Source organism: Barbatula barbatula, assembly GCF_947034865.1.
Source record: "Barbatula barbatula genome assembly, chromosome: 14".
Taxonomy (NCBI): Eukaryota; Metazoa; Chordata; class Actinopteri; order Cypriniformes; family Nemacheilidae; genus Barbatula; species Barbatula barbatula.
Window position 1 is genome coordinate 23,379,410 of NC_136777.1, and position 133,781 is coordinate 23,513,190.

Sequence of the window (133,781 nt, forward strand, 5' to 3'; positions counted from 1 at the left end):
AAACCATGCAAGGCTTTATAGGTAATAAGCAAGATTTTAAAATTTATGCGATGCTTTATAGGTAACCAGTGCAAGGTTGACAGAACCGGGCTAATATGCTCATAGTTTTTTGTACGTGTAAGAACTCGAGCTGCCGCATTTTGGACCAGTTGGAGTTTTTGTAATAGGCCTGCAGGGCAACCACCTAATAGTGCATTACAGTAATCTAGTCTTGATGTCATAAAGGCATGTATAAGCTTCTCCGCATCTGATGATGACAGCATATGACGTAATTTAGATATATTTTTAAGATGGAAAAACGCAATCTTACAGGTGTTGGCGACCTGGTTCTCAAATGACAGAGTACTATCGAATATAAAGCCAAGATTCTTAGCTGAAGATGAGGGTTTTATGGAACATCCATCAATAGTTAAGCAGTATTCTTGGTTGTTACGTAGGGCGGTTTTCGGTCCGATAAGTAACACTTCAGTTTTGTCCGAGTTCAGTAATAAAAAATTGCTACTCATCCACTTTTTTATATCCACTATGCATTCCACTATTCGATGGAATTGCTGTGTTTCGTGAGGCTTCGAGGAAATATAAAGTTGCGTATCATCAGCATAGCAGTGAAAGCTTATTCCGTGTCACTTTATTATATCTCCTAGGGGTAACATGTATAATGCGAAGAGCATAGGCCCTAGTACTGAGCCCTGTGGTACACCGTACTGGACTTGCGATTTGCGTGATACCTCATTGTTTATTTTTACATATTGGAAACGGTCGCATAAATAAGATCTAAGCCATTTCAAAGCTATTTCCTTAATACCGACATCATTTTCAAGTCTATGTAGGAGCATGCTGTGGTCAATGGTGTCGAATGCAGCACTAAGATCTAGCAGCACCAATAAGGAGATACAACCTCGGTCAGACGACATAAGAAGATCATTTGTAACTCTAATCAGAGCAGTCTCTGTACTGTGATGTGCTCTAAATCCAGACTGGAAATCTTCATTAATCTCATTCCTTTGGAGGAAGGAACATATTTGAGTTGAGACTACTTTTTCCAGAACCTTAGATAAGAAAGGTAGATTCGAAATAGGTCTATAGTTAACTAGTTCTCCAGGGTCCAGATGGGGTTTTTTGACAAGGGGCCTTATAACAGCCACTTTATATGCTTTAGGCACATGTCCTAATGTCAGAGATGAGTTAATAATGCTAAGTAGAGGATCTATAATTTCTGGGAGCATCTCTTTCAGAAGATTTGTAGGTATAGGGTCTAGCATGCATGTAGTCGATTTAGATGATCTAATGATTTTAGAGAGTTCATCGTGATCTATAGTAGAAAATAAACATAATTTCTCCTTAGGGGTGCTGTAGTAAGTCGTTTGTTCAGCGGGTTTCGCATCTGGTTGCATAGTTATAATTTTCTCTCTAATATCTTGGATTTTATTTGTGAAATAGTTCATAAAATCATCACTGCTATGCTGGTATACAGCATCAGAAGTCGCTGACGATTTATTTTTGGTTAATTTAGCCACTGTATCAAATAAAAACCTAGGGTTATTTTGGTTTTCTTCTATTAGGCAAGGCAAGGCAAATTTATTTGTATAGCACATTTCATACACAATGGCAATTCAAAGTGCTTTACATAGAAGAAATTAAAAATATCCATTTGATAAAACAGTTGAGAAATAAGAAAAATAAAAGTAACCAGTTAAGAATAAAAAAATAAAATAACATAGTTTAGAAGAAATAAGAAAAATAAAAATTAACCAGTTAATAAAATAAAATAAAATATAGTTTAGATTAGATAATCAATAAAATAAAGTACAGCGCAAACAGTCGGACGGTCAGAGGCACAGTGGCACATTAATCAAATGCAAAGTTAAACAGATGTGTTTTGAGTCTGGATTTGAATGTGACTACTGTAGGAGCACATCTGATCTCTTCTGGAAGCTGGTTCCAGCTGCGGCTCGCATAATAGCTTAATGCAGACTCTCCTTGCTTGGAGAGAACCCTTGGTATTTCTAGCTGATGCGATCCTAATGACCTGAGTGTTCTTTTGGGTCTGTATTCAATGAGCATATCTGCAATGTATTGAGGTCCTAGGCCATTGAACGATTTATATACCAGTAATAAAACTTTAAAATCTATCCTATATGTAACTGGTAGCCAGTGTAAAGACCTGAGGACTGGTGTGATATGATCATATTTTCTGGTTCTGCTCAGAATCCTTGCCGCAGCGTTCTGTATGAGCTGCATCTGTCTTATGGTCTTTTTGGGAAGGCCAGTAAGGAGCCCATTACAATAATCCACCCTGCTGGTGATGAAAGCATGCACTAGTTTCTCTAAGTCTTGACTGGAAACAAAGCATCTAATTCTTGCAATATTTTTCAGATGATAGTATGCTGATTTAGTTATTGCTTTGACATGACTACTGAAGCTAAGGTCTGACTCTAGAGACACACTGAGATTCCTGACTTGATTTTTTGTTGTTTGACCTTTAGAGTGAAGGTACGCGTTCACCTTGAGAACTTCATCTTTATTTCCAAACGCAATGACTTCAGTCTTGTCTTTGTTTAACTGAAGAAAGTTTTGGCACATCCAACTATTTATTAATGATGAAATGTAGGCGGATCGAGACGTTTTTAGGGCTTTCCTGTATTTTTTTGTACTATCCTTCCAGGCAGTACGAAATACCTCTAATTTAGTCTTTTTAAAGTTGCGCTCCATTTTTCGTGCCGCTTTCTTTAGAGCCTGAGTGAGTTCATTTTTCCACGGTGTCGGTCTGTCATTTTTAATCTTCTTTAAGCGCAGAGGAGCAACTATGTCTAGCCTTTCCGAGAAGGTGGCATTAATATTTTCAATGGTAAAGTCAAGATCGTCAACGTTATTACTCATGCTAGAGATTTGAGACAATTCAGGCAAATTATCAAGAAACGCACCTTTTGTAGTCGAAGTTATTGTTCTACAATATTTGTAACTTGGAGTTTGATTTGCCACCATTGGGTATTGAAGCAAGCATGATACCAGATAATGATCTGAGATGTCTTCGCTCTGCTGAAGGATTTTAACATCCACCACGTTTATACCGTAAGACAAAATTAAATCTAAAGTATGATTACGAAGGTGAGTAGGTCCTGACACATGTTGACTAACGCCCATGGAGTTAAGAGTGTCTTTAAAAGCCATTCCTAAAGCATCTGTATCATTATCTACATGAATGTTAAAGTCCCCAACAACAAGGACTCTGTCTGCAGACAGTACTAGTTCTGATAAGAACCCACCAAATTCTTTAATAAAATCTGTGTGGTGCACTGGAGGCCTATATACAATAGCCAGAGTAAATTTTAAAGATGTTTTGTCCTTAGTATTAGGTATTGATGCATCAAGTACCATGACTTCAAAAGAATTGTATTTAGGATTAGACTTCTGGGAAATGCTAAAAGAGTTACGGTAAAGTGCAGCAACACCTCCCCCTCTGCCTTTTAGGCGAGGCTCGTGTTTATAATAATAATCTTGGGGGACAGACTCATTTAACGCAATATAATCATCTGGCTTTAGACATGTTTCTGTGAGACAGAGCATGTCTATTTTATGATCTGTTATCATATCATTAAGAAAAAGTGCTTTATTAGAGAGAGATCTAATATTTAGCAATCCGAGTCGTAACAGTTGATTATCTGTATTATGTTCATGTTTAGTTAGTTTAACGTTAACTAAATTACCTTTGAGAGGTTTACGCTTTATTTTATGTTTGCTATCCGGGGGACAGACACAGTCTCTATTTAATGATGTTTGGGAGAAAGTATTATCGCATGTTGTGTATTATGTGTGTTCTGCAACGTGAGACGGCAAGCAGACCGTTGGTTAAGCCATTCAGTCTGCTCCCTGACCTGGGCCCCAGTGAGTCAAGTTTTAGCATTAAGACTATGTGCCATATTTCTAGAGAGTAGAGAAGCTCCAGCCCAGGAGGGGTGGAGACCATCACTTTTCAACAGGTCAGGTCTGCCCTCAAAACTCTTCCAGTTATTTATAAAAACAATATCATTCTGCAGGCACCACTCAGACAACCAGCCATTTAGTGATGATACTCTGCTATGTATCTCATCACCACGATAAGTGGGGAGGGGGCCAGAGAATATTACAGTTTCTGACATCGTGCTTGCGAGCTCACACACCTCTTTAATATTATCTTTTGTGATCTCCGATTTGACGGAGTCGAACATCATTTGTGCCGACGTGAATAACTATCTTACTGAATTTACGATTAGCCTTAGCCAGCACATTTAAATTTGACTTGATGTCAGGCGCTCTGGCTCCCGGTAAACATTTGACTATGGTGGGTGGTGCCTCTATGTTAACGTTCCGAACAATAGAATCACCGATAACTAGGGCACTTTCAGCAGGTTTCTCAGTCGACCAAACACACCAAACACAATTTTGTCTGTCCGAAATTAGGAAAGCTGTCAATAAACCTTAAAGAAAATAATAATGTTTACTAGGTCTATCTTATTATATATTCTATTCTTAAAATATTTTATGTATTAAAGTGGTTATTATATATTCAATGAAATGACAACTATATTTCCTTACACATTAAACAGCAGTGATTGATCTGGTATTATTTATATTATTAAAGCTGTTTGCAGGTAAACTCAACTAAGCCTTATGCTGATGTGTTATTATTATTAAAACGTTCTTTTAAATAGATGAATGCATTCATTTGTTTATAATGTTAAGATGAAGCCATCTATAAAGAGAAAAATTGCCAAAGATATTCAACACAATATTCAACATTAAGCAATAATAATAAAAATGATAATAATAAATAATTATGGTTAAACTTTGGAATTTTTCCTGGTTATGTTTTGTTACTAGCACAACGTTTTAACGTCTTATTTTGTCATGATTCTCGAGTGGTGAGACACAGAGAGAGGACCCAGGTGCAGACAGCGGGTAAGGGGTTAACAAATAATTTAATAAATAATAAAACAAAGACCCACGAGGGGGTAACAGAACAAAACATGGATACATAACATGACAGGACTAAGACTAACTACACTGAAACAAAACTTAAATTAACTCTTTGACATAAACTACACATGACTAAACTAACATAACACAGGAACTCACCACACAAACCACAATGAACCAGCACAAGACAGAAGACACAAGGGCATTAAATAAGGGAGCAAATCAAGAGGGAAACAGGTGTAGGCAATAATCAATAACGAGGTAACAAGAGGATGGGAACAATGACGAGACCGGAGAGAGTATGGAAGGCCATAAGAACAATAATTGTCTCTCTCCACATTTAACATGAGGTTCTGTCATGATCCTGCCACTAAACCAAGAGAAACAAGACATGATGCAGCAGAATCATGACATATTTCAACGTGTGGATTACGTTATTTTAACACCTAAATAAAACGTGTCACAAAAGTTACAGGTAGTTCTGGATTTATTTATGATATTTGCGTTTTTAAACTACTTTAAGAAAACCACTTTGGGATTATTTTATTTTATTTTGGTTGCACCTTTTTTTCGGATATAGTGTGTGGTTTTTAAAACGCTGTGATGCAACATTATCTAATTGTAAAAATATTACTGCAGACTGAGACAAACCAAGAAAATGTTTATAACCGTCACTCATCAGAATCACGCGGACTTGACAGAGAGCAGAGGAAAGCGTCTCCTCAGGGGTGAGCTGTTTCACAGGAGACAGACAGACAGACAGACAGCAGCGGTGGGCTGGATGCTCAGACTCGACACACCGCCGATCAGACAGACAGACAGACAGACAGACAGACAGCATCTGCAGACGATCCGGAGCAGAAGCCCTCGCGCATTCTTCATCCTCTCTCATCATCACGTGAGCATCTCATCTTGTTTTGTGTCGTTTGATTGTGTTTGGGGGTCACGTGCGTGTAACGCGTTATCCTCTGACAGGCGTGTAAATGCAGATATCGTGTGAATGGTTTGTTAATAAGACCCGCGGGTGTGTGTGTTTTATCGAACAAAGAGCCGCATCGCGTCACATGCGAGGGCGTGAATCTCTGCGGTTTATTCACACATTCTCAGTATTGATGATCAGCTCGAGACATAAAACTGCAGGTAAACACAGCATTCATTAGTCGCGATGTGTCGTCACATGACACGAACATTGGGCTAATGTGGACATTGTTTGTGTGTATATTGATCGTGTTGTGTTGGTTTATGGCGTTGTCAGTGTGATGGCGTGTAGCTCTTTTGTCTTTAATGCCACACCTCACTTCTCATCCGTTTAGATACGCAAAAGCACACACACACATTTAGCTCATGAATGTGTTGCATCTATCGATCGGATGTCATCTTACTCTGTCTTGCGTCATTGCGTGAATATAAAGACTCCAGACAGACAGACAGACAGAAGCTTTGCTGTATTGTGTCTGTATGAAAACCAGTGGCCTCATGTATAAAACTCGCCATAGATTTCATCCTAAAAGTGTACGTACGCACAAACGCTGTAAAACAGTCAGTCACATTCTATGTTATATGTGTGTGTGTGTGTGTGTGTGTGTGTGTGTGTGCTCTCCATCACCGGCAGTCACTTGCACAAACATTTATGGGGCAAAAAAGGGCACTCCTCATATTTATTTATTTTTCTAAACAACATGTTATTATATATATAAAGGCATAGCTTCAGTTATGGCAGCCGAAACGCATGAATCCGCTCGTGTCATTATTTAATCTGACTTTAATAATCTGAATTATTAATGTATGCACTTTTAAAAGTGTAATAAAGCGAAACATCTCAGTGACACAATCGGTCTTGTAACATATACATGAGTTTCATGCATTTAGATGTAACCAAATTTATGTTCTAGTCCGTACAGTACAAATCGTTAGCACTGTACTGACAGTATTATATTTTGTCTGTATGAGCCTATCGGTCTGCGCAACAGAATCAAACAACCTTTCAACCTTTGAACTGGCCCTCCTACCAAGCGCAGGCAGGAGAGTACTGCGTCAGGCGGGAGAGTACTGCGTCCGGCGGGAGAGTACTGCGTCCGGCGGGAGAGTACTGCGTCCGGCGGGAGAGTACTGCGTCAGGCGGGAGAGTACTGCGTCAGGCGGGAGAGTACTGCGTCAGGCGGGAGAGTACTGCGTCAGGCGGGAGAGTACTGCGTCAGGCGGGAGAGTACTGCGTCCGGCGGGCGAGTACTGCGTCCGGCGGGCGAGTACTGCGTCAGGCGGGAGAGTACTGCGTCCGGCGGGCGAGTACTGCGTCAGGCGGGAGAGTACTGCGTCAGGCGGGAGAGTACTGCGTCAGGCGGGAGAGTACTGCGTCAGGCGGGAGAGTACTGCGTCAGGCGGGAGAGTACTGCGTCAGGCGGGAGAGTACTGCGTCAGGCGGGAGAGTACTGCGTCAGGCGGGAGAGTACTGCGTCAGGCGGGAGAGTACTGCGTCAGGCGGGAGAGTACTGCGTCAGGCGGGAGAGTACTGCGTCAGGCGGGAGAGTACTGCGTCAGGCGGGAGAGTACTGCGTCAGGCGGGAGAGTACTGCGTCCGACGGGCGAGTACTGCGTCAGGCGGGCGAGTACTGCGTCAGGCGGGAGAGTACTGCGTCAGGCGGGAGAGTACTGCGTCAGGCGGGAGAGTACTGCGTCAGGCGGGAGAGTACTGCGTCAGGCGGGAGAGTACTGCGTCAGGCGGGAGAGTACTGCGTCAGGCGGGAGAGTACTGCGTCAGGCGGGAGAGTACTGCGTCAGGCGGGAGAGTACTGCGTCAGGCGGGAGAGTACTGCGTCAGGCGGGAGAGTACTGCGTCAGGCGGGAGAGTACTGCGTCAGGCGGGAGAGTACTGCGTCAGGCGGGAGAGTACTGCGTCAGGCGGGAGAGTACTGCGTCCGGCGGGAGAGTACTGCGTCCGGCGGGAGAGTACTGCGTCCGGCGGGAGAGTACTGCGTCCGGCGGGAGAGTACTGCGTCAGGCGTGAGAGGGAGATGCTGCTGCTGCTGTAGGAGCAGCGGTATAGTTTGTGTGGGGAAAAGACTTTGGCAACAATCTTTTATAAATCCTCTTTTTTCGTCTCGGCTGGTGTAGCTGCATTTCATTGTTATTTTATTTCCCTGCGACTTTAACTTCGTTTTGCAGCTAATGTACCACACAGTGACACTCGCTGTTGGCAGTTCTACCAACGCCACCGCTGCGTTAACTTTCTCCAGCTAGGGCCGTACTCGTCTCTCGCATATACATTGCTAATGGAATTGTCCACTCTAATCTCTAATAGGGTGGAGTGCATTCGTACAGATGTAATAACGTGAAACGCAGGGATGTCCTGACATTTTTTTGCCTACTTTTGCCTAGTGGTAAGTCTGCCCGCCCCTATGCTGCAGACGCGACGAAAGGGTTTATGATGAAAGAGACACTCATATTCAAAAGATAATGTTGTTAATGTGAGGTAATAACCTCAGGGATCAACTTAAACCAGTCACTCTTCACAATCCTCCTTTATTGCCCTCTTTGCAAAAGGCTGTAATATTGCCACTGGCCGTCTTTATTTTTAGCACATACAATTAAATCAAATTAGCTAGCTCTTGTGCAAGTTGGTGATGGATGGCCAACCAGTTGCGGGTGTGTTTAGCACCACCTACAGATCGGGAGTGTTGATGGACATTCCATCGCACAAATGACGTATGCGCGGTCTCTTAGGTGAACGGATACTCTGTTAGTTTTCAACAGCGTGTTGTTTTGTGAAACAAATCATCAGGTGGCGGTAAACGAGTCGGCCATCAACCACCAACTTGCACAAGAAGAAGATCGCAATTATGACGATGAAGGAGTAGATTAATGCTAATATTTTATTAGTCATATTGTCTCTGACTGGCCGCCAGGACGGATAACTTCAAAGACGAGGACCATTCATGAATCCTATTGTCATGAATGAAGAGTGATGTGTGTGAACGTGAATCTGTTAATATCAGCACATTTAATAAATAAAATTGTGGCCTTCAGATGCAAAACTAAATATGTCAGCGGTTGCTTTTAGAGAGTTTTGCATCTGAACTCTTCAGGTATTGAGCCAGTTTACTTAATGAAAGCATGTTATAAATTGACGGCAGTTTTCTGAAGCCTGCTCTTCACAAAGCACTCTGTTACTGCAAACAGAACCCCCATCAACCCCCAACTCTGGCTGCAGGAAGAAATCACCCAAACAAACACTTCAGACTGCAAATAATGATTATTTATTTTCATTAGTTCTGCTTAAGTTGATGTTTGAAATGATGCCGGTGCAGGTAAAGTCTCCTCAACAGTTTTTGCGTGTGCTGACCGCTTGCACTTCTGTATTTACCATAGCGCTAGTATGTGCCCTGATCCACACGTTTCATTTACTCCGGTTAAACGTTGTTATTGTGTGTTGTTGCGATTCTGTCTCTATGTGCGCTAATCCATGATTATATGTGAATAAAACCTAAATTAAAATCTGTTCATCATATAAATATATTAACATTGTACGAACAATAAATGAGCAATACATTTACACAAATGTATTTTTTAATATTTTTTTAATGTTAGTTAAATTACCACTAAGCGCTGGTCCATAAAAATTCCAGTATCTTGACAATACTGCATTGGAGGTAGTAAGAGTGTCACTCTCAATGCATTAGAATGTGCCCGCGGGGACGCGCATCGTAAGCTGAGTCTGGATGTTGGGGTAGTCTCAGCCTGTATTTGGCACACTTTTTTTGAAACACTTCAACACGTTTCGAAGTCCTCATTTGATTGGTTAAGTTTCACAGATTTCCGGTTGATTTGCGTGTCGAGTTCATTAACGGACCGCCTGGAAAAAACAGGGATTAGTGGATTTACACCGGTCTGTTACTGCTGGGACATTTACACGCTTCTAAACATTAACGCAGGCTCAAGACGAAACGTGATTGGTAGCTTTACCTGTCAGTCAAATGGCCTATTGGGTGGGTTTTGGCCAAAGAAAGCAGCGATACGTTCCAACGCGAGACTAGGGTTGGGGAAACACCCAATTTATTTATGTTTTCCTTTCCTTTTGCTCATCCTTTAAGGGCTGAGAATGTTTATTGTGTGAATGTCTTCTCGTGCTGGGGAATATAAATCCTCTGCCCAGATTCATTTATGCTACTTGAACATTACTCACATATTCATGTAGTCCCAATTTGAATAGATCTGATAGAAAAGAAGAATCACTGTGATTTGAAGCAGTAATTTAACTAGCATGTAAATGTTGACATTAAAGCGAAACACTTTAGAAACACTTTTAGTGCTTGTGTTTTACAAGCATTATTTTAAGGATGAACCACAACAAAATGTTGCTTTAAAACAACAGTTTTTTTCTACAGATATAGAGTTTTAGTCTTTAGCCTGGTGTTTTTGCAGTGGAGGAGAAACATCTAAACATTATCATTCTTTGTTTTTAGATGAGCCTATTCCTGCACCCGCACCTCAGCTTTCAACAGGTACGTATTGGTAAGCTGTTTAACTTGTCTTATGCGTTGGAATTTTTTTATTTGGTTCCATTTTAGCGGGACAATTGACAAACACTGAGCGATGTTTAATGATTTTATATCTTTTGCAATTTCAAGAAATGCAAGCGACAATTTAGTCCTATTTGCTCACCCTTGTGTCTTTTAAAAGTGTTGTAAAAGAGCGTGTCGATTTTAATTTGTGAACTTGTAAAGTATTTGTACCTGTACACTACACTCACAGCCCCAATGTGAAAACTTTTGATTTGCACTCGTGGACAAAACTCACAAATCTGTCTTCTGAATTTGAAGTTGCAGAAAAATACTCACAAATGTGTAAACTGGCATTCAGATTTGAATTTCAACCACAAATAGGCATCTGTAACCTAAAAAAAATCTGTCACTGCAGTTTCAAATCTTCCTGCCTTGACTTTTGCTGCTACTGTCACGATAAACCCGCAAAACTAACTTGTGCACTTGAAAGCTCAGAGGCGAGAGAATGAGCGGCGTTTGATGACGACATGCGGCTGAGCCACACCGCCCCCTCATGGCAGGAAAATCACAATGAAAGGATCTAGTAAATAATAGTTTAAAAAATGTTTAAATAATACTGTTCCCCTTCAGTCGGTCTCTCGACGTTGTGAGAGACTGACTGGGGTTTGATCTTGAGAACCTACCTTCTCCGAGATAATTAATTATAAAACGCCAATGGGCTTGGTGAATGGCACGCGCACGCCAGTCTCCACCCCGTACATACGGGTATTAAGGAAGATGGCGGCGGTCATTCACTCATCCTTTGTTCTTCGGAACCTGTGTGTTTGCTGATGCTACACGCGATACTCGACTTCGACTTTTAACCTGCTGGATTTACGACGCGGAGCAGGGGACTTCTCCTTTCGGTGGACTTCCCCTGGGCGTTTCGGCAGAAGGCTACAGACCTTAAGAGGTAAGTCCCTCCGGCTACGAGCATGTCTCTTTGGGTGCGACAGACTCGTCCCGGATTCTGACGGCCATGATACCTGTGTCATTTGCTTGGGGCTCAAGGATGCTGACGCAGGTTTCACTGATGGGGTATGTCCCATGTGTGCGGACATGGCAATCAGGGTGTTGCGGTCAGGGTTGGCTACGTTCTTTCGAGCGCTGCCACCACCCCGTCTGTTTCCCAGGCGTGTTCAGCTGCCGTTTCGGCGAGGTTGATCGATTTGAAGAGCGGCGGGGGTGATTTGGGGACTCCGATAGATATTGCTCAGTCAGCTTCACGCTCGCGGACCATCCATACCCCTTCACGCTCACCTGGTTCGTCCCCTACGAGCTGCAGACGGCCGTCTCATAGTGGTAAGACTTCGCACACGGATGATAACGCTATCTCTGTCGATAACGCTGTGTCGGACAGCTGCCTGCTGGCATCGGATGCGGAAGACTCCTATGATCTCCAGTCGTCAGGCAGTCGAGCTCCGGACATGTAGCACCACCCTCCCGGAACGCTCGCGGCTAGATGCGTGGTTTCGGGGCCTGTCTCCGGTACCATTCTTCCCGGAGGTGCATGACGAGCTCGCCAAGTCCTGGAATGCGCCCCTTTTGCCGCGTTTCAGGCCGGAGAGCTCGGTGGCTGTGACTTCACAGCACTCTCGTCCAGACGGTGTCTTGGATGGACCAGGCAGCCGACTGAAATCTCCCCCGGACGTTGCATCAGGCAGCCGGAAGCAGGTAAACATACAGAGCCGTCAACCTCCCTGGCGGTCCCCCCTGTGCGAGGTGACCGCACTGTGAGCCACCGAACCAGCCTCCACCGGCATGGTGAAGCAGATTGTTCCTCTGGTCCCACTGTCGCGGTTCTTGGGCGCTTGGCAGCGCACCAGCCCGTCACACTGGATAGAGAGGACAATCCGTCTCGGTTACTCGATCCAGTTCGCCAGGCACCCCCCCAGGTCTCGGGGCATTCTGTACACCTCGGTGCGAGGAGAGAATACCCCCGTGCTTCGGGAGGAGGTCGCCGCCCTTCTGGCGAAGATGTCGGCCGGGTTTTACAGCCCGTACTTCATCGTGCCCAAAAAGGGCGAGGGGCTGCGTCCCATTTTGGATCTGCGCCTCCTGAACAAGCACCTACACAAGCTGCCGTTCAAAGATGCTGATGCAGAGGCGCATCCTGGGCTTGGTACGTCACCATGATTGGTTCGTGGCAATCGACCTGAAGGACGCGAAGGACTAGTCCGGTCGGACAGCACGAATGCCGTGGCGTACATCAATCGCAAGGCGGCATACGCTCACCGCAGTTATCACAACTCGCCCGACGCCTCCTCCTTTGGAGTCCCTGCGGGCCACGTTTCTTTCTCTATCACGTTTCTTCTCCTCTATCGACAGGGTACTCCCCGCGGAGAGTGGCGACTCCATCCCCGTGCAGCCCGGCTCATATGGAAAGCGGTTCGGCAGGCACAGGTGGACCTGTTTGCCTCCCCGGACTCCACCCATTGCCCGCTCTGGTATTCCCTGACCAGGGGTCCCCTCGGCATGGATGCCCTAGCACACAGCTGGCTGTGGGACAAGCTGAAGTACGCCTTCCCCCCCCAGTGAGCCTCCTTGCACAGAACCTCCATGCCTGGACGGGACGGGGGCTTGCCGTTAGCGGTCCGGGGGACAGTTTTACAGGCTAGAGCCCCGCCTCTAGGCGTTTATACGCTTATAAGTGGTGCCATTTTTGTCCTGGTGTTCTCCCCGGGAGGAGAACCCGCGGAGTTGCCTGATCGGATCAGTGCTGACCCGCAGGTAAGTATCTCCGTCAGCACGACCTGGTCACCAGGTTCCTCAGGAGCGCGAGAAGGGTGTATCCACCTTGACCGTGCTCCGTACCCTCTTGGGACCTTAACGCGCTCCTGCAGGGCCTTGGTACGGCCCCGTTTGAGTCCCTCTGAGTTGCTAGTCTTCCTCATCTGTTGATGAAAGCTGCACTCCTGACGGCGCTCGCCTCCATCAAGAGGGTGGGGGACCTACAGGCTCCGTGTCCTAAGGGTGCCTAGAGTTCGGGCCCGGCGATTCTCACGTTTTCTTGAGACCCCGTCCCGGTTACGTGCCCAAGGTTCCCACCACTCCCTTCCGGGACCAGGTGGTGAACCTGCAGGCGCTCCCCTCAGCGGAGGAATACCCAGCCAGGGGTTGTGTCCAGTACGCGTGCTGCATCTCTATCTGGACCGCACACGGAGCCTAAGAAGCTCCGAGCAGCTCTTTGTCTGTTCTGGGGGCTGTCTCCAAACAGAGGTGGCGCACTGGGTACCAATCCCAGGAGCGCCGTGCCCGCTCGCAGTGAGAGCCCACTCCACTCGTGGGCACTGGCACAGGGCGCCTCTCTGGCAGACATTTGTAGAACTGCAGGTTGGGCTATGCCCAGTACCTTCACAAGGTTTTACAATCTCCACATGGAACCAGTTGTAGCACATGTCCCTAACGCCGCCAACGTTTAGGTTGGGCTCCTGGTTTGGGCGTACGCCTGCGAAAGCACCTTCTCCCCTCCTCAGGTGAGACTAGTGCGCTATTTTTAGCCTCCCTACTTTCCCCTCTCTCTGCGAAGTATAGGCATTCCATCCATCACTAAGCATTGGCACTTGGTAACAGACTGAGCGGAGCCTTTTTTCGCATGTTGTTCTCCCCACCGGTGAGACCATGTTAGTGTCTCCACATGTAACCTCCCCTCCGTAACACACTCTTCAAAGAGGAGAGCAGTGTTTCCCCAGTATTCGGCTCCGGACAGCTCCTCGCTACTAGAGGCGTACGCCACTGTCTGTGATGCCGTCAGTACAGGCTTCTCAGTATGACCAATGTATGACCAATACTATGTGACTAGAAGATTACATCTCGCGGTAGCACTCTTGTGACTCGCTAGCCCAGTCAGGGTCGCTCCGCTGGAGGTCGTGATATCGGTGCAAGCGCTGTGGCGTTTAGATAGATCCCCAGTCAGTCTCTCACAACGTCCAGAGACCGACTGAAGGGGAACGTCTCGGTTAGGTCTGTAACCTCCGTTCCCTGATGAAGGGAACGAGACGTTGTGTCTTCATGCCACAACGCTGCGCCAAACCACTGCAGTGACCGGGAGTGCCCTCTCAGGTTCCTCAGTACAAAGGATGAGTGAATGACCGCCGCCATCTTCCTTTATACCCGTTTGTACAGGGCGGAGACTGGCGTGCGCGTGCCATTCGCCAAGCCCATTGGCGTTTTATAATTAATTATCTCGGAGAAGGTAGGTTCTCAAAATCAAACCCCAGTCAGTCTCTCACAACGTCGATCAGGGAACGTCCGTGGATTCCCTCCATCAGGGAACGGAGGTTACAGACGTAACCGAGACGTTTTCAACTATAGTGAAACCATCACACTTATGGATAGTATCATGCACTATATAAATCTGAACATTCAACTATAGTTTTTTATTTGACAAGTTTTCACATTGGGGCTGTGAGTGTTTAGTGTACAGATACAAATAAATTAGAAGTTTAATTTCAAATTAAAATCGACACGCTCTCAAGTTTTGCTACTGATTTATCTTCATAGTTTTCCATCAGGCTCGTCCCATGTATTCCAAGTCTTCTGAAGGCTTATAAACAAGTTTCACTGTGTGCTATCTCAAAACTGCATTTCAGCAATGGATCGGTGCACGTTCTATATGAACAGCGAGAGGTTCACATCAACATCTTGTGAGGAAGGGTGTTTGTTAGATGGTGAAATGTACTGCACGTGTCGCCTGAAGAACAGATCATTATTTATTTTAGAAAAGATGAGCGCGAAAAACTCATTCAACTTTCTGTATTGAAATAAGATCACTTCGGTGTTTTTAAGGAGAGAGAACAAAATTCTTGTTCATGTTTATGTGAAACGAGTAGATTTATAAACGACACAGACGGTTTTGCAGCAAACCTCTTGACTGTAGCTTCAAAATAAATCCTTTTCATTTTAGGTTGATATTAACTAATGCTCCTGAGGTCATTTTCATTTAATTTCAATTTTTTTAATGAGTTATCTTTATGCATTTTGCAAGAGACTGATCAGGTAATTATCATGACATTAGTCATAACAGCTTCATTTAGAAAAAAACTAAATGGCACAACATTAATGTTTTGAGGTTTTAAATACAGTATACGGTGATATTAGTAACTGCATCATTGTCAGCAGTTTGTAACTGTGTTTTTGTTGATGTCTTTGTTATTAGCATTATTAAGTTGGTTAAATGTTTCAGTAAAAAGTTGAAAATGTTCATGTTTCCTACCAAGATACCTGGCTTGGATCAGGAAAATCACAAATCCGAGAGCCAAGCCTGCTTCAGAGCAGAATAGCACAACGTTAATGGAAATAAGTCAGCGTAACAATAACCCAATAGCCATGTTACTTGTTTTGTCATCAACAAAAGGGGTACATGTAAAAAATCGAATAGTTTGTTTGCAAACACGTGGTTTAGTTGACACGCTAAATGCAGCTGGAGCAGGATTATTATCCTAACAAAAACGAAGACTGAAACAATTACAGATTTTTTTTTGTTAACTGGAATAAAATCAAAACAAAACAAACTGCAACTGTAATGTGTAGTTGCACAACTAGCAAAAACCTAATCAAATTGAAGGCATTAGGCATTTTTCGTATTTTAAATTGTGTTTGATCGGCAGGTTACACAACCGTAAATAAGCAGAAGTTGCTGGATCATTAGTGACAAGCAGGTGGCATGTTTACGCACACAGAGTGACATGGCTATTTTTGCGTTGGCTTTAAAGGTGTTAAATCTAATAGTTGAAAGGTTGATGATTTTATTCTTGATTTTTTGCCACTTTCCCCGTCGATCTGAGCACTTCTTCATTTTCGATGTATCTTAAGCAAGCCTACTGTCTAATAAATATCTTTTGGTCTTTGCAGTCAGCGGCTAAGTTGACATCCTCATAGGGGTGGGTGATAAACAATGGTTTACTGGCAGAATCAGTCAGAACAGGTCATAAGTTAAGTTTAATTTTAAGTTATCAGTTACTTCAGTGATTCACCAATAAAGCAAGCAAGGTTTACTTGACATTCACACATCGGTGTCAGTAAATCATTATATTACAATGAAAAGCGATCGCTCTATTTTAATTTGCAAAAGGTCTTCCATTACTTTTGATGTGAACGCCCACCCCTACTTTTGGATATAACATTGCTGCAAAGCAGTTTAAATTGTGTGACTGTGTTCTCATGTGAACAAAACTGGGGGTTGATGCATTATTATCTTCATGTTAGATGTAGCACCATGCATGAGAGCATCAGAACTCATTTAGATTGAAGACATGGGCACATCCCAGCCAATGTCCAAACTCAATATTACTGGAGTTATTTTCTGGTTCTAACGCTGCACACGCTTCTTACCCACAGACCTCCGGCATTCTTCCGCTGTAGTTTCACAGGACAGTGGCACTAATCTTACTATGGATTCATTCAAACAAAACTCGGCAGAATTTGATCCAGACGTCCTAAACCAGACATCAGAAGATGACTATCAGTTTGAGATGAAAAACTGTTCTTTTCGTCCATTTTCACCCGTTCGTGATGCCGGAAGATCTGTGGAGGTGTCAGATAGTCCTTCTCCAGACTTGGTTCAGGACGCCTATGATGGAAACGATGATGTCACACGGCCACAAGAAATCAAATCGCTTTTTGATTCTGATGCAGTAACTTCCCGTTCAGATCTGCAGCAACTCCATTCATCTGACCTTTTTTCGAACCTTAACAAAGAGGTGGATGACCGGCCGACATCTCTTCCAGATATTCTGAAATCTTCTCCGCTTAACCCTGATAAAGTGGACTCGGGCTCATCTGAAGACAGCCCTGATTTGAGCCCGAAGCATAGAAGTGGGAGCGATTCCCCAAATTCACAGTTTTCGGTGTCTGCTAACATTCCATTGGGATTTGACTCCCAAATCTTACTGCTGAAGGAGATGGCTGAGGAGACAGAAGCCAGAGTGGTAGAAAAGGCAAATCCGGATGCTGAGAAGATTTCTGAGCAAAGTTTTGTTGCTTTCGATCTTGTCAAGGAGACAGACGTGCCCCCACAGAGCGAGCGACTATTTAAGGACAAAGATGTAGAAACATCTGCTCAGATGAAAGACAAATTTGAATGTCTTCACTTTCCAACCGTAAAGGCTCAAGAACATTCAGATTCTGAGAGTCCTTCTGCAGATTCGTTCTCTCCAGTGCTGGACGCAGTGGCCAAAAGACCTGTGGAGCATGAAAGCGCTGCTGTCAGGGAGGAGATTGAAGCAATCGATGAGGTGTCAGAGCAAGAGGTCTCTTCTGAAGAGTTTGAGTTTGTTGAGCGACCACCGCAAGGTGCAGCAGATGAGTTTCTTGAAACACAGGATAGTGTGACATTTTATGAAGATCAATCCTCAGGTCTGGAACCAGCATCAGCTCGACACGCAGAAGATCAAGGCACTTACCCTCTTCTGTCCCAACTTTCTGATGAATCCTCTCCTGTGGAAACTGCTTTCCAAGATTCTCTAATCCATACTCCTGCGGACCAGAGTGGGCTTGAGAAGACTGAAGTCAGCAGCCTGACTTCACCGAGAGCAGCCTCAGGTAAATTCAAAACGGACCCGCGGCTTCAGTATGACCCCTTTTCTTTCTCTGGACCCTTTCATTTAGCCGTGGTCTTGCTATTCGGTTTTTACATGTCTGTCATCTTCATATGATGCCTGACGTCTATTTGCATGATCACGTTCTGTTTGTTTGTTCCCTTCATTGTCACCACTTTTGTTCTTATATTTTTTAGGTTCTTGTCAAATTTTAGTGTGACAAAATTCTCCCTTATTCACACCTTGGATTTTCATTTGTTTGTGTGCAGGGTGAAAGCATGTTTCCTACAAGTAATTGAGTCTCTTATGAACACTCATTCATCCCAGCAGACCATTGGGATGTTTCTACAATGTTCTTGTGTTGAAATATGTGCTCTGTGCTGTTATAGAGAATCTGCAAGTTTTGAGCCGTAAGTCCTAAAAACGTTTTTAAATTTTGTTCCTGTGAATCCTTGGCTCATGAGGATTCAATGACGTCACCCTATGAACATTTTGTATTTTTCGTATAAACATACTTTTTAGAACTCCTAGAGCCAGGGATGTAAACTTGTCACCTTTTGGTGAAATTTGCCATTTTAGATCCAAAATGGGTCATTCTTGTGATTAAATGAGTTTTTGAAAGTGGGAGCTGAGGGTGATCTGTAAGTCATTGGACAGGGTCGCCGTGAATGTGTTGTGGTAACAAAGTCAAATCACTAACCAGTTTGCGGGTTAGCGCACATACACAAATTCGTTAATCAATATTAGATGTAGTCGAATTGTGCAGCACCTGCACATTTCTGACTGACTTCAACACAGCCGTCACTAAGCAACAGGTAAAGGCGCGCTGGTTTGTTTGTCTTGAAAGCAACGGAGCAGACCCAAGAAACATAATATGGGGTACATGCATTAACACACTGTGACAACCGCTATCATTGCATTTACGGAGAAGCCATGATTTGTTAAAGGAATCGTACACGTAGGGCCATGTACAGAACTTTTGAGGGGCATGTGCTGAAACTGAAAAAGGGCAACCCCCCCTAACCCTAACCCCCCCATTGGACACATCTTAATGACAAATCAAACCAAACAAAATGATAAACTAAAGCTTTAGATTTATTCCCTATTAATAACAGGTAGGAAATTTACAGTCTTTACTGCTTTTTTTTATTAGGGTTTTCACAGGGTCTCAAATGTTTACATGCTGATTGTAACACGGTTCAATAAATGGAAGGAAGGAGGCGGGAACCGACGAACATAAAACAACTTTTAATATAATAAACAAACAATAAAACAAACTTACAATGCCGGCAGCTTCCTCATGGTTGACTGCCGGCCACACAAACATCATAACACATCACATATAATCCAGGCTGACATGTTTTGTTGCTATGGGCGTGGCTTCGAAGCTTAATGAAGTTCCTGTGATACTGATTGGTTGCCTGAGTGAAATGAGCCCACTACCTTGTCTCTACAACACTGGGCTGCAAAGATATCCACCTGGACTTTTTATAATGGTTGCTGGTGGCTAGGTTGGTGTAAATGGTTGCTATGGGCGTGGCTTAATAGCTTCATAATGATCATGTGACACTGATTGGTTGCCTGAGTTAAATAAGCTCACCCTCTTTTCTCTAAGTGGTTGTGCTGTGAAGATATCCACCTTTTTCTTTTATAATTGGAGTCTATTGGATCGGTTGCTGTAAATGGTTGCTATGTGTGTGGCTCAATAGCTTCATTGTGATCATGTGACACTGATTGGTTGCCTGAGTAAAATGAGCCCACGCCCTTGTCTCTAAGTGGTTGTACTGCGAATATTTACAACATGGGACAATTATAACAGTTAAAACGCCTTATATGGGCATGTTTCCTGTCCCGTTATAAGGCTCTTACACCCCTTTGTGATGTAAGTTCTTACAGAGCCTGATTGCCTCAAAAGTGGTAACCCACATGATTCTACGAAATCCTCGCTCTGAGCTATGTTAAATCAATGGGATTTTTCGAGTGGTCCCCGCCCGATCGCTTATTAAAGTCATAGCACAACATTCCTCAATGGGCCGCTCGATCTGAGCCCTCATTCATGGGTCTACGACAAAACTTCGGGACAAGTTACGCGCCAAACCTTTGGCGGAACAAGAATAATATTAAGTGTACTAATTACAGTAACTTGTCTTTATTCTGCATATTATTTCTAAATCATTTAAAGACAAATGCTGTCTACAATATCAAAGTTTAAATAGTTTAATCCACAATTATATTTAATACTAGTCACAAATACATCATTTAATTTAAAAAGGCTTTACATTTTACATTTGTTCCATGCATTCTATCAATTTTTGATATAGTGGTTATGTGGTTTGAATTATTTTCAATATATAAAGTGAGGCTGGTGAGGATTCGTGGCGGCTTTGAATTCCTGTAAACCGGTCGTCAGTCACTGGCATCTTAAATGAGAGGCAAGAGAACAGACAAAGCACAGAGACAGTATGCACATCTCAAACTGAGTCGTATCTCACTCATCTTTCTCTGCCGTGTGCTTTTGTCCCGTTTGGTAACGCGGTGCAGGTGCTGACAACCGACAGGTGTGTGCGCTGATAGTGCCCGGTTCCATGACGACACTGACTGGGAGCTAGGCGCCTCACCACAAGTGTGTGGTGCTTAGAGAGTGTATATATATATATATATATATATGCAGTGTTGGGAGTAACGCATTACAAATTTACTGTCATATATCATTTTATGAATACAAATTATTAACGCATTATCAAATTTGGGTAATATTTTCCCCCGGTACAATCTCAGTAACATGAGTTACAACAACGTCTTTTCGTATTTGTATTCATAGGCGGGGATTATGCTAATTGAGAATGAGCATGCACGCTCATTCACAATTAGCATAATCCCCGCATATGAATACAAATTACGTATTGAACGTGTGTTCATGAATATGTCCATCAAAGCGTTTTTAGCCAGCTAAAAATATAATGAGTGGTGCTCTTCTGAAAACGACCAGCTGATGGCGCCTTACAATGCTTTGGAGGCACTGCGCAATCCTCAGGTCACCTTTTGGTGAAATTTGCCATTTTAGATCCAAAATGGGTCATTCTTGTGATTAAATGAGTTTTTGAAAGTGGGAGCTGAGGGTGATCTGTAAGTCATTGGACAGGGTCGCCGTGAATGTGTTGTGGTAACAAAGTCAAATCACTAACCAGTTTGCGGGTTAGCGCACATACACAAATTCGTTAATCAATATTAGATGTAGTCGAATTGTGCAGCACCTGCACATTTCTGACTGACTTCAACACAGCCGTCACTAAGCAACAGGTAAAGGCGCGCTGGTTTGTTTGTCTTGAAAGCAACGGAGCAGACCCAAGAAACATAATATGGGGTACATGCATTAACACACTGTGACAACCGCTATCATTGCATTTACGGAGAAGCCATGATTTGTTAAAGGAATCGTACACGTAGGGCCATGTACAGAACTTTTGAGGGGCATGTGCTGAAACTGAAAAAGGGCAACCCCCCCTAACCCTAACCCCCCCATTGGACACATCTTAATGACAAATCAAACCAAACAAAATGATAAACTAAAGCTTTAGATTTATTCCCTATTAATAACAGGTAGGAAATTTACAGTCTTTACTGCTTTTTTTTATTAGGGTTTTCACAGGGTCTCAAATGTTTACATGCTGATTGTAACACGGTTCAATAAATGGAAGGAAGGAGGCGGGAACCGACGAACATAAAACAACTTTTAATATAATAAACTCGATTTTTCGAGTGGTCCCCGCCCGATCGCTTATTAAAGTCATAGCACAACATTCCTCAATGGGCCGCTCGATCTGAGCCCTCATTCATGGGTCTACGACAAAACTTCGGGACAAGTTACGCGCCAAACCTTTGGCGGAACAAGAATAATATTAAGTGTACTAATTACAGTAACTTGTCTTTATTCTGCATATTATTTCTAAATCATTTAAAGACAAATGCTGTCTACAATATCAAAGTTTAAATAGTTTAATCCACAATTATATTTAATACTAGTCACAAATACATCATTTAATTTAAAAAGGCTTTACATTTTACATTTGTTCCATGCATTCTATCAATTTTTGATATAGTGGTTATGTGGTTTGAATTATTTTCAATATATAAAGTGAGGCTGGTGAGGATTCGTGGCGGCTTTGAATTCCTGTAAACCGGTCGTCAGTCACTGGCATCTTAAATGAGAGGCAAGAGAACAGACAAAGCACAGAGACAGTATGCACATCTCAAACTGAGTCGTATCTCACTCATCTTTCTCTGCCGTGTGCTTTTGTCCCGTTTGGTAACGCGGTGCAGGTGCTGACAACCGACAGGTGTGTGCGCTGATAGTGCCCGGTTCCATGACGACACTGACTGGGAGCTAGGCGCCTCACCACAAGTGTGTGGTGCTTAGAGAGTGTATATATATATATATATATATATGCAGTGTTGGGAGTAACGCATTACAAATTTACTGTCATATATCATTTTATGAATACAAATTATTAACGCATTATCAAATTTGGGTAATATTTTCCCCCGGTACAATCTCAGTAACATGAGTTACAACAACGTCTTTTCGTATTTGTATTCATAGGCGGGGATTATGCTAATTGAGAATGAGCATGCACGCTCATTCACAATTAGCATAATCCCCGCATATGAATACAAATTACGTATTGAACGTGTGTTCATGAATTTGTCCATCAAAGCGTTTTTAGCCAGCTAAAAATATAATGAGTGGTGCTCTTCTGAAAACGACCAGCTGGTGGCGCCTTACAATGCTTTGGAGGCACTGCGCATTATTCCGGAGATACATTGTTTGCTGTGATTTAGGATATCCTAAATATCCAACCGTTAGCCTACTTGTTACTAGCATCTAATCTTGAAGAGTATTACTGAATATGAAAATGCAGTAATAAGTAGAGTAGAGAGCAAGAGAGTAGCAGCAAATGCCATCCCCCAAAATGTCCAGGCTAATTTGCTAAAAAGGCAACTCTTTATTCAGGAGGGGCAGAAAACTCGGGCCAAGCCTTTAACCCAGATTCAGGTCTGCTGAGTAGAGCCAGGGATTGGGAATGGCAAATTTATTTAAACCACAGACTTACTTGCCCCTTGGAAATCGCAGCTACCAACCTGCCGTCAGACATGGTTCTGTGGTTCAGCTCCAGTAGGACAGTCCTCATAGTTGACTGTTCTTTGGGAAGAGGGCATTAAGGAAGCATTTGAAAGAATCTCTGGTATGCCATCTTGACAGCGGAAGCTGAAAAGCAGGGATGGACAGCAAAAGTGTTGCCGGTGGAAGTAGGCTGCAGGGGCTTTATGTCCAATTCAACTACAAGGCTGCTTAAGGAAGTAGGGATCAGAGGACTGGCCCAAAGAACTTGCCACTGGTGCTCAAAGAAGCTGGCTGTAATTGAAACGGAAGGACACAATATGGGCTGCCAAATGAAAACGTAATAAAATGGTGTTTTAATGTTAAGCCATAAGGGACCATTGGCACTGAGCATGCATTAACGTTGCCAGTGGGGCTATAACAGCCTTAGCTAACAGGTTGGCGTGTATGGTTGCGTTGATTGTGGTACTGTGTTGTAATGTTGTGCCATACGGGACTGAGCATGCATTTCAGTGTAGGTGAAGCTGCGAGATGATCTTGTAACAATGCAACACTTTCCCAGCTCTGATCCACCTGTGGTGGGCCTCCCTTGGCTGAGGGTGTCTTGTGATAAAGGGCTGAAACACCCAATGAGGCTGAAGTTCACAACCGACGATGTGTTGCACAGATGGGAACCATACAAAGGGCATTATCAGCAGCACCTCACTAAAAAGAATCTTTCACCCTGGTAATGGATGTGTTGAAAGTGAGATCACAAATCATCTGATGTCTCTCTGATAATAGCAAGGAAAGGTAAGTATGTATTTCTATAATCATTTATCCCCCAAACACAGAGGATGCCTACCCGACGAACCCAGTGACTTCTCAGACCTCGCAAAATGAATAAATGCAAATGTAAACTGAAAGCAAGCTAGCAAGTTAGTGCTTTAATGGTAATGGCGTTTAGTTAACTTTAAGATCTTCTAATCAAAAACCAAGAGAGGGTTATTGGGATATCAGGATAAGTTATCACAGACAGTGATAAGTAACGATGATTAAATAAACTAATATTAAAACAAAGTGCAGTGATGCAAATAAACCACCGGCAACGATGAAGACAGGAACCACTAGTTCCAGTTATCCGGAACACAACACTTTAGAATCTCGCCTATTGTAGGAAGATGACATTTTCATCAGTGTGATGAAATGTCTTTATTTTCTCTCCTCCCACTTTTCACTCCACCCAGAAGCTCTAGTGTTGTGTCATTACCCTTTGCATTTCTGCATTCACATCCACACAGAAAACATGGAGGAGAAGACAGACTGCCAGACCTATCCACATTGGAAAGACAAGGGTACAGCAAACTCTTTATCAGACAGATATTCTCACTGAAACATGAGTGGGTTTGTTTCTGGGTTTCTAGTTGTTTCATGTGATCACTTCTTAGGGATAAAATGCAAGTAAAAAGATAAGTTATGCTGTTGATTTTAAGGCACAGAGGTTAGTGGCCCAGATGTCGTACTGCTTATGATCATCTTACTGGCAGGTTTTTTGAAAATTTTAGATCCCTTTGTTGAAACGAAACGCTCTGGCTTTACACGTGCAACCTTTGGCACCAGAGAATGTTAATGATGGAGTTCATCTGGTCAAAGTCATTGGGTGCGGTGGGTCAGAAGTAATCACTGTTTAATGATTTGCTTTGATTTCCAGTAAGATGCCTTCCCTCAGCTCACTCTTCTATTGAGTTTTCTGTTTTACATGGTAATTTTCTGTTATGTTGAAGAAATATGCAACGTTCGGGCAGAAAAAAGAAAAATACATAAAAACTGCTTTTAAACCTGCTCAGAGTGAAATCATACAAAACAGCACATATAAGGCAAAACGCATTGACATGACATGATAGTCTGTGATATATGGTTATCTTGTTTATTTTGTTTGACATGTTCTTGAGGGAACAAAGATTTAGGAACACATCCAAATTATTTTTTTAATTATTATAAAATCTTTACAGACGAAGTGTTAAATAAGATAAGGGAAGGGAAAAGGTCTTATAGTGGTAACTTAACCTTGTGGTGAAGCAGTTTTTAATTCTTATGAAAAATATGAATATTCAAATAGCATTTTTAATTTTTGAAAAAAATGCTTTTAGCCGCTCGTTACAGCTCGACATTAGAGTTTTTTTTTCACTTAAAAGCACGGAGCTGTTTGATTCGTGGCCCATTCAAGTCGTTCAGGCTTTGTTTTGCTAGTCGTGAAGGCGTGTTAAGCTCTTTTGGTTTGCGCTCATCTGAACACATACTTAAGCAGTGCCTCTGTGCTGGCGCGGTATGTGTCAGCGCTAACGTCAGCCCTCATATGCAGCCCTCCTCGTGTGAAGACCGACGAGAGTAAAGACCTGCGACTCTACCTGCGCGACTCCACCGAGCAAAGACACCAGCAATGCACATTAGTACATTTAACGCTCACTCTCACGCCTGTCCCATTCATGCCTCCATTTTGACACCTCTGACTCTCTCCGACTTCATCCCTGCTTTTGCTAGCCAGTCTGACATTCACATTCTAGGTCTTACTGAGACATGGATTCGTCCTGAGGACTGAGCCACACCTGCTGCTCTCTCTACCAACTACTCCTCTCTCCCTCCCCCCGTCAAACTCGAAGAGGAGGAGGCACAGGTTTGCTTATCAACAATAATTGGAAATATTCCACACTTTCTTCCCTATTCAACAACTATTAATTTGAATACCACGCTGTCAATATTACTTCTCCTACTCCGCTCAGTATTGTCGTAGTTTACCGCCCCCCAGGTCCTCTGCACAACTCTTCATCGAAGAGTTAGATGTTCTTCTCTCATCATTTCCGGAGGATGGTGGCCCTCACTTTTCCATCCACATTCAAACAGGCACAGGTCACGCCCCTACTCAAGAAACCCACATTGGACCCTACTATTACCGACAGTTACAGACCTGTCTCTCTCCTCCTTTTTATGGTGAAAACTCTTGAAAGGGCAGTTCCAACCAAGTTTCCCCATACCTATCCCAGAACAATCTACTGGATGACAAGCAGTCTGGCTTCAAAACAAACCACTCCACTGAGACCATCCACCATCGGTCACAGAAGCACTGCGGCTAGCCAAGGTGGAATCCAAATCCTCGGTCCTGATTCTGCTAGACCTAGCAACCCTGTCTTCCTTAGGAATCGCAGCCTCCGAATCAGCCAGGAACCTCAGAGTCATATTTGATGAACAGCTGTCCTTCAATGATCACATTGCAAAGACAATGCAATAATGCGATATTCCTTATTTAACATTCGCAAGGTTAGACTCTACCTCACTGAGCATGCGGCACAACTCTTTGTCCAGGCCCTGGTCATCTCAAGGTTGGACTACTGCAATGCTCTCCTTGCTGGTCTTCCTGCAAAGGCTATCAAACCACTTCAGCTGGTTCAAAACGCAGCAGCATGCCTCATCTTCCAACAGCCCAAAAGGGCTCATGGGACACCCCTCACACCTTCACTCCCTACTACACTCCTACACCCCATCAAGAACCTTCACACCCTCCTACACCCCATCAAGAACCTTCACTCCCTACTACACTCCTACACCCCATCAAGAACCTTCACACCCTCCTTCACTCCTACACCCCATCAAGAGCCTTCACACCCTACTACACTCCTACACCCCATCAAGAACCTTCACACCCTCCTACACTCCTACACCCCATCAAGAACCTTCACACCCTCCTACACCCCATCAAGAACCTTCACACCCTACTACACTCCTACACCCCATCAAGAACCTTCACACCCTCCTACACTCCTACACCCCATCAAGAACCTTCACACCCTACTACACTCCTCCACCCCATCAAGAACCTTCTCACTCCCTACTACACTCCTAAACCCCATCAAGAACCTTCACACCCTACTACACCCCATCAAGAAACTTCACACCCTACTACACTTATACTACCCATCAAGAACCTTCACACCCTCCTACACTCCTACACCCCATCAAGAACCTTTACACCCTCCTACACTCCTAAACCCCATCAAGAACCTTCACACCCTACTACACCCCATCAAGAAACTTCACACCCTACTACACTTATACTACCCATCAAGAACCTTCACACCCTCCTACACTCCTACACCCCATCAAGAACCTTTACACCCTCCTACACTCCTACATCCCATCAAGAACATTCACTCCCTCCTACACTCCTACACCCCATCAAGAACCTTCACACACTCCTACACCCCATCAAGAACCTTCACACCCTCCTACACCCCATCAAGAACCTTCACACCCTCCTACACCCCATCAAGAACCTTCACACACTACTACACTCCTACACCCCATCAAGAACCTTCACACCCTACTACACTCCTACACCCCATCAAGAACCTTCACACCCTCCTACACTCCTACACCCCATCAAGAACCTTCACACACTCCTATACCCCATCAAGAACCTTCACACCCTCCTACACCCCATCAAGAACCCTCACGCCCTACTACACTCCTACACCCCATCAAGAACCTTCACACCCTACTACACTCCTACACCCCATCATGAAACGTCTCACTCCCTACTACACTCCTACACCCCATCAAGAACCTTCACACCCTCCTACACCCCATCGAGAACCTTCACACCCTACTACATTCCTACACCCCATCAAGAACCTTCTCACTCCCTACTACACTCCTACACCCCATCAAGAACCTTCACACCCTCCTACACTCCTACACCCCATCAAGAACCTTCACACCCTACTACACTCCTACACCCCATCAAGAAACTTCTCACTCCCTACTACACTCCTACACCCCATCAAGAACCTTCACACCCTCCTACACTCCTACACCCCATCAAGAACCTTCACACCCTACTACACTCCTACACCCCATCAAGAAACGTCTCACTCCCTACTACACTCCTACACCCCATCAAGAAACTTCTCACTCCCTACTACACTCCTACACCCCATCAAGAACCTTCACACCCTCCTACACTCCTACATCCAATCAAGAACCTTTACGCCCTACTACACTCCTACACCCCATCAAGAACCTTTGCACCCTCCTACAATCCTACACCCCATCAAGAACCTTTACACACTCCTACACCCCATCAAGAACCTTCACACCCTACTACACTCCTACACCCCATCAAGAACCTTCACACCCTCCTACACTCCTACGCCCCATCAAGAACCTTTACACACTCCTACACCCCATCAAGAACCTTCACACCCTACTACACTCCTACACCCCATCAAGAACCTTCACACCCTCCTACACTCCTACACCCCATCAAGAACCCTGCGTTCAGCAAACGAGCGGCGCCTTGTAATGCCTTGTCATAAGGGCACTTAATCCCTTTCCCGCTCATTCTCCTTCCTGGTGGAACATTCTTCCTAACTCTGTCTGGTCATTCACATCTCTCACAACCTTCAAAAAACTACTTCAAACCATCTCTTTTGTGAAAACTAGACAGACAAATGAAAAAAAAGTACACTAACCCTCTCTCTTCTCTCAACAGGTAGTGCTCTAGCTTTTGTTGAAACTAGTAACTTTGTATTAGCACCTATTGTACTATTGTTCTTTTATGACATATCGCTTATTGCTCCCTGAACTCTTTGTAAGTGGCTAAATGACTAAATGTAAATGTGTCCATTGTTACTCGTGCGTGGCTCGTAAATTTTCTAAATGCCATGTAGCCCTTCGAGCAGTCAGATTTTGGTAGCCTAACTAGTCCAAATAAAAACAGTCTTTTTATGTAGAAAACTGCATAGGAGTTGAAACATGAACTCTTTCTAAGTCTCTTTGGATAAAAGCGTCTGCTAAATGACTAAATGTTAATGTAAACATCAAAAACATTTTCAAAACACAAAAATCAACAATAAAGCGTTCAAATTAGAATTAGAATCATCAGTGCAAATATGCATTTGTCAGAATCTGAATCTGAGATGTATTGTCTCTCCAAACATTTAGAGGAGAGAAGTAAACGGCAATAAAGCTCAATGAAATCTATAGAGGGTATGTACGTGTCCTCACAACACACGTAATGTCATGTGAAGTCAAGCGAGTCACGCCCAATGAGTGGCAGAAACATTGAATACAGCAGTGTTTCATGGACACAGGCCCAGATTCCTATCAGTTGATAGGACCTTGATTGACCCTAGGGCTGCACGGTTTGAGGAAAATGTCACATTGCGAAAATTTTGAGGTAATTATTGTGATTATGATAAACTGTGTATAATGAGTCAATTTGGTTGATATCAAGGAAAATGCCCACACCGATAACTGAAAATGCTGAAATTTGAATTTCTCAACTGAGATATACAGTTCAAACTTGCAACAACACCTAGAATTGCACAAAGTTTTCAAATTAAAATAAAATGTTATAAAATTAAATAGCAGTAACATCAAAAATATATATATGCTCAACAGTACAGGTAAATTAAACAAATAGAACATAAATACGGATGTACACATTTTAGGAAAATAATCCCACGGAACAGACATTTAAGCAGATTGTAACATATACTTGTATGATCTCTTTTGAAAAAGAAACTGTATATAAATGTGCGGTTCACTCTGTAAAATTTAAACCTCTATAATCTTTGTTGTTACTTTAAATGGTTGTTACTCAACCAACCGGTTGAATCCTCTTTCTTAAACATTATATTTGGTACTTTATTTACAACTTTAGCTAATTCTGCACAGTACCTCTCTCTGCTCAGTGTCTGATATGGGCACTAGTTCAGTGTCGGTCTGCTCTGCATCCATTTCTCCCATCTCCACACTGCGCCCCCCAAGAATGGATGTCACGTCCACGAATGCACTTGTTTCTTTAATATAATCGCAACATTTTGCGATATGATTTATCGTGCAGCACTTATTGACCCCCAATGTCAATGCTTGCGATTGGCTCGAGACACTGTGAAGGTGACCAAGTTGTCAATGTGTCCTCTGCATTCAGTCCATCCATAGTGAACACACATAAACCTGGAGCAACGCATGGGGAGCAATCTGAGGGTAAGGTGTCTTTCTTAAGGGGAGCCTTGGAATCCAACCTGCAACCGTCACAGGCCACGACTGGCCAGGACTGATTTCTTCCGTCTTAAACGTTAGATTGATGTGGTAGGTGAGATCTTTGTTAAGACCAATAAACCATAACTGGACTTAGCCTGCTTTCAGTCGTTAATTCTGATTGTCAATAGCTGGGTTTTATTCATGATAAAGCAGTATGACCGCTTCACCAAAAGATTAAAGATTGTGTCTATCACTGCGCAGTACCCTGAGACTCCCCAAAACCAGCCTACCTCACCAGCTAAAACCAGCAGTTGTTTGTTAGTAGGGCATTCATGGTAATGCACAGCATCTCGTTCTTTATTGCGTACATATGAAAGATTAATTTACATCCAGTTCATGTTGTTGTGTGTGTTTGTGGATATGTTCATTTGGAATAAACATTTATTCAGCTGTTTCAGGAGCGAGATGATGATGATGATGATGTGTTGTTGTGTTTCAGTGCTGGATGTGGTGTACTGGCGTGACGTGAGGTGGAGTGCTGTGGTCTTCAGCTTCAGTCTGCTGCTGCTTCTCTCTCTCTCCTGCTGCAGTGTCGTCTCTGTTATGGCGTACACAGCTTTAGCTCTGCTCTCGCTAACCATCACATTCAGGATATATAAAGCCATCCTGCAGGCTGTCCAGAAATCTGACCAAGGACATCCCTTCAAGTGCGTTACACACACCTCTGTACAAAGACAACATGTGTGTTTCTATCTGTTTTGAGCTTGTAATGGGCTTCTGCTGAATTAGCTGTGAATATTCCCAGTCAAACATATTACAAGATGTGCCACTGCCGCTACAACGAAAGTGGATCAAAAGAGCCAATGGTCAATCTATAAAGACTGATGATTCTCTGGGGCAGGACTCTTGTTTAGAGATATCTGTTTTTAGCACTATTTGAGCCCAGGAAACCAGAGTTATTTGACCCTTTTTAAGTACATTTAAATCACTTTTTTTCCGTGTGAACAGGCAGTACCTGGATATAGATGTGGCTTTGTCAAAGGATGTTGTGCAGAACTTCAGTGACGTGCCTCTAAGGGGAATCAACGCTGGATTGATTGAAGTGCGCCGTTTGTTTCTAGTTGAGGATTTGATCGACTCTCTGAAGGTCCGTCTTTCTTTATTTAAAAAAAAAGTATTTTTCTACATAAAGTAAAATATTTTTTTATTTATCTAAAACTATAACATAGAGGAGGAACCTTTAAAAAATATTGATGAAGGCGATTAATTTATATTTAGCCGTTTGTTGATGCTGTGTGTAACTGTTACCCCTTTTTGGGACTAAGCTATATTTCAGAGTAGGGATGGGAAGGCTTGATATTAACTTAGATATAGATCAAACTAGTTTGCTTTGGTTTATCCAGCTATATTTATGAAGAATCAGACCCAAGCTTTATGTTAATAATAATATTCACCAACCCACGTCCTCAAATGTTTACAATGTACAAAAGAAAGAATAAGACAACACACCCATCAATTACATATTTCCTCAAACAAACAAAACAAAGCACATGTATCATTTGTATTGATAAAAGTGAATCATTAAACTTAGCTGACGATGGAACCCGACAAGGCTTGAGTAATGGATGAAATGTCCTCTCAAAAGTCAACACTTTCACTTTGATAATCCCAATGTTGCAAATAGGAAAGGTGTCCTCCCATTTTTCCCACGTGTAATCCAAACACTCTAGCACTCACGGCAAAAGTCCATGTGTCATGGATCCAAGCACCCAACACAAAGTCGAACGTCAGCTTCAGGTGATCCTGTGTCTAGCCGTGTGTGTGTTTTCTCCTCAGTTTGCAGTGTTCTTGTGGATCTTGACGCATGTTGGTGCTGTGTTTAATGGACTGACTCTTGTCATTCTCGGTAAGATTATTGTGTTGACTCTGTTGTTGTGCTGTTTCCTGTGTTTCTTGTTTGTTGTCGTCTTTTGTGGTTTAAGAGGATTTTGTCATGTTGCAGGTTTGGTTGGAGCTTTCAGCTGTCCAGTCATCTATGAACAACATCAGGTATTTATAATCAGTCATCGTTCATATGTTTTTCCTCAAGTGTATGATATACATGCTAGAGGTCTTCACGGGTCCACTTAGATCCTAGAAGATTCAAGGGTCGGGTATAATTAGGGTCTTCGGGCTCGGGTAAATTAAAATAATGATGGTTTTGTTGAATAGACCCGAGATAACCCGAACTGTCACATAAATAAAGAGTGCATCACTAGGGTGTGTGCGTGTGGTTGCCAACCCCTCTCTTGAGACATTGTGTGGCTGGATGGTAGGCTAATTTACGTTGAGCCAGACCTGTCAATCAATGAATGTACACTGTCGCGATTAACTCCATTCTGTCGTCAGGTTAGCATGGAGGCAATATCAGACATCGATAAAAGGTGAGGGAGAAGAAATATACAGGAGTAAAACATCCAGGGTCATCATCAGTACGGACAACAATTGTGTTAATTGTTTATAAGGAGGAAAAACAGATCGGTGCAGCTAAATGCGTAGACTGTGATACATTATTAAAATTTGATTCCGCTAAAACTAGCACATCCCATTTGCTGAAGCTACAGCTGAGATCATGTCGGCACAAGAAAACAATGCAAAGTTCTATTTGTTTATTTGTAAAAAAAAGGGGTAGACCTACCTGCCCACTGTAAAACGAAAATTCTCAACAGTTGCGTTCGTGTTTGTGCCAAAGATCTTGGACCATATCGAATGTTTGAAACAAGTGCATTTCGCCAGCTAGCACAGAACTTGCTCGAAAGCACTGCCACTGTGACGTGAAAGAGCTTTCATCCCTCCGGTGTCACGGTTTCTCAGGCTACTTTGGAGAGGTGGGTTAGCTTGAAAGAAGAGCTTTTAAATACATAAGACAGTCTAATGATAGGGATTTGCTTGTGGAGCATCCACTCATTTGTGGACTGATGATTTTCCAAAGGTCAGCTACATGTGCATCACTTTGCACTTCATAGATGAAGACTGGGTGTTTCAGAGCTGGGTTATATGCACATGTGCTTTCCCGTTTTAATCAGAAATGGCCGCAAACATAAAAACAAAAAACTTGTGTTTGTGAGCGATCAATAAACAAATGTGCAGGCTGCTCTCAGCAACACAGAATCTGCAACGCCCATGTTCTCAACACTGTTCTGAAGCACACTCTTAAAAAGGGAAAAGATATGGAGGAGGAGGAAGATGGATTCATTACAGCCTGTAAGAGCGGCATTAATCCGTGTAAGTCACTCTGGTTTATAGCTCCACCTGACACGCACCCTCAAACAGGAATGTGAGACATGCTGGAACACTTAACTTGCAATGGTGGACTCCGTACTCAATGCTTTCGATGATGTTCAAAGAATTCTCCTGACAAGAGAAGAGATCCACAATATGAGCCACATCTCAAAAGAAATCCTTCAAATGCTTGTGCAGTTTTTAGCCCCATTCAAAATGGCAAGCGATGAACTGAGCGTGTCAAACTACCCTACAATCCATCTGCTGGCTCTATGGAAATTTACACTGGTGACATAGTTATAATATCAGCCCTTATATAATATAAGTGAAGCTGTTGAGTTGAATCAGATGTTTTATTATCTATCCAAAGCGACTTACATTGCTTTATCCTATACATTTATACATAGGTATCTGCAAACCCCTGGGATCCAACACACAACCTTGTGTTGTTAACGCAATGCTCTTACCACTGAGCTACAGGAAAGCTTTTTTCTAAAACATTCTGGGAAAGAAGCTGAGGTCTGGGTTCAGGAAACATTTCTCAGTTGAGACACATGAATTGTTCATGCACTCAATAATGCCATTATTTAAAATAATTCGAGTGACAACTTCCATGACATGAGAACATCTCTTGACTCAGGATGTTTGATTATTTGCTCTTATACACAGCACAGCTCTCAGATCCAGGAGTTGTGTCACGGTGTGTGGACAGAACCCAAACGCAGGCAGCAGAGTTAAATAACAAAAACTTTATTTAAACAAAAGACCCTCGATGGGGAGAACATGATTTAGAACAGGAACAAACACGATAATCCATAGACAGGAATACTCCAACAAGGTGACGTGAGGAGGTACGATATGACAAAATGACAATGAACCGACCAGGGACAGAGGGTAAACTGGGGCTTGATAAAGGGAAAACACTAACAAGGACTGATGACACAGGGAGAGTGGCCACAGGTGACAAGGATGAAACACTAAGGGAAAGCTAACAGGAGGATTGCACGAGGCAGGTGAGGGGACTGAAACACTAAGGGAAGGATGGATCAGGGCTGGAGACAAGACTAACACTAATGGACCGCTAACCGGGGAAACAAGGGGCGGGACTAAAGGACGCGACACTGGAGAGAGAGCATGGCTTCTTAAACCAAAACAATGCTCTTTCTCCACACAAAACACATGGGACTGACATGATCCTGCCACAAGACTCGAAAACCACGACAAGGAGAGGCAGGATCATGACAAGTTGTGTGTTACTGGCTATCATCCTGAAATTAGTTCATGCCCTACACCTGTTCCCTTCTTGATTTGGTCCCTTATTTAATGCCCTTGTGTCTTTTGTCTTGTGCTGGTTCATTGTGGGTGTTTTGGTGAGTTCATGTGTCTTGTTAGATTAGTTTAGTGTAGTTTTGAAGTTCATATTAATAGTTCATTTTAGTTAAGTTTAACCCCATACCCGCTGTCTGCGCCTCGGTCCTCTGTCAGTGTCTCACCACCACGATCGTGACATCGGCTCTATCTCTGTAGGATGGTCAGGAGCAGAGACTACTGACAGCCAGTTGTGTTGATGGTAAAACTTCAGACTGTCACGTTTACCACAAATGAGTTGTATCTCAGCCAGATATTGTCCTATCCTAACAAACCATGCAATGATTCATGGAAAGCCTATTATTAAGCTTTCAGATGACGTATAAATATCAATGACAAAAAATCAAGACAAACCCTTTTCTAATTGATCATTTTAAACCATTGCTGAGTGGTTTCTCCATAAAGTTGGCCAAAGACAGTTTAAAAAATGCCTTAAAAATTTATTATTCTGGTTGACTAGCATCTTTAAAAGGCACAGAAGCCTATTAGTACCTGCAGTATGTGGGTTAATTCATTGAGACAATAAACTTCATGTTTACAATATATCTTCTTAATGAAGCACATACAGGCAAGCAGATGAGTCCATGAACACAATGTGTAACCTGTTCAGCTGTGGAGAGCAGGGTGGGACGAGAGCCGTGAGGGAAAGACACGAGGCCGGTCACGTGAGTGATAATGAGCGTCAGCTGTGCGTGCACCGGTCTCACGCCTTTCCCTCACGGTCTCGTCCCGCCCTGCTCGCCACATCAACATTATGTTTGACACATAAAGTCAGCTACATGAAAACCAATCGTATGTCTTGACAATCGGTTTGGAGTGAAGTTGTAAACGTAGGTGTGTGAGGAGCCTGTACATTCAGTGTTGCTCTTCACTCTTTCAGGCCCAGATTGATGAATTCATTTCCATGGTGAAGAATCAGATGAAAGATTTCTGGGGGAAGTAAGTGAAACACACTTTCAGTTGTGCTGGAGATTAGTTTGTTGTGGTTTGTAATGTACAGTTGTGTTTTTCTTTTTAGGATTCAAGCAAAAGTTCCTGGAATGAAGAAGTTCGAGTGAAGTGATGTCATCTCTGTTTGTTTGTTTGTTTACACGAGCAGATTGTTTTGAAGTGAAGTGTTGATTAATGCAGAATGAATCATAATGATAATTCCAGACGGACATCTCTGGTTTCATAAAGACGTGTCTGAATGCTCATCTCTTCACTTCTGAATAATGTGTTTTTTCTTTTTAAGAAGGGAAAGTGAAATGAAAAGATTCTTGACTCTTAGATTGATTGACACAAGAGTTTTTCAATAGTAATCCTGGGGAAGAAGCTTTATTTCATGTTTTGGCTGCAGTAAAATCTCTGGATAAACATGTTTACTTGACCTAAAAGAAGTTCTTGTATTTAATTCTATTTATCTGTGAATATGAAACTGACATGAGAAGAAGGATTTGTGAGTGAGTTTTGAAGTCTGTGAAATGCACACACAAGCACTAATAAAGCTTGTAAGATAGTAAATGAACTGTGTTTGAAACTTAATGGTCAATAAACACACATGAATTCAGACACGTCCACAGATTTACACGCAGTTCATATTCACTCTTTAAACCATAGGGGTGTTAAATGCTTCATTCTGATTGGCTGACGTTCAACAGCTGTACATTATTTTTACAACATGAAGAAGTTCCAGATCTGTCGACCGACAGTTTCACTTCACAGCGCCAAGTTTAAGTCAAGTGAACTTTATTTATATAACGCTTTTACAATATTCATTGTTACAAAGCAGCAGTACAAGAAAACATTGACTATTAGCAAAACATATAAGATTATACAAGTAGAAACTAAAAAGGTGAAAACACAGAAGATTTCGGCCTTGTAGGCTCGAGCTGTTGATCATTCGCTGGGAGAACATTGTGTACAGACGTAACCCTAACATCCGTAAGACATCACTCAGCGCCTCGTCCATCAACGAAGTGGTGATGTATTCTGTTTACCTCATTCTGTGTGAAACACAACAACATTTCTCCGGTGAGTCAACTGAACTGTGAATTACCTCACTGAGTGAATTCCTACTCATGGTACAATGAACTAACTTTGGATAAAATAATTAATCAGCCGTTACTCTTGCACGGTTGCAAACGTCTTGTAGCCTGAGAACCCTTGCATGGGTTAGAGGAAGACTATTCTTTTGATTTGATCTGTGAAGTGAATCATTGAACTTTATCTAACACACAAGTCACTTGGGTTCAAAGGGTTAAGTTCACAAACAAGTGTGTTGCTCACTAGAACAGTGAGAGGAGATTTTAATTACTGTTGATACTCACAACAGAGCTGTTTATGTTTGTTGTTTGTTTAATTTACATTGTATTTCATTTTTGTGTACTACTCCTTGCACTCTTCTTATTGAAAAAGAGAAACAACTCTTTTTACAGCTAATTTAGTTTAAATAAATCCTTCATCAGAAGAGTTAAGCTGTGTGTAGTCACTTTTACTAAGGAGTGGGGGCGTCTCATCTGTCTTATTAGATTTGGGGAGGGTGGGTTGTGCACTTATACACTTGTTCTAGGCACATACACACTTCAGGTGGCTTCGTGAATGAAGAAGATCCTGAAGCCAACCTCGTCATCTCTGAAGCTTCGTGCACCGTAACAAGACCGGTACCACATTCAGTTACCAGCTGAAACAAGACCAAAAGCACTGGGTGGGAGGAACAAAAGCACTGGATGGGAGGAACAAAAGCACTGGATGGGAGGAACAAAAGCACTGGATGGGAGGAACAAAAGCACTGGGTGGGAGGAACAAAAGCACTGGGTGGGAGGAACAAAAGCACTGGATGGGAGGAACAAAAGCACTGGGTGGGAGGAACAAAAGCACTGGATGGGAGGAACAAAAGCACTGGGTGGGAGGAACAAAAGCACTGGGTGGGAGGAACAAAAGCACTGGGTGGGAGGAACAAAAGCACTGGATGGGAGGAACAAAAGCACTGGGTGGGAGGAACAAAAGCACTGGATGGGAGGAACAAAAGCACTGGGTGGGAGGAACAAAAGCACTGGGTGGGAGGAACAAAAGCACTGGGTGGGAGGAACAAAAGCACTGGGTGGGAGGAACAAAAGCACTGGGTGGGAGGAACAAAAGCACTGGGTGGGAGGAACAAAAGCACTGGGTGGGAGGAACAAAAGCACTGGGTGGGAGGAACAAAAGCACTGGGTGGGAGGAACAAAAGCACTGGGTGGGAGGAACAAAAGCACTGAATGGGAGGAACAAAAGCACTGAATGGGAGGACCAAGCTCCTGTTGCTCACTCAGTCTTCCTAAGTGAAGTGTATACTATCCTCTAAAGCCCACAAGGTGGTTGGCAGCACCCTGCCGCCACATTTACATTGCAGTCTATACCAATTCAATTCTAAAGTAAAAAAATACCATTATATTGACTAGTTTTCATGTAAAGATAATAAATGTCTTTACACTGATGGTTGTTAGCTTTTTAAAGATTTTATCTAAATAAGGTGCATCAGGTGGCAACCCAAATCATTTGGAGTATACTCAATGAGAAAGATTGTCATATAAAGTTTAGTCAAACTGCAGCGATACAGCAATGTTTTGCATTTTAGTGCATTTAATCCCTGAAAACCTGGTTACAGAAACTATAACCTGCCACAGCAGCAAATTCAGCAGCTTTTGGATCTTGTTGGTCTATCTTTGTCTAGACATTTTTCCTGCTATAGCTGTTGATTATGTTTTGCACTTTTATTGAGTTAATACTATAGTACACTATAGCAACATATATTATGATTTTATAGGAAGGGGTTCCCAAACACATATAATCAAAGATAGGCTTCTCATGGCACACCTTTTAAATAGAAAGTAGGGAAACAACACACATTCACTCCCTTTGTTAAAAACTTGTCATGAATGAATTGATTTAATTGCAATAGCAAAATTGTAGGGCTGCACTATTATGGCATACTTGTTTATATTATTCCCCTGGATATTGTAAATGTGATTAACAATGTTAATTATATTTTAACATTTTAATAAACGTGGCCACATGACAGCGTGACCCTCCCGCTCGAAGTTTGATAACCTTTGATATAAATGACCATACTGCCAGTTAATGTAGCAGGTTGATACATTTGGGCATGTGATTGCGGGTTCGCACACTAATTTTACAATTAAGTAATATCCATGGTTGGACTTAGTTTGCCATTTTATCATATGAGTCCTAATAAATGCAACTTCAACTATTTCTAAAGTGCTTATTTTTATAAAGAATGCCGCTACCTCACATAACGCAGTAAAGCAGTCCCTGTGATTAGAGTGAATCATTGATTGTCGAGCAATAGATATCCATTAATTCAGCGCCACCGCCATGGACAGCACCTGGTAACATGGGACATAAGAAAGCTTCGCGTGCACCGGTCTCGCAGCGGTGACTTAAGAGAGGAGCGACAACAGGGAAGGACGAGAGAACACCAGGAGCCTGTTTCAGAAAGGAGGTTTAGTGAAAAATCTGAATATATTAAACCTGAAATGAGGGAAACCTGGTCAGGAACAGCTTTTCTTTGGTAAACCCAGAGTTTATTTCCATCTACTCCCTTTTAAAGCACAAGTGGTGTCTCATTCATTCATTAATAAAGTCCCTCATTCCACACATTCTGATCACACTCAGACTCTCACTCTCATTGACTAATATGTCATATTTTATTTAGTTTCATTAATTAATTAATTAATTTATTGGTACATTTATCAATTTATTGATTTAAACTAAAGTCATTTTCAGCACATGAGTAAATCCACTGTATGCAGAGCGGAAAGAGTGTCTTGCTCTCAAGCGCTTTCTGCCGCCATGTTGCTTTTTTTGGTGCCGTTTCCATGGTTAATCGTAATATAGGTACTCCATTGATGATGGCTTGTTAATGCACATCGTGAGGTTGTTTAATTATTTCTCTTAAACAACAGTTTGCACACCACTATACATTGTTTAAGACATTTGTAAGCTATTTGTCCTAGAATCTTGTTGATAGGACTAATTTCTTACGCATCTCACCTCAAGCCTCCTTTGCTAAATAATTCCAAAACGTCATTTCAGAGCAAGTAACACAGGCCTATTTAGGTGGTTATGAGAGTGTGTGTGTTTGTGTGCGTGTATTGCTGCTGTGTATTTAAAGGCTGTTTACCTCTTCCACAGATGCATTTATGACTTTCATCCAGTCTTTAAACAAATGTATTGTTGTTTTTGTCTTTTTCGTGTTTCATCTTTAATCTGCTAGGCTGCGTTTCCCATTAACGTTGTTTCTTAGCGTGCTACAAAAACTTTAAAGATACACCTTAACTGCGGTTATACCTTTTCTAGGCGTGTTTCCCGAACTATACTTTAGGAGGTTACTTTCTTATGTCCCACGTTACCAGGTGTTCTTTATAAAATAAGCACTTTAGAAATAGTTCAAGTTGCATTTATTAGGACTCAAAGGATAAAATGGAAAACTAAGTAGAACCATGGAGTTAATTGTGAAATTAGTCGTAGTTCTAGTTTTCTTGTTTTCTCCCTCAGTACGGACCGTATTCCCCAGCTCCTTGTCCCACGCCCAACTATGCGCAAAGGCATCCGTGCCGAGTGGGGCCTCAAACAGGGAGTACCAAAGCAAGCAATGGAATGAGTCCAGGGAGGCAACAGGTGTGATAAGAGTATGCCTCGTGCCGATGTCTCACACTCCAGGGACCTCTACTCTGAAGCAAATGCTGAAGCGGTCTCATATGCATCAACCTGAGTGCCGTCGAGGATGCCATATGCCTCAGGAGCCTCTGAAAAGTTTCAGTGGGACCGCTGACTGCTGCCTGAGGACGAGGGTCAGGCAGCGCCGCATTGACTGGGCTCACTCTGTTAAGGCGTGCTCATGTAACAGAGTCTAGTTCCATGCAGAGATAACATTTACATTAAAGCATTTGGCAGATGCTTTTATCCAAAGCAACTTACATAGCATTATCCGTTATATTTGTACATAGGTATCTGCAATCCCCTGGGATTGAACCCACAACCTTGTGTTGTTAACGCAATGCTCTTACCACTGAGCTACAGGAAAGCTAAGAGGTAAGGTGAGAGGTGCTCTACGCGGAGGAGAGCTTTCTCTTGTCCCAGTTGACCCGAAGGCCCGGTCGGTCGAGGTGCTGAAGCACAAGGTCCCTGTGCGTACACAACAGATCTTGTGAGTGCGCTAAGATGCCAGTTGCCGAGATGGCTAGAGCAGTCTTTGCGACCTTGGTAAAGGCCCAGGGAGACAGGGCCAGAACGAAGGGCAGGACCTTGTACTGGTATGCCCGACCCTCAACAGCAAACCTTTTTGATTCGGTACTCAATTGGCCCCCCTAGTGATGCAGAGGCCCTACGCAACCTGCCATCGCTGTAAACATTTGGTAAACCAAGATTATGACGTATATTTCTGACTGCTTTCAAATTCTCCGTTGGGGACAAATCTTGTGTTCACCCCGCAGTATCATTGCATTGACAAGTCATAGAAGATGAGTTGTTTGAAGACATATTGGGCCTTGTTTTTGAAACAAGAGTACCGAAAACTGGCCGTATGATCGTTTCCATGCAAAACTTTCCATTTATCAACATGGACGATCAAATCTCACAACAGGTTTCAGTTTGTTTACGCAAGTTTTGAGATCTCTATTTTTTTTCAGTTATCAAAAGGGTAAAGAATACAATGACATATATAACAAATGTAAAAATAGATTCCGATGCGATTTCTTATTTACGACGAGAGGACCAGGCCTGGACTTTATGTTGTGTTTTAGTGTGTTTGTATGGTATTTTTAGTTTGTTTTATTGTTTGTTCATTTTATTAAAAGTTGGTTTACATTCGCCGGTTTCCATCTTCTTCCTTCCTTCCTTCCTTTATGGATCTTTGTTATATTGGTCATATTGGATATATTGGATCTTTGTTATAAGATCACTTCTTCGTCACCCTCGACCTCGACCTCACTGCTCCGGAATACGCAGATGTCTTACCGATGGTCACCTTCTGGCGCAACCTGCGGTCTCTCCCTCCCTCCTGTTTTTCCTCTGCTGTCTTCTCTGCACTCCCCCCCTCTGATGAGCTCTCTCTTTTGAATACAGACAATGCCACAGACACTCTGTGTTCCACGCTTTCATCCTGCTTGGACAACCTATGCCCTCTTGCATCTGGACCAGCCCGTCCATCCCCGTCGGCTCCCTGGTTATCGGATGTACTTACATTTACATTTAGTCATTTAGCAGACGCTTTTATCCAAAGCGACTTACAGATGAGGAAACATTGGAAGCAATTATAACAACATAGGCAACGAAAATACATAAGTGCATCAAACTAGTCCATTAAAGCCTAGCACAGTATAAAAGCTAAGAATAGTGAGGTTAGTAATGTTTTTTTTTTTTTTTTTTTTTTTTAAGAAGGAAAGGGAAGAGAATTAGGAAAAACTCAATCAGCAACGTGTTGACGGAAGAGATGCGTTTTTAGGTGTTTTTTAAAGATGGCAACCGAGTCTGCTGATCTTGTAGCAGCTGGTAGATCATTCCACCAATGTGGAACAGATCCAGTGAAGGTACGGGAGAGTGACTTTTTTCCTTTTTGGGATGGTACCACTAGTCGTTGTTCCTTCGCAGACCGCAGTGATCTGGCAGGAACATAGATCTGCATTATGTACTGCGTGAGCATCGCGTCAGCTGAGAGAAAATGGCGCAAGTCAAAAGACCCTGCAGACCTCTCTCTCTACCAATCTCTTCTCTCTTCTTTCTCTGTAGATGTCACCTCTGCAAAAACAGATTACTACCACTCGAGGATCTGCAACTCTCCGGACTCTCGAACGCTCTTCAAAACCTTCTCTGCTCTCCTCTGTCCGCCTGCTCCCGCACCTTCATCGGAGTTAACAGCTAAACAGCTTTCTTCGTAAAGAAAACTACTGCCATCAGCAGTCAGTTCTCTACGCCACCACCTGTCGAACCCTCCCACATCCCTGACACGTGTGTGCTACCCGCCTTTTCTCCTCTGTCTGAAGCTGATGTTTCCAAGGTCATTGGCTCCAACCACCCTACCACCTGCCCACTGGATCCCATCCCCACCCATCTCCTCCAGGCCATCTCTACAACGGTTGTGCCTGCTCTGACCCACATCATCAACTCTTCGCTCACCACTGGGACATTTCCCACTGCGTTCAAAGAGGCCTGCATCACACGGCTACTGAAGAAACCCACTCTCAACCTTACACTGCTAGAACACTACAGGCCTGTTTCCCTTCTTCCTTTCATTGCCAAAGCCCTGGAGCGAGTTGTGTTCAACCAGCTCTCCTCCTTTCTCATGCAAAACAACCTCCTGGACAGCAATCAGTCTGGGTTCAAGACCGGTCATTCCACAGAGACTGCACTGCTCTCAGTCATCGAAGCCCTGAGACTGGCAAAAGCATCATCCATGTCATCTGTGCTCATCCTACTGGATCTGTCTGCTGCCTTTGACACTGTCAATCATCACATCCTCCTGGCTTCTCTCAGTGCTATGGGTGTCTCTGGAATGGCGTGGCAATGGTTTGAGTCCTACCTCTCGGGTAGGTCATTCAGAGTATCCTGGAGAGATGAGGGCTCAGTGCTTGGACCGCTACTCTTCTCCATTTACATGACATCTCTCGGCTCGGTCATTCAGAAGCATGGCTTCTCCTATCACTGCTATGCCGATGACACACAACTCTACTTGTCATTCCAACCGGATGATCCGACGGTCGCTGCTCGCATCGCTGCATGCCTAAGTGACATCTCGCTTTGGATGAAGGATCATCACCTGCAGCTGAACCTTGCCAAACGGAACTGTTTGTGATCCCAGCCAACCCAAAGATTCACCACAACCTTGCCATTCAACTAGGCTCATCAACGATTACACCGTCCAGCACAGCCAGAAACCTGGGAGTGGTAATCGATGATCGGCTTACCCTCACAAGTCATGTTGCCAGCACCACCCGGTCCTGTAGATTCATCCTCTACAACATTAGGAAAATTAGACCTTTCCTATCGGAGCACTCTACGCAAGTCCTAGTCCAGGCTCTTGTCCTGTCCAAATTGGATTATTGCAATGCGCTTCTGGCTGGACTTCCTGCTTGCACAATCAAACCTCTCCAGATGATCCAGAATGCGGCGGCAAGAGTGGTCTTCAATGAACCGAAGAGAGCACATGTAACTCCGCTCTTCATCAGGTTACACTGGCTCCCTGTTGCCGTCCGCATAAAGTTCAAAGCTTTGCTCCTGGCCTACAAGACCAACACCGGATCTGCACCATCGTATCTCCACTCGCTAATGCAGATCTATGTTCCTGCCAGATCACTGCGGTCTGCAAAGGAACAACGACTAGTGGTACCATCCCAAAAAGGAAAAAAGTCACTCTCCTGTACCTTCTCTGGATCTGTTCCACATTGGTGGAATGATCTACCAGCTGCTACAAGATCAGCAGACTCGGTTGCCATCTTTAAAAAATGCCTGAAAACACATCTCTTCCGTTAACACGTCGCTGATTGATTTTTCCTAATTCTCTTCCATTTCCTTCTTTACAAAAAAAAAAAATTACTAACCTCACTATTCTTAGCTTTTTATACTGTGCTAGGCTTTAATGGACTAGTTTGATGCACTTATGTATTTTGTTGTCTATGTTGTTATAATTGCTTCCAATGTTTCCTCATCTGTAAGTCGCTTTGGATAAAAGCGTCTGCTAAATGACTAAATGTAAAATGTAAAAGTAAATTGGTGTCGAAACCCGGGAGGAAGGAGAGACATGCTGTCGGAGGACAGCATGTCAGCAGAACTCTGCAATAATGCGAAAGTTTGCTATTTACCCTGTTGACCTTGTTTTAACTGTTGCCTGTTGTTAGTTAAGATTATTTGAGCTTGTTTATTTAGTTACTCGTTGACTGAGTTTTGAGGTGTTGGCGTTTTTCTTCCATTTGGGTACTGTGTTACTGAAGTCACATTAAGTTGCCGTTAGCCGTTCGTTACAGCTAGACATTATAGTCCTGCACTTAAAAGTACAGAGTTAGTTGATCACTGTTTGATCCGTGGCCCATTCAAGTCATTCGGGCTTTGTTTTGCTAATCGAGAAGCCGTGTTCAGCTCTATTATGTTCGCTCTAATCTCAACACAAACTTGAGCGGTGCCTCTGCGCTGGCTCTGTAAGCCAGAATGAAGAGTTAGATGTGCTGCTCTCATCATTCTCGGAGGATGGCAGCCCTCTTGTAGTTTTTCTGGACTTCAACATCCACCTGGAGAAACCCTATGCTTCTGACTTCTACACCCTCACCGCCTCCTTTGACATCATGCGCCTCGCCACAACCGGTACTCACAGACCAGGAAACCAGCTTGATCTCATTTACACCCGGAACTGCACCACTGATAGCAATAAAGTCACACCTACTCACATTTCTGACCACTATTGGACACGTTTCCTTCATTTTGTTAGCACCTTTTGAATTATTGCTCCTGTATGACATATCGCTGACATATTGCTCCCTGAACTCTCTGTAAATCACTTTCCTCTTTTAGCTTCCCTTCAGTGTTTCATTCCCGACACCTGTCCCTTGTTAATTACCTTTTGTTAATCTCCCTATTTAATGCCCTTGTCTTTGCTGTCCTGCACTCGTTTGTTTTCCTTACTTGCCTTGCCGTGTACTTTAACCTGTGGATTAACTAGCCTTGTTGATAATTTTACCATGTCTTCTTACTGTGTTTCGTTAGTCTAATCCCAGTCTTGTTAAATTTATTTTAGTTTCTCATTCTCCAGTTTTTTGGCCCCACGTGGGTAGTGTTTTGTTCTGTTTTATTATTTAGTCCTGTCCTTGTTACCTCATTGCAGGTTTTTGTTTTAACAACCTTGAACGATAAGCGCTGTGAGATGCTGATCTCCTAAAGCCCCATAGGGTCCTACCAATCTGGAACACTGATGAGCAGGGGCGGAGCTAGTTGTGGGTGGGTCTGGGCCAGATTGACAGTTGACCCACCCAGTCAGAAGTCAGACAAAAAATTTTTCATTATTATAATTTTTTTAGGCCTAATTCTAAACTTGAATTGTATAAATTAAATAACATTTGAATTGTTTGTTTATAATAATAATATCCAAATTTTACTAAGAATGTGTTCACGTGATGTCAGTTACGTTATGGCCGTTACACTGCGTGGAAATATCGCTGTCTGTATGTCTTTCAATGATCATATAAACATGGATAGACAACTACTCATGCAGCAGTTAAAAATACGTCTAGACAATTACGCCAAAGAAACACACACTGAGGCACCTGGAAAATAAGGTGAAATACACACAGCAACATCCAATGAGTCGAGTGCTAATGACAGCATTTGTGCTTCAGCCTCCACTGATATTCTCACTCAGAAAGCTTCCGAATTAAAAACTAAATTGTCCGCCTCCATACCTGTCCGTGATAAAAAAATGAAAATATCCAATTACCGTAATTGATGGTAAGACCCACTCCTTCAGTTCTAATTGGTATGAACAGTTTAAATGGATTGAATATAGCAATACAAAAGATGCCATATTTTGTAAAGCATGCAGTAATTTTCCTGAGGTACACACAGAGTTTACTTTCACAAGAGACGGTTATAAAAATGAGAACTGTAGAACAGCCTGTAAAAAACATACTTTTTCATTTTGGCACATTGTGCGCGCAGTTGTGTATAATGACATTTTTAACCTAGTTTTACTTTTTACCGTTTAATTTAATTATTTAAATTTGGCAGCATTCGCCTTCCATACAGGGTACATATTATGGATTTGTGGGTACAGTTTATTAATCTGAGAGTTTGGAGGGAGCGGACTAATTTTTCTCTGACGCGTGACCAGACGGGCTCCGTAGTAAATAAATGGATTAAAAGTACACTAAAAATGTTTTTATCAAATAATTCAGTTTTTGAATAAAAAGCGTTTAGATGTATTATTCTTTAAAAATATATGTCACATATTACTATTTTATTATTGACAAAAACATTTCCCAATCATAATGTATGATCTATTTTGGAATATAATCACATACCACAGCATGTTTAAAATCTAATTTGGATTTTATTTTGTTTGGGAAGACTCTTATTTTGAAAGGTGTGTGTGCTATGGCCATGTTGATGATCTGATCAGAGATGTCTGGTCGATGATTCTCCAGCAACTCAATGCAAATACATTTTATTATATCAGTTTAATTTAAAGTCTTATTTTTTACTATGGTTTTACAGCAGTTTATTTCTCATCTGTTGGGTGTAAATCTCTGTGTTACTCGAGTTATTGAGGCGATGAGGAGGCGCGTTTATTGACAAACTCGAACAGCTTTTAATGTAAACGATCGAGTATCGGATAGAATATCCGATCGATGTTAATATGCGTTTTCTTTTTGAGACACAGTCATTATAATATCGACTACTTGTGTTAGCATTAGTGTTAGCAGCTGACAGACACACACAAATATGATGATGTATGACTGTCAGTGATGTGAAATGAAAGCTTCATGTTAGTGCAGATATAATAGAAAAACACGCGGAATACATCATCATCATCCTCATCATCATCATGTCTGATCTGCAGAGTAAATACAGTATACTGGCTCAAGAATATTCAAAGGTAAGACCACAGCATTGTTTTATTAAACAGCGGTTAGCTGACCTTTCATACTTCAGTTAGCATGTCAGTATATTGTGTTGTGAAACAGTCATTGAACAAACGGCTTTATTTGAATACTGCGTTGATATCGTTGGATTACATTGACTTGTAGCTCATTTTAACGTGATGTTCAGTCACAGAAACGAATGTTGCCGTTTGTACACGTGAGTGAAAAACACTAGCAGTGTATGACATGATTTGAGCTTAGAACAGTGAAATATAAGCTTATGTTGTGAACTGTAACTCATAGGATCTGTGAATAAAGTCAGCTGACCGATCACATGCAGTCGGCAGTGAGTGACAACTTCCTGTTTCTCATTTCACCAATCACGTGTCACTTCGCATACTATCCGCTCGAATAGTGTTCGAAAGCAGAACGAGTACGCCCCCAATCATAGTGTGTTGAAAACAGTATCCCAAAGATTCCCGGATGGTCTACTACTTTCGGCAGAAATTCAAAGTGCAGAAGGATGCACACTAACGGCTGATATTACCCACAACTCACCGCGAGTAGGCGGAGTTTAGTGACGCTCCACTGCATTAATAAATTATATAAACTTATGCTTCACAAAATTGACAAATTAAAGTATAGACTAAACATCACATAGGGAATAACCAATGAATAAATACCTTAATGTAAGGAAGAGCTGTATTTTGATGTGTGTAACAGTAATTGGCCACAATGTTGTCTAGGCAAGAATGGCCTCCTCCACTTCCTGTTAGTATGCCTCAGTTTGTGCGATCTCTTTAACATGCACTCAAAAGTAAACACTAAAACAGTACCTACTATTAGGGCTTGTATAAGTAGGTGAATTTGAACGCAGGGCATGAATGAATTCTGACCAAAGTGTTGTGTATTAAAAAACAAACGTGTGTGTTTGTGTTTGTTAGCTCCGGGCTCAGAATCAGGTGCTGAAGAAGGCTGTGGTAGACGAACAGACATCCTCCAACTTACTGAAGGTGTGTGACCCACATTTTACTCATAATAACGCAAGAAATCAGTGTTGATGACATTCTTTATCTGCAGGATGAGCTGAAGCAGAAAGAACAAAGTTTACGAAAAGTGCATCAGGAAATGGACAGCCTGAGCTTCAGAAACCAACAACTGACCAAAAGAGTGGAGCTCCTGCAGGAGGAATTAGTGACGTCAGAGAATAAATACAAGAGGAGTAAAGTAAATCTACACACACATGTATGTTTTATTATCTCCGTGGGGACAGTCCATAGGCGTAATGAGTACTACACTGTACAAACTGTATATTTTATCCCCTAAACCTGAAGATCCTAGAAAACTTTTTGCATTTTAGATTCTGTACAAATTATAAACTTTTGTGCCCGTGATTACCTCAATAATGGTCCCAACAGTGACACAGGTCCTCATGAGTTGGTGTGTATTCAGGTTTAGGTCCCCACTAACATATACAAACCAAGTACACACACACACACAGTACATTCAGAGAGTGGAGCTCCCGCAGGAGGTTAGAGAATAAAAACAGTAAAGTAAATCTACACTCACACTGCAGGAGGAGTCTTTATATCATGATCTGTTATGTCAGTAAATGTTTGTGTGTTCATGCAGAATAAAGGAGATTCCCCATCACAAATGAATCTGCAGACTCAGAGTGTGTTTGATGAAGATCTGCAGAAGAAGATTCAGGAGAATGAAAGGCTTCACATTCAGGTATTTTCTGTGATTTAAAGATCTTCTTTCCCAGAATGCTTCACCCTGGAATGTAGAAGGATCAGGGGTTGTGTTTGATTTTCTTATTGTTTGTCATTTTGTTGAACAGGGTTGTAAAAATCTTTTTTGAATGAGTTCATCATTTCAATTCGCTAGTTGCACTAGATGTCGCCGGTGAGCTTTTAGAAAAGTCATTGACAGAGGTAGGATCCGCAAGGCCAACACGTGACCATTTTGGGAAATGGGAAAAGGAGGATTTTTGGCTAGCAAATATGAGTTTTTATAAGATAAAAAAACAAGAAAGTAAAACAACTCGAAAGTGTTATACGACTGGAAATTTGTTTGCTAAACCTGGCGTCACAAAACCACACCATCTTGTGCAACTAGCCCATTGTCATACCAGGGATGTGTACGTTGACTTTTTTTGCACGTAGCACTGGCGCTACAAAACCTTACCTAAATTAAGCTTAACATTACAACACCATGTTATTACGTGTTCATTTGGCAGCCCATATTGTGTCCTTCCGTTTCAACCACAACCAGTGTCTGCTTCTCTCAGCCACAGTGGTGAGTTCTTTGACTACCGTCCGTTGTGCCGGTCCTCTGATCCCCACTTCCAAAGCCTTGGACTTAAAGCCCCTGCACCCCACTTCCACTGGGAACACTTTCCCTGTCCATCCTTGCTCTTCAGCCTGCTTTTGGCATACCAGAGATTCTTTCTTTCAAATGCTTCGTAAATGGCCTCTTTCCAAGGAACAGTCAACTCCACTATAAGGACTTTCCTACTAGAGCTGGACCACAAAACCTTGTCCAGCTGCAGGTTGGTCGGTGCGATTTCCAAGGGGAAAGTCTGTGGTTTAAATCAACTCCCATTTCCGAATCCCTGGCTCTACTCAGCAGGCCTGCATCTGGGGTTAAGGGCTTGGCCAGTGTTTTCTGCCCCTCCCGAATAAAGGGTTGCCTTTTTAGCGAGTAACCTGGGGGATGGCATGTGCTGCCACTCTCTTGGTCTCCACAGCTGCAGTACTTGCACAACTTTAGTACTTGATTGTGGCGTCATGGGTATCTCCACTGTGTCAAGCTAATCTTACAACCCACAAAAATATGTTTAAGGTTTGCTGGAGCTGCACATAGTTGGCAGGCTGGATCTGGTCCAAGCAGATTTGTTGGTGAGGGCAGCACATCATATGTAGCTCTTATGATAAAACTTAGCCTGTTTGTTTCCAAACTGGCAACAAACAAAATTGGAAGCACCAATTTGTTTATCCAAAGCGACTTACATTGCATTATCCCATTTATACCCTAACCCGTATCTGCAATCCCTGGGTTAAATGTACTCTACTGTTGAACTGCGAGTCCAAGACTGAAAATAAATCCTCAAGAAAAGCAAAAATCATTTGACTCATTATTTTTACATTGACATTTTTACATTTAGTCATTTGGCAGACGCGTTTATCCGAAGCGACTTACAGATGAGGAAACATTGGAAGCAATTATAACAACATAGGCAACAAAATACATAAGTGCATCAAAACTAGTCCATTAAAGCCTAGCACAGTATACAAAGCTAAGAATAGTGAGGTTAGTAATATCTTTTTTTTTTGGAAGAAGGAAAGGGAAAAGAATTAGGATAAATCAATCAGCGACGTGTTGACGGAAGAGATGCGTTTTCAGGCATTTTTTAAAGATGGCAACAGAGTCTGCTGATCTTGTAGCAGCAGATAGATCATTCCACCAATGTGGAACAGATCCAGAGAAGGTACGGGAGAGTGACTTTTTTCCTTTTTGGGATGGGACCACTAGTTGTTGTTCCTTTGCAGACCGCAGTGATCTGGCAGGAACATAGATCTGCATTAGCGAGTGGGGATACGATGGTGCAGATCCGGTGTTGGTCTTGTAGGCCAGGAGCATATCTTTGAACGTTATGCGGGCGGCAACAGGGAGCCAGTGTAACCTGATGAAGAGCGGAGTTACATGCGCTCTCTTCGGTTCCGCATAGCAGTGATAGGAGAAGCCATGCTTCTGAATGACCGGGCCGAGGGATGTCATGTAAGTCGCTTTGGATAAAAGCGTCTGCTAAATGACTAAATGTCATGTAAATGGAGAAGAGTAGCGGACCAAGCAATGAGCCCTGTGGCACCCCGTGTTGAGCTGTTGGGACACGGAGACCTCTCCAGGATACTCTGAATGACCTACCCGAGAGGTAGGACTCAAACCATTGCAACGCCATTCCAGAGACACCCATAGCACTGAGAGAAGCCAGGAGGATTTGATGATTCACAGGGTCCCAACCGTTGGAGAGATGGCCTGGAGGAGATGGGTGGGGATGGGATCCAGTGGGCAGGTGGTAGGGTGGTTGGAGCCAATGACCTTGGAAACATCAGCTTCAGACAGAGGAGAAAAGGCGGGTAGCACACACGTGTCAGGGATGTGGGAGGGTTCGACAGGTGGTGGCGTAGAGAACTGACTGCTGATGGCAGTAGTTTTCTTTACGAAGAAAGCTGTTTAGCTGTTAACTCCGATGAAGGTGCGGGAGCAGGCGGACAGAGGAGAGCAGAGAAGGTTTTGAAGAGCGTGCGAGAGTCCAGAGAGTTTCAGATCCTCGAGTGGTAGTAATCTGTTTTTGCAGAGGTGACATCTACAGAGAAAGAAGAGAGAAGAGATTGGTAGAGAGAGAGGTCAGCAGGGTCTTTTGACTTGCGCCATTTTCTCTCAGCTGACCAGAGGCTGGCGCGATGCTCACGCAGTACATCCGATAACCAGGGAGCCGACGGGGATGCGCGGGCTGGTCCAGATGCAAGAGGGCATAGGTTGTCCAAGCAGGATGAAAGCTTGGAACACAGAGTGTTTGTGGCGTTGTCTGTATTCAAAAGAGAGAGCTCATCAGAGGGGGGGAGTGCAGAGAAGACAGCAGAGGAAAAACAGGAGGGAGGGAGAGACCGCAGGTTGCGCCGGAAAGTGACCATCGGTAAGACATCTGTGATGTCCGGAGCAGTGAGGTCGAGGGTGACGAATAAGTGATCAGACGTGTGCTGCGGGTGACCTGAGAGTGATGAGTGGAGTAGTACCTTGTGAAGATCAGATCTAGATGGTTTCCAGACTTGTGGGTTGCTGATGTGGAAACCTGGTCGAGGAGAAATGACTGCGGTCAGGTTGATGAAGTCAGCAGCCTGTGGTTTTCCAATGTGGATGTTGAAGTCTCCTAGTACCACCAGAGGAGTACCATCCTCAGGGAAGGATGAAAGAAGCACATCCAGCTCCTCCAAGAAATGTCCAAGCTGACCTGGGGGACGATATATAACTACAAAATTACTTTTAACAGGGTGGGTGATAGTAACAGCATGAAACTCGAAGGAGCTGTTGTCACACAAGGGTGTTAGCTGATTGAATTTCCAGTCTTTGGGGATTAGTAGACCGGTGCCTCCACCCCTTCCTGTGATGCGAGGGCTGTGGGAGAAAGTGTGGTTATGGGAGAGGGCAGGGGGAGTGGCAGAGTCTTCTGGTTTGATCCATGTTTCTGTAAGTGCTACGATGGAAAGACGAGAATGTTTAACAAAAGCTGTAACAAAATCAGCTTTGTTCACAGCAGTTTGCAGTTCCACAATCCTATTGGGAAAGTAGAAGGCGCAGTTGCTAGCAGTGATACATTGTGAAGATTATTAGCATTGCGTCGCCTGCGGCATGCGGCAGATGATTTACGTGTTGTGATAACAGAAAGGATTTTAAAACATGTATTTAAGAGAAGCAGAAAGAAAATAGGGAGAAACATTAAATATAACAATAAAGGATTAAGTTAAAGTGCAAACAAGTAAGACAAAAAGTGCAAGTGTTCATTCAAAACAAAATAGGTACAAAAGAAGTGCAATACTCAAGTGCCCTGTCAGTGTGTGGAGTCGCGCGCAGGTAGAGTCGATGTCTTTACTCTCTTCGGTCTTCACGCGATGAGGGCTGCACGCGACCGCTGCCGCGGTGTCTAGGTACTTTTTAAATACCCGTCTAATTAATTTAATTCAACAGGCCCCGCCCTCAGATGACACAGGCACACAAAGCAAACCAATTAAACTAGCCCGAGAACGCGGTTTCACCACGTGACAGAGCGGAAGTAAATACAAAGCGATTTCTCAGTTTAACACAGTACTTAAACTCAACAAGACACTATTTAAATACACTTACACAATTCTGTACGCTTCTGCTGCTAAATTGCTTCTCTTTTTGTCATGAATCTGCCGCAGCATGTCATGTTACTCTTGGTCTAGTGGCAGGATCATGACAGAACCTCATGTTTAATGTGTAGAGAGGCATTTATGGCCCTTATGGCATGCCATACACTCTCTCCGTTCCCGCTCTCTCGTCTCCTCATTAGTTATTTCATGTCCTGCAGCTGTCCCTCTTGATTTGTTCCCCTTATTCATTAGTGCAGTGCAGTGTTCCTGTTTCTATGTTATGTTTATACCCTTGTCTTTCGTAATAAATGCCTGTTAACCCCTTATGCACTGTCTGGGTCCTCCGTCCTTGTCTCACCACCCCGACCCTGACATTTTTATTACGTTGTTTTTCTTCAATTTGACAACCTCATTTAAAACTTATATTTGGCTATAAAATTGTGACAGATATTACATGTCACTTTTTCTATTCTCCTTTCTTGCTCTCTTTGCAAAAATCCTCAATTTCTCCACTGACCTTCATTGATTTTCATTTGCCAGAGTTGGTCATTATTTTGATAATATTTTTATTTCAATGTCGGTATCATAGGGCATTAACTATTGTCTCCCATTCCTTATTTTAAATAAGCTAGCTACCCTATATGCGATATAACCATATTCATCATGATTTGGTGGCAAATAAATGATTTAGGTTGTTGATGCCTATTATTGACAGCTGTGTCAGAAAGATGTGCTGCTGGATTATCACAGTTTCTCTCTTACATCCCATCAAACACAGTACGTCTTGAAGACGTCTCCAGTTAGACTTCATTTGGTCAGCATGACATTACTTTGTGACCACGTTCTGAGGATGTCTTGGTAAAGTTTACCAATAGTTTGTAAACTATATGTTTAATGTGTGTGCTTTTCTCCAGCACGCGTGCTCTGCGATCCTTTAAACGTTAACAGCCATTTTGGTCAGTGCCTTAACTGACTGACAAGACAAGAATGTAAACTTAGTTGAAGTCTTCTGTGAATTTGGTTAAACGCGTAGCTTTAGGTTACACATTTTCAGGACATATCCAGCAATCTCTAACAAAGCAATAGTGACGCATAGTACAAATATGTTTTACTCACATAAGATGGCTGCGCCATTGACAGCACAGCCCTGCATTTTCATTTTTGTCTCTCTGGAAAGAGCTGGAACGTCTTTAAAAATAAACTTCAACCACGCATTACTAATGTCGAAATCCAAAGGAAGGTTATAGCGACTGTGTTCTTCCACAACCAGGCACTGCACAATATTTTGCGATCTTTAACGGCATGTTTATTGCTTCCTCGCTCTATCTGGTTCTGCGCAACTTGTGTTACTTCAGTACGGTCATGCACGAACCAGTTGGAAAGAAGGAGTTGATTTTTTTGGTGTGGAGGCGGTTCTCTACCTATTTATGACACACAGGAGCATTCCAGGACCTGACATTCGCTGGGCCTGATGTCAATAACAGTTGTTATTTCAGTAACAAGGGCGTTTTCAGTTCTGACACTGACAGGATGGTCGCTTGAATACGACTACATCTTATATAACAAAAGCTCAGGTTAAAATGAATGTCTCAATTGATTGCCCCTTTAAGGGTCTCTGAAAGTGATATTTCACAGGCAAAACAAAATATCCCATGTTTTACACACCCTCAAGTTATAATACAACATATCATTTTACTTCCAAGTGGTAGAATGGGAGTGAATGGGGGGCAATTTTTTTAAGCTCCAAAAAGTGCATCCATCGATCAAAGAACTTCTCGACACAGCTCTGTGGTCTAAACAAATGTGTTTTGAAGCCAATCCATGTGTTTGTTTAAGCACTATTAACGTTGATGTCTAGCTTCCGTTATCCCTATGCTGCTGACTAACACTCTGACAAATAATGTAATATATGAACATGTACTTGAGTAAAACTACTAGTCTGTTAGTCTGTTGGTCTTAGATTTACATCATGATTCAAAAGAAAGCACAGTCACGACTGTCTTTATTATCAGTTTCTTCAGTAATGAATGTCTGTGCTTCTTTGAGCTTAAACATGTGAGTCATGGCATATTTTTATAAAAGTCTTTCTTTTTGTGTAACTGGTATGACATTGAATCTTGAATTTACATTCAGGCATTTAGCAGATGCTTTTATTAAAAGTAATCGATTCATCTTATAGTCGCATTGGTACATCTTAGGTAATTGGAGAGATCCTATTTAAGTTACAAAGTTTCTTGAGTTTTTTGAGAGAGTGTGTAGCATTCGGTGTGTGTGTGTGTGTGTTCTGATGATGTGTTTTGTTTAGTTCTATGAAGCAGATGAGCAGTATCGTCGACAGGAGGTTCAGATGAAAGCTCAACTTCATCAGCTGGAGGAAGAATCTGAACAACATCAGGCTGTTGTGGACGCCCTAACCAACAAATACACTGAAACCATTGAGAAACTCCAGAGCGATAAGGCCCATCTAGAGGTCAGAGAGTCATTACAGTGTAAAACTGATTGTATGTTCAATGCTCGAGTACTCAGATGTGACCGTAATGACAACACAATATTAATGTGATGTGATATGCATGTGCAACATTTCGCTGATGTTCAGATGAATGTGCCAAAAGAGCCATGGTTCAATTGTTATTTTGTGATGGGTTTAAATGGCATTTTTTGACTGTATGCTTTGTTAGTCCATACAACATATGGTGACATTTAGCTTTGCGACTCCACCAGCCTGATATGATTGGAGGGTGCAGTCAAGGTGTTACAGGTAGATGAACAGAGGAAAGGCGCTACAGGAAACTGGAACAGTGGGTGGTAAAGAGCCCAATCAGAAGCCGCATTTTAGGATGCACTCGATAATATAGACTGGGATGCTTCGTCAGGAAGTTAGGATGTAACTCGCACTACTACATTATTATCTTTCCCCAACCAGAAACAGTCTCTATTCTTTGACGTTTGGCTCTTTTTACTGGTAGGCGGAACTTTCTTGGCTAAAGCGGCCATATTGAGCGTTGCATTTCTCTTCATTCATTGTAATGGCAGTGGCACATCTTGTTAATATACAATCTTTTAGTATACAATCTGTTTTTTAAATGTAGAGCAGATGACAGTTTATTGGCTCCCATGACAACATGGGCCATAATGAAAGGTTAGCCGGTGGGTCATCAGTCTTACTTTTTTGTCTTAATTTAGACCAATAATCAAAAATGTTATGCATCAAGCTTAAATAATAAACACCAGTCTTAACAGAGAAATATAGACAACTAACTTCTAAAACAGATCCGTGCAACCGGCCCCAGAAACTAGGAGCGAGCAAAAGTGCAAACATGAGTCTGACTCTGAGCACAAATGTAACAAGATGATGTCACAAACATGCTACTCAATACATCGGACATCGATTCTGGATAAAATCGTGACCCTAAGAATTGATTTGGGATCAAATCCAAAAGGACCAATCGATCGCCCCCAAGTCAGACCATGTTGATCAGCTGCTTTTTTGCAATGGAAAAGTGAGGGCATTTACAATGTTTTAATTAAGTAGATTTTTTTAAAATAATGTGCACTTTGCAGTTTTTGCCTAACTTTGTGTAAGCAATGGTAATATTTGTTATGGGTCTTTCACTTCGGACACGGCACTTCTATTTTATTTTCAATGGAAGACATGCAGTGGTTTAGTTGGCAGCACCAAGGCAGTGTGCTCTTTACGACTGGTGACGCTTAAGTTTTAGCCATTCATTCAACATTTGACTGAGCTCATATGGAAGAAACATGAAAAGTAAATATCATACAGAAATTATGATTATTGACCATAGTGCATAATAACATACAGCAAGTTCAAGCAGGTTAGTGACCTTGTTCAATGTAACTATGGCATCATCCGCACCATTGACTGCACATAACCCACTTTGAGCTGTGCAGCGATTCCACCGCTCGCCGCATCATGTTTGAAAGGGCCATTACTCATGAGTCATGTAATGAAACATCATAGTTAATGTAAATATCTATTTCAGTACTATACCCAAGGGTGTTTTCAGATTGGGCCGTCTGCGATTGTTCCCAGTGCCTCCCGCAGCGTTGGTTTGCTTTCACACTTGATTCTATCGACCCCTGGTGCATTTGGGTTCATCTTATGTCATCACAAACGTGTACGGCGCAAGATAGAAAACAGAACGCAGGTTCATATTTTGGGTTTTTGAATAATTTGGTGCTATTATGTGCAGCAGAGTAATGTGTATTGCATGTAGACAGCTTTCTGCTGCTTGCAAACAGACTATTTGCAGGAACAGTGTATTACCATCCATCTTCCGTTCTGACTGCACACGCCACACGTCAGAACAATGCAGGCTAACTCCCGCTGGAACCCAAAGTGAATCATCAATGCTATCATCTCTTAAATGTTTTATTGAAGTTTTGATCGTAATCGGCTAAAACACATGCACAGGTTGCTTAACTTCGCACCTGCATTTCTAATAAAATGTGTATAAAATAAATTATATGGAATCAATTTGGAATCTAAATGGATTTGAAATCATATAAATAAGGATCAAATGTGTTGCCCTAACCAGAAGTGTCCTTTGCCATATGGGCCTTATAACAACATATTGCAGTGTACTTGCACATGTGGGTCCTGCCAATTTAGATTGTTATATCTCATGTAAAAAGACGAGTCAGCCCACCAGTGGAGGCCTGTGTGCGTGAAGGGGAGAATCCTGCGTGACTGATGTTTATCGCTGTTATCCATTTGTTGTGACGGATATTTTTGAGTCTGAGGACGAACGATTTGATGTTTGAGACCTTTTATAACCGAACTAACCGCAGAGGAGTTCAGAACATATCATTTATCTGTGGATTACTTGAGACAGCGCTGGATCATTTCCAATCCGTTCACAACAAGACTGAACGACGGCGAATGCTCTTGTTAAGTTCATGTGAAGTTATCTTTACTTTGTGTTGTGAACATGAGGAAAAGAGTCTTTAATACATTAGATATCTTAAATCATAAGAACGTATTAAGACTTCCAGCCCATTCATTTTGTGTTACTATAAACAATCAAATATATTTCACACACAATGACGTGCACATTTTCTGTTGGTTGAAATGAATTGAGTTCTTGTTTGGTTCGGTCTTTTTACTGAGCCCTTAAAAGCTTCTCTTAAGGCTCCGCATCTTTTTAAATGATGAGCAGAACCAAACCACCGTCACCTGCAGTGATATACAATACAAACTATTCTAGCACATTTACACTTATTACCATTTCTGTACAAATGTAAACACATTTAAAATTCTGCAGATTTTTACAAAATTTAAGCACAGAATTAACAAACACGTTGGCAGATTCTGAATGACCCTGCATTGAGTTATGTCAGATCCCTCTGAAATGAATATAAAACTGCACATTGTCATTTCTGTGAGTTATGTCTATTTATCATCACAATATTTGTCAGTAATACAGCTATTTGAGGTAGAAATGTGAATAATTGCATTGCAGGCTAATCTTTCTGCTTGTGCTCCTAAAAAAGTCAGTCAGCGGCTTCAGTGCTCGTAGTCAAAATGAGTTAGTCTGGAGGCCTGAAGCGTAATGCAGGACTGCCCTCAAGCCCCCTTTTACAAAGAAGTTTTCAGCACTACTGAAGGAAGTTCTGAGTTATGTCATTCATCTAAGTAGAATTAGTACATGTTAATAGTCAAATTCCCTCAAAACCTCAACTTACAAAACTTTCATCCCATTAAAAACAAGAAACTAATGTAAATGCAGTTAGTCAGCCACACCAGCTGTACAGTGTTCAGAAGAAATCTATGATTCGTTCATCTCCTGGGTTTTCAGGTGTGTCATGATCCTGTCCTCCTCGTCTGGAGTTTTCTGGTTCTGTGGACAGGGTTGTGACAGTACCATGTCTTTTGAGCTTGTTGTGTTCTGTGCGGAAGGGCATGGTCATTGTTTGGCCATCGCTTCCTCCTTTAGATTCCTGCCCCTCACCTGTCTATTGTAATCATCTCTTAGTTAGTTTCCCCTATTTAATGCCCTCTTGTCTTCAGTCCTGTGCTGGTTCATTTGGACTTCTGCCTCGTGTCCTAGTCTGTCCTGCCCTAAAGAACTGAGATTATTTTGCCTTCGGTTTATTTTCCTATTTTTCCCCATCGTGGGTTTTGATTGAAAGAAAGCCTTTGTTTTGCAAACTGCTGTCAGTAAGCTGCCTATGTGTTCTCACTCCACATTCCTGTGTGTCATTACCCATTTCGCTTTCTGGGACAGAATGTGCAATAATTGCAAAATAAACAAATCGCTCCTTGAGACAGCGCCTTGTTCCAGAGTCATATAAAAAATTGGTTCAAAATAACCAAATCAAACATGAATGACCCGTCACTGTGCAGTGCTCAATGTTCTATCTATCTGTGTATGTAGTTTCATACTTTTAAATGCACAACATTATTTTGTCTTGTATTTGATGAGCAAGTATTTGTAATTTGTATAAAAACACTTTTTGATGTGTATGTAATATGTTGTAAATGATCCGTCTCATGACAGGTGAAAGTTCAAACCCTGGATAGGGAAGCCAAAGACTGCCGAATCAGAACGGAGGAGTGGTAAATCTTTATTTCATCAGAATTTTCTTGTAAAACCTTCAAAGTATATTCATTTCACATGTTTTATGTTTGTGTGGTCAGTCAGCAGCAGCTGAGGAAATATCACACTGAACTGAGCGGTCAGTTAAAGCACAGCAGCAGCGTCATTCAGGAGAAAGTGCCCTTCAACGACACCCGTGAGTCACACGCACACAGTCACAAACACTGAATGTTATTTGAATTTGATAGACAGCAGAATATTCAGTCACTGTATTGATGAGTTTTGTTGCATTAAAGGTGTTTGTAACAGTGAATATGTTTTTTTTTATTAAGAGCGGAGCGACTACAATAGCCTGAATGTTCCCATCCACAACAGACGCCATCAGGTGAGATCCTTCGATATAAAGCCAGCTTTAATGGACGTTTTCACTTTAATAAAAAAACGTATAACTTTAAAAATCATTGGAAATGATACAGTGCCTCCAGAAACTATTCACAGCGCTTCACTTATTCCAAAATGGATTCAATTCATTATTTTCCTCAAAATTCTACAAACAATGACAATGTGAAAGTTTGTTAGAAATCTTTGCAAAAGAGGAAATAAATAAGTATTCACACCCTTTGCTCAATACTTTGTTGAAGCACCTTTGACACCAATTACAGCCTTAAGTCTTTTTGAGTTTGATGCTACAAGCTTGTCACACCTATTTTTCGTCTTTGCAACATCTCTCAAGCTCCAGCAAAGACTCCATCGTCTGTGCACAGCCATCTCCAGAGATGTTCAATCGGGTTCAAGTCTGGGCCACTCAAGGACATTCTCAGAGCCACTCCTTTGTTATCTTGGCTGTGTGCTTAGGGTCATTGTCCTGTTGTAAGATGAACCTTCGCCGCAGTCTGAGGTCCAGAGTGCTCTGGAGCAGGTTCTCATCGAGGATGTCTCTGTACATTGCTGTATTCATCTGTCCCTCGATCCTGACTAGTCTCCCAGTTCCTGCTGCTGAAAAACACCCCCACAGCATGATGCTGCCACCAACATGCTTCACTGTAGGGATGATATTGGCCATGTGATGAGTGGTGCCTGGTTCCTTCAGACAAAGAGTTCAATCTTTGTTTCATCAGACCAGAGAATTTTGTTTCTCATGGTCTGAGAGTCCTTCAGGTGCCTTTTGGCAAACTCCAGTTGGGCTGTCATGTGCCTTTTACTGAGGAGTGGTTTCCCTCTGGCCCCTCTGCCATACAGGCCTGATTGGTGGAGTGCTGCAGAGATGGTTGTTCTTCTGGAAGGTTCTCCTCTCTACACAGAGACATGCTGGAGCTCTGTCAGAGTGACCATGGGGTTCACCTCCCTGACTAAGGCCCTTCCCCCCGATCGCTCAGTTTGGCCGGGCGGCAGCTCTAGGAAGAGTCCTGATGGTTCCAAACTTCTTCCATTTACGGATAATGGAGGCCACTGTGCTCATCGGGACCTTCAATGCTGCAGACATTTTTCTGTACCCTTCCCCAGATGGCAAAGGCTGTGAATACTTATGTACATGTGCTTTTTTCTTTAATAAATTTGCAAAGATTTCAAACAAACTTCTTTCACGTTGTCATTATGGGGTATTGTTTGTTATGGGGTGTTTGCCAAGGGTCAATTCACAGAGAAGAAGTAAATTAATCTTAATAACTGTGTAGAAGTTGATCACGTTCACTCACATGTGATGTTTTGATAGCAACATTTGAATGGGCTGGTTTGCCGAACAGGGTTAAAGATTCCTAGACTCATTTAAAATGAGGTTGAGGTTCAGTTTATTCAGTACCGTTGGTCAATGTATCATGTATGTTTCAGTGTTCAGGCAGTTTCTCTTACATATAGACGATACAAAAGAAACATTACATGACAATAGACCAATCACTCCATCTTATTATTACTGTTCATGTGGTTAATCGTGACAAAACTGTTCTTAAAGCGTTTGTTGTTGATTTGTTGGGAGATACTGTAACTCAAGATACAGGGACCTTTGCTTATGGTTTAGTATTGAAACACTCATTCACTGGACCCGTCTGATATACAGTGTAGCAGGCTCACCAATCATCTTGCCCGACCATTTCACAATTTGATTGATAGAGGTCTGATTCTTTAAGGATACATTCCCGTACCAAGATACCGAAGAAAACAATAGAATAAATTCAATAAAAGTATGATGAAACTAAATCAGCAGTGTTTGATCAATCTGAGATATTAGCGGTTTCCTTAAGAAGAACAGACGTTTTTACAGATTTAGCTTCAGAACTCAACTCAGAACTCTAAGATTGCACACACTCCACTGTTTGACCCTTAACTCCTTCCCTGCCAAAGACCAGTTCTTACGGCAATCAGTAAGTACAGCAGGTGGCGCTGTTACACTGCTTGTTACAAGGCTGTCGGGGAAAGAGTTCATGCTTTCTAAAATCAATGACCGTATCCTTAGTCTTCAGTACATTGATTAAAGGTGAGACTCCCCTCACACCACTGACTGGTCCATGACTTCTCTCACAATAGACTGACAGCGTCATCTGCATCCTTCAGAATAACACGCTGTCCTCCTTCGCTTCGGCTCAGATATAAAGAAGAAACAGTGGGGGGAAACTGAACATGAACCTCAAGGAAAAATTGGAGTTGTCTAAACTAAAACACTTTGCACTGACATATTTTAAACTACATCAGTGTCATTGTTTGGTCTAAAAAGGAACAAAAGTCATATTTTTTGTATGGCATGTTTGTAAAATCGATTTAACCAAAGCACAGTCCTGGATTCATCTAGTCCCTGTCTGGGAAACTGCCCCAAGGTGTTTCATATTTAGTTAAATTTCTTTGACTTTTTCGTGGTATTTTGTAATAATACCATAAATCCTTTATACTTCATACACCTTTATTTTTTCCAGTACTTTACTGCTCTGCATTTGCTGTAAAGCTGGTTCAGTTTTGTGTGAATGCAGCGCAGTATTGTGAATTGAACTTTATATGGAGGATAAATGTGTGATTGGTTGTTTTGTGTTCAGCTGAAAGCTCGTGATGTCAGTGCTCAGGCGCTGGGTTTTGTTCAGTGTCTGGTGTCCGCCCTGCTCAACTTTCACTCTTACACTGAACAGAGGGTCCACATTTACCCGCTGGACTCGTCCATTGAGGCCATCTCACCCGTCAACCAGAAGGTACAAACACAGCCGCCTTGTGCTCGCTGCTTCCTTGTGATGTCAAACATGTTTCTTACGTTTGCTTGTGTGTAGTTCTCTCAGTATCTGCATGAGAATGCGTCATATCTGCGGCCGCTGGAGGAGGAGTTACTGCACTTACATGACGGTATTACAGAGGACGCCATCACCGTGCTGGTAAGTCTGAGAAATAAATCAATAAAACTAATCATACTTGACATGTGTGTCAAAACACACATCATACTCTCATACACAAGTCATATCATCAAAACTTTTGTCTGAGGTCAAACTGATTTATAATGAAGTACTCAAAAACAAAAAAAAAGATCTGGAATCTCAAGATGAATTATTACCATTAAAATCTTCAACCTTCATATGTGAATGGCTTTTACGGAGTCATATCAGAATGTGAAGCTGTGTCCACCAAAGTCTACCGTCATATTTTGTGATGATTGACCAATAAGTGTGAAACTGTTGAACTCTGGAACTTCTTCCAAACGGAGGTCCGGACAATATGTTTTTTGAAAATAAATACATATTTAATCAATTTAGCCCAGTTGGATATACTGTATAAAACATATGATCTGGCCATTTATTTCATATTGTGATATACACTCACCTAAAGGATTATTAGCGACACCTGTTCAATTTCTCATTAATGCAATTATCTAATCAACCAATCACATGGCAGTTGCTTTAATGCATTTAGGGGTGTGTTCCTGGTCAAGACAATCTCCTGAACTCCAAACTGAATGTCAGAATGGGAAACAAAGGTGATTTAAGCAATTTTGAGCGTGGCATGGTTGTTGGTGCCAGACGGGCCGGTCTGAGTATTTCACAATCTGCTCAGTTACTGGTTATTTCACGCACAACCATTTCTAGAGTAGACAAAGAATGGTGTGAAAAGGGAAAAACATCCAGTATGCGGCAGTCCTATGGGTGAAAATGCCTTTTTGATGCTAGAGGTCAGAGGAGAATGGGCCGACTGATTCAAGCTGATAGAAGAGCAACTTTGACTGAAATATCCACTCGTCACAACCGAGGTATGCAGAAAAGCATTTGTGAAGCCACAACATGCACAACCTTGAGGCGGATGAGCAGAAGACCCCACCGGGTACCACTGATCTCCAATACAAATAGGAAAAAGAGACTACAATTTGCACGTGTTCACCAAAATTGGACAGTTGCCTACCTGAGCATTGTTTCTGACCATGTCCATCCCTTTATGACCACCATGTACCCATCCTCTGATGTCTACTTCCAGCAGGATAATGCACCATGTCACAAAGCTCAAATCATTTCAAATTGGTTTCTTGAACATGACAATGAGTTCACTGTACTAAAATGGCCCCCACAGTCACCAGATCTCAACCCAATAGAGCATCTTTGGGATGTGGTGGAACATGAGCTTCGAGCCCTGGATGTGCATCCCACAAATCTCCATCAACTGCAAGATGCTATCCTATCGATATGGGCCAACATTTCTAAAGAATGCTTTCAGCACCTTGTTGAATCGATGCCATGTAGAATTAAGTCAGTTCTGAAGGCGAAAGGGGGTCAAACACAGTATTAGTATGTTGTTCCTAATAATCCTTTAGGTGAGTGTATATGTATGTATAGGCTCTGTGGTTTTAGGGGAATGCCCTCTTAATAGAAGTCTGATAAGTCAAGTCAGCATTATGTATATAGCGCTTTTTACAATTTTCATTGTTACAAAGCAGCTGTACAAGAAAACATTGACTATAAGCAAAACAGAAAGAGGTCATGCAAGTCAAAACACAGGTCAAATATTAAACAGACTATAAATTCCTATATGCAGTGTTAATGAAATTAGACTATAACATTCTAGCAGCCTGGCAAACAGTGCAGAACAGTATGCAAACGGTGGCGAGGAACCCAAAACTCCATTAGAGGAGAAATAAACTTCAGAGGGAAACCAGGCCTAACCAGGGGATTCCAGTTCCCCTCTGGCAAAAACTGCTGCCTCTGCACAAGCTCGACAGTGCACGCACAACAAGACAAAATAAAAAAACTTTTTAGATTTAAGATTATCATTAATAATCTAATAGCGGCTGAAGTTTTTTTTTAGAGTCGCCACGTCCTTCGTCCAGCTCTATCATCACAGCATTTGTCAGGTCTGGGAATGGACCGCGTCCTGCCCGCTCTGGTAACCTTGGACCCTGTGGACCGCGTCCTGCCCGCTCAGGTAACCTTGGACCGCGTCCTGCCCGCTCAGGTAACCTTGGACCGCGTCCTGCCCTCTCAGGTAACCTTGGACCGCGTCCTGCCCGCTCTGGTAACCTTGGACCGCGTCCTGCCCGCTCTGGTAATCTTGGACCGCGTCCTGCCCGCTCTGGTAACCTTGGACCGCGTCCTGCCTGCTCTGGTAACCTTGGACCGCGTCCTGCCCGCTCTGGTAATCTTGGACCGCGTCCTGCCTGCTCCGGTAACCTTGGACTGCATCCTGCCCTCTCTAGTAACCTTGGAACAATGAGACAAGACTGGCTGAGAGTAGAGTACTGTTCTGCACTCTTTGATGCAACAAATGCATCAGTTGTTATTGGAAGTGTTCCTGGTTCCGGTTGATCTAACTAGTGCAGCCTAGATCTTTGAAATATATATATATTATGATAGTGTAGTGTATGCAAGATTAAAAAGATGCGTCTTTAGTCTAGATTTAAACAAAAGTCATAAAATCATCCTACAGAACATTCTGTGAAAATAAAACGATATCTTCAATATTGACTGAATAATACCAAAATACCTTAGTGAAATCAATGCTTGAATTGAATCTTTGATGCTTGTTATAATAATCAATTCCGTTATGAGATGTTAGTCTGGGTTTTCACAGGGTCACAAATGTTTACATGCTGACTAATAATACTAAATGTAAATGAAAACTATATGGTTCATAAAATAACACAAATCTGGTTGAAAGGTTGGAGACAGATTGCAAACAGTAAACAGACTGATGGACACAAATGCTTTAATATTTGCTGCATTGTGTTTACTGTTGTGTGTGTATTTACCTGCTCTGCGTGTCTGCACTATTGCTGTTAAAATAAGCAAGAGTCTGCTGCTCTTTATGCGGCACGTCTTTAGCGGGAGAGAAAGGGTTTAAATGAAGCTGGTTTGGCGCTACATAAAGATATTAGAGGATACATCGGCGGAAGATCAATAATATAAATGTTCCTGAGAGTGCGTGTGATGTGTGATTCTCCGTTGTGAAGACGCGTTGCTCAATTCAAATAACCAAAATAGTCAAAAGTTTTAAATGGTTTATTTGGCTGTGTCTCGCGGTCCGGATGGAATGAAGCAAAGGTCCGGACTGCGGTCCGCCTATTGAGGATGACCGTTAGAAACTTAAGCTCTGATCTTATGGGATAAGTGAAGCCTGTCGGTTTTCCACTTCCACTCCATCAGCTTGTGATCGGCACAATATATGTGAATGCATCTGCATACCGCTACGCCACTGCCTGGCAGCAAAACACTCCAACGCAGCTGTTATCCTCTGCAAAACATGGATACAAGGCGCACAGGAAACAAACATTTTGAAAAACTGATACAAGACCCCCCAAACCACATTGATTTCAATGTTCGGGCCAAATATGGCATGACAAACAAGTGACTCGATGTCCCCAGGTAATACTTATCCCATATGAATAGGGCTAATGCAGTCTCACTCTCACAGGTGTTATAAATGACACTTTAATGAAGGCGTCAAAGTGACAGCGATACTTATTCAACTTGAAATGACCCCTTGTGTTTTTATTGTCAAGGAGACTGTAAGAAAACTGCAGGATTTCTCCACATCATTCACAGCCTACAGCACTTTTCTCCAGAAGATTCTTCCCTACCAGCTCACAAGGTTTGTTTAGCTGAGAGTGTTTTATCTTCATGTTCTGCTTCACTTTCTAGCTTTTAAAGTCTGAGCAGACAATACGTCATCACATTATCCCTGCATAACTTTGGATTCCCTGTACGTTCATGTTTTTTACATGATATGCACTTACGTGCCAATTGCCAAACACACACTGACATTTGATGCAGTTACACTCACTGTCTGCGGTTCCGACTCATAATCCAGATCTTTTATCGGACCGCTTCATATTTCGGTTGCAAACCATCAGCATATCCCACGTCCCTTTTTGAAACATTCATCACCTAAAATAATAATAATACATTTATTTTATGTAGCGCCTTTGAAAATTGCTTTCTCAAAGCGCTTTACAGCAAACATCAGTTATCAACAAAAGTTATACAATAAACAATACAACATGACATGAATAATCAAGCAAAAGCAATCGTAAGATTTAAAACCACTTTAGCTGTAAATCCCCCCACTCCTATACAGTGCACTATATCAGGTGTCCGCCATTTTGTAGTGTTGTACAAATTCTGAGTAAACAACTCATTCCCTACATTTGTTTACTACTTTTTACCCACAATGCATTCTGATTTTGAGCGTACATCTGATGTACACTTGCTCATATTTCCCATGATACAATGCAAATCAACCGTCTGATTAGAATTAGTTGGAGGAGAGTCGCTGTTAATGCCACAATATCTTGCGAGGAGACGATGATTGTAGAGAACTTGAGGTTTGTGTGTGTTTTCTGCAGTCTGGAAGAGGAATGCAACGCTCCTCTCTGCACGTCAGCGCTGAAGGCGAAGAACCGCGAGATTCAGAACGACATGAAGAGGCTGACGGCCGTCTTTGACAAACTCAAGTCTTACGTAGGCCTGTTAGCCGTCCCCAGTAAGTAGCGTGTCCCGCGTGCAGCGCCGCCTCTGGTGCTTCTGAATGATTGGCGATTGTTTTGTGCCGCAGGCCTTCGTTTGGATGCCATGTGTCAAAGCAGCGCTAACGCCGTCTTCACGCAGTTGAGCGCAGGCTTACACGGCCTGCATGACGTCACCAGAGGTGAGGGGATGTCATGATTGAAGCGTCTGCAGAAGACAGCAGCAACAGTCTCATGTCTGTCTCGTGTCTGTTACCAGAGTTGTCTAAGCACTACAGTCAGAAGGTTTGTGTGGAGCAGGATCTGCCGAGCGTCACACAGAAGTTTCGCACCACTAATGAGTGTTTGCTGTCCTCACTGGCGTCTCTCACCAACAGCTGCAGCAAGGTATTCACACACACGCATGACCACATGTTGCCATCTATGTGATTTTTGAAGTCCTGTATTTTGTGCAGATCACCACCTTCTTCAGCAACAATCTGGATTTCTTTGCCTCATGTCCTGGTTACAGTCCACGAGGGTGCTGCGTGAACCCTCTGCAGGCCGACAGCATGATCGCTAACAAGAGACACGCGTCCAGATACATGAGCGTCATCAGAAAGGTCAGAATCTGGCTGTTGGTCTTGATTATGAACACTTGCTTTTCTTCAATATCATGTTTCTAAAATGGCTGACAACTTCTAGATTAAATCACCAGCAGCCTACAGTTCCAGTCATAAAGCGTCTTTGTTGTCTTTTGTAATAATGCTGTTCTTGTGCTTCCAGGAGAGATCCGAGTCTGTCCCGTACAGAGAAGCTTTATCAAACCGACACATTCTCACCAGCTCTACAGAGAGCAGAGAGGGGCTCATGCAGCAGGTAAAGAATCAGGCCTTCTCTGCCACCTCGTCTGTCAAGAATCAAAGAAGCTTTCTTGGGATGATAAAATACAATTCACAAACATTCTGCATGGATTCAGATAAAAATAAAAGTATCTATATAAACATCTCAATATAAAGAGAAAAAGAACAAAGTATAGATGAAAGTTGTCAGTGAGGGCGACAGGATCCTGTCATATAGTGTCAGTGATGGGTACATACGTCTGCATTAGCAAGAGAAGATAAGTGGGTGCCGAACCAGTGGTGGTCTTGTTGGCCAAGAGCAGAGTCTTAAATTTAATGCAAGTAACCGTAGGGAGCCAATGTTACTTAATGAAAAGAGAAGTGACGTGTGCTGTTCATAGAAGACCACTCTTGCCGCTGCGTTCTGGATCATCTGTGGAGGTTTGGTTGTGCAAGAAGGAAGTCCAGCCAGTAGCACATTGCAGTTGTCCAGTCTGGACAGAACAAGAGCCTGGACTAGGAGCATGTTCGGATAGGAAAGGTCTAATTTTCCTAATGTTGTAGAGGATGAATCTACAGGACCGGGTGGTGCTGACAACATGATCTGTCAAGTTAAGCTGATCATCAATCACCACGCCCAGGTTTCTGGCCGTTCTCGAAGATGTGATGGTTGATGAGCCCAGTTGAATGGAGAAGTTGTGATGAATCTTTGGATCGGACGGGATTACAAGCAATTCTGTTTTCTTTCTCTTTTCTTGCACATTTGCATTCATTCTAAAACCAAACATAAGGGGTTGGAATTGTTTGGTCCCGCAGGATCGATTCTTGACGTAGTAATTAGCATACAGAAAACATCATTATGTGGCATTTGTGCTCCGAGTCAGACTAGTGTTGAACTTTAGCTTGTAGTCTTTCAATTGTCACGTATTGTATTTTAATACAACTGAGTGCCCAATAAAGCCATTCTCATTGACCTTTTCTGTTGTCAGACATTAAAACAAGTGTATAATAGCAAATAAACGTGAATCATTAGTGCCACATGTTAAACGGCAGTCACTTTCACGAATTTACACATTCTCTGACAAAATCATCATACCTGTATCTGTCTCGTGCAGCGTTTGTGAGCTGGCTAACAAACTGCATATTTACAGAAGTATGGTCATGTTCATAAGTCTGAACAGTGACGTGTTTTGGGAAACGCTATATCGCACTTATTGACAATTCAGCTACAGTATGGTGAATTGAAGGCGCTGTTTCTGTAGATGCAGAGAAAGACCATCCTGAAATGTATTTTGTTATATTGAAGTTTAGTACAACGGGCTGAATGGTTTTCTCTTTCTCTACTGCTCGTGTATGCTCGGCTGGATCTCCTCATGAACTGCGCACTCTCTAACTGGACCGGGTGATGCACCTCTCTCGCAGTTGACTTCCGCCTTTTTTGTTCCAATGACATCACATTATTATATTTACTATTTATAAAAAAAATCTTTACATTTGTAAATCGATTTGAATGGCTAGAAGACTGAATCGCGATTCCTATTTGAATAGATTTTTTTCTCCCACTCCACCAAACATCCTCTTTAATTCTTTTGTTTATTTTTGTTAGATATATGTTTGCAATATATAATTAAGATCGTATGTAGCTGAGTTTATACCATTGGTATCTGGCGTAAATTCTCTGGACAAAGTCATCCAGCAGTTTTAATGTTTCAGGACTGCCCGTTTTCCTTGAAGTGTTCAACATTAGATCGATTCCAAATGAACTTGGGTTTTATGGGGTTTGTTCATATTTGTGTGATGTTTTGACTGTTTCAGATAAAGCACAGTTTGGCAGTGGTCAGAAACTGGAAGTTGAGGTCTGACTGTGAAGGCATTAATAAAGTTTGGCTCAATATCTGTCAATGAGTAATCAAGCACACTGGCTCCCAGTTTGGAGCAGTAAGTTAATCTCCCAAAAGAATCTCCTCTGGTTCTCTGATACACAGCACTAGACATTTACAAAGCTGCTTCCCAGGGGTCAGTGGTTAGAGCGTTGGGCTTGTGATCAGAAGGTTTGAATCTCAGTGCCAGCAGGTCATGCTGAAGTGCCCTTGAGTTACCCCTGATTGCTCTGCAGTAATGTGTCACTGTAGAAAACTACTTGTAAGTCGCTTTGGATAAAAGCGTCTGCCAAATGAATAAATGTAAATGTTCCCATTTCTGTTGATGATATTGTCACAACTGTTTCTAATAACGGGTGTTGACTAGCGCACAATGTCCCCAAATATATGATAATTACCAGTGGTATTTACATAATCCATTTCTCTTCCAGTTCTTGCATTTAAGTCACCACATATAGGAATATTTCCTTTGGACTGAAAGTATAAGATGATGAAAGGTGAAGAAAGCATTATTCTTGGTATTATTCTTGAGGTGAAAGGTAAGCTGCACAGAGGTAAAGATAACTCTGTGGTAGAATAGATTTTACTTGAAGCCAAATTAATGAATTTTCAGTTTTACAGTTTTTTTCAGATGTTTTATTAGATTAGATTAGCTTCTATTTGATTGTCATTTTATATTCTCTTGGTGCCATATAAGTATTCCTCCTGAATCCCAGCCACATTTTTTTAGTGATGGGAAAAAGATTTCCCTGTAACCTGTTGGACAGGGACATGTCTTTATATTTTATACTCTCAAGTAAATCTCAGTTGACTTGTTTCCAAAAGTTGAAGAGCAAAAACCTTGTATATTCTAGGGATGCACCGAATATTCAGCCACCGAAGATTTTCGTCCGAAAATGGCCCAAAAGGGCATTTTTGGTTTCGGCCCGAAAGACTTTTATCACCAAAACAATACGGCCGAAATGATGATGACGCAAACAGAAACCGCAACCTGCACGTGCTTGTCTGAAGCGTGCTTGTCTAAGCGGTGTGGACGTATTTCAGTAAATCTTGTATATACTCTTATAGAGTGTTCACACCAAACGCTTTAAATGGACGCTTGTACACTTTATGTTTACTCGCATCATTCGAGCGTGAAATTTTACTAAAATTAAGGCATTGCAATTGCATACATTTATATTAAAGTTTCAAAGAATAGATCAATTACAAATTAGTTCGGCAATTTCATACGCATGCTGCAAGAAGTCGAACGTATTCTTACACGGGGTTGGGGTTCCATCTAGCAGCATACTGCTGGCTGACAGTACAGTCTATCAATGGGACGGATTCATTTTGAGTGACAGAACAATTGACCAATCTTATAATCGTTCTAATTGGGTGCGCTTTGTTTTTTCAAAACAGCATATGGATGAATTTTCTTATCAAGTCTCAGAAAAAGAAGAGAAAAGCTGATAAACGTTGTTTAAAAAACAGGATTGTAGACTTTGTTATTGAGTCACTTGATCATAAAATAGTTAGTTATTTATGATTTATAAGGCCGGCGTGCCTAAATTCATTCTGATTACTGTTTTACTGTTTATGTTTCTTATCGTCAGCTTTATTTGAGATGAGTGATTTTGACTGTGGTCAGTCTTAAATTCGACATATTGTGCATAAATGCTGTTATTCTGCATCGGTGACATTTTATCCGATAAATGATACATTTACAACGGTCAGTTCCATATGTTTAGTTCTGATGAATCTCTGTTTACTGTCTGCTAGTGCAGGTTTTCCTCGCTGAGAGCGCTCTCATGAGGTGTCCTTTTTTTAACTGGTATTGTGTACATTAGTCTGTGTGATTTTTTCCATTGAATAGCACATAGAAGTGGCACGCCGATCGTAATGCATATGTCTAATAATGATTTGTATTTGTATTGCGTGTTATTTTATAACTGTCTTGTTGTGTTCGCCTTGTTGCAAGCGTTTCAAGTCTGGAGTAGCATTGTTAATGTGTAAAGGCCATTGCACATTGAGTCCGAAATTTCAAAAAATAAATTTAAAAAAAATAAAAATAAATACAACCTCACATTGTGCAGAGGGCCAAGGCTCAAACGTCACGGTTCGCTGCTGATATATACACAATGTATTATATTTATATAGTAGGGGTTAGGGTTATTGCACCTGTTAAAGAGTTTTTATTGCACAATGTAGTTTGTTTGGGAGTGTGTATGTGATTAAGCATCTAACTGCTTGGGGACAGCATCTGTTTTTCAGTCTGTTGGTTTTGTTTTTTATCAGTCTGGACCTTCTAGAACTGATGATGTCCAGGGTTAGCAGATGCAGTTGGCCTTATTCTGAAGTCGGCCATTGGAGATGTCATGGAGTATGGGCAGTGACATACCAGTCAAACTCTCAGCTGCCCTCTGCAGGTCCTTCCTGTTCTCTTCTGTACAGCTGGAGTACCATACCATGCAGCAGTAAGTTAGCAGGGTCTCTATGGCGGAGCGACTGAAGTTGGTCAGCAGGTTTTGATGTAGGCGACGTGTTTCAACTTCAAGGAAGTAAAGTTTTTGTTGGGCTTTCCTCACCTGCTGGGAGAAATGGGTGGACCAGGTGAGGTCGCCCGAGATGTTAAGGCCGGGGAATTTAAAGCTCTCTACCCTCTTTACCTCCTCTCCATGAATGCAAAATAATTTCCTTGGCTTTGCTGATGTTAAGGTCCAGATTATTGTAACTTCTGGAGAGCTCCACGTTGTTTCCATGGATCAAATGAAATGGCACATCTCTCAGTATCGTGGACAAGGTTGTTTAAGTCTGAAGCTGAAGCTTTGATGGCCACCTCTCTGAGTGCGGGAGACACATGACCGTCCATTCCTCTAAAGTCATTGGTCCCTGTGTGGATTATGATGTGCTTGTAGTTTTATGGGATCTGAATAGCCTTGTGTTTGGGCACTGGAGTTTCTGTTTTCATTTTTGAAAAAAAGAGTTTCTTGTTGATGTATTTCCTGTTGGAGTCGATTAAAATAAGAGCTTCTGTTTCAGTAGTGTTGTCTGGAGCGCTGCAGTGGACTCCGCTGTGATTGTCAGTGAGGATATCTGGACAGGTCAGGTGTTTAGCAGAAGATTCTTGTGCAAACATGAGAAAGTTCATCTTTCTTTGGAGTTCTGATTTCAAGATAAAAAGCTCTTCCTGCATTTCTGCTTTAATTTCTGTGCATTGTTTTCCCATAACTTGGGAATATAGTTCCACCACATCCATCTCCAGGAGTGGAAAATGTTCTTTCATTTCTGACATGGTAGACTGAATTAGTAGTTGTTGTCGTCTGTTAGATGTCTTTAGGAGAAGAGTCAGTGGTTAGATTCTTGAATGGAGCTTGTTTCGCGCTGTGACTACTTTCTAATTTCTCTAAAGTCCACTATAAATGAATGGAAGGTTCAGGTATAGAATTCTTGAATCTTCATTTCTTTCCTTGTCTTCAAATATCAAGATCTGTCCGGTATACAGGCAGAAACAATGAGAGTAATGCTGACAGGAAATACATATGAAGAGTTCAGATGCAAAACCCTCTGAATCTGTCTGACCTTGTTTCTTTTAAATGAGCATTTGGGGTATTTAACAGATTTTGAATGAAAATTATTTGAATAACATAAAATAAAAACCGTGTGGACTACATCCACTCAACATCCTGAAAGCACTTTTAGGGGGTTTTGCATCTGAACACTTTCTATTGTTATTCTGTAATGCAGGACCACAATGAAGATTTTCCTTTATTAAAAATAATACACCTAGCCATATTAAGTTGAATATAAATTGTCAAAATGAAATGAAACTGTTAAGCCTGCATATTTACGGAGCCTCAGTACAAATGACAGCGGAACACAGCGGAGCTTAAATGAATCAAAACTAAAGCCCAAATCTGCACTGCAGTAACTGCGCCAAATCAATGCAACACAAAAACAATATATTACTGGAAATATTACTTACTCAGCTATAGCCTCGTACTAAGTTTATTCATTGAAAATATGTAGTGTTAGGAAATGCTTGTGTTACAGAACAAAAGCATTTTACGCTCATGCAGAGACATACAGTACATACATGAACACAGAGTGAGTCGGCATGCTCTATTTCACACGCTTTGTCGAGTAAAATCAATCACATGTAAACGTTGTCTATATTAAGAGGCCATTTTCCTAAATGTTCTTCATATATCTGGAGCTCACCCAAAGCATGACTGTTCATCACAGATCTCTCTGTCACTCTGGGTTCTCCTCGGGCAGGTTCTTCAGACTCAGGAGAAGATCTCTCGTCTGGAGCAGGAGAAGGAGCACTGGTTGCTGGAGGCTCAGCTGGGGCAGGTGCGTTTGGAGAAGGAGAACCAGCGAATGGCTCAACTGGAGGCTCAAGTGGCCGGGGCCGGAGGGCAGTCTCACAGCAGCGCTGAAAGCTCTGATGAGGCACAAACAGACAGTACGGAGCTCCTCCAGGACACCAGTGTGGTGAGGACAAACGGATCAAAGATTTGAAATGCCTGCCATTAAAACCTTTCATGTTGACCATGAAATCGCATGTTTCTGTATGATCAGGTGGGCATGGTGACGATCACGTCCTGCAGTGACAGCGTATGTATTTATTCTTATGTGTTTGAATGAGGTGTTGATCATCATGTGCAGTGTATGAGGGGTTATGGTGTTTGTGTTCGTGTGCTGTAGGCTGAAGACCAGGAATCACGAGAACGGCTGATAAAAACACATTACCTGAACCGCGTGTCCGAGCTGACCGCACAACTGCAGATGTGTGACAGTAAAGCCGTGCACTTCCACGCTGAGGTCAGTCTGAACCCAAACTCACATGTCACGCTCTCTTCTCATCATCACTCTGTATTGAATAATGAGACCGTTGGCTGATGTGAGCTTAACGTATCAGAATTTCTGTGCATGATTAATGGCGATTACCACTCACTCCTGCAGAAATGGAGCCGGCTGCGATTATGCGAGGCATCGATTCTTTTTTTTCATGCAGAGCTTGTCCGTGAAACATGGCTCTGGGATCAGTAGGAAATGCTGCTCCATCTGAGTCTCTTATAACGTCAACACCCGTCAAACATGATCATAATAAATGCAGTATACTTTATTATCATGAAAGCACCCCGAGGAACCGTGATAAAAAGATGTCCGTATGCATTTTCTAGAACGATGTGGTTGTCTCCTGCAAAGTGTAATTCGAGGTTCAAGAAGTGCACAAATCACTAGCTAGTGATGCGCGGGTCGTCTCATAAACCACGGGTCGGTCTGGGGCGGGAAAATAAATTGTCACTTTATTTGCGGGGTTGGTCATTAAAAACAAAATAAAGAAAACATGTATTTTGCATGCAATTTCCTATAGGCTATATTAAATATTTGGGAATATATATTTTCATATTTTATTAGGTTCTTTGGTAGGCCTACGTAGCCACGTAACATGCGTGATGTCCCCAAACCTTTGGCATCACGTCACGAAAGCTCCAAGCAGCTCCCGCCTGACATCATGAAAAAAAGGTCACGCCGCTAAATGTAAAGTTTTGGACTAGTTCTCAGAAATAGTTGCAGCCGGAGACAACAGCAGTAAATCAGCCACGTGAAGTACACGAGAGTAACAAAAGCTCTAAAATACAGGACGACACATCTCAAAACATTACTGCGAGTATATAGTAGAGGTATTTCTAGTTCATCTATACAGAAGACTACAAACGCTGCTTTGTAAATGTTGAAATTGTTTATCATTATCTTATGTTGATATTAATATGACCAACCTGGTTTCAATAATAATAATAAAAATAGGGATGTTCATTTCGGATCATTTTCTTAACCGACGCTCGTTAACCGAACATTAACTGTTAACTGAGATTTTTATATAAATCGGACGTTGAAAAAAAATGCTGTTGCCGATTGTCTGTGACCCAGTAAAAACAAATTTTTATGGGTTTATTATGAAAGTGCAAACAGTAGCGTACAAAACGGATCAACAACGATCACAAGAAAACCTTAATAACAACGAACATAATATTATTCACAATATAAATGAAGAATATAATTAAAATTTTTTGAAAATAAATAACAAACTGTAAATAAGACTAAACTGAAAAAAAATCACATAAATTAAATAGTTAACAAATTAAGATGACAACGAAAACAACGTGAATTCTTCCTAAACTAAACTTTGTTTGTTCAAAACTGCTTGCGCAGCCGCATCATCCGACACCACTTGTTCATCTTCTGGCCATTGCCAAAGATGCACATTTTTGTCGAAATGCTCCCACACATTACTTTTTTTCGCTCGCTTCATTTTGCGTTCTCAGCGAAATGTCTGTTGGCACGTGTGGCTTCACGCGCCGACGTCTTTCACGTGTTGACGTAAGTTAACAAGTAATAGCACATCTTTCGTTGTCATGCAAAAAACATGAAAATCTATTATTTATTATCTGCATTGTCATACCAAAAAATACATTTTTTTCATTATTAAAAGAAGTTAAACCGTTTAACTGATAGTAGAAGTGGGCGGAATGGTCAAAAATCGATTTCACGGAATGAGTAAATTATTTCACATTTACATTTAGTCATTTAGCAGACGCTTTTATCCAAAGCGACTTACAGATGAGGAAACATTGGAAGCAATTATAACAACATAGGCAACAAAATACATAAGTGCATCAAACTAGTCCATTAAAGCCTAGCACAGTATACAAAGATAAGAATAGTGAGGTTAGTAAGTGTTTATTTTATAAAGAAGGAAATGGAAGAGAATTAGGAAAAATCAATCAGCGACGTGTTGACGGAAGAGATGCGTTTTTAGGCCTTTTTTAAAGATGGCAACCGAGTCTGCTGATCTTGTAGCAGCTGGTAGATCATTCCACCAATGTGGAACAGATCCAGAGAAGGTACAGGAGAGTGACTTTTTTCCTTGCAGACCGCAGTGATCTGGCAGGAACATAGGTCTGCATTAGCGAGTGGAGATACGATGGTGCGGACCCGGTGTTGGTCTTGTAGGCCAGGAGCAAAGCTTTGAACTTTATGCGGACGGCAACAGGGAGCCAGTGTAACCTGATGAAGAGCGGAGTTACATGCGCTCTCTTCGGTTCATTGAAGACCACTCTTGCCGCCGCATTCTGGATCATCTGGAGAGGTTTGATTGTGCAAGCAGGAAGTCCAGCCAGAAGCACATTGCAATAATCTAGTTTGGACAGGACAAGAGCCTGGACTAGGACTTGCGTAGAGTGCTCCGATAGGAAAGGTCTAATTTTCCTAATGTTGTAGAGGATGAATCTACAGGACCGGGTGGTGCTGGCAACATGACTTGTGAGGTTAAGCCGATCATCGATTACCACTCCCAGGTTTCTGGCTGTGCTGGACGGTGTAATCGTTGATGAGCCTAGTTGAATGGTAAGGTTGTGGTGAATCTTTGGGTTGGCTGGGATCACAAGCAGTTCCGTTTTTGCAAGGTTTAGCTGCAGGTGATGATCCTTCATCCAAAGCGAGATGTCATGCCGCGATGCGAGCAGTGACCGTCGGATCGTCCGGTTGAAATGACAAGTAGAGTTGTGTGTCATCGGCATAGCAGTGATAGGAGAAGCCATGCTTCTGAATGACCGAGCCGAGGGATGTCATGTAAATGGAGAAGAGTAGCGGTCCAAGCACTGAGCCCTCATCTCTCCAGGATACTCTGAATGACCTACCCGAGAGGTAGGACTCAAACCATTGCAACGCCATTCCAGAGACACCCATAGCACTGAGAGAAGCCAGGAGGATGTGATGATTGACAGTGTCAAAGGCAGCAGACAGATCCAGTAGGATGAGCACAGATGACATGGATGATGCTTTTGCCAGTCTCAGGGCTTCGATGACTGAGAGCAGTGCAGTCTCTGTGGAATGACCGGTCTTGAACCCAGACTGATTGCTGTCCAGGAGGTTGTTTTGCATGAGAAAGGAGGAGAGCTGATTGAACACAACTCGCTCCAGGGCTTTGGCAATGAAAGGAAGAAGGGAAACAGGCCTGTAGTGTTCTAGCAGTGTAAGGTTGAGGGTGGGTTTCTTCAGTAGCGGTGTGATGCAGGCCTCTTTGAACGCAGTGGGAAATGTCCCAGTGGTGAGCGAAGAGTTGATGATGTTGGTCAGAGCAGGCACAACCGTTGGAACCAATGACCTTGGAGACATCAGCTTCAGACAGAGGAGAAAAGGTGGGGAGCACACACGTGTCAGGGATGTGGGCGGGTTCGACAGGTGGTGGCGTAGAGAACTTGTAGAGAATTTTACTGTAACGACATATTCATGAAATCTCGCATTATAATGCTATATTTTACACCAAATGTTTCTTAGATTGATTTAACTAGTTTATTTATTACAGTTTATTTAAGTAGTTAAAATGTAGGCAAGTTATGAAAATCTACTGAAGATATCAAATTAAGTTCTGACAATCAGATGTATTATTTATTTATATTTATATCATATGTATACAGTAGGAAGATAGACAGCATGTATAATAATGAAGTTTTGATATGCACAAACAGTGAGAGTACAGTATTTGACTCCTGTTATAAACTGGTGTTCATGGGGTCTGTACTGTAGGTTTTTATCGTTTTCATTCTCTATTAGATGAGCAATATTTGTGTGTCTTTAGGTTTGTTTATTCTCTATGTTTACTCCTCACGCGTCTCACAAAACTGGATGTTAGTGCCTCACATCAAAGCGCTCACGCGGCAAGCATCATCGCGCATTTCAATGCAATGCAAATGCGTGCATTTCAAATTTTATTAAAGCTATTAACAGCTTTACAAAACAACCTGACTTCTGCAATACGTGTTGAGAATGAGCTTTTTTCTATGCTGGAGCAGATCTCTGCACGAGCACTGCGGGTGAGAGAAGAATCGCCGGACTGGAGCGGATCACTAAACTACAGACCGAAAGAAGGTCAAAAGAATGTTTGATAGGTTCATTTGTTACGGGTGGGTTAAACACGCCCACTTATTTACATTCCGCGGAATACACGGAATACAAAAATCTCGGAACGGAATACAAATTTGAAATAAAAAAGATACCCACAAAGGTACAAGCAATAAAGAACAAATCAAACAAAACAAGGCCAATATGATTAAACACAGAGTAATCACATAATCACCTAAACGCTAGCCTATAGAAAGTCAGTTTTAAGGGACGATTTCAAAACACTATGGTTCATAAGCAAATCTTGTTGTCAGTTTGCAGGACGATGTAATCTAATGGCTGTTTCCAAGTACCTATAGGCTGAAATAAAGTAGTTGAAGAATGTTGTCATGTCATCCTCTTTCAGTGTCGAGCTGTTAGCCGACGTCTCTCCATTGCAGAAAAGTGTCGCGAGGCTTTGGTGGAGGAACTGAAGCTCGCTAATACCAACATCACTCGCTTACAGGTATTGCCCTTACTTCTAGTTTTGAACTTTCCATAGTAGATCATGAGCTGCTGAAATCGAGCTAATGCTTTGTTTTTCAGGATGAACTCAGCACCACGAAGAGAAGTTATGAAGATCAGCTGAGCATGATGAGCGATCATCTGTGCAGTATGAACGACACGCTGAGCAAACAGAGAGAAGAGATCGACACGCTCAAACTCAACTCAAAGGTCAGACGGCTAACTCTCCTCCAGTCCTGCACATAGAGCTGTGGAAAATAAGGCTTTTTACCATACAGTACATACATCACCATGCTAACGTCAAAACATTCTGCATCCATGCACACAATGAAAGAATCATTGGAAGTAAATGACACTTCCGTTTGTACATAAAGGCGTAAGGGAGAGCAGGAGCCGGCGCTAATAAACACACCGAATGCCTTCAAAGCTCATATTTGGACACATTTGGGGTTTTATGAAGATAAAGGAGTGCATCATTAAAGCCGATCTCGAACCATCGAATGAAACGCAACAGACACTTCACACAAGCTATAGTGCACTAGGGATTGCACGTTTACATTACAGGCTCCTCTGTTGTTATTCATAACAATGACAATAAAGAACCTGAAAATGTTTCCCTCCCATTTAGTTGTTTTGTGTTAAAAGTATAATATTAATACAAATTGGTATATGTATTTTTCATTAAAAAAAGGCAACAAGATGCATTATATGGTGACCCTCTGAAACATAATCAAAGCGTGAGGCAGGTGAATATTCACAGCTCCAGAGATGATTTTAAAACATGAAAACGTACCATTGTTCACCAGAGGAGACACATTTCTCCCAAATCTATTCCATTTCTGTATTTTTTATGATCTTTTATTACTTGTTGTTTTGGGGCAGTCAAAGTTCATAATAGTTCATCTTTTTCTGCTGTGCTCTTGTCATTCTTTTGGTCCGGGCAGAAGAGCACATTCAGAGAACCAGTGAAAAGGGGGTTTAATGAACAGACCAAAAAAGGCAAAAGGACGATAGATGAACAAAAAGGCAAAACATAAATCCACAAAAAGAGTAATCCACACGGGAATAGGGAATCAAAAGCGGAACTATCAACATATAAAAGGAATGAGGTTTCGACTAACAACAACAACACTGGACGAAGAACTGAAGCAACAGGTTAGGGTATAAATCGAGTGTGTGGAGGGGAGCGCGAGCGGGAGCGGGATAGTACGTGAGTCAGTGATGATGGAGGGGAATCCGGTGTCGTTACAGTTCTGTGATGATGACCCACGCGGCCAATAGAAACAAGGCATCCAAGCGCAGGAAAATAAAATGGATGAACAGCTACTATCTGTCTGAACTAATTTCAATACAAACGCTGTGTCATGGAGACATATCACGGAGGCATGTCAGATGTGTTTTAAGTCAAGTAGCTTGTTGTAGGTATAAGCATGTGTGTGTTAAACGCACACGAGCAGCGGCCGCATGCTGTTTTCCCTCCTCTAGCCTCCTTCACTACTTTGAAATCAAGATCTTCTGCGATAGAAAATGTAAAGAACTCTCGCTGTTTTGAAAACTTTGCTTACTTTGCTCTGGCCAGCGCAGCACAAACCAAAGGGCTACACTGAACCCAGCAGCCAGCGCAACACATTCCACATCCAAAACTAAACACAGACACACTAATAAGTTCCTCTGTTTATTTAAGATGCTGGAAAATAAATCAAAAAGAATGCTAAAATAATAATGAAACAAATGAAGAGTTTGGTTCCATAATGAGAACACATTTATGTTTTTAATTTAGAAAAATCTAGATTCATCATGTTTTTATTGTGTTTGTTAGCTGTATTTTTTGAGTAATGGCTATAATCAAAACAAACCAACTGCAGTTTGATTGATATATTAATTGCATTTGAATATTAAATTATTTTTATATAATTTTGGAACCAAACTCTTCAAATAAAGACACTATGTGGTGTATTTTTATACACTCACCTAAAGGATTATTAGGAACACCTGTTCAATTTCTCATTAATGCAATTATCTAATCAACCAATCACATGGCAGTTGCTTCAATGCACTTAGGGGTGATCTACTTTATGATGTCTACTTCCTGCAGGATAATGCACCATGTCACAAAGCTCGAATCATTTCAAATTGGTTTCTTGAACATGACAATGAGTTCACTGTACTAAAATACATTTGAATCTTGTTGGTCACAAACAATACAAACATACAGATTCATAACCAAAAATAATTCCTACATTTAATTTATGCAACACATTTCTTGCCATTATAAAATGCATTTTATCCAGATTTGGACTTTTTGATGTTAATACTGTCTTCTCTCGGTCATTAGAATAAATAACTAAACCGCAAGCATCAGCTTCTGTGTTTATCAGTATATTCTTATAATGTATAAAGTATATGATATTGGTGAATGGAAATGTCTTAAATAGTCTTAACTGTTTTAAAGACGAAGGTTTAAAGCTGTGATTTTATGCATGGCTGTGCCTGAAATCACCTACTTCAATACTATACAGTAGGGGAAAATGAGTACGAGTCATGAGTCCGAAACCTCAGTATGTAGATTGACAGTCGTGTAGATTGTTGTTAATACATCATAGGTCAAAGAGCATACGGGTCACATGACCATAAAACATGGCGGACGCAAATATATCGTATTGTATGTCCCAAATGTATTCATACTACTCCCATATAGAACATACTGTTGATTGAGTACATACTGTCACAGTATGCGATTTCAGACGCAGCCCATGTGTTTACCTCAAACAGAGGTTTACTGAAGGAGTTCTTCTTTAATGGCAGGCAGGCTTGTGTCAAGAGGACATACTGCCACCTACTGTTCATTTGTGTGGATGTATATAATGTATCTGCAGACGGTTGCTAGAAACCCCTAAAAGGGATTGTTCGCACAAACATGAAAATGTTGTCATCATTTCCTCACCCGGTTTCCTTAGTGTATAAAAGTCTTTGTTCTGATGAACACAGAGAAAGATATTTGGAAGAATGATTATATCAAGACACATCTCAACACCCATCAACTCCCATAGTTTATTCTTCCAAATATCTCAGAACAAAGACATTTATACAAATTTGGAACAACTGGAAGGAGATTAAATAATGAAAGAATTAACATTTTGGGGTAAAGAATCACTTAAAGATAAGTTAATAAAACCCTTGTTGTGGAATTTTCTTATTCCTTAATCAAAGTGAGTTTTTAAACACTTTAGACAAATGCAACACACAGAGAGGATGAGTTACCTTGCAAGGTATTTTATATTTATTGACATTCAGTCTGCATCACAAGCATGGTGCAGAGAGAAGGTGCCCTCCTTCTCACTTACAGGGGCTTTTATATGATCCAAACATGACACCCCCTCTTCTCCCCCACCCCTGAGCAAGAACGTATCTTTGGTAACGAAGATGTGTCGCCATCTCTTATCTTCACCAGAACCTCTTGGTCTTTGCTCAAGGGTAAAGGAGCTGAGTGGTCTGCCACGTAGCAAAACATTTCTCAGGAATTTAAGAACAACAAGATAGACAGTCTTGAATCAATTTTTACAGAGATTAGCATGAAGAAACCCACGTCATGAAAATTTCCATCACACCCTTGAGTCTAATTGACTAACAGTATTGTCACTAAGGGTTTTCTTAACTTAACAGGTTTCTTGCAACTAGGCCCTGATCTTATGTTTGACGTCTCATCTTTACTGATATATATTTACATCTATGGATGTGTGTGCCTCGCCGTAGAGTTAAGTAAACGGGTTGAAGTTGTAACCATTTGACGTCAAGTATTTTTATGCAAAACAAAATACAATTGATAATATAACAGATCAAGTCAATGCCATTGTAGATATATGAAGCCATACGTGTGTCTATACCCAGGTTCCCATCAAGACATCCTACAGACAGTTATTCTTAGTGTACATCTTATAAAAGATAATTCCCTGTCCTGTTATCTTTGATTTTATTTACTGAACTAAATTTTGAATAGCATCAGTGAAATATTATTGTTTAGTATACATGTTTTGCTGCTGTCTGTCATAATGTGAGAGAAGTGTGATCTAAAGGTTTATAATGAAATGGTTCTTCTGCTTTACTCTTGCAGGGAAACTCAAAGAAGAACAAAGGCCGATAGTACATTTGACATCGGGGCGCACGACTGATCAGAGAAACGTCTGCAGCCTGTGTGTGTGTGTGTGTGTGTGTGTAAAAGTGATTGTGTTTGGAGCGAGTGATGAGTGTGTGTGTGTGTGTGTGTGTGTGTGTGTGTGTGTGTGTGTGTGTGTGCAGTCTGTAAAAGTGATTGTGTTTGGAGCGAGTGATGTGTGTGTGTGTGTGTGTGTGTGTGTGTGTGCAGTCTGTAAAAGTGATTGTGTTTGGAGCGAGTGATGAGTGTGTGTGTGTGTGTGTGTGTGTGTGTGCAGTCTGTAAAAGTGATTGTGTTTGGAGCGAGTGATGTGTGTTTGTGTGTGTGTGTTTGTGTGTGTGTGTGTGTGTGTGTGTGCAGTCTGTAAAAGTGATTGTGTTTGGAGCGAGTGATGAGTGTGTGTGTGTGTGTGTGTGTGTGTGTGTGTGTGCAGTCTGTAAAAGTGATTGTGTTTGGAGCGAGTGATGTGTGTTTGTGTGTGTGTGTGTGTGTGTGTGTGTGTGTGTGTGTGTGTGTGTGTGTGTGTGTGTGTGTGTGTGCAGTCTGTAAAAGTGATTGTGTTTGGAGCGAGTGATGAGTGTGTGTGTGTGTGTGTGTGTGTGTGCAGTCTGTATAAGTGATTGTGTTTGGAGCGAGTGATGAGTGTGTGTGTGTGTGTGTGTGTGTGTGTGTGTGTGTGTGTGTGTGCAGTCTGTAAAAGTGATTGTGTTTGGAGCGAGTGATGAGTGTGTGTGTGTGTGTGTGTGTGTGTGTGTGTGTGTGTGTGTGTGTGTGCAGTCTGTAAAAGTGATTGTGTTTGGAGCGAGTGATGAGTGTGTTTGTGGGATTATCAAATTCCAGCGGTCATGTTGTTTTGTTCCTCACACACACACACACACACACACACACACACACTTGTGTCCGGAGAAAACTGATGGTCAGACCTGTGCCACCGAGAAGAGGATGATGTCATAGATCACATACACATGTTATGAAAGGGAATATATCACTGAAAATGATTTGATCTTCATTCACCCTTGTTATTATTTTACATCACTATTTAATCTCATCCAGTCTGTTTTCTTTCTCGTCTGTTTACCAGCACACTGTACTAAATAACATTAAAATCAAAGTGTCATCGAAATCGCGTGTGATTTCATTCATTCGTCACGTGCATATAATGTCAAGTTTCTTTGCTTCTTGTTTATCCTCTAAAGAAATGCGACGGAAGTTTGTCTCATGAATATTCAATGAAATTTAACTCTTGTGAGCCCGGCTTTTGAATATTAAGTCATATGCGCTCACGTTCAGCGCTGCTCATGAATATGCATAGTTGTTTTGCCATGTATGGGCTGATGAAATCCGCTTCCTGTCCGGGATGTATTTGCAGGAATCGCGTCCGCTGCTTCAGTTATTTCTGCCATTTTGAGGAAAACGCTTTGGTCTGGACCAGTTGTCACAATTCATGAGGTAAACTAACATCACACGAATATAACTAGCGGTTTAACATCATCTTCAGTTATGTAATGTTTATGTTGGGTTATAGATACTGCAGACCAAGAACTAAACAATAAAAGCAGAACTGACCCAAATAAATCCGTTCTGACGGCAAGTTAGTGAAGTTTGAGGAAAGTCAATCCGCTGTTGTTGTTTAACTGTGTCAATCTGCTCGACTCGGTTCTAAATAACTTCACCAAAATGAGCTCATATGTGCTTTAGTCACAGTTCTGTCTAATGTTGAGACGCAGAGATGTTTAAACACGCGAGCTTGTCTTTCTTTCACTGTACGATCACGTCATGTTATCAGACGTGTCAGTCAAGACAGATCGGACTCATAATGAAGGAGTTTGTTGAGCTTCGAGTACTTCACAAACTTCACGACATACAGAGAAGAACATGCCGACTTGAACACTCGCTACACAAATGCAAGTAATACACCAAGGTGTAAGTGATAAAGTTGTAAGTAATGTATTATATCAGTGTATTCTGTACAGATGAAGGGCGGATGAAAAGAGACATATTACATAGAATTAATATCTCAATAGTTAGATCTAGAAAATGCATCTATGTCATAAGGTATATAATAAGATCATTACTTGTGCCCGTTATTTATGAGAAACCGCTAGATGTCGCCATGATATGTTGTTACAGCAAGCACATGTCGGAATATAACACAGGCATGTTGAGATTGTTTCTGTTTTGTTTGAGTCATCCAACAAAACACCCAAAAGTAAAATCATTTAATTACCAATATTATCTGAAAAAAAACAGTTTTTAATTGGGGTAATGGCTTTTTCTTTTATCATTTTAGACAGTTTCAAAGATAAAAGATGCTCTTTTATAAATCCGGCAAAACATTTATGGGATATGGTAAACAAATAACACTGTCGTGCTTAATAAACTGTGTGAAATAGAAGTTTATGGTAATATTGAAGCTACAATTTCGGTCTTTACTATTTTGTGTGGTGAAGTCATTCACTACTCAATATTCTCATTTACATGCGTTTGTTTTATTAATACAAATCATTCTATTCACATCAAGTCCTTTCTTAACCAGCCCTCTCACCAGAGGGTAACATAAACCAAACAAAAGGAATCAAAATTGGAAAAGTAAATCAACTCAACCAAACAGAAAATAACAATCAAGAGAGAGATTTAAGACACATATCCAGAACCGACCCTACCTAGATGTGAACTAAGCGGGCCTCACGACCCACTGGGGGCCCCCAAGAGCACAAGAAATTACTGCTTTTTTGTGATATATTCACGGCACACATCCATTTTCTCACTTACGGTCGTACCCAGTATTTTTTCTGTGGTGTGTGTCAAACTTTGTGAAATTACTGACCAAACACAAGGTTACAATATCAAAATAAGTGAGGTAGCCAATCAAATGAAGGCGGGAGTTGGTGGTTACAGAGCTCGGCAGTGACCAATCAAATCAAAGGAAATTGGTGCTACTGTCACGTCTTCAGCTGTTCAGCAAGATGCTTCAGTTTCAAAGTTGAAAGAGTGCCGTGCAACACACCACAAATTTTTTATTGTGTTAGTTAGCTGTAGTTTACATTATTACTTATTCAAAAGAACCCAATTGCAGTTTCATTGATATTAATTTGAATGCACAATTAAACATAACACAATCTTTTTTTGCAAATCAACTCTTCATATGCTTATCATCATATTCATGGTGTTATCTAGTCGTACTTGCGTTTACTGTCTTAACTGTTACATACAGTGCTGTATATTTATACAACAAAATGCAAAAAGTCATTCTTATTTACATATTTAAGAAGAAAAACCACGCACTCGTGGCTGATACCTGCAACATTTGATCTACCCGCTTTAGCTGAAGAAGTCTGTAAACACTGCTTAAGGCTGCAAAAACACGAGACGCCCGGACAGTTATGTTTCCACGCTTTCTACACGGTTGTCTAACCATGCCGAATCGTGCTAATGAATGCGACCAGAGGCGTTATAGCTCCGTCTTTTGTGTTACCAAAGCAGCACGTGACGTGTTTGTGATTACATTCTATAAATGTCCGTTATCAGCTCTGCGGTAGAAAATAAAAACATTTTTGTACCGGATGACATGGATAGGCACGAGAACGACCCCTAAACTGGTTTGTACGTGCGACGTGCCTGTCAGTGTACACCCGTGCCTGAATGTGTGTTTGTTTGGCACTTGGCGGGTCCGGAACAAATTACCTCCCGGACCGTAGTCCGGACTTTGAGAAGGGCTGCAGTGAAAGATTGTGATGGACGATGACATGGAGGGGCGGGGCTTCTGCCCACAGTTCGCAGTACAGCTCCTGCCCACTAGGAACGATGTGAATCAGCAATCAGAGAACTGAAAAATAACTTTGAATTATTATTACGCTATATATATATATATATATATATTTACACAGTGGGGCAAAAAGTATTTAGTCGGCCACTAATTGTGCAAGTTCGCTCACATAAAAAGATGAGAGAGGCCTGTAATTTTCATCATAGGTACACTTCAACTATGAGAGACGGAATTTTTGAGAATTTATTTGCAAATTATGTTGGAAAATAAGCATTTGTTCACCTACAATACTAAGATTTCTGGCTCTCACAGACCTGTAAGTTCTTTAAGTCCTCCACTCGTTACCTGTATTAATGGCACCTGTTTGAACTCGTTATAAGTATAAAAGACACCTGTCCACAACCTCAGTCAGACTCCAAACTTCACTATGGCCAAGACCAAAGAGCTGTCAAAGGACACCAGAAGCAAAATTGTAGACCTGCACCAGGCTGGCAAGACTGAATCTGCAATAGGTAAGCAGCTTGGTGTGAAGAAATCAACAGTGGGAGCAATTATTAGAAAATGGAAGACATACAAGACCACTGATAATCTCCCTCGATCTGGAGCTTCACCCCGTGGGGTCAAAATGATCACAAGAACGGTGAGCAAAAATCCCAGAACCACATAGGGGGACCTAGTGAATGACCTGCAAAGAGCTGAGACCAAAGTAATAAAGGCTACCATCAGTAACACTACGCCTCATTTGGCGACGCTTATTGCCCATTGGCCCGCTCGCCACACTCGTGTTTGGAGGAGAAAGAATGCTGAGTTGCATCCAAATAACACCGTACCTACTGTGAAACATGGGGGTGGAAACATCATGCTTTGGGGCAGTTTTTCTGCAAAGGGACCAGGACGACTCGTGTCGACCCATGTATCGTGAGATTTTGAGTAAAAACCTCCTTCCATCAGCAAGGGCATTGAATGGAAACCTAGGCATTTACTACTCAACTTGCAACTGGATTATGGATTTTTTGACGAACAGACATCAGCTTGTTAGGTCAGGCCACAACTTCACCACCACCATCACCCTCAACACTGGTATACCACAGGGTCAGGCCTGTGAACGGATCTAACTCCTTCATCAAGTTTGCAGACGATACAACAGTGATTGGTCTCATCTGCAACAACGATGAGACTGCATACAGGGAGGTCCAGCATCTGGCCACATGGTGCTCAGACAACAACCTGCTCCTTAATACCTCCAAGACAAAAGAGATCATCGTGGACTTCAGGAAGGTGAAAGGAGGTGCACACGACCCCATCCAAATTAATGGGATGGCTGTCTAACGTGTTTCCAGATTTAAGTGCCTGGGGACCCATATTTCGGAGGACCTGTCCTGAACCCACAACACCTCATGCCTGGTCAAGAAGGCTAACCCTAACCCTCACCAAAAAAGAAAAACACATGTTAGCCAGACATAGAATAAATAAAGATAGAACCTTAAGTAGTTTTATAGCTTATACTGGAAAGCTTTCCACAACATCTCAAGACCCGGACAAAAAGTCTCATGATTTATGTCCAGAAAGTGATACACCAAGGACTCCTCTCACCCCGCTCATAGACTGTTTATTCTCTTGCCTTCCTGCAGGCGGACAAGAACCAGCAGACTAAGAAACAGCTTTTTTCCCAGAGCTGTTTCATTATTGAACTCTGCCCCCCACTGATTCCACTACCCCTCATACCTTTAACTTTAATGATGCTATAACAATGTTCACATTGCACTATAGGGCTGTCATGCATGACTGAACTGTACACACCAGTACTTAATGTTTATCTGCTCTACCGGACTGTTTATACACACACACAGCATCATTTGCACTCTTTACTGCTCACTTGCACACCAGGAATATTATATTATACTGAATGCTCATTTGCACTACTGGACTACTTTCAACTGCATTAACTCATCTACTGCACTGTAACTTCAAAAACTGCACTAACTCACCTATTGCACTGTAACTCTACTAACTGCATCTACTCATTTATTGCACTGTAGCTTCAATAACTGAATTACTCATCTACTGCTCTGCAACTTTATTAACTGCATTAACTCATCCACTGCACTGTAACTTCAATAACTGCATTAACTCATCTATTGTACTGCAACTTTAATAGCTAATGTCTATAATTTATGCACTTGCTTTTAGGGATGCAACGATACCAGTTTTTCTCTGCCGATCCGATTCCGATACTGAACTTACAAATATCGGCCGATACCGATCCAAATACGATATCAGTTATTGTTGACCTTTTAAGGTTTAGAATGCTTAAAGTCAAGCTTTGTATATTCAATCAATTCATGAAATACACTTAGATAAATAATATACACAGTATGACGAACATCTTTATTAAGAACACTGTGCTAAACTTGTAATTGAAATAAATCAATCAAGCCAAGTCAATCAATCAAGCCCAGTCATGACAATCTGTATTTTCCAACCATCCAGCATTTCTTTGATTGAAGCTGAAATCACGCTGTTGTGTATGACCCTCGCAACTCTTTAGCATGTAGCACAGCACTCTGCAATGCATAACCAGAATCCATCCCATGCGCGGTTAAACTCAAAAGGGACATGGGACACACGTCGGAGCTCCAAATATTAGTAGTGAAGCTCAAAGATTTTACATATTTTAACTGATCCGCAACATGCGACGACACTATAAAATAACTCTGGCAAAGCTGTTTCAGAAATGTATTAACGCGATGATAAACTAACGCGGCTCAGGCGACGGAAGCCTACATTTTCCACAACAGAGAGAGGCTGATCATCTAGTACAATAAATTCCACAACTTTTTCTGTTATTTTTACAGATTTTTTTGTCGTCTTTGTGAAGTTTTTCTTGCCTTTGAAATACTTCCTGCAAGGTTTGCTGCTTTAATTAATCCTTTTTACGTTTCGCTTGTACAAACTCCTTGTGATCTTTTCCAGGATGCTTCTGAAGATGTTTGATTAAATGTGCCGTATTTTAACGCGCAACAGTACTTCCACACTGTGCTGCTTTCTGTTGTTTCAAGCGTGAAATATATAGTTAATTTCCATATAGGCATAAAGTTGGGCCCTGAAAGGTCTCCCCGCTAAACTCGCCTGTCAGGCGATTACGCAAAATAAATTTCAAAGTATTTAATTATTATTTTTAAGTAAATGCATTTTTTCTCAAAATAAACAAACGTTTTCTATTTACATAAATACAGCTCCCCGTTCAACAATCGCTGTTAATTTTGTATCGGATTTGGATCGGTACCTGATCCTTTCAAAAAAGTATGGATCGGAGCCAAATCCGATCCAGAGTATCGGATCGGTACATCCCTACTTGCTCTACTGTTTAGTCTAAATTATTATCTGCTCATAGCCACCTGTACATTTCTGCTCATAGTATATAGCCAGCTGTATATATTGGTCAAAGTACAAACCTACTGTACATTTTTTCATAGAACATAACTACTGTAAAGTATTTTCTTAGTCCATGCCCACTGTATAGTATTTTTCTAATATTGTATTCTGTGTTTATGCACACTGTATATCCTTCTAATTGCACTTCTGGTTCGATCTAAACTACAGTTTGTTAGACTGTACTTGTATATGTGTAATTACAATAAAGTTGAATCTATTCTAATCATCCCAAACACACCGCCCGGGCAGAGAAGGAGTGGCTTTGTAAGAAGCATTTCAAGGTCGTGGAGTGGCCTAGCCAGTCTCCAGATCTCAACCCCATAGAAAATCTTTAGAGGGAGTTGAAAATCTTTGTTCCCCAACGAAACTACCAGCAACAGTGTGTAAAAACCTTGTGAAGACTTACAGAAAACATTTGACCTCTGTCATTGCCAGCAAAGGGTATATAACAAAGTATTGAGATGAACTTTTGTTATTGACCAAATACTTATTTTCCACTATAATTTGTAAATAAATTCTTTAAAAATTGGATTTTCTGATTTTCTCTCATAGTTGAAGTGTAGCTATGATGAAAATTACAGGCCTCTCTCATCTTTTTAAGTGGGAGAACTTGCACAATTCACAAATCACTCTAAAAATGGAAATATTGGCTCATTCAACTTTTAAAGTTTTACCACAGTAACTCATAATGTTAGTCAGTAATGTGCAGGGCCCTAGGTGCCCGTTTGAACTCCCGTAAAATGTCTGGGCGTACTCCTGATGAGATGGCACATGGTCTCCTGTGAAATCTCCTCTCAGATTTGGGCCATGCACATTACTGACGAAGATTATGAGTTACTGTGGTAAAATGCGCAGACATGAGTCAGACATGCATCTTCTTAATAATACGCGGGATGCTTTATAATACGCGGGAACAGTCTGTATACCAGCGCCAGCTCCACAGTTATAAAGTCAGGTGTGAACACACTATATTAAATTATATTATAATAGTCTTTTCTGTGCTTATTCAAGCAAACTGTTGAACCGCAATGACAGAAAGTTTGTCCTCAGCCCTCTGTGAGGTCTGCCCGGTATGGGACGGTCTATCGCCGCCCATCGGGGACGAGTCAGGTGAGCGTGCTGGGGTATGGGTGATGCGCGAAGCCAAAGCAACATCCATAGGTACCCCCAAATCACCCCCGCTGCTCGCCTGGGAAGCAGACGCGGGTGGCGGCTACATTCAGCAGAATGTCGCCAGCAGTGACCATAACACCTATATCGTCATGTTCTCAGAACATGCCGGATCAAACCCGCCTCAGCATTTTTTAACAAAGACGGCTGTCTTTATATATTTATTTACAGATGTATATGCATCTCAGTAGATTCCTCTGGGTTGTAAAAGAGTCTTATCTTGATGGTTTGGCATGGGTTGCAATAATAACCAGATGTTTGGTTCTGCATCTGGGTGTTAAATGCAGTTTGGAGCTGGTTTTACAGGCACCCTGGTCAACTGTTGTTTTTATAATTTAGAAATATAACTAGTTCATGTGTGTCTGTCTGATGTGTCTAATGCACTACAACACTGAATATTCTCTGTCATTGACAGGGTTTTTTACTAGTAACGGCATTACGGATTACAATGAGGGCAATTTGTAATTTCCCCTTCTGTCGAGTTGGTAGTATCCAATCATTTCCTTTCATCAGAATATGATCATAAGTGGCCAGAGGTACCCCTGCCCTCAGTAGCGGTTTTAGGCATGGGCGGCATTCTTCTTCATGTCACATGAGGGGCGGCACCGGCACGAGCAGTAAAAAAAACGAGTGATTTACATGTTAAGTCAATGCAAAGACGCAATGACCTACTTGCGGTGCGAGCCCATGATGCGAGGTGCCCATGATGCGAATTCAATTAGTGGGCTGAAGTCAGTCACACACCACCTCGACTTTCTTCCAAATAACGCACATTTTATTCATAATGTAATGAATACAGGCCTATAGTGTCATGATTCCGCTATCATGTCATGTTTATTCTTGGTCTTGCAGCGGAGTCATGGCATAGCCTTAGGTTTTGTGTGAGAAAGCCATGTGCTTTCTCGTGTCTCGTCAGTGTTTCCCGCCCTTTTGTCTCGTTAGCCTTCCCATTAGTGTTTCATTACCTTCACCTGCCCCTTAGTAATTATCCTGTGTTTGTTCCCCTATTTAATGCCCTCTTGTCTATTGTCTTGTGCTCGTTCGTTGTACTTGTATGCCGTTCTTGTACCTTGTACCTCTAACCTGCTAGAGTATAGTAAGTCTAGTCTTAGTGTCTTGTATTAGTTAGTCTTTGTGAGTGTTAGTTCTAGTCTGTTTCGGTTTAGTCCTTCGTCGGTTCTTGTATGTTCTTTTACCCCATTGTGGGCTTTTGTTTTCTGTTTTATATATTAAAGTCTTGTTAACCCCTTCATCCCGTTTCGCTGCCTGCAATTGGGTTCTCCTTCAGTTTCATGACAGAACGAACGAGCCAGAACCGAACCCAGCAGGCAGCCCACATGGACCGTTCAGCATCGTTCCTGCGATCTCGCCTTGCCCACTTGCTCTTTGGGTTCCGTCAGGGGGATTATGGGACGCGGGAGTTCGCCAGGGCATTTTCTTCGGTGGCGAGGGATACTGAGTTCGGTGATGCAGAGTTAAAGGTGATCTTTGATGGCTGCCTCACCAACCGTCTCACGCCATCGGAGAAGAGGGTGCTTAAGCCCCTTGGGTTCGACAATATGGTCAGGTTCGAGATCAACCGGGACGAGGCCAGAGTTCCAGTCGGGGTACCCGCCCCATTGGCTAGCGTCCCGGAGGATTGCGCCCTGACTGTCGCCGCCCTGGGGGACTCAGCTCTGCCCGGCTCGAGCTCCGCGGCTCCTGTTCCGCTTGGCGGCATTCGCGGTGAGTGGGGAAGGGGGGATTCGGGGACGATGTCTGCTGACACCTTGGGCGCTGATCTTTGCCCGGGCTCCACTACTCCGGGACAGATGTCAACCCGCCTGGAGGGTCGTGTCCTGCAGGTTGGTGTTTTGGGCATCGCCACGCCCTCCGCTCCACCACCTTCTGCCTCCCCACCCGCAGTCAGCCTGGGTGGCAAACGAGGAAGGCGGGAATCCTGGGGGTCCTCTTCGGAGGCCTCCAATCCGGAGACAGACCTGCCCTTTGTCTCCTTTCTTCGGCCAACCACCGGACGGGTGGTGCGATTAAGAAGGAAAAGGCAAAGAAGGAGGGCACAGAAGCAAGCCCAGGCGATGCTGCGGCCGGTGTCCAATGCGGTCGCGTCAAATCTGGTGGTCCCGTCAAGTCCGGTGGTCCCGGTGGTCCCGTCAAGTCCGGTGGTCCCGGTGGTCCCGTCAAGTCCTGCCCTGCCGGCCTTCCAGCCCGGCGTCAAGTCCAGCCCTGCCGGCCTTCCAGCCGGCGTCAAGTCCAGCCCTGCCGGCCTTCCAGCCGGCGTCAAAGCCCTGCCCTGCCGGGGACTTCGCGCTCTCGAGCGCCGCCCCCCAGGGTGTCCCCTAAGTCCCCTGGGACTCCGCGCTTCCGAGCGCCAGGGACAAAAACTGTTCCCCCATGTCCCACACCCTTTGGACTTCCTCCCATGGACTCTTTTGTTCCCCCCATGAACTCTGTTGTTCCCCCTCCCCCCCCTCCCTTGTTTGTTATTTTTATTATGTCACCCCAACCCCTTTCTAATTTATGCTTGTCTGCCGTTAATCTTGTTTTCCATGTTTTGCCTTGTCTTGTCGTTGTCCCAGTCTGCCCTGTCTTGTCAGTCTACCCCTTGATGAACACCTGATGGTGTTCATTTAAGGGGGGGCTTATGTCATGATTCCGCTATCATGTCATGTTTATTCTTGGTCTTGCAGCGGAGTCATGGCATAGCCTTAGGTTTTGTGTGAGAAAGCCATGTGCTTTCTCGTGTCTCGTCAGTGTTTCCCGCCCTTTTGTCTCGTTAGCCTTCCCATTAGTGTTTCATTACCTTCACCTGCCCCTTAGTAATTATCCTGTGTTTGTTCCCCTATTTAATGCCCTCTTGTCTATTGTCTTGTGCTCGTTCGTTGTACTTGTATGCCGTTCTTGTACCTTGTACCTCTAACCTGCTAAACTGCTAGAGTATAGTAAGTCTAGTCTTAGTGTCTTGTATTAGTTAGTCTTTGTGAGTGTTAGTTCTAGGCTGTTTCGGTTTAGTCCTTCGTCGGTTCTTGTATGTTCTTTTACCCCATTGTGGGCTTTTGTTTTCTGTTTTATATATTAAAGTCTTGTTAACCCCTTCATCCCGTTTCGCTGCCTGCAATTGGGTTCTCCTTCAGTTTCATGACATATAGTTCCTGCACATTTGAGTTTTTCTGAATTGTGTGAAATTGTTAATAAAAAATAAGTAATACAAAACGATTATGTGTCACCTCACCAAGGTGAATTGGTGGTCGCAAAGGTGGTCTCGCCCGGGGTGCAATTCAATGTAGAACCGCCACTGCCTGCCACGAACGTGATCATGAAAGATGCATGTTTCCCATTCATGACTCAAAAACTCCTCGTCCATTCGCTTACATTAAATGTAAACTTTTATCATTTGTAGCCCACAAGAGCCAACTAAAGTTATCAGTCTTACTTAATGAGCAAAGTACATTTACATCCTGCTAAAAATAAAAAATACTTCAAGACTAAGCGAAAGAGCATTCTAAAGTCTCGGTGCACAGGAAGAGAAAGCCCTCTCACCAACAGTTCGAAGTCGTGTCTGTGGAAAAGTAAAAAAAAGACTATAGCTGAGGAAAATAAACCGCAACTCTCCAGCGCCTCACTGCGCTTCGAGCGAAACAGCGCCCCTGTAGTGGCATAATGCCACAACTACAGATACAAATTGTTGCCTAGTTAAACATTATTTAGGTAGCTGGTAAAAAGTTAGATTGATTCTGTTGCTAAAAAAACCTAAAGGAATAATAATTTAGTATGGTTTTAAAATATGTTTTGGCATTTTTAGTGTGTTGAAAGTTTAATATTAATACAATTAAACAAAAAGAAAAACACATGTTAGCCAGACATAGAATAAATAAAGATAGAACCTTAAGTAGTTTTATAGCTTATACTGGAAAGCTTTCCACAACATCTCGAGACCCGGACAAAAAGTCTCATGATTTATGTCCAGAATGTGATACATGATGGGATACACTTGAGCAAGAAAGCATTGGGTGGGGGAAGTCTCGCATCTGTCACCTTCTTCAACCCGATGAGTTTGCATACCTGCAACAATCAAGTCATATCCAGATCACATTTTTCCTTGTTCTGATGCTTGATTCAGACACTCCTGTACCACTCACAGGCCCGTAGACTTGTAGTTTAAGATATAATATTTTGGTAAGCCAAGAAGCCAACACTTGACTATCTAGCTTATTATTTCTGCTGTTGTTTGACTCTCCTAATCAGACAGGAGTGCATGATGATGATGAAATGTTTCTTATGTCATTTTTCATAATGTCTAAATTCCTTCTACAGATTATTTGTGTGGCTGTTTTGGTGGAGAAGTGCACTGTGAAAGACTTCCTGTGTACACAAAAAGCAATGTGCTCAATGAATCAGCCCAGCAACTGGGTAACATTTGAAGATGAAGGGTCATCATTCTCCTCACCTAAAACAACGCTGCGCTCCGGTTCAATACCTCGCCCAAATGGTTTAAAACTTGTTCTCCCATCTTTGGGGAATGAAACATGGAGCTTCGGCACTGGCCCAGAATCCCCTTTGTTGGATTTTAGCTTTAACGGAAGCTTGTGTGTGCCGAGCAACACTCCCATGTGCACTCCAGTAAAGGCAATGCCAGCGGATCAATCACCTTTTTATTATGGACTTCAGGAGCAGCCAGACTTGTTTTCGAGCACTTTTGCCAGCTTCTCTTCAGGACTACAGCAAGACTTAAGGAAAATGAATGAAGGCTCCACTTTAATGAACACACCCCAAGACGAGGCAGGTCACCTTAACCCTGCCTGGGTAAAAGGCCATCATGAACGAGTGTCTTGGAGCTCATCGTCAGACTCTGACTCTGGTCCCACTTTACCGCGCTTCTTTATCCGCACCAAAGATGGTAATGAGCCACCTCAAGACCAGCCTCAGTTCTCCTACTCCTATATATGCCATAAGCTAGAACGACTGAGAGCAGAAGAGAACAAACAAGATCACAATGAAAAAATTTACAAAGAGGATCATATTTCAGCCGTAGTGATGGTTAAGGATAAAGAGATGATGGGAACTCCATCATTTGTTCCTGAAGGACTGTTCTTCAGCCAGAGTAGACACGGTTGGTCACTGATGCTGAGAATTCCCGAGAAAAAGAACCGCATGTCTTCACGCCAGTGGGGGCCTATATACCTGCAGCTTCTGCCCGGAGCGCTCCTGCAGTTGTTCTACGAGAAGGGCTTGGAGAAACCTTTCAAAGAATTTCAGCTTAATGCTAACTGCGGCCTCTCGGGTCCCAAAATTGAGAGTTACAGTGAACCACGAAAGATCGCCACACTGAAGGTTGAGCATGTGTCCTACGTTGAGAGGAAACGCTATCACCCCAAGCATGAAGTAATACACGAAGCAGAAGTGGAGCAGCTTTTGAAGTTTGGCACCAGCAAACTTGGTGACATAAAGGACCTACTGGTGTCCATTGAGGAAGAGCTGATGTGCTTACCAGCACCACACCAACATCACAGACACTACGAAGAGCAGGAGCTGACCTTGGAGATAGCCGATCACATCTGGATACGACAGGATAAGGATGGAGGCATCACAGAATGTGTTTCCATTACTCGAATTCACTGCTTAGCTTTCTTAAACGGTGCCTTGGAGTGCTTCCTGGCACTAAATGACCTTGGACTTCTCAAACAGACTCCTGCGTATGGTTCAGAGGACAGCGAGCCCTGGATGGAGATCGCAGACTACCATTTTCACCCGTGTGTGAGAAAAGCACACTTTGGGGATACGCGGATGATAAAGTTCTGTCCTCCTGACGCATGTCGTGTAGAGCTTGTGCGCTTCAGGACTGCATCCCTTCACAGTGGGGAGTTGCCCTTGTCCGTCAAGGCTGTGGTGACTGTGCAAGGTGCCTGTGTTGAGCTGCAGGTCTTTCTGTCGAGTGTCCAGAGAACTCTGTGTGAAAACATCACTCTTCAGATTCCCTTTCCAGGTGACTGGGTGAAAGTGCCTAGCAGCACGTCACTGCTGCGACAGAGGTCTATTAAAGCTCGCATGAACAGAAATGCATGCTTGGGCTCAGGGCACATGTCAGAATCTCAGTCTGTCATGCGAGTGTCCATTGGCACAGTAAAATACGAGAATGTGTACCGTGCCCTCATGTGGAGAATTGACAGGCTTCCTCAGAAGAATGTTGGTAAGAAACTACATTCACATCACATAATACTTCACGTGAAAAGCTTTTGCTTTTACTTTTATAATAATACATGAGATCAGTGAGACGTAACTTCAGAGATGTTTTGAATTGATCGTGTATGACATATCTGTTACTTATCATCATAATTTCAAGTTCTGTGATGTACAGAGAATTTAATGTATAACCGAAGCCACTTGTGTTTGGCTGAATCCCTGTTCCGTCGGATGCTCATGCTTTTTCCCATAGTCATTGTCAAGAAACAAGAGACCTGTTAATCTTTTCTGTGTTTAATAATCGGTTGCCCAGTGCATCTACCAGCTCATGAAACATGAAAATAGAACCCAGTAATGAGCTGATCAGATTTCTCTCCCCTTCTGATAGGAAAGGTTCTTATTATAATATTTCCGCCCATTAAAGGGACAGTTCACCAAGAAATTTTAGATATTTGGAAAGATTTTCGAAACTGAAATTCCTGTGTCCACTATATTCATTTTGTCATGGCGGGCAGTCCCCCATAAATCCTCATTACCATGACTACAGTGGTTCCCTTGGGGGTTTTGACTTGAGAACCTATCATCTCTGATTATACTTTTGAAAAGGCCAATGAATTTGGCGAATGGGACGGCATTCATTGACCTTTTTGTTCTACTGAATCTCGACCCTTGGCGATCTGGTAGTTGGTCAGTGGTTTCTTTAAAGAGCATATTTCTAAAATTCTCCTACAGTGTTGCCAGGCATGTCTCGCTGCTGTGGACTTTGGTGCAACCACCCCATACTCGAGCCAGACAGGCACGATACCTGGGTCACATGTCTGGGTCCCCAGCACGTTGAGGTAGCATTCGTGGATACAACATGTCCGCATTGCGAGCGCATTGCGAGCACATGTCGATCACAGTATTGCGGTCATGGCTGGCTGTGTTTACAAGCTCCTGCCCTTTGGTCTGGCCTGTCTCCCCGTACCTTCCTCCGGGAGCAGGGCATGCGTATCCTCAACAATCTTGACGACTGGCCTATCTTGGCTCACTCGCGGCATCTGTTGTGTATGCTCCCCTGACAGAGCACCTCTTATCCCGGTATCCAGGTTTACGAGCCCAGCGAAGTGACTCGTGTACAATCCCAGTATATGTGAGTTTCCCTCACGAATCAAACCCTTGTATCTGAGCTAGTACTCCACACGTAGTGACTCCCCTCTATGGGTAGTCCCGTCTGACGATTTCTCACTCTTTGTTCCCCTGTTGGTGAACCTGTGATCTCCCCTCGGTGGACTCCACTGCTCTGTGCACTCCCTGGTGGGGCCCCTCACTTGTACTTCCAATGAGATCTCCCCACTGGTGAGACCGTGTAGGTATTCCACATATTATCTCCCTTCGGCAGATGTGGTCTCCGTAGTGCCCCCCCTTCAGGTGAGGGGGTAGCGCTTCCCAGTGCTCCTTACGGTGTCGGACGGTCATCTTGCCTCTAGACACAACGTCTCATTCCCTCCATCAGGGAACCAAGGTTACATCCGTAACCAAGATGTTTCCCATTCATAATTTGTCCAGCCATTGTTGATAAGTTTGCAACTCATGTACTAGATTCGGTAACGTTTCCGACCCCTTCAGCGTCTTTTTTTCAGAAGACTCGTATAACGACAAACCTAGCTTTTTTTGGATAAACTTGCTTTTAATCAGTGGGAAAATGTTGTCAGTACTGCCCCTCTAGAATGAGGTCTTGCTTTCCCGGTGCAGGAAACGCCTCTATTGGGTCTCAGCATCTGTGTGTGAGTGGCAGGCAGAAGCCAAAGACCTTAGATGGAAAGCCTAGAACCTTTGACCAATAAAGCGTAATGTCTAATGCTAACGCACTGCCTTCAGCGGAACACAGGAAAGGAGTCCACATGCTAGTTTTTTTAATGGATATCAATGTGTTTTGTTAGATGTTATTACCCTTCCATTTCACTATCATTAGAGTATCTCTGGAGAAGCAGTACAAAACAGTTTTCAAAATTGTTTGTAAATACTGTATAAGCAAGAACATATAGTTCGTCTGTAAATAAGCTCATGGTTACAGAGACAAAGGCTGTGCATGCACTGTGACAGAATATAGCCAAAATCTTTAAGGTGTATGGTGATTTTATCAGATGATGTGTCTTGATTATAAAACAGAACTGGCAACAGAAAACTTTGCAACTTTGCAATGAACCAGCTTTGGGGGGGCCCAGCTTGCAAAAGGTTGAGAACCCCTGATCTAAGTGGTCTGTTAGGTTTATATTTAGTGAGCATATCTGCAATGTATTTAGGCCCTAGGCCATTTAGTGATTTATAAACGAGTAATAGTACTTTAAAATCAATCATAAAAGTACCTGGAAGCCAGTGTAGGGATCTAAGGACTGGTGTAATATGCTAAGATTGTCTGGTTCTAGTGAGAATCTTGGCAGCAGGTTCTGTATGAGCAACTGCTGTCTGATGGTTTTCATGGGAAGGCCGGTGAGAAGACCATTGTAATAATCGACCCTGCTGGTAATGAAAACATGAACAAGTTTCTCCAAGTCTTGACTGGAAACACAATATCTAATTCTTGCAATGTTTTTGAGATGGTAGTATGCTGATTTTGGTACCGCTTTATAATGACTCCTGAAACTAAGCTCTGACTCCAGAATCACGCTGTAACAAGTTCGTAGATACAAGGAAGGAAGAGGACGAGGTTGGCTCGAGCTGACACAGGCTTTTATTAATAAACAAAGATCCACACAAGAATAATCTCGCTCGTTTCGTCTTTGTCGCGCCCGTGTTCAGCCCGTCTCTCTCTCCTCGTTGTGGGTGATTCTCGCCCTTATATCCGGTCTCTCTGCGCCCTTACTGGAATGAGATACAGGTGTTGATTGTCTGCAGGTGCCCCACTCACTCATCGCTCGTCTCCCGGCTCTCTCTCCCGCTGCAGAGCTCGCTAAACCACTCCCCCCTTGCCACAGTCATTTTCGATGGCTGATTTTCATAGCCATCCAGCCTGCAGCCCTCGGGTTGGAGGATACGGTCCATGAGCCGCTAAAAGGTGCAACCCGAACGGAAGTGTTATGAATTGGCTGTTTTGCCAATATCCTTCTCGATATGGTGCTGAATGAGGTTCGTACGCCCAAGTAGGGGCGAGAACACGTCTGCAAATTCTGCCTGCAACTTGGCCACATCAGTGAGCTGGGAGGGTGAGAGGTGATCTCCTCCTGGAGCCAGAGCGATTGATTGTGGTTTTGTATTCACTTCTGGTCCGAGATCATCCTCTCCACTCACTACCATCGCCAGCATCACTGAGTCCACCTCCTGCCCTTTTTTTCAGATGTTGAGGTGGTAAATTTGACGTGCCCCACTCCTATCTGATCATATTACCTCATAATCGAGATCTCCAACTTGCCGTGTGACCTCAAACGGCCTTTGCCACTTCGCAAGTAATTTGGAACTCGACATTGGACATAATACAAGTACTTTTTCTCCCGGTGTAAATTTTCATAGATTGGTACCCCTGTTATACAGCCGGCTTTGCTTGTCCTGAACCTGTAACAAATTCTCCAAAGATAGCCGCCATAGTGTATGGAGTTTTGTTCTCAGGTCCAGGACATACTGATTTTCGTTTTTTGCTGTTGGAAGGTCCATTCTCCCAAGTCTCTCTGAGGATGTCCAAAACCCCTCGGGGCTGGCGTCCAAAGAGGAGTTTGAATGTGGAAAACCCCGTGGAGGCTTGGAGAACCTCAGGCACAGCGAATAAAAGGGGTTCCAACCATTTATCCCAATTTTTGCCGTTTTCGTGAACAGACTTACGAATCATGGTTTTTAACGTGCGATTAAACCGTTCTACCACGGCGTCTGTTTGTGGGTGAAAGACGCTGGTACAAACCGATTTAATGCCCAATAATTCATAAAGTTTGCTTATTGTACGTGACAAACGCTGTGCCTTGGTCTGTGAGGATCTCCCAAGGGATCCCCACGCGGGAGATTATGCGAAACAGTGCCTCCGCAACACTCTTAGCCGAGATGCTATGGAGCGGCAATGATTCGGGATATCGGGTTGGTTCCTCTCGCTGATCACTTTAATGGCCCGATGAGGTCCATTCCAGTTCTGTCGAAAGGGGACCTGCACTAATGGTAAAGGCCGCTTTTGGGGAGGCCTGTGGGTTTACCTACTGACATTCACCACACGAGGCGCACCATCTGCCCACATTCTCGTGAATGCCTGGCCAAAATAAATCGGGTCATTAGGCAATTTAGTGTCATTGTCTGTCCTAAATGTCCCGCCATAGGGTTACAATGTGCCCCCTGGAAAAGCATTTCCGGCAGCCCCGTGGAACTAACGACCATGTTGTATCTTCCTTTGTCTGAGCATCTTGTGTCACTCGATACAACCAGACTTTTATGATTACAAAATAAGGGTAGCTACGCGGTTGTGCGGGTTAGAGACGTCCACGTAACGGACCTGCTCCAAAGCAAATTTTAGGGACTCATCCTGGGACTGTTCCAGGGGAAAGTCATCGCGCCAAGATTCTTGACTTGATTTGTAGTTGTTTGACCCCTAGAGTCAATGTATGCCTTGAGAACTTCATCTTTGTTTCCAAATGCAATTCATTCAGTTTTCTCTTTGTTTCACTGAAGACTGTTAATTTCATCAATGCATTGGCAGATGGAGTCAATGGGGCTGTAGTCATTTGGCGATAAGGCTAGGTAAATCTGGGTGTCATCTGCATAGCTGTGATATGCAATTTGGTTATTTTTCATTAATTGACTCAGTGGGAGCATATACTGTACAGGCTGAACAAGAGTGGCACAAGAATTGAGCCTTGTGGGACTCCGCATGTCACTGATGTCCACTTAGACTTAGGCTCTCCTATACTCGCATAATAACCTCTCCCATCTAGTATAACCTGAACCATTTGAGGACTGTCCCATAAATATTGACCCAGTTTTATGGTCTCTCTAGAAGTATGTTATTAACGACAGTGTCAAATGCAGCACTGACATCTAGCAGAACCAGCACTGATATTTTGAAAGAATCTGATTTTAGGTGAATTTCACTTATCTTTATAAGCTCTGTCTCTGTCATATGATGCAGTCGGAAACCAGATTGAAACTTGTCCAGGTATCCATTAGAGTTTAAGTAGTTGTTCAGCTGATTATAAACAATATTCTCAAATATCTTGCCAATAAAAGGAAGATTTGATATCGGTCTATAGTTGCTCAATATGGTGTCATCAAGATTGCTCCTTTTCAGGAGGGGCTTATCAACTGCAGTTTTCAGGGAGATTTGAAGACTCCCTGAAAGAAATGAAGCATTTACCACTTCTAACAGATCTACTATAATGCATTTCAAGTTTCGTCTTCTGCCACATCCGTTCAGTTTTTCTGCATTGTCTTTTCATACTCTGTACTACTTTTGATTTTCTCTGAGGTGCTTTTGGTCTGCCAGTCTTCTTACTGACTTTCACAGAAGCAATACCATCAAAAACATTCTTAACTTTTGAGTTAAAGGAATCAAGGAGACGATCAACAGAGTCTGCAGCGAGGCTTGGTGTTGAAAATAAAGCCTTCATAAATAGCACATTAGTATTCTCATTGATGCATCTCTTCCTGACAGAGACAGATCTCGATTCGGTGGTAGAGAGCCCAATACATCAAAGAAAATACATAAGTGATCAGATAGTGCTATATCCTTGATGTCAATGAATTAAATATTAATTGGTTATCATTTATTTTGTAGTATTGATTTCTACATTATCTATGTGAATATTAAAATCCCCAGCAATAGTAAAACAGTCAAATTCTGAGTAATCATTAATTGCAGTTCTGTGAACTCTTCCACAAAGGCTGGAGAATGTTTTGGAGGCCTGTAAATGATGATACAAGGACACCTTTTATTAACACAATACCTAGATATTGGGCAAAGTGCAAGTACTGACCAAATTAAATTTGCTTGCATTTATAGGCATCCTTAAAAAGAGCAGCTACACCTCCACCTCTCATAATTGCTCTGCAGACACTCATGAAAGTTAAGTTTGGAGGGGCTGTTTCATTAAGGACTGTGGCACTACAGCTGTCTTCTAGCCATATTTAATTTATAAATATAAAATTCAGGTTGTCTGTGGTTATTAATTCATTGATCAGGAATGATTTGTTTTTTAGTGAGCGAATGTTTAGAAATGCAAATTTGATGCCTTGATCTTGGCTTGAAGCCTAATAGGTTGAAGTTTAGATGGGTTAGATGTAGGGGTGTAACTGTTCTCGGTGGTTCTCCACCAATGGTTTGGTACAGGCTTGGGCTGCGGTTCCTCTTAAATCTGACGACGCATTTATAATATGATTTGTTAAAAAATTATAATGCGTAAAACAGACTGACAAACTTCAGCTAATTTATATTTGTTGATGGATACACATTTAATACCTACAACAAATCAAATAACGTAGACAGATTTCAAATGGCTGTATTATCCCCAGTCATTTATGCTTTCATCACCCGGGTGTTATGCAGCTGAGACCTGAACAACACATGTTACTGTTTAAACTAAACTAATTATATTTGTATTATTGCAAATTCCAGTATTGTTTTTTTCCAGTACTGGTCATTTTTAAAATGATATACTTCAATAATTCAATAATTTAATAATATTATATTTTATAAGAAAAATGAATTGAATTTAATAGCTGCTTGACATATTTTACCAGCCCAAACCTACTCTTCGAGATCGACTTTCTGAGCGTTTCCAACCCCAACCTAGCATGCATGAACCACCAGAGTCCCTTTAAAATGACAGGCAGGTGTGTTGGAGTGGGGTAGAATATCCCTGGTTTAACACCAACTTGCCTGTAATTGTCAAGTGATCCAGCGCCAGATGCCAGTGTTTTTGGGATTGGTCGGCCGGATCCGCATTTATCATCATAGGCAGATCACATATTAGTTCTGTTATTATACTCCGTAGACATGTAAGAGTATGTAATTCAATATTTCTCATGTGACAGTTGTTTTCTTGTTTTGTCTTTTCTTTAAGCTGTGGATCAGCTTCAGTCATTTGCGTATAAATTGGAGCTGGCATCAGATCAAGAGATTCCTGCTGATTGGTTGCCGTTTGTCACAGTTGAGTGTGAGGTGGCGGAGGTGATGGCGTCTCGCACGAGGGTAAAATCATTGGCTACAGAATGTGACATTCAGCCCCAGAAACACGTGAGGAACAGATCACACTATCACTGCCAGGTAATGAGAGAAGTCAATATAATATAAAATGTCTCTGTCTTCATTCTGCATTTTTACTTCTAATAAACGCTAATGAATGTCCTTATGAAAGGTGGAAATTGATAAGAAGCTGACCGAGACCGAATCGCTGAAGCAGTCCAGTTGTGCAACACAGTGACGATTTGAAGATTTCATCGGGGAGAGGGAGGAAGGTGGAGTCTAGCAAGTGAATTTCAAGGGGGATGGAGTTCCATCTATAATCTAGTATATAGCCTCAAAATGCTATGCACATTTCAAACTTATATAAAGTGGCATTTTCTGCATCTAAATATCAACTTGTCCCCAACTTGAGTCCCCCCAGTGAATCTCAGCCATTTCCAGCACTGACAGCATCAGACAGCTAGACAGTATACAATGAATTACGTCATTCAGACGAAGATCGATCAACCCTGACCTCAGCAAGACACATCATTTGACTTCACCGACAAGATGGCGGCTAGCTCTTCGCAAGCTTGTGTGAACTGTAAACAAACTTTAATCTCTTTTTACCAAATGTAATATGTATAAACAGAAAAGTTAATACATCCAGAAATGGTTTATGAACAAATGCCTCTGTTTGAATAGCCATCGTATAGCGTTCTCGCTGCTTCGCATAGTGACATCACGTGGTAAACATGCAAATGTGACCCGTGGTTGTTGGATTGAGGGCAGATATTTTTACTCATAATATAAACATATAACGCTGAATGAACCTATGGAACGGGAACAATATTTATAACGCAAACATTTCTAGTTTTTGTGGTTGTTATTTGAAGACACGATCGCTGGTATTGCCATAACGCAAAATATTTGGCAGTGTTTTTAGTTACGTGTTTAAAGGAAAGTTTTTCTTGTGCAAACAGGTCATTTTTGAGCGTGTAATATTTTGACTCTTATCATGATGTGTGACATACTAATCTTTCTGCTGCCAATTTGGGGTCAATAAATAAAGCTAATTATATATAGGTGATATTTAATTGCTTTTTACATTTACATTTAGTCATTTAGCAGACGCTTTTTTTTCTCACATCTTTTGTGGTATACATATAACTATATTCTATCCAGTGTTATATGGTGTATAACTTACATGTGTATTTACGTTATTATATACAACTTAAAGGTCCACTGCACACACACTGTATATTACAGCCTATTACATCACTTCTGTCTTATATTTACATTGTCAAATAAAATGTATTTAATGAAAAGGGTTTAAACTTATTTTTTCATGCTTCAATGTAACCATAATGTCAAGCATATACACATATGTGGCTATACACACACAAAGGTTAGAATCCCAAAGGACATTGAAAAGAGACATTTGTTGTGACTCTGATGAACAGAGCACAGCCCATAAAAAGACAACCTTTCCCCGCATTATCATAAAAACTTTCAGCTTCTTGCATTGAATGGAATATAAGAATAAATAATAGAGTGTGCGGTATTCATTGTAATTACTTGTATGATATAATTTGTAATATACACAGTGGTCAAACATTTACATACACCTCACAGAATCCTGAAAATGTTTTAAATAAGTGAATTTGAGTTTTGAAGATTTGTTTTTAATTTAGTACTGACCTGAACAAATAATTTCACATAGACCACAACACAGAATACCTGAATTTATAAAAAAGAATCCCATTCAAAGTTTTACATATTGCTTATTATAATATTGTATGATGTACCTGGATGATCAATGATAGTTTTTGTGTTGTCTGACTGTTGTTTGAGAGTTTCTTCAATGAGCCATTTAACTTGATCCTCAGAGAAATCCTCCAGGTCCTGCACGCTCCTGCGTCTGATTTTCAGGATTTTCTGCATGTCTGACCTCTGTCCAGCAGTGACTCTTGATGTTGAGATGATCTTTACATATAATATTGTGTAAGTGATTGTCGTCAGTCTGTAAACATGAATCTAACATTGTATAGTCACAGCTGGACATTGGCCAAAAATGCAGAAAATGCTGAAAACTCAAAGACCAGTGAACAGTTTAATGGACCAGGACAAACTAGAAACCCTTAAACAACTATCACAAAACCACACACACTGTCATGGATTTTCCAGATAACATTGAACGGTAGTAAGAATCTGGTGTATGTAGACTTTTGACCAACCATACTGTGTATCTCTTCATAGGCCTATCTATATGTAATATGCAGGGCAAATTTCAAAGCTTCAGGTGTGGTTTAAAGTAAACATAAGGCAAGAGATGACACTGTCTAATGCTTGATAATATTCAAATCATCCTCTGTGTGATAAGAGGAAGCCAATTGAATGCAGTCCGTAAAGGTTCTTTGGCAGTTTAATAAAAAACATAGAGAGCATTGACTTTTTCACATTCGGAGAGAAAAACTGTCAAAGTTAAAACAGGGATTCTGGGAAGTAAAGATGAGTTTAAGCCGCTAGGGGAAGCTGCTCTTCCTCATCTCACGATGAAGACAGTTCTCCTAGTGGCGCTCTCCTCTGTCAAGAGGGTATGGGGCTGGATGTACTATCTGTGTCCCACGAGTGCCTAGAGTAGGGGCAGGGCTACTCCCACGTGGTTCTGAGACCCTACAACTTACAGTCTACTTGGACCAAAAGCAGAGTTTAAGAAGCTCTGAGCAGCTCTCTGTCTATTTTGGGGGACAGCAGAAGGGGAAAGCTGTCTCCGAATACTATCCTGGCAGACATCTGCAGAGCTGCGGGTTGGGCTATGCCCAGTAAATTCGCGAGATTCTACAACCTCCTGTAGAACTGGTGTCTGACCGCATCTTGCGGTAAGACCGGCGGCCGGTTGGTAATACGCCTTCTCCCCTCGTCAGGTAAGCCCGCTATTCCAGCTTCCATTCTTCCTCCACTGGATGAAGTATAGACATACAAGTGTTAGACTAAAATACAGTGAATGACACATGATTTTCATAGAACTACACAGCAGCAAATGTACACGCAATCTGCGTAGTGTACAGTGATTGGTACATATTGTTGTATTAAAGCAGCGTTTCTCAAACTGTGGGGCGCGCCCCACTGGTGGGGAATAGAGACGTAACAGGTAAGGCGCGTAAAACGTGAGGAAACGTTCATTTGTATGCCTTATATGGAAACGTGAGATCAAATCTTCCGGAATTTTGTGTTCATGGTTACAAATGAAATTGTAGTGAGGTAGGCGGGCGAGAGCTGGGATTCGAGGCCGGTGCGTGAATGATAACGAGCGTCATCTGTACGTGCACCGGTTTGGTATCACGGAGGAGATTGTGAAGCATAAGTGGACGAGCGACCGGACCGTCAGTGAGAAATTGTGTTTGTGTTTTACGTCCTTGTTTATTTGATTTAAGATGTTAAATGTTCGCCGGTTCCCGCCTCCTTCCTTCATGGAACTTTGTTACACTGATGCCGAAACCCAATAGTACGGTGCGCGTACAGATGACGCTCGTTATCATTCACGCAATGGCCTCGAATCCCGGCTCTCGTCCGCCTACCTCGCTACAGATATTTATAACCTTTTGAGCGGTATCCGGTTTGGTCCCGTAATGGGATATTATTTCTGTGCCCCTGAGAATACGGTCCCAGATATGAGATTAAGAATGTTCAGTGACTGCCAGATTCAAATTGTGCTTTCGCGCGTTGGTTTGCGCGGAGCCAGAGACGGACGAGCTTCAGCGCTGTCATATACCAAAACTATGCAGTGTTTTCAACCTAATAATGTTTATTTTAGGTTTCAGCCATTTAAATACACATAAGCACAAGTAGAACAATACATTTGGAGTTTGTAAGATACGCATGTCTGTGGAAGCAGCAATAACAATCTATTCAAATATAATTTGACGACGTGTTATTCACATCAGACAAACATAGTGGAAGTAACTATAAAGTTTACAAGAGTTAAAGTTCTCGGAGTTCACCGGCCACTTTCTTGCATGTATTTCGGGAGAAACTGATGACAGACAAATAAACTCTCTGAACTGCGTCGCAAAGAAACATGGTGGCACCCGTCTCACGTAGATCAAGATTATTTATAAATGACCAAACACACTTACTTACACATTTTTGAGAATCGGAATATCAGATAGTTGATGACGTGGTAAGCAAGTTTGTGAATATTTTGAAATAAAAAAGGAAATTAAGGCGATCTGTCATAAGGTGTGTCACGTGACAAATATGACGCGTCGCCATGGAAACATTAAGGGGTAATCATTACTAGTCTACATGGAGTCTATATTAAAAGAACATTAGATATGAGCCCCCGAGAAAAATATAACCTGGAACCGAAGTGCCAAAATAACATGACATCAGCATATTAATTGTAACGGAACAAACTTTCGCGGCCATATTTTTTACAGATTTCAAAATGGCACTTTTATATCTTTTCTATTTTTGAAATTAGTAGTGCACAGCTGCACTTTTATTTTCTCTATTTTTTTTATTTCATGAAAGTTATTATGAAACAGCTGCACTTTTATTTTCTTTATTTTAGAACTTTCTGTTATTTGATGTATATAGTTTGTATTTTAGATACAACTTGTTACTCTGATACTACTTTTTAGTTCAATAAATTGGAACATGTTAAGCTTGTTGCGCATTTCGTTAGCATTGTGTTGGGGCGATGGGGGCAGGTGGGGCTTGAAAATTCCCCCTTGTCTAAAGTGGGGAATGACCAAAAAAGTTTGAGAACCACTGTATTAAAGTAAGACAGTATATAAAGTGAGTAGTACGACAGTGTATAAAGTTGAGCATGCTAGTGGGGTGATAAGTGCAGTACTAATGCGTCGATATTGGGAGTCAAGAGTTTAAGAGTGTTACTGCTTGGGGAAAGAAGCTGTCACATAGTCTACTAGTGCGGGTTCTGATGCTGCAGTATCTCTTTCCTGATGGAAAGAGTGAGAACAGACCGTGACCCAGGTGGCTAGAGTCTCTAGTAATTCTCCTCGCTTTATTCACACAAATGGTGATGGTTTCATCAGCGTGAGTAAACAGACCTACCACCGTCATGTCGTCGGCAAGGTTTATGATGTCGTTGGAGCTGCGTGCTGCCACGCAGTCATGTGTGTACTGGAGTAGGCTGGAGTTGTGCAGGTAGTCGCATGTCTTTACACTATTTGGTCTTCACAAAAGGGCTGACGCTACCACTGACACTTACCACGCCAGCACAGAGGCATGGTATCAAACTATAATATCTAGCCATAACGAGTAGTTCACGCCAACTTAATGTGACTTCAGTAAAACACAATACCCAACGGAAGAAAAACGGTTACACTTTAGCACAAAGTTAACGACTAGATTCAATTAAATAAACAAGCACAAATAATCTTAACTAACAACAGGCAACAGCTAAAACAAGGTAAATTTAGTAAATAGCAGACTTATGCACTACTACAGACTTCTGTTGACTAATCGCTTCTCCTCACTACAGTTCAAACCCCATTCTGTCTGTCTTGACACAACGTCTCATTCCCTCCATAAGGGAACTGAGGTTACATCCGCAACCAAGACGTTTTCCATTATGCTATAACAAAATTAAATAGTTATCTACAGTTTTCACACTTACCAACCGGTTGACTAGCATCTGTGGAAACACGTTGTGGCGGTTCTGGAGGGGCTACTGGTACAGAATTTAAAACTATACATCCTCGTTTTTGACTTCAACAATTTAACGGTCTTGAGGATACTGACGATGACTGCAAACCCTGGCAATGTAACTAATGCTATATTATTTTTTCATCAGAAAAACATGAACATTTCATGTTTTCAAGCAGATTTAGAAAACATGTAGCAGTCAACATTTCAGAAAAGAGATGTGAATATAGCATAATACATTAGTAACTTTAAGATCACTGTGGGTGGCTGTACTGCTTTGAGGTCCAGATATCAATGCCGCATTCGGAATTTAGTAAAAATTGCATAAATAAATGTATCGAACATTTTCGGAAAAACAAAAGTGAAGTAATAAATAGGCTTATGCATTAGTACCTTTCAAATCGCTGTGAGAAATGATGCCTTAAGGTAGGCCCACAGCATTAATCAATGTCTCATTTACTATTTTGAATAAAAATGTGTAATATGAAAAATAAATGAAATTAATTGCAAAACCACATAAAACAATACTCACAAAGCTGGTCAAATGCCATCTGAGTGTCAAAAATCCTGCATCGTACAAAGATATATTTTAATAAAATATATAAAGCCAAATTTAGCCATTAATTAAGAAGCCATTGTTTAGAAAAAAATATATTTAGAGAGCAGAGTCTTCGCAGCGCACGTGTTACAATGTACTCGCTGACCTTCACATAGATACTTTATCGTAGATAAAGATACAGATGCTTTAGGAAAGGCTTTTAAAGACACTCTTAACTCTATGGGCGTTAGACAACCTTGCACTGGTTAGCTATAAAGCGTTGCATTAACTTTAAAATCTTGCTTATTACCTATAAATTATGTTTTATTAACAAAGTTCGGGATGAGACGGAGCATATAATCAAGCCCAGCTGATCCGAATTAGCAAACACGGCTTCTACCCTATCAGCTGAAGCGAGCTATCCTATAAATAAGGTAGCCACCTTATCTGCGTCATCTTACAACTTTCCACATGCCTCCACCACCCCGGTTCTTCTGCTCGGAGCCCGCTCCCTGGACAGCACGCCAATTAAGTATAGTTCTTAATTCCTAACCCTAATAATTGTTATCTAGTGAACTGTTATATAGACTAATGAAGCATCTGTTTAGTCTTGCATACACTAGACTACCATAATATAAATACTCTGACGGTTTAGGCTGCATTAGATCCACCGGAACCAGGAACACTTCCAAATACGACTGATGCATTTGTTGCATCAAAGAGTTCAGAACAGGACTCTCAGCAAGCCTTGTCTCATTGTTCCAAGGTTACCACAGCGGGCAGGATGCAGTTAATGCCCATACCTGATGGTAGCAGGTAACAGTGTCACACTGCACTCCTCACAAAAGCCACATTTTCACATAGTGTTTGGTTTGTGTTTTGTATCTTAGTTTTGTTAGTACTTTCCCCCATCGTGGGTGTTTGTTTTGTGTTCGATTATTAAAATCTGTTTAACCCCTTCACCGCTGCCTGCAATTGGGTTCTTCCTCCGTGATTCATGACATTAGATGATACAGTTGACACTTTTTTGATAACCAAAACAGAGAAGAAGACTCAGAAACTCCTCTTCTCTTTTTAAATAAACTCCATACTTTAAAGATCCCTTTATAATAAGGTGTCAGACCATTCAATTGAATCTTAATAGAGTCCACTAAAAGCAAAGTAGAGTCTAACCCCACACCTCCAACTTGTCTTAAAATAAAATAAGCAACAGTTCTCCAGACAAGATCTTCAGGACCAGTCAAAAGTATTTGAAGAAACTTTAAGCGAAAGGTTGCTCCTCTGCTGACCAGGTGTATCAGTCCTTGTCACCCTTCGTCTCTAGGAAGATAGAGTATGCTCTGTGGTATCCAATGAAACTTAGCCAAAAGAAGTCAACTATATGAGCCTGCAGTTTTGAAAGAAGTCCACCTGGCAGCTCAATACATGCCAATCGATTGCCAGAATATTGAAGCCACCAGACTATTAGTGACTGTGACTATAACTTTTTGGCCACAGCCATCTCCATTTTTCTAATCGTCCTTTTGTTTTCTCCAAAACCCCTTTCCAGATTTTTTGCAACGTTGAGTCATCCCCAAGATATACACCCAAGTATTTAAAACCACCTTTTTTCCACTCAAGTCCATCAGGCAATTTAGGAAGACATTTACATCCCCACTTTCCACATATTATTGCTTCACCCTTCATCCAGTTTATCTTGGCTGAAGACACTTTTCGAAAATCATTTATAATTACTTGCAGAGTGTCTACCTCTTCTTGATTTTTTATCATAACAACCATATCGTCAGGATATGCTGATAACTTAATTTTACATTCAGTTTGAGGTATACACCAACCATCAATATTTGCTCTAAGTCTTGATAACAGTGGTTCAATAGCTAAAGCATAAAACATACCTGATAGTGCACACGCTTGCCTTATACCTCTTGTGATCTTAAAAGGAGCACTCAACCATCCATTAAGTTTGAGTACACTCTCAATGTTTACATAGAACACACCGGTCATTTTGATAAAACCTGGGCTGAAACCAGTTAGTTATTTTTAAACCGGTCAAAAGCTTTTTCTTGATCCAGAGAAATAAGACCAAAATCAAGACCCAATGATCCAGACACGTCCAAAATGTCTCTAATTAAATGAATGTTGTCAAAAATAGACCTATTGGGTACTACACAGTATATCTGATCTACATTGAGAACCCGACCAATCACTTCTCTTAACCGAATTGCTAAAGCTTTGGATAAGATCTTCAAGTCAGAACATGAGACTGACACAGGTCGCCAATTCTTGAAGTTTCTGAGGTCACCTTTCTCCGGTAGAACATATCTCAGTTGTGTCCTAGTGGTTATTGTGTCCCCTGTCCTTCTCAGATGTGTCCCCTGTCCTTCTCACAGGGTCAGTTGTGTCCTAGTGGTTAGAGCATTGGGATTGTGATCAGAAGGTTGCTGGTTCAAATTGCTCTGCAGTAATGTGCCGCTGTAAAAAACTACTTGTAAGTCGCTTTGCCAAATTAATAAATGTAAATTTATCCTGCAGCTTGTAGGCACTAGGCAGCGACCCTCTGGTCAAACTGTCTTTGAGCACTTCCAGCAGATCATCCCCAAAACTGCCCAGAGTGATCTATAAAACTCTACAGGAATACCATCTAACCCTGGAGTTTTCCCAGAATCCCTACTCTTTAGGGAATCGTACAGTACACCTTTCGTAAAAGGCTTCTCCAGTTTCTCATTAGCTCCATCAGGAACGTTAGGTAGACCCTCATGAAAAAGACTGGCTATATCTTTCACCTCTCTGTGTTCACTCTTATACAGTTCTGAATAAAAACACAGCGCTCTTTTTCTTATTTCTTTAGCTTAAATAATTTCCATTCCTGATTCAGAAATCAAAGAATGCATATTTCTATTTTGGCCGTTTTTCTTTTCAAGTCCAAAAAATAATTTGGTCGGGCCATCCATCTGCGCTAAACTTTGAAAGCGTGAGCGCACCAGAGCACCCTGTGCATTGACACCGAAAAGATAATCCAAAACTTTCCTTTTATCTTTGAGAACTTTAATATGGTCTCTATCTCGGATTCCATTATATTTTGTATTTCTATTCTAGATCTTCTAGCGATCGGGAAATAACTCTAGAAGCATTGAAAGTCTACATACGGCACAGCTGCTGTATCTCCACTTTTCCATAATCCCACCACTGCTGAAGAGAATCAAACAAGGACTTCTTATTCTTAAAATTTTTCCAAAAATATTCAAACACCTCACAAAAAAATTGAGCAAAACAACAACAATGAGCTAACAAAGAAAAAATGAAGACACTTCTTATTCATCATTATCAGTATACTTGATCTCAACTTTTGAACAATTTTCTTTAACCTGTACACTTCCTGTTCTGTGAGACCCCAACCATATTTCTTTGATTGATATTTTGCTGACTCTATAAACAATTCCCGATCAGGAAAGAACTCTTCCACTTGGACTTCCTTCATGCCTTTTGTATTCTGAAAAAAGATTCTGAAAAATCTTTTCAGTGGTATAACCACTCCTCCCAGATCTTCTTTGATAGACTGAGTCAACAGAGCTCACTGATTCAGCCTTACTTTCTGTTACAGAGTAATCAGAATTACAATGGTCAGACATATCTTCTGGAGTTAGGAGTTAGTACAATACTCAGGTTTATTTGGAATAAATTAAGGACCGCACGGAGGAGGATTAGGATAATGGGAGCCAGGAAGACGAGGAAGACGAGGAAGACGAGGAAGACGAGGAAGACGAGGAAGACGAGGAAGACGAGGAAGACGAGGAAGACGAGGAAGACGAGGAAGACGAGGAAGACGAGGAAGACGAGGAAGACGAGGAAGACGAGGAAGACGGTTTGTGGCTTGGGCGAGTCCTTGCATTAAGCGTAGTGTTAAAGATACCGGACAGTGACTGTGTGAATGCGTGGTGCTTAAATGCAGGCAGTGATGAGGTGCTGATGATTTGCAGGTGAGTGTGATCAGTATTCGGGAGAGGTTGCTTGTGATGCTTGGGAGTGGGTGGAGCCTGGGGTGTTTGTGACACTGCCCTTTCTCTTATCTTTTTTTCCTGAACCTGTTCTTTATTTGATTTCCCCCCGTCTCTTTCCACTAGTTTTTCTCTTCAATGCTGGTGTTTAAAAAAAATTTCATCTTCAGTCAAGTCAATGTCTCTTTAAATTTCATCTTCCAAAACAGAACCAGCAGCATCATTTGCTTTCTCAATTTTTTTCTTTACTCATTACTTTCATTCACAGTGTTTTTCTGATTTACTATTTGTTTTCACTTCCCTCATTCAGTATCAATTCCTTGTCTTTTTTATGGTTGGTTTTCACTTTCATCTTTATCTTTTTGCCTCTCTCTTTCAAATTCGCCTTGAATTACTTCATGTTCTACATTCTCTGGACACCCACTGACAAGATGTCCACCTTGTCCACATTTGAAACATTTCATTGTTTCCGATGTAGCATAAATCACATAATCAAACTCTGCACTCTCATTTTTAAGAATCATATACACCTGTCTTCGAAAAAAAACATGTTTTACCTATTCAGTTTTACAACTTAAAGTAATCTTTCTGATCTGCAAAACAACTTTCCCAAGTCTGGACAAATCTCTTTCAATCACTTCATCCTTTATAAAAAAAGGTGGAATGTTTGATAACAAGATCTTTTTCACCAACTGCATCAAAGGCATTACCATTGTGTAAGACTTATTTATAATGATTCCATTCGAGACAATCTCATATACTTTTTGCACATTATCTAAGAACAAAAACAATCGCACTGTTCATTCTTGACGCTAACAGAATGCTTTTATAGGCAACAACGCGCGCTACCGCTATGCTACACTCCTCTACGGAGCAGCGTTCCACTGGGATATCTTTGATACCATGCCGCCGCGTCATTTTCAGACGCTGCCATTTCGATCAGCATACACTGATCAACAGCTTTATACTTTCTCTGTATAAACCTCCAAAATATACACCAACAACTTCGCAAAAGTATAAAGAAAAGATAGAAAACTCACTCAGCCCACAGGCCAACCCTCCCACTCCACACACGTTCACACACTCCCAGCTTGCACTCGCAGAGAGAGAGACGGTGAGACAGAGAGAGAGAGAAAGAGAGGGAGAGAGGGATAGATAGAGTTTTTTTTCTCAGAGCTTCACATTGTAATTGTTACATTCTAATCACATATCATTATTTCTTCCGTACCCAAATACTCATTGCAATACAAAATCGAAAAACAACATTCCATCCACAACTGTGCAAATAGCTTCATTAAGTCCCCACTTTTGCAAAAACCTTCATCATCATTGACCAATTTGTTGTCTCAACTTTTGCCCCCACCATACCTTCTAGTTTTTTTTCTTGACATATATATAGCTCTTTTAGCTTGCCCAATCAAAAAGTTTAGCAATTGACATTTGCTTTTTTGTGCCACTCTATAACATGGACCGAGAATGAAACTCTGAATGGGCATCTGTTGTCACCAAAAGTAAGAAACAATAAATTCAATATACTAAACATTCATTCATTCATTCATTCATTTTCTACCGCTTATCAGGGGCCGGGTCGTGGGGCAGCAGTCTAAGCAGAGATGCCCAGACATCCCTCACCCTAGACACTTCCTAAAGCTCTTCCAGGGGGACACCGAGGCGTTCCCAGGCCAGCCGGGAGACATAGTCCCACCAGCGCGTCCTAGGTCTTCCCCGGGGTCTCCTCCCGGTCGGACGGGCCCGTCCGTAACAGATGCCCAAGCCACCTCAGCTGACCCCTCTCGATGTGGAGGAGCAGCGGCTCTACTCCGAGCTCCTACTCCCGGGTGACCGAGCTTCTCACCCTATCTCTAAGGGATCGCCCAGCCACCCTGCGGAGGAAGCTCATTTCAGCCGCCTGTATCCGGGATCTTGTCCTTTCGGTCATGACCCAAAGCTCATGACCATAGGTGAGAGTAGGAACGTAGATTGACCGGTAAATTGAGAGCTTCGCCTTGCGGCTCAGCTCTTTCTTCACCACGACAGACCGGTAAATCGACCGCATTACTGCAGAAGCTGCACCGATCCGTCTGTCAATCTCCCGTTCCATCCTTCCCTCACTCGTGAACAAGACCCTGAGATACTTAAACTCCTCCACTTGAGGAAGGAACTCTCCACCAACCTGAAGTGGGCAAGCCACCCTTTTCCGACTGAGGACCATGGCCTTGGATTTGGAGGTACTGATTTTCATTCCAGCCGCTTCACACTCTGCTGTACACAGTCGAATGCCTTCTCCAAATCCACAAAACACATGTGGATTGGTTGAGCAAACTCCCATGAACCCTCCAGCACCCTGTAGAGGGTGTAGAGCTGGTCCAGCGTTACTAAACTTATATACTAATATACTAAACAAATTCTCTAATCTTAAAAATTCTAAAAAGCAGTGAAAAACTTTTCCCTTTTTTTACAGAAAGGACATTCATCAGACACATAGAATTAATAATGCTCACAAATGCATTAACAGCAACTGTGCCGTTCAATATTTTCCATTGAAGATCACCAATGTGCTTTTCTAATGGTGACTCCATTAGAAAGAATTCTCCATACAGGTTTAACATCATCTTCCAACCCCAGTTTTTCTCTCCACACTGTATCCTTTCGTTCCTTTAGAATTGTTTAATTGAAGACCTTTATACAGCATTTATATAATTTTATATTTATATAACACTTTACTTTAAACATCTTGAAAATTACAGATTCTCTTTAGACTTTCCAAATCCAAAAAACCCCACTTAAACTATTTAAATCAGGAGTAATTAAAATTATTGGAAATGGATCTGGATTAGTATATGCCACTATTACACATTGTAATATTCTTTTAACAAAATTTTTCTTCTACTGTCAACCTTTGCAATAATAAATCTAACACTTTTCCAACTTGTCGTACAGATTGAAGTCCCAAAAGAGAGGCCACAGCTTGAGAATTACATAGCTCAGGACCACAAGCCACATCCAACCTCACTCCATGAACAAGAGGTTTCTCAAGCAACCAGTACAGAGATGTTGTGTCTTGCCTCTGTTTTTTAAGTGGCCAGACATTAAAAAGTCCTTTGTAGAATTGAATCGACATATTAAACTGTTCAAGTTCAATCCGCTCACTTGATTAAAGATGATATCAGCTATTTTCTTTAATTTTTTAATAATATAGAATCATTCCCAAAATAAACTCCCAAATACTTAATTCCATCACTTTTCCAGAACAGGCTTCCTGGTAAATTCGGAGGAACTCCATCCCATCTACCACACACCAATGCCTCGCTTTTAGACCAGTTCAGTTTGGCTGAAGAAATAATGTCAAAATCATCAATCATTTTCTTTAACACCAGTATATCATTTTGATCTTTAATCATCACAATAATATCATCTGCATAAGCTGATAATTTTACCTTTTCACCTGATTGTGGTATCGACCAGTCTTCAATATTATTTGTAATTTTTACGAGCAAAGGTTCAATTGCCAAGGCATACAACATTCCTAATAACACAAATCCCTGTCTTATTCCTTTTTTTGACTTTTAAAGGTGCACGCAAACCTCCATTTATCTTCAGCACACTCTCAATGTCCTGATACAAGACTCTGATCATAGCAATAAAACCTGAGCTGAATCTAAACTCCTCCAGTGAACGCCAGAGATAGCCGTGCTCAAGCCGATCAAACGCCTTTTCCTGATCTATGGAAAAAAGACCACTATTTAAACCCAATAACCTAGAAACTTCCAATTTATCTCGAATCAAAACTATGTTCTCAAAGATAGACCTCTTAGGCACACAGTACGTCTGATCGTGATGAATGACCCGACCAACTACCTCCCTCAGTCTTATTGCCAAAACCTTAGATAACATTTGCAGATGTTATCTAATGTTATCAGTGCACAGAAGTGAAACAGGTCGCCAATTCTTCATATCCTTCAAATCTCCCTTCTTTGACAGAAGAATTATGACTGCCCTTATGCAGCTCAGTGGTAGCAATCCATCAGCCAGACTCTCGCTGTATACCACAATCAAATCATCCCCTATTACAGCCCAAAAAGCCTTGTATAAGTCAATGGAGAGACCAACCATTCCAGGTGCCCTGCCACATTCCATGCTCTGCAGTGCAATCTGCAATTCTCATATGGAAATAGCTTCTGAAGTTCAGCATCAACTTCATTCGGCACTTTTGGCAACCCTGTATGAAACACATTGACTTTCTCGTCCATTTCTGGGCTCTCACTCCTATACAATTCTGAATAAAAAGACACCGCCCTTTTTCTAATCTCTTTAGGCTCTGTTATGTATGTCCCAGTTGTTGAGTATAGCGAGTGAATATAACGACTTTGACCATTCTTTTCTTCTATACCAAAGAAGAACTTAGTCGGGCCATCCATCTGCTCAATGCTCTGAAATCGAGAGCGGACCAGTGTGCCCTGTGCTTTAACACATAAAAGTTCATTTAACTTGCTCTTTTTTGATTTGAGGAGCTCAAAATGCCCTCGGTTTCCAGTGGATACTGTTAAATTCTGCAGTTCCATAATTTCAATCTCTTGGTTTCTCACTGACCGGGAAATGTCCCTGGAAACATTGAGTGTGTATTGCCGGCACAGTTGCTGTATTTCCACTTTACCACAATCCCACCACTGTCGCAAAGATCTATATTCTTGCTTCTTCAACCCAAACTGCTTCCAAAAATATGTAAATGTGTCAATAAAAGACTTATCTTGCAACAATAAAACAGCACTTTTAGGTTTTATATTTGCTATATAAATATTAAATTCAACTAAACAGTGGTCAGAAAAACTTACAGGTAAAATCACACATTTCTTTATAACATTAAAATGATGCTTACAACAATAAAATCTGTCAAGTCGAGCCAAAGTTATTACATTTTCTCTTGCCTGTGCTGATGTATATTGTCTTTCATTCTTATGCAATATTCTCCAGATATCATAGAGATCATGTTCAGCAATGATTTTCAACATTTCATGCTGAGATGCAATATGAGGCTCTCTATGGTTCCTATCTACTTAGTTAAAATCTCCTCCCATAACCATATACTCTTCTCTTTCCAAACTAGAGAGAGCATCACTCAATTTTTTCATAAAATAAACCCTCTCAGGACAATAAACAGGAGCATAAAACAAACATTTTTGTTCAATTTTTGATTCTGACTTTCAATAATTGCCCTTCAACAATGTGTTCAACCTCATATGATAAACGTTTCATGTGTTTTTGAAAAAAAACAGCTACACCACCACTTTTAAGACTTAAAATAACTTCTCCATCCCATCCCATTTTCCTATCAGTCTCATTTTTTGCATCACTATGGGTTTCTTGAACCAACATCACATCATATTTATTTTGTTTTATTATTCAAAAAGCGTTGTTCTCTTCTCACTTTCTCGTACTGCTTTTACATTGAGTGTGCCCAATCTTAGCTTGCACATAAATGTATGAATTTAGACCAGAATTGGGCAAAACAACCAAAAATCCATCCATCCATTTTCTTCCGCTTATCGCGGCGGTAGCAGACTAAGCAGAGATGCCCAGACATCCCTCACCCTAGACACTTCCTCTAGCTCATCCGGGGGGACACCGAGGCATTCTCATGCCAGCCGGGAGTCATAGTGCCACCAGCGTGTCCTAGGTCTCCTCCCGGTCGGACAGGCCCTGAACACCTTCTGGTCCTGGTTTAAAGGAGCCAACACGACAACGTCATATGCAAATAGCAGAGACAAGATCGTGTGGTCCCCAAACCTGACACCCTCCGGCCCCTGGCTGCGCTTAAAAATTACGAACAGAACCGGCGACAAAGGGCAGCCCTGCCGGAGTCCGACATGCACTGGGAACAAGTCTGACTTACTGCCGGCAATGTAAACCAAGCTCCTGCTTCGGTTGTTCAGGGACCTGACAGCCCTTAGCAAAGGACCCCGGACCCCATACTCCCGAAGCACCCTCCACAGGACACCGCGAGGGACACAGTCGAATGCATTCTCCAAATCCACAAAACACATGTGGATTGGTTGGGCAAACTCCCATGAACCCTCCAGCACCCTGTAGAGGGTGTAGAGCTGGTCCAGCTGAATCCAAGGTTCCACTATCGGCCGTATTCTCCTTTCCAGTACCCTGTGATAGACTTTCCCAGGGAGGCTGAGAAGTGTGATCCCCCTGTAGTTGGAACACACCCTCCGGTCCCCCTTATTAAAAAGAGGGACCACCACCCCGGTCTGCCATACCAGAGGCACTTTCCCCGATCGCCACGCAATGCTGCAGAGGCGTGTCAGCCAAGACAGCCCACAACATCCAGACACTTGAGGTACTCAGGGCGAATCTCATCCCCCTCGGTGCCTGGTCACCGAGGAGTTTCTTGACTACCTCAGTGACTTCGTCTTGGGTGATGGACGAGTCCACCTCTGAGCCCTCAGCCTCTGCTTCCTCGATGGAAGACGTGATGGCGGGATTGAGGAGATCCTCAAAGTACTCCTTCCACCGTCTGACACCATCCCCAGTTGAGGTCAACAGCTTCCCACCTCCACTGTAAAAAGCGTTGGTAGGGCACTGTTTCCCTCTCCTGAGGCGCCGGACAGTTTGCAAGAATCTCTTCGAGGCCAGATGATAGTCCTTCTCCATGGCCTCACCAAACTCCTCCCAGGCCCGAGTTTTTGCCTCCACAACCCAACCACCCGGGCAGCAGTCCGCTTGGCCTGCCGGTACCCGTCAGCTGCCTCAGGAGTCCCACAAGCCAACCAGGCCTGAAAGGACTTCTTCAGCTTGATGGTTTCCCTTACTTCCGGTGTCCACCACCGGGTTCGGGGATTGCCGCCTCGACAGGCACCGGAGACCTTACGGCCACAGCTCTGAGCGGCCTCTTCGACAATGGAGGTGGAGAACATGGTCCACTCGGACTCAATGTCTCCAGCCTCCCTCGGGATCCGGTTGAAGCTCAGCCGGAGGTGGGAGTGAAAGATCTCTCTGACAGGAGACTCGGCCAGGCGATCCCAGCAGACCCTTGCAGTACGTTTGGGTCTGCCGAGTCTGTCCAGCTTCCTCTCCTGCCATCGGATCCAACTCACCACCAGGTGGTGATCAGTTGACAGCTCCGCCCCTCTCTTAACTCGAGTGTCCAAAACATATGGTCGCAGGTCAGATGAAATGACCACAAAGTCGATCATCGACCTGCGGCCTAGGGTGTCCTGGTGCCACGTGCACTGATGGACACCCTAATGCTTGAACATGGTGTTTGTTATAGACAAACTGTGGCTAGCACAGAAGTCCAATAACTGAACACCGCTCGGGAAGGTCGGATACTCTGCACTGCCGTTCGTCCCATAGGCACAAACAACAGTGAGAGACCTCTCCCCGACCCGTAGGCGCAGAGAAACGACCCTCTCGTTCACCAGGGTAAACTCCAACACATGGCGGGAGAGCTGGGGGGCTATAAGCAAACCCACACCAGCCCGCCGCATCTCACCATGGGAAACTCCAGAGTGATGAAGTGTCCATCCAGTGTGGTTCCAGAACCCAAGCCATGCGCAGAGGTGATCCCTACTATCTCTAGTCTGAACCTCTCAACCTAATGCACCATCTCAGGCACCATTCCCCACCAGCGAGGTGACGTTCCACGTACCTAGAACTAGTTTCTGTGTCCAGGGATAGGGCTGTCGAGGCCCTCTACTCGAACTGCCGCCCGATCCACTATGCACCGACCCTCTATGGTCCCTCCCGCACGTGGTGAGCCCACAGGAAGGTTGCCCCACGTCACTCCTTCGGGCTGAGCCTGACCGGGCCCTGTGGAGAAAGGCTCGGCCACCAGGCGCTCGCATAAGAATTTTCTTATTTTTTCAATCGTACAATCACTTCTAGCAGATCTTTTTTGTGAGGCTGAATTCACAGATCCTGAAGAATCACTTCCACTTTCTGGGGCAGATTGAGATTCATCAACATTGCACATATCTGATTCCATCTGAATCTCAGAATTTTCAACACTGTTTCCTGATACTTCATCTCACCTTTCCTTCCTAACTCTCTTCCCAACGCCTTTTGTCTTCAATTTCAGTTTTATTGCAGGTGTTTTAATCACACTTTCATCTTCTACCATTTACATATCTTCCTCACCTCCTATTACAACTACTTTAGAATCAGTTGCCTTGAACTCTTTCATGTTTGCTTTTATAGCCTCTTGCAAGTTTTCGAATTATATGTCCCTCCTGCCCACAGCCAAAGCACTTCATACTTTCTTACGTTGCATAAATCATATAATCGTAATAGTCCGCCTTAAATTTCATGGCTGAGCTTAACTCTTCATTTTAATTTTAAAAAGATAATTTAAAAACTCATTAAACTTTTCACATTAACAATGTTTCCAGGGGTTGAGAAAAAAAAACATTAAGTCACTTAAATATATAGTTCCAAGCCACCATCACTTTCCACATCACAAATACATTGATTTATTCCCCATTTGAATTTAAACATTTCCATGTCTCTGATCAGATTATAGAAAGCAAATTCAATTTTAATGCAAGATTTTATTAATCCTTTTAAAATGGACACCACGACAGTTGTTTCATCACCACTTAAAAACCTTTTCCTTAACAACTATATGGCCATATAGAGTTATATAGAGTTTCCTGCTCTCCACATAAAGGACATCCCTCCCTGCCTGTGGATCAAAATGTGTCCTCTATCTGTTTGTAGCTATAATCCTGTGTACAATTCTCCACTGGAGATCTCCAGGGGCCTCATGTACAAAGACTTGCGTTGAATTCATACTATAGCATTGCGTACGGACAAAGCTGTAAATGTGCGTACGCACAAAAAAACCCAGATGTATGAATCTCTGCGTACGAAGGATCCCACGCATATTCTCTTTGTACATCCCAATTAACGTAGAATTGAGCGCACATGCATGAGCACAACGCCCCACCCAGTTTCCTCCCCTAATTAAATTAAATTTAAATATGGTAATGAGTCCACTTTGGCAAAATATAGCAGTAAGAAAATGGCTAAAGCAAGCGTCAAGAAACGAAACTTTACGGAAAGTGAATTGGAGGTGCTAAAAAATATTTTATTTGGAACTTTGTCCTCCGGAATTACTAACAAAAGGAAAAAATATGAGTGGGAGAGTTTGGCTGGAGCCGTCAATGCGGTGGGATCTGAAAGTCGCGCTGTGAATGACCTTAAAAAGAAATGGTCTGATATTAAGGTGGACGTTAAACGGAGAACTGCTGCGTACCGACAAAGTGTGGGCAGAACAGGCAGTGGTAAAGGGATCGATGAACTAACACCCTTTGAGCAGAGAGTTGCCTCAATTATAGGTGACACTTTACTCTCTGGAGTGGTATCTGCTGCTGTGGGAGACTCAGATTTACTCCAGGACTACCACGAAGGTAACAATTTCTCATTTGTTTTTACTTTGGTACATTTTTCATTATCAAATGCATGCAATGTAGTTGACCAAAAGTACACCAGAGATTTTACGTATCCATTGCATTTATGGCAAATGCGTGTGCCCCTTAAAAATGGAATGGACTCAAATCAAAGTTAACATGTGCCTGTGTTTATTTCGACTCGTATGGTGCAACAGTTTTAATGTTTGGCTGGTCAACTGCATCATATGGGAACCTTATATAGCTGGTAGACATGCGGATGATCCCGTCCCATAACGCTGGCATTGCGCGGCTCAAAGACGACTGGCTTATTCCTGAGCGGTCTGCCAGTTCCCTTTGGAAAGAACCAGTTGCCAGGAAACCAAGTGTTGTCAGCACCTGCAAGGGAACGGGTATTGCGTGGCTCCTCGCTGTCTCTCTCTCTATATTCGGACCCAACTCAGCACAGAGCTCCAAGAGGATAGCCCTTGGAAATCTGAAACGGCTGATAAGCCAGTCATCATCCTGAGCCGGAAAATCATTGTGGTCCCTAAAAACTTGTTCTCTTCGGATTCTGCCATTAGCAATGTCCTCTAATAAGGCCAAAGCTGCCATTGCCATAGTATCAATTTGCATACCGGTATGCTTTTATATGTTCTTATTTAATTGCATAGTTGATATAATTAATATAATCCCATAAGGCTTGTGTGACAATATAAGTCAATTATTTTATAAATTGCTAATTAATAGCAATGCTTCCCACAGGTGGTGGTGCGATAGACTTGTAGAACAAATTGTTGTGTAATGTTTACAACTTCACTTCATTGCCTGTAAGAGTCGCCAACGGACAAAAACAATGAGAAATGTATGTACGCCAGACATGAAATTGGCTTGGAGGAACGCACATTCTCGCGTTAATTTCACCGTTAGTACATCCGACCGTGAGCGTGAAAGCTGGCGATTGCAAAGTTTTTGTGCGAACGCAAGGTTGATACATGAGGCTCCAGATCTCTTCTCAAGTGGTGGTTTCTACACAGACCGCCAACTACCTTTAGGGGAAGCGCCCAGTCCGAACATCTCCTGCCATTTTGACTCTTTGGCACTCTCCAATGTTTTAAGGTGCCATTTTTTAACACACAGAGTATACAAGTCTTTCTTTCCAGCATCTCGAAACAAGTCCAGCTGTGGTGTCTTCAAAGATAGCAAGCAACCCTCCTTTTCTTGCCATGCCCCAGTCTCTGCAGCGACACTCAGCTCTGGAAACACACATTTTCCCAACCCCTCTTCAAAAGTTTCTAGCGCCAGTCTGTAGTCCTGTGGCAAAGACTCCAAAATCAGTTTCAGCATTTTTTCTGCTAATCTGATTTATCTTAGTCCCAATTTTAAAGCCAAACTTTCAGCCGTTATCCATTCTTTTTTTATACCATTAAATGTCCAATCTTTGCAATTTTTGCTTTCCACATAGCTTTTCTGAGGATATCTGATTTAAAAATATCCAACTTCAAAACAGGATTAAAAAATAGTGGTTTATCTTTCAGCCATAACGTCTTTGTACCATTTCCACTTCGTGAAACCTTGAAAAGTGACCATGATCTTAAAATCGACCTCCGAAAAGAACTCAATCCAGATAGGTCCAGTTTATTAATTTCCATAAGGAAGAGATGACGGTCTAGACCCATGTTTCCCGCTCTCCTCAGGAGGGCACAGGCCACTCCAGCCCAGCTCACCTCTTCTCCATACAGCAGTCTCTGTGCCGTCTGGATTCTAAAGGCCTTTATTCTTGACGTGACATTGATCAGCACCTGGCCTCCTTCATGTGTAGGAAGATAAAGAACCGCCGCCTTCAACCAATGATGCCCCGTCCAGAAGAACTCCAGCAGCCGCCGCTGGATTTCTCTCACCAGTTCTTCCGGAGGTTCAAGTATTGCCATTTTGTGCCACAACGAGGATGCAACCAAATTGTTACAAACCAGTACCCTCCCCCTGTAGTATAGCTGGGGTAGCTACAATTTCCAATAAGACAACCGAGCACACACTTTCTCCACAAGGCCCTCCCAGTTTTTCCTTTTGTATTTTTACCCTGCTCTTCCCCACTGTAAGCCACCAGGAAGTACTGGACCTTTAAAATCTTTCTCACAATGCATCACATTTACCCTAATTAACAACTGCTGAGTAGGCTCTGCCGTAACACTCTAAGGCCCCTTTAAGCTTCTGAATGTCATTTTGTTCCTGTATTATAACTGTTACATCATCAGCGTATGCGGAAAGTTTAATATTAGTAGATATAGTGCTATTAAAATTTAAACCTATTAATTCTTTCCTCAGCTTACACAGAAAAGGTTCATTTACAATACTGTACAATTGACCTGAGAGAGGACAGCCCTGTCTGATACCTCTTTTTACACTTATAGGGATACTCAATCCGCCAGCCATTTTTATCATGCATTTTGCCTCAGTGTTGTGGGAATTAAGATCAATATAGATCGATATAAAAATGGATGATTAATTTTGTTTTAATCAAATTTATTTTCCTATTTGACATGATTCAAGTTTAATAGATGAGTTTTAATCATATAACCATTTGTGTGCTATTTAACTATTAAAATGATGTTTTGTTTAATTACATTGACACAAAAGGCAAGGAAACTTGCAAACAAAGGCGAGTTTCGGAGAGTTCCCCAGTTGCCAGATGTTGTTTTGCAGAGAACGGAATGTGGTCAGCAAGAGTTCAACAGGACCTGATTGGTTGCTGAGGGAAATACGACCCGGAGACGGAGGGGGTAGCACGAAGACATGAACGACGTCACATTCTGTATATATTCTGTGTGTAAAACTTCCTGGGGGTTGTTGGCTCTTATACAGAGGCAATCCAGCACTGTGAAGACCTTTTAAATCTGATGAATAAAATCTATTACTTTTAAAACCGTTTGTTCCCCTCATCCTTTCAAATTTTTAATACGCAGGACTAGTAAATAACAGTCCGACAGTGTACAGGAGTTTAATTTTTGAAATAAAATTATCCCCAAAACCCTGTCGAAAGCCTTTTTCTTGATCTATAGATAACAAACCCATACTCACATCATTATATTGAGTAAAATCAAAGACATCCCTTATTAGATTTAGATTATTTGTAATGGATCTATTCTTTATACATTATGATTGATCCTTATGAACAATTTCTTGTTACACCAAATTCAGTCTATTGGCAAAACATTTAGAAAGTATCTTATATTCAGTACATAAAATCGCTACTGGCCGCCAGTTCTTTAAAAGTGTCAAATCACCCTTTTTTCAGCACATTGACAACTTGTTGGAAGAATTCCCTCAAGAAAGCATTTTTGAAGTATTTTAAAATAGTCCTCACCAATAATGTCCCAAAAGAACTTATAGAATTCACCAGGAAGACCATCTAGTCCTGGAGTACGACATAAAGAGAGACCCTTTATGGCCTAGGTAACTTCTTCAAACATAAGATCAGTCTCTAGTCTTATTTTCTTCAGTTAGAACAGGAAGATCCTTAAGCAGGTCATTCCTACATTGTTCATCTGAGCTTTCAGCAGAGTACAAACTTGAATAAAATGCCACAGCATGTCTACGGATCTCATGCGGATCTGAGGTGACATGTCCAACATCAACTTTTGTTGCCCCTTTTTTTGCTCCAGATTAAAGTAGGTGTTACGGAAAAAGAAGCGGATGCAAATTGCAAGAATAATAATAATCTCTTTATTGAGAAGTAATGTAAATGTCAGATGTTGCAGCCAGCTGTAGAGTCGTGACGCAGGGACCTCGATGGGCAATCAGTGATGGGGTGTCTTGAATCATGTGGAGTTCCTGGGGTGAAAGTAGTGCGAATCCAAAGTAGACTGAAAACAGGTATATGACACGAAGAACTGGACCTTTACATCAGGAGAACAGGAAGATCAGGGGAAGATCAGGAAACAACACGGGAGAGCTCCAACAACGATCTGACAACATAAACGAAAGACAGGGCAATAAATGGTTGATAGATCTCTTGCAGCTGCCGCTGATCAGAGATGATCTGTGGTAATACCCACATGAAACAGTCAGCAAAATGAGACAGCGGATGACCAACCGTGACAGTACCCTCTTCTCTAGGAACGCCTCCTGGCGTTCCCAGACGACCCTACCTGTCGATTGTTATCATCGATAAGAGAGTGATCCAGGATGTCCCTAGCAGGACCCTCGATTCGACCTCCCATGTCAGAGTGGAGACTACGTCGCGGGTAAAATACACTCGGGAGTAGACGGGCGTTCAAAAGGTTCAAAAATGCGTGACAAAGAATCGGGCTTGACATTCTTGGAACCCGGGCAGTACGAGAGAGAAAAATCATCTAACCAATGACGCCACTCCTCCAACGCTAATTTGACTGCCAGCAACTACCTGTTACCAATGTCATAATTACGTTCAGCGGGTGATAAACGATGGGACAAAAACGTGCAGGGATGCATCTTGTCATCTGTGGAAGAACGATGAGATAGAACTGCACCTACCCCTATCCTCTGACGCGTCAACCTCCACCACGAACTGACGTGAAGGATCAGGGGGTATGAGAATGAGGGCCGAAACGAAGCAGCCCTTGAGTTTGGCGAATGCAACCTCAGCTGCATCGGACCATCTGAACGTCATTCTGGGGGAGGTCAAGGCAGTCAGAGGCGAGGCTAGTTGGCTGAAATTGCGAATGAAACGCCGGTAAAAATTGGCAAACCCCAGAAACCTCTGTAGGGCCTTAGGGGAATATGGACTTGGCCAATCTACCACAGCCTTAACCTTTTCAGGGTCCATAAGTACTCCCTCAGACGAGACAATGTATCCTAGAAAAGAAACACACTGTGCATGAAAATCGCATTTCTCAGCCTTGACAAAAAGCCCATTCTCTAGCAGCCTCTGAAGCACTCGTCTGACGTGCTGAATGTGTTCCTGGAGAGAAGATGAAAAGATCAATATGTCATCCAGGTAGACATACAAGAACTGATCTACCATATCTCTCAACACGACGAGTGCCTGAAAAACCGCCGGGTCGTTGGACCCCTGGGGGTGTTAAAGGCGGTTTTGCATTCATCCCCCTTCCGAAGGCGAACCAAATGATAAGCGTTACGTAAATCCAATTTTGTGAAAAAAGATGCTCCTTGCAACCTCTCAAAAGCCGAAGACATCAACGGTAAAGGATAGGTATTCTTTACCGAGATGTTGTTCAGTCCTCGATAATCAATACAAGGTCGCAATGAACCATCCTTCTTTCCCACAAAAAAGAACCCCGCCCCCGCTGGAGAAGAGGAAGGTCGGATGAACCCTGCTGATAGAGAATCAGAAATATATTTCTCCATGGCCTCCCTCTCGGGAACAGAAAGAGAGTAAAGTTTGCCCTTAGGCGGAGACTCACGTGACAATTGGTCTATGGCACAGTTTTAGGGACGATGAGGAGGGAGAGAAGCAGCACGGGACTTACTGAACACTTCCTTCAGATCCTGGTACTCCTCAGGCATGTTTGATAGATCCGCTGCCTCTTCCTGAAACACAGAACCAGACACGGACGGACAGGCAGACACAAGACCGGATGCATAACACTGAGTGCTCCATTCTGAAATAGAGTGCCGGCGCCAATCCACCCTGGGGTTGTATTGAACAAGTCAGGGGTGACCAAGAACTATGTGAGCCAACGGGGAGTCCATGAGAAAAAAACGAGATAGTCTCAGTGTTGTTGCCTGACGTGATAAGGGTGATGGGTTTGGTGGAAAAGGAGATGCTGAGGAGTTCCTGTCCATTAAGAGTGTTAAAAGAGATCTGTCTGGTGAGTGGGTTGGTGGTAAGCTGAAATTGCTGAGCGAAGTGCATGTCCATGAAATTACCCCAGCTCCGGAGTCCAATAAGGCTTGACAAGTGTGAGTGTGGTTGGCCCATCTCAGTCTTACCGAAAGGAAAGTGGATGGTGAGGACTTCTCGGCAGAGATCCCACCCGATAGTAGCCTCTTCCTTACTATCGGGCTTGTTCTTTTACTGGACATGCATGTAAAAAATGACTCGTTCCTCCACAGTAAAGCCGTTCCCCATAATGCCACCTGATCCGTGGGGAGGGTGAGAACAAACGCCACCTTGGACTCCTCTCTCTCAAAGGTCCAGGGCTGTAAAGAGAAGTGCATAGAACACCGTGTCAGAAAGGCTCTGCAAAAATTGGGCTCACCAGCATAGCATAGAACAGGTAGGCGTGGCTCAGGTCGGTTACTCAGCTCTGATGGTGTGGGAGGAACTGGCGGTGTGAATGGCCCAGCGGGATCTCTTAGACTTTGGAACTGTTGAGAGAGCTCGGACACCTGTGTGACGAGCGCCTGCACAGCGCGTCCAGTGGTGGTGATACTCTCCTGCTGCTGATCAATGCGGGCGGTACTGTGATTGATGAACTCAGTCAGAGAAGCGGAACTTGCTGTATCCATAACTTTGTCAGATCGTTCTGTTACGGAAAAAGAAGCAGATGCAAATTGCAAGAATAATAATAATCTCTTTATTGAGAAGTAATGTAAATATCAGATGTTGCAGCCAGCCGGAGAGTCGTGACGCAGGGACCTCGATGGGCAATCAGTGATGGGGTGTCTTGAGATGATCAGCGGTAACGCCCACATGAAACAATCAGCGAAATGAGACAGCGGATGACCAACCGTGACAGTAGGTGGTAGGAGCATCCATGTCTTTTTACAGTCAGAAAACGGCTTCTTATGAGAGCTCCTTTAACTCTTTCATTTATAATTAGACTTAGTTGATTTTTTTTCATTCCATTGTTCTTTTAGATTATCAACATCATTATCCATCATTCATTTTTCAATATCACAAATCTCTCTTTACAGCCCCTCCAAAGTTGTTCTTAATTGAAAAGAAGAATGAGAAGCATATTTTTGGCAAAAATCTCTTATAAGCACTTTCCCAACTTCCCACCACTGTATTATAATTATATAGTTTTCTTTTTTCCAGGTCTCCCAAAACAAATTAAAAGTTTAACAAAAAATGTTGTCTTCCAAAAGTTTTGTGTTAAACTGCCAGTAACAACTTTTATATGTGTTTTTGCCAAAGCAACTGCAACAGTAATTAATTTATGGTCAGAAATAGCATTAGGAATAATATTTACATTGACGACTCTATTTCTCATATTGTAAGACAAATAAAAACGATCCATACGAGCAGCAGAAATGTTTTCATTACAAATGGTCACCCCTGTATATTGCTTTTAAGGGTATCATGTTCTCTCCACACATCTGATAAACGTAGCTGTTCTACAACCCCGGCTAAACAAGTAGCTGACATTGCATGAGGCTCTTCCCCATCTCTATCTAATGTAAAATCAATAGTACAGTTCCAATCTCCTCCCACAACAATAAAAACATAATCTTTTTCTTACTTAATTATATTTTCTAAACTGGTGAACAGTGTTAATCTTTCCGCTCCAGCATTAGGAGCATAGATATTTCACAAACAAAAAAATTTAAAAGACCAATTTCAGCCTTTACTATTAAAACGCTTCCTGGCTCCACTTAACAGGAGGAGCAAAAAGGACAGCTACACCGGCACTTAAATTGGTCCCATGACTCAAAACATAGTCTCCTTCCCACAATCGCCAATCAACTTCATTACTATGCGTACTATGGATCCTTGTAGGAAAGTGACATTTAAATCCTTCAATTTAATCATTTCTGATAGTATCACATTCTTTCTCCCATCTCTCATCTCATTAATGTTCAGGGACCCTACACACAAGAACTCCATGAAAGAAAGGAGAAGGAGATGAAAAAAAACAGAAAAGAATAGTATAGTTAAAAGCCATCATAAAAGTTGTTCTTCCCCTCGTTATTCATTCTATTCCTATTTTCTTCCTCTTCCTATTTTCTAACTCTGTCTTATAGCAGTTATTTTTTAAGACTTAACCTCTTTTGCTGTGAAATTACTTAGTAACTGCTTGTTTTTTTTGCCTTTATTACAGAATTTACAAATTTTTCGATCTCAGGGAAAAACTCCTCAATTTCAACCCCAGATTTTCCTTTTGTCTTATCTAAGAAAGAATTGATCTCTTCAACAGTGTATAGATCATTATCAGCCTCTTCCTCTGACCCCTCCTCATCCTCTGTTGTCTCATCATCAGTAAACTGTGAACACTCATCTGTTCTCCTCTGTGAACACTCATCTGTTCACTGCAATGTTCTCCTCTGAGCTTCCTGCCTGAGCTCCATCATTAACTATCTCCTCTAAAAATCCCTTTCTTCCATCATGCATCTCAATAATATCCGAAGCAGCAGCATTCTGCGAGCCACTCTGTGCAGTAGCATCAATATTTGTCTTATTACCTCCACTGCCACTCCATCTTGTTCCACCCTCCTCTGTTCTGCTACAGTATTCTGTTGTTCAACAGTAACTCCAGTAGATGTGGATGGCCTATGCTCGTCCCGGTGTGGACATGCGTAACGTTTATGGCCCAAATTACCACACTGGAAACCCTTTAAGC

General features: G+C 42.1%; 3 protein-coding genes across 10 annotated transcripts; all 3 read left to right on the forward strand.

The window, feature by feature from the left end:
- The first annotated feature begins 5,325 nt into the window (after positions 1–5,325).
- rtn4b (reticulon 4b) lies at positions 5,326–36,168 on the forward strand. 5 transcript variants are annotated; one of them, XM_079472931.1, is made up of 10 exons: positions 5,326–5,431; positions 5,639–5,854; positions 10,416–10,454; positions 16,833–18,035; positions 30,670–30,877; positions 31,179–31,317; positions 32,007–32,076; positions 32,173–32,219; positions 35,680–35,738; positions 35,818–36,168. In XM_079472931.1, the coding sequence occupies exons 4-10, from the start codon at positions 16,886–16,888 to the stop codon at positions 35,855–35,857; spliced, it is 1,713 nt and encodes a 570-aa protein (XP_079329057.1). In that variant the 5' UTR covers positions 5,326–5,431; positions 5,639–5,854; positions 10,416–10,454; positions 16,833–16,885; the 3' UTR covers positions 35,858–36,168. The 5 variants fall into 5 exon arrangements, with proteins under 5 accessions (XP_079329057.1, XP_079329058.1, XP_079329054.1 ...); XM_079472932.1 differs by lacking the exon at positions 5,326–5,431 and having other exon boundaries at positions 5,650–5,854; positions 16,914–18,035; XM_079472928.1 differs by lacking the exons at positions 5,326–5,431; positions 5,639–5,854 and adding an exon at positions 5,861–6,096.
- Positions 36,169–46,897: 10,729 nt separating this feature from the next.
- ppp1r21 (protein phosphatase 1, regulatory subunit 21) lies at positions 46,898–85,137 on the forward strand. 4 transcript variants are annotated; one of them, XM_079472936.1, is made up of 22 exons: positions 46,898–47,415; positions 48,346–48,414; positions 48,482–48,628; positions 49,034–49,135; positions 55,604–55,768; positions 59,817–59,875; positions 59,957–60,051; positions 60,188–60,240; positions 62,876–63,025; positions 63,101–63,202; positions 66,805–66,893; positions 67,648–67,784; positions 67,857–67,949; positions 68,027–68,154; positions 68,223–68,369; positions 68,533–68,625; positions 74,726–74,944; positions 75,032–75,067; positions 75,158–75,274; positions 79,767–79,865; positions 79,946–80,074; positions 83,976–85,137. In XM_079472936.1, exons 1-22 carry the CDS (start codon positions 47,365–47,367, stop codon positions 84,003–84,005), a joined length of 2,310 nt encoding a protein of 769 aa, XP_079329062.1. In that variant the 5' UTR covers positions 46,898–47,364; the 3' UTR covers positions 84,006–85,137. The 4 variants fall into 4 exon arrangements, with proteins under 4 accessions (XP_079329062.1, XP_079329060.1, XP_079329061.1 ...); XM_079472934.1 differs by having other exon boundaries at positions 48,482–48,646; positions 83,976–85,136; XM_079472935.1 differs by having other exon boundaries at positions 48,482–48,646; positions 66,808–66,893; positions 83,976–85,136.
- An 11,568-nt stretch (positions 85,138–96,705) lies between these two features.
- On the forward strand, positions 96,706–107,006 carry ston1 (stonin 1). The gene is made up of 3 exons (XM_079473852.1): positions 96,706–98,572; positions 105,576–105,778; positions 105,870–107,006. The coding sequence occupies exons 1-3, from the start codon at positions 96,766–96,768 to the stop codon at positions 105,933–105,935; spliced, it is 2,076 nt and encodes a 691-aa protein (XP_079329978.1). The 5' UTR covers positions 96,706–96,765; the 3' UTR covers positions 105,936–107,006.
- The last annotated feature ends 26,775 nt before the right edge of the window (positions 107,007–133,781 follow it).

Excerpts from the sequence above, each read along its gene's own strand:
- ston1 (XM_079473852.1), top strand. The coding sequence starts at position 96,766 with ATGTGCTCAATGAATCAGCCCAGCAACTGGGTAACATTTGAAGATGAA. Across the intron at positions 98,573-105,575 it reads GCTTCCTCAGAAGAATGTTG|CTGTGGATCAGCTTCAGTCA; the intron begins GTAAGAAACTAC and ends CTTTTCTTTAAG. Across the intron at positions 105,779-105,869 it reads GATCACACTATCACTGCCAG|GTGGAAATTGATAAGAAGCT; the intron begins GTAATGAGAGAA and ends TCCTTATGAAAG.
- ppp1r21 (XM_079472934.1), top strand. The coding sequence starts at position 47,365 with ATGTCTGATCTGCAGAGTAAATACAGTATACTGGCTCAAGAATATTCA. Across the intron at positions 67,785-67,856 it reads AGGCCTGTTAGCCGTCCCCA|GCCTTCGTTTGGATGCCATG; the intron begins GTAAGTAGCGTG and ends TTTGTGCCGCAG. Across the intron at positions 68,370-68,532 it reads ACATGAGCGTCATCAGAAAG|GAGAGATCCGAGTCTGTCCC; the intron begins GTCAGAATCTGG and ends TTGTGCTTCCAG.
- rtn4b (XM_079472928.1), top strand. The coding sequence starts at position 5,940 with ATGCAGATATCGTGTGAATGGTTTGTTAATAAGACCCGCGGGTGTGTG. Across the intron at positions 10,455-16,832 it reads CGCACCTCAGCTTTCAACAG|ACCTCCGGCATTCTTCCGCT; the intron begins GTACGTATTGGT and ends TCTTACCCACAG. Across the intron at positions 32,220-35,679 it reads TCATCTATGAACAACATCAG|GCCCAGATTGATGAATTCAT; the intron begins GTATTTATAATC and ends TCACTCTTTCAG.